Genomic DNA, 144179 nt, shown 5'->3' on the forward strand with positions numbered 1-144179 from the left:
ATTGTTATGAAGAGATTAGAATGTTGTAGAAAAATAGTGAGATACAAAGAGTTAGGAGATCAAACCTTTAGGCCTTGAAGTTCACTTGCCCAAATTGTCCACAATTCTTTTTCCAAGAGTTAGACCACCTACAATTATAAAAATTCAACTCCAAATCTCTGCAAAACACACCAATAGATCAACACAGAAAATGACAAATTACCAACAAAGGCAAAGAGAGAAAATAGGGCAAGGTTAGGGTGAGGGAAGAAGGGACACAATGCCTAATACGCCTATGTTAGGGTTCCTAAGGGATAAGAAGACCTTGCAGGCTTACCGCAAGCCCTAAGAGGGTTGTGGCATAGGGATAACAGTCCCCAATGGATTGCGGCTAGGAAAGAGAGGGTTGTGGATCCCATGATAGGGGTTTAGGAGAGGAAGAGAGGAGGGATAAGGCAGCGGAAGGCAAGTTGAGGGTTAGAGGAGAGGAATGGGGCCACAATGGGGGAAGAAAAGGCTAGTAGAGGGTTAAAGGGAAACTGTAAGGTCTACATCCAGGAAAAGGAAGGTGGGTTGAGGCCTTAGAGGCCAGCGGCTAAGCCCAAGGGGCTCAAATAGGGTAGCTAAGGAGCCTAAGAGGGTTGATGGCTAAGGAAAGGAGCCCTAAAGGGTCACGACCTTAGGGAACAAGGCCAAGATGGCCTGCGGCTAAGGTCAAGGGGCCACCCTAGGGATTCAAGGGTTGACTTTGGGCCTAGAGGCCCTAAAAAAGATTACAAACCCTCACCGGATTTAAAATTTGCTTCAGACCTTTATTATTTTCCCAAAATTCACTGATGTTGGCCCTACAAAATTTTTAGAGACTAGGTATTACCCTCAAGGACCTAGATCTAGCTCTAACCCAACAAATCTTCCTAAATTTCACCTATACAAATGGAAATAAAATGTTCAAACCCCAATATATACAAAAATTTTGAAATAAAATCCCAAACCTCAGCTGCTGCAAAACAAGGATTAGAAAAAATTATTTACAAAATTTATTCTACAAAAATAATTTACAAAATATATACAAATATACAATACTTGAAATATTTTTTGACGAATATTTTTTTATAAAATTTGACAATGACTTGAGGTATTTAGAAGCATATATATTAACCACAACCTTAGAGAAGTAAGCAAATCACATAAAATATCCAAGGTCCAAACAAGGTCAACCTATATTCGCAGTCTATGAACTTGGAGCCCAAGGACTGAGGAACTTGCAAACTCTATATATTTCTTAAGAAAAATATTTAGATCATGCAATGAATTGGATCACCTAAGATAAGCCCAAAACTTACCAATAGAATGTTCCTATCATCTACAAATGAAATAACAAGGCATATAATATCAAAGCACAATATAAGAAAGAACATACCCAGCACATACCACAAATCAATGAGACAAAGACACCATGAACTGTACCCCAAAGTCTTTTATTATGAAATTCAAGCATTCTTAGTAAAACAATGGCTTCACACCAGCATTTACAAAATTACATCTGACCAAAGATTAAAAAAAATAGAATCAAAATGCCTTCTATTTATAGAGAAATCCTTCCATGTGGAAAATAATGGCTATTTCGCTTGATCCCTATCAAAGTAATCTCGATTGTTGATAAATACTAGATCATATTTTAATATTTGTTGTCAAAAATATTTATTTTTGAGGAATTTTCGAATTTCTCATTAAAACCAATTTTTATTAATCCAAAAATAATTATTTTGGATTAATTTCCTCAAAAACTTGACTTAGACTTAACCACCAAGGTCCAAGGGCTTAATTTTTCTTAAAAAATCCATTTTTTCCTTGGTGGGGAACCTCCAAAATTTGAGTTCTTCATGGCCCACGAATTTTCTGTTCATTTTCCACATGGAGAAAATGATTTCTCTAATTTTTATTTTGACTCTAAATTACTTATTTTTTTGCCTTAGGATTTAATTTTTATTTTGCCAGAAAAATTAATCAATTAACACTTGAGGGGATTAATTATTTTTTCACCCTAAAATACTTTAGCCATAGTGTCTGATTGCAAGGGACCTTACACTAAAATATGTTTTACATAAGATAATTACATTTCAACCCTCAAAAGGGGAAAACCCATGAAGGTCGGTATCAACAAGCCTAGTGAGACATGGAGCAGATTTTTCACACGACAGGTTGTGGATAATTGCAGCTTGGCTCATAGAGAAAGAGAAATGGATGAGAGATTCAGTCATCAGATGTTCTAGGATCTTGAGAGAAGATCAACACAAGAGAATGAGAGATTGGTAATGATCTAGGTGTGAAGGTCTTATGAAGAGATCTTAGCTTGGAGGGGAAAAATAAGGGCCAAATATGTTCATGTGATAAGAAAGGGGTTGATAAGGCAAGACTGAGATGGTTAGAGGGTCAAGATAGCCATTGGATATCCAAGTGAGAAACTTATAGTGAAGATCAAGCAGAGACCTTGAGGTTCGAGTAGGCTTGTGATCTGGAGTTAGACAGAGTCAGTCTTCAAAGGGACCTTCAGGTTTAGGAAGTCATAGTATGAGATAAACATCCAGGTGGGAGAGAGCAATCTTCCAATATTCAAGATACGAGATGGTGATGCAGGTGGGAGAGAGTAGTCTTCTAAGAGTCATGATATGAGATGGCCATGCAGATGGTAGAGAGTAGTCTTCCAAGATTGTGTAATGGTACAAGATGACCATGCAAGTGGGAGAGAGTATTCATCCAAGAGTCATAATATGAGATGGCCATGCAGATGGGAGAGAGTATCCTTCCAATATTGCGTCATGGTACAATATGGCCACATAGTATGCTCAGGAGCAAGAGACTTCTAACAAATCAGGGGTGGAAATGTGTTCTAGGTTCAAAGGTAGAGACACTTCTAGGTGGTGTTGTGAGAATGCATCCCTCGCTAAGAGGGAGTATTAATTTTTTGGGTGGCATTGGGAGTATTTTCATGTGTGGGGCAAGTTGGCTAAGTGATGGGGATTTGCAACCATAGACCCACGGTATCCTAATTGTTGAATTTTATACAAGATGAATAGTAGAAACCGAATTTTCTAATATGATTATTAGTACCTAATAATACTTAACAATTTATCTTAATCCCATTGATATCATTGAGAAATTATACATAGAAAATATGAATTGTAATGTAGCAAAAATAGTAATGTCATGAAGAGACATCGATGCACAATAAAGACAACAAATTTTTCCCTAGGAAACTCAAACTTGGGAGAAAACCAATCAACTCATCTTCTAGTAGAAATTTTATTTAGCAAGGTTTACAAATCCAAATTTGTCGAGTAATCTATGCCAAAATCCAAGTCTAGACACTAGTCAGACTTGGTCAAACTACCATCCACTCAACAATGGTTAAATCATCGAAAATAGTCAATTTTTGTCAAATTTCAGCTTGGTCAATTTATCTCCTACAATTAACTTCAAACATTTGGTTGACTACTATGGTCAACTCGAACTGTGGTCAACCCCTGGGTCAAGCCCGCAATGAAACTTGTGGTCAAATAATTCACTTCTATGGTTAGACTCGCTTGTTTCTGCAGCCAAAGTCATCCTCTTTTGTGGTCAAAATGGGCCATATATTTTGGTCGAACAAGTAAAACTTGATCAAATAATATCTCTTTCTAATTGGTCAACTCTTGGTCAATTCATCCTCCTTTCTGCTCCTTTCTATGACTTCTTAAGAAGATATGTTGTGTTGTTGTGAGCGGTCAAAATGAGGAACTCCCTTAGAATTTTAATTTTTTAATTTTCATAATTTTCCTAGGCCAACTTAGGAGGCCTCTTAGCATGTGGGAATACCTCTCAATGCTACACAAAAATCAACACTTCCTCTTAGAGAGGGGGGTATTCTCCTTAGCTACAACATATTTTCCCTTCACTAAAATTTCTCCTTCGTAAGAGAAATTCATGAGCTTGTTATGTTGATGTACGTCTATAGATAACTCCATCCTGGAGTGGGAAATGTGAGTATCCAGGGCATTTTACCTTTGGCCAAAATCCTTTATGGTTCCTTAGGAAAATGTATCAATCTCCCCTAGTCAAAGTACTTTATGACCTAGCCAAGTCCTTCTAGCTTCTCAGGAGAGAATCTACCCTTGGACCATTCACCCTCAGCCAAAATCCTTTGTGGGTTCTCAGGTGAATTGCATCTATCTCCACTGGTCAAAGTCCCTTATTACCTAGCCAAGTCCTTCTAGCCTCTAAGGATAATATCTATCCAATTCTGTAATTTTCCCCTATAATTTCCTTAGGCCATTCACCTTTCTAGTCAAAGTCCTCTATTACCAGTATAAGTCCTTCTAGCTTCTTAGGTAAATGTATCCATCTACCCTAGTCAAATTCCTTTATGACCTATACAAATTCTTTTATGGCTTTAGGAGATGGCCTGCCTTGATCCTACAAAGACATCAACCCTCCCTTGCAATGAGAGAGACATTTTGCATCACACCAAGCTTGTCTTTGAAGTATACAAACTTCACTCTAGATAGAGGCTTGGTGAGAATGTCTGCAATCTACTCATCTATGTATGTGTATAGGAGATCCATTGCTCCTTTCTCACCATGTCTCAGATGAATTGACCTAATCAAATAGTCTTACAAGAAGCTTCCAAATTCACACTGCTTCATAGCTTGTGACACAGGCTGCAATATACTCCATCTCTGTTGTACTGAGTGTGATAGAAGTCAACTTTTTGTTGAACTAGGATGTCATAGCCAATCCTAAGCTAAAGCAACACCTTGATGTGGTCTTTCTATCCTCTGCATTCCCAGCCCAATCTGAATATGTATATCCCTACAGCTTTACTTCACCCGTTGAGACATATCTCAAACCATATCTATTGTATCACGTAGGTACCTCAACCATGCTTTGCTACAATCAAATGTATCTGCCTCATTTTGACCATATATTGGATCAGGGTGTAAACTGCAAAGTAAATATCAAGCCCATACATCAAGGATCCAATCAAATATTTGTGAGATCCACCAAATCTGAATCACCAATCCCAAGAAATAGTGTATTTGGCGAGAATATTTCATTTCAATATCTGAGGCCAACTCCCTCTGACATTGAGGCAAGTCTTCATGTGGTAATACTAGTTGCTTCCTCTATCACGAAAGTAAATATTCTTACCATTGATGCTCCCTTTGTCATGCAAGCAATTCCTTCTATTATTGTTGCTCCCTCTATCATGCAAGTAAGTTCTTCTGTTATTGTTGCTCCCTCTGTCATGTAAGAAAGTCCTTGTGCTATTTGACATGGTCTCCTCAAAGAAGGAATACTACTCCTAGAGACCTTCTATCTTTGAGCATCTTGAAAATATCAACCCATGATATCCTCTTGGAATGTTTTCCCTTCCACTCTATCTAGTTTTCTACTCCCTCGGAACTAGAAAATCTTCTAGTCATATGACACAGTCTTGGATGTCCTAGCAATTTATGCAATCCTCCCTCTCAAATGTCAGTCACTCCTACTAAGTCTACACTCACGCCCTTAGGCCATACATGATCCTGACCATTTGAGACTGGAGAAAAAAAAATATCCTTATACTCCCTCTTACTGGGAGAACCCTCATGCCATAAACTTTGCTTCGTACTTCCTTATGTTGCCATTTGTTTCCAGAATCAGTGACTTGACAACTTTCACAATGTACCTCTTGATTGAGGAATTAATAGCAAAGTGTTGTAAGGAATTTTCAACTCCCTCATGATCCTTTCCTCCTTAATGAAGTCCATATGCAATCTCATCAAGCTTAGATTCCTTTGTTTCTTCATCCTGTAGATTAGGCTTAGTAAGCCATTAATCGAGCTTACACTTTTCTAACTCTTGTACTAGTTTTTCTTTGACTCCAATGCTCACACAAGGATCATCACCTTTTAGACCATAATCAACTACCCACCTAGTAGACTTCTGATTCGAATTGGATCCATAAAAGACTATCAAGAACCTTGACTGTATTGAGTTGAACAAATCCTTGAAAATTCCAAAACAACGATCAAAAACGCCTTGAACCAGTGGCAATGGCCACCAATGTAGAACGACGAGGACCTCGGTCAAAGCGTGCTAAATGAGGCCCATGGAGACTGGACAGGAGGCCAAAGTAGCCCCTGGGAGCCCCAGATCAGGAAAAGGAGGAGATTTTGATGCACGATTAGCGCTAATTGCGCATTGTTGGGAAAATAGGGCCAAAATGGAAGAGCCTTAAGCACTCGGTCGCGTTGGGAGCTGGAGAACTGTGGGTGGAGAAACAAAAAATGCTAAAGGACAAAGGTGGGACCCGCGCTCTGGAAAACTGGTAGTATTGAACGGGGCGCCCTTGAACGGTAAGGGGTTTTGGAAGAGAGTGGAGCGATCCCACTCAGTGATCGACATGTGGCAGCGAAGGTGAGAGAAAAACCACCGTGATTGCATGCTATCGGTTGATCAAGTCAACCGTGCTCGATGTGCATATGACGTTGGATCTGGAGGAGCCTAGATCGGACAGCTAAGATTGTGCCCGATGGAGGAAGCGGAATCGACAGGGGATTAAGCTGCATTCTAAAGGGATTTGGAGTCTATTTGACCACCATGGTGGAGGAAGAACACATACCTGACATAACGAAAGAAATGAACCGACGAAGCATGCTGGCACTAGTTAGATGGAGACATGTGGCCACTTCCTGAGCGTTCATGCTGATGCCGAATAGGGAACTCCAAGCACAGCTACAGAAGGTGAACCGACGCAGGCGGGAGAAGAGCCAAACAGGCATAGGGGTTGAATGGCTAAAGCCATGAACATAGACAAAGAAAGGGAGAGACAGTTAGAAGAGAAGATTTAGTTGGAAACCTGAATTGAGAGGAGTCCAAGCAACTAAAAGGGAGACAGAGAACACAGAGAGCAGTAAAGCCAAGCAGAGGAGATAGAGGGCTGAGCTGACCACATGTAGCATTGAGCACTAGAGAGTTTGAAGATTCAAGCCTTCCCATAGAGGAATTTTTCCAGGTTAGGCATCACAGTTGGCTCTTTCCACTGTAGACCAAGGGTCACAGAGCTGGTAGGAAGAACAAGAGTTTGTGTACTCCGAGTGGCTTGGGGAATCCAAGAACCACCCTTCCAAGAAAACCTGCTTCAGGAGAACTCACATTGAGTCCCTGTATTTGTAATTATCTGCTTAAAGACACAATAAAACAAGGCCACCACTGAAGCTGGACCAGAGACATAGCCTTGGAGAATAGGGTGAACTCCTTATTAAAACTATTTGTGTCTTTGTGTTGCTTACTGTATTTCCCTGCTTTCTTTCCACTTATTTTCTGTGTATTGGCAATCTAATCGATTTGTTGCTTAAATAACATAGAACACACACCAACACATGAGTTTGTAATACCTTTTTGTTTAATAAATATTCAACTAAGGTCACTCATAGGGTGATTATCATATCAAGTGGTATCAGAGCTCTAGGCCGTAAGGTTAGACAAGCTTGTGTTGGTTTAACTGCAAATGCTCACTAGATCAAAGCTCAAATTAGGAGAAGGAGAGTTGGTGGAAACTAATCCTGAAATTGGGAGAGTCTATTCTCGGAAGACAATGTCAGAGGAAGGTTCTATAGGGCCAGACCCTCAATTCATAGAAAGTTTCCTAGCTATAAAGTCTATGGTAGAGGAAATGTATAGAGACTTTAGAAAGCATAGGGATGAAAATTCATCAGGTTCTACACAAGATAAAGAAGAAGACGAGTCTCATTCCCATGACCACTCTAAAGGAAAGGGGAAAGAGGAAAGCTTTCTCACACCTCCTAATAGCTTTGTGCATAATAAGAAAGCATCTTTGATTAAGTTAGATGTTAAATTTGATTTGACTATATATGATGGAGAGCTAAATGCTGAAAATTTGGACAATTGGATTATACAAATTGATGTGTATTGCAGAGTACAGAACATAGACTCAGACAAGAGTAAGATTCAGCTGGCAAGCCTACGCGTAGGAGGCACTGCCTTGGTTTGGTGGGAAGGCAGAACCCAAGCTAATATGTAGAAGCATGGTAAGACCATCTCTGTCTGGAATGAATTTGTTGTTGCCATCAAAAAGCAGTTCTATCCATTGACCTACATGCAACAAGCCATGATGAGTTGGCAAACTCTTCACCAGTTGAAAGGGAAAAGTGTACAAGGGTATACTCAAGAGTTCAGAAAAAGAGCATTGATGTTGGGTATCTCATTAGACTCACTAGAGACTCTTTTGAAGTACATTGGTGGTCTACATAGCTACATGAGGCATACCATCCTCATGTTTAATCCCAATAGTATAGATGAGGTATCTGTACAAGCTACTCATCTAGAAGCTAGAGGAAAGAATGGAAATCCAGAAGTCGGGGGACCATCCCAACCCACTGTAAGCAAGAGCAACGAGAAAAGGAAGCAGAAGCGGAAAGCAAGGAAGGCTAACGCTGCACAAAAAGGCAAAGCTTCATGCACTCACTGTAAAAAGGAGGGGCATGATGATGAGCATTGTTGGATTCTTCATCTAGAGCTGAGACCTAAGAAGTCCGAGGGCAAGAAGAAGAAGACTGCTGTAGCTATTCAGAAAGATTTGGGGTCAGACTCGGGAGATGAAACAATCATTGCAGCCGTAGGTATAAGAGGTAAGAATTATAAAGCATCTACTAGTAATTCTGTTCAATCTGTTATTGATGAAGAACATGAGAGAAAAAGACATGAGATTTTCCATATTCGAGTTGTTTCCAAAAATCAAAAGATTGATAGTTTGCTTGATAGTGGCTCACAACTAAATCTGATTTCTGAAGAAATTGTAAATAAATTGGGATTAGCAACTACACCTCATAAGAAGCCATACACATTAGGATGGTTGAATGATAAAGCACAACTACAAGTGACTAGATAGTGCAAACTCAAGTTTTCTTTTGGGTCAGCATTTGTAAAAGAGGTTGAGTTAGATGTAATTCCTTTGGATATATGTGGAATTGTTTTGGGAAGTCCTTACTCGTATGATAGAAAGGCTATTTCCTATAGAGCTAAGAGCAAGTATCTACTTGTTTAAAATGGAATCGAATACTTTGTAAGAGCTCATAAGCTCAAGAATAATTATACTCTCATAAACTCAGGACAGATGAAAAGAATGATAAATTCATGCAAATAATTCTTACTAATGGTTGTAAAGGAAAAGAAATCTAATAAAACCAATGTATTTGGGGGTTGTAATGCTGATCAGCAAGCTAGTATAGAAAAGATTGTTTCAGAGTATGATGTCTTATTTCAAGAACCTAAAGGTCTGCCACCCGAAAAGGGAATAGTACATGATATTACTTTGCAGCAAGATGTTCCTTTGCCAAACATTGGGATGTATAGGTTGTTTGCTTTAGAGAATGCTGAAATCAAGAAGTAGGTGCAGGAGTTGCTCGAGAAAGGGTTCATCAGGCCTAGCACATCACCATGTGGGTCACCCATTGTCTTGGTGAGAAAGAAAGATGGCTTGTGGAGAATGTGCATTGACTACCGAGCACTAGATAAGATAACAATCAAAAATCGTTATCCCCTTCCTCGCATAGATGATATTTTAGATCAATTGAAGGAAGATGTTTATTTCACCAAGTTGGATTTGCACAGTGGATACCATCAGGTCAGAGTTACAGAGAAAAATGCATGGAAGACTGCTTTCAAAAAAAGTAGGGATTGTATGAATGGCTAGTTATGCCTTTTGGCCTAACTAATGCTCCTGCTACTTTCATGAGATTAATGAATGATGTACTCAGAGCTTTTCTTGATGATTTTGTTATTGTGCACTAGATGACATTCTGATTTTTAGTAAAACATGGGAAGAACATTTAAAGCATGTTAAGCAGACATTAGATGTTTTGAGAAGAGAAAAACTTTATATTAAACTCTCGAAATGTGAATTTGGCAAAACCTTTCTAAATTATTTGGGTCACATAGTAGGGGGAGGTGAATTGAAAATAGATTTCTTTAAAGTGGCAGTAATTGTAAACTGGCTTAAACCCCAGTCTGCTACAGAATTAAGAAGCTTCTTAGGAGCAGCACAATATTGGAGGAAGTTCATTTCAATATTTTCCTCAATTGCAGCTCCCATACATGCTTGACAAGATTGAACAAGGTGTTTCAGTGGGGAGGCAAACAACAGAAAGCATTCAACACCTTGAAAGAAAAGATTAGTACAACACCTGTACTAGCACTACCAGATCTACAAAGACCATTTGAGATCCAAACTGATGCCAGTGACTATGCCATGGGAGCAGTGTTGACACAACACGGTAAACCCATATGTTATCATTCTAAGACTTTTAATCCTGCAGTAGTTAACTATCCTACATATGATAAAGAATTGTATGCATTAGTTCAGAGTGTGAAAAAGTGGAAACATTACTTAATGGGCAAAGAAACAGTAATACATACTGATCATCAGCCACTTCAATATCTACACTCTCAAACTAAGTTGCAACAGTCAAGACATTACAGATGGATGGGTTTTCTACAACAGTTTCATTTAGTCATCAGATATAAAAAGGGCATACATAACAAGGTTGCAAATATGTTATCGAGACCCATTATAAATTCATCTACCATACTTAAGCATAATTCTATGTTGTATGAAAGCTACATAGAACAGTATGCTCAGGACATGGACTTTCAAGATGTATATGCAACTTTGAGTCAAGGCAAAAGAGTAGAAGAATTGGACTATCATGTGAAGGACCGACTCTTATATCATTGTGGGAAACTCTGCATTCCACAAACTGAGAGAGTAAAGATAATTAGGGAAGCACACACTTCTCTGATATCAGGTCACTTTGGGGTAAGTAAAATAGTTGCACAGCTGCAAAGGTTCTGCTATTGGCCGAAAATGAATGAGACAATTTCTAGATATGTAAAGGGATGTGCTATGTGTGCTAAAAGCAAGCCCAGCAACAGAAAACTAGGCTTATACACTCCATTACCAGTTCCTTCTCACCCTTGGGAAAGCATTTCCATGGATTTTGTTGGAGGACTGCCCAAATCTAGGAAAGGTCATGATTATCTGTATGTTGTTGTGGATAGATTCAGCAAAATGTGTATTTTGATACCCTGTAGTAAACAGATTACAGCTGAACAAACTGCAAAATTATTCTTTGAACATGTATGGGTTCATTTCGGATTACCCACTTCTATTGTATCTGATCGAGACACCCGATTTGTGGGGAAGTTTTGGTCAAGTCTGTGGAAACTAATGGACACCAAGTTAAAGAAAAGCACAACTTTTCATCCACAAACAGATGGCCAGACAAAAGTAGTTAACAGGACGGTGATCCAGTTACTGAGAGGATATTGCAGCAAACACCCTAAGCTTTGGGATGAACACTTGTGTTATGTGCAACATAATTACAATAGAGCCAAACACTCTTCTACATAGAGATCTCCTTTTGAGACCTGCTTTGGTTTCGTACCGAGGTCTCCTTTGGATTTTGTCTTTGGTAAAGATACCATGCTTGATAGACACAGTGATGTGGACAAGGAAACTAGGTTCATTGAATAGATCTAGGAGATCCACCAGGCAGTACAAGAACAACTGGAAAAGAGCTGGTCCAAGTACAAGGCTAGGCATGATAAGCATCGGATGGAGCATAGTTTTCAAGTTCGAGACCAAGTCTGGCTATATATCAGCAAGGACAGGATGCAAGGTGAAGGTAAAAAGCTAAAACCTATCAGGTATGGACCCTTCAGGATACTTGAGAAGATTGGTGAAAATGATTTTCACCTTGATCTGCCAGCTTACATGCACATCTATTCAGTCGTGAACGCAGATTGCTTGAGGTTGTTTGAACCTTCAATGATTAAGGACCCTGAAGAGCAGAGTCAATTACCTTTTGTTGATGACTTGCTACCTGAATATATTAATGAGTTGCAGGATGATACAGTGCTGGACAGGAAGGTAAGGACGATGCACAATGGACAAGTGGAATACCTCAGGATTGGGCTTAAGGGTTCGAAGCCGAGCAGTGCGAAGTGGATTGAGATTAGACAAGTAAGACAACAGTTTCCTCACTTAGTCGATGCTTGAAGAAAACTAACTTTTGGTGTTCCAAAAGCTTTTTCAATAGGGAGGCCGTGATCCGAATCGGATCCACAAAAGACTATCAAGAACCTTGACTGTATCGAGTTGAAAAAATCCTTGAAAATTCCAGAATAGTGATTAAAAATGCCTTGAACCAGTGGCAATAGCCGCCAACGTAGAATGATGAGGACCTCGGTCAAAGCACGCTGACCAAGGCCCATGGAAACTGCGCGGGAGGTCAAAGTAGCCCCTGGGAGCCCCAGATCGGGAAAAGGAGGTGATTTTGATGCGCGATTAGTGCTAATCGCGCATCATTGGGCAAATAGGGCCAAAATTGAAGAGCCTTAAGCACTCAATCACGTTGGGAGCCAGAGAACCGCGGGCGGAGAAACAAAAAGTGCTAAAGGACAAAGGTGGGACCTGCGCTCTGGAAAACCGACGGTATTGATCGGGGCGCCCTTGAATGGTAAGGGGTTTTGGAAGAGAGCAGAACAATCCCACTTAGCGATCGATGCGTGGCAATGGAGGTGAGAGAAAAACCGTCGTGATTGCGCACTATTGGTCGAGCAAGTCAACCACGCTCGACGAGGGTATGACATTGGATCTGGAGGAGCCCAAATTAGACGGCTGAGATTGCGCCCGATGGAGGAAGGGGAATCAATAGGGGATTAAGCTGTGTTTTAAAGGGATTTGGAGTCCGTTTGACTACCACGGTGGAGAAGGAACACATACCCAGCGTAACGGAAGAAATGAACCGATGAAGCATGCTGGCACCAGTTAGATGAAGACACGTGGCCACTTCCCGAGCGTTCATGCTAACGCCAAACATGGAACTCCAAGCTCAGATGCAGAAGGCAAATTGTTGTAGGCGGGAGAGGAACTGAACAGGCATAGGGATCGAATGGCTAAAGCCATGAACAAAGACATAGAAAGGGAGAGACAGTTAGAAGAGAAGAGTTAATTGGAAACCCGAATTGAGAGGAGTCCAAGCAACTAAAAGGGAGACAGTGAACACAGAGAGTAGTAAAGCCAAGCAGAGGAGACAGAGGGCCGAGCTGGCCATAGTCAACATCGAGCACTAGACAGCTTGAAGATTCAAGCCTTCCCATAGAGGAACCTGTCCGGATCGAGAATCACAGTTGGCTCTTTCCACTGTAGACCATTGGTCACAGAGCTGGTAGGAAGAACAAGAGTCTATGTACTCTAAGTGGCTTGGGGAATCCAAGAACCACCCTGCCAAGCAAACCTGCTTCAGGAGAACTCGCATTGAGTCCCTGTATTTTTAATTCTCTGCTTAAAGACACAATAAAACAAGGCCACCATTGAAGCTGGACCGGAGACGTAGCCCTAGAGAATAGGGTAAACTCCTCATTAAAACTATTTGTGTCTTTGTGTTGCTTACTGTATTTCTTTGTTTTCTTTCCACTTATTTTTTGTGTATTGGCAATTTGATCGATTCGTTTCTTAAATAACACAGAACATACACCAGCACATGAGTCTGTAATACCTTTTTGTTTAATAAATATTCAACTGAGGTCACTCATAGGGTGATTATCAGATCAACTTCCTTGATCAACTTCTCAGGTTTGGGCTTATCCCTTTAGCAAAGACTCCTCAATCAGCCCTCAGTCCTATTTTTCTATCCCTCTTTAGATCTTGGACAACTGTTATAATTGTTTCTAACTTACATTTTCCTTTAGTCTTATCTACTTTAACTCACCTATCCCTTACTTCCAGCCCTTAGACTCTCGGCCTCTTTGTCAAGGGTCTTGGTATTCTTCCATTGAAGTCTCTATAAGAAGAAGAATTCATTTGGGTTTTCCTATCAAGTTGGAGAGGTTTTTGACCTAGATGATTTCCCACATTTTGTATCTCTTGTCTCTTTATTGTTTATGATATGATAGTTTTTTTATGAAGAAAAACACTATAATAATCTAAGTAAATAAAAGATCCTAATCTAAGGAAGTAAAAAGCATTCACAAGTAGTTACCATTGACAGAGAAATCTCCTAATTCTGATGCCCTAGATTTCTCAACATGGTCAAAGAGCTAAGGTGACAAATCAAGGAAAGGGCATATTATCAAGGGACACATAAGCACACAAGGGTAAAATCTCTAAGGATATCAAAATAAATTCAATATCTACAAATAAGTGTCAAAACCCTAGATCGAAGAAGAAGACTACACCAGAAGAAGTCTTGGGATCCTCAAAACACCACAAATACCCTACTCAAGTTGAAAAGACCTACAAATCAAAGTATGTTGAAGGTTATTCATCCAAGAGAAGTAAGATCAAGGACATTGTCATAATCTTCAAAAGTTCTAAGGCAATCTTCCTTTCATTGAAGCAAGGTCCTTACCATTGAAGAAGATCTTCCAAGAAGCATCAAGACATCATCAAGAAGTCATCATTGATCATCATCAACAAGGACATCACCATCCAAGGATCTAAAGTGATCTCCCTCTTAGTGGAGTCAAGGATCATTCTTGAAGAGAACTATCTTCATCAAAGAGAAGCTCTATATTATCTATATCATCATTAAATTTAAGGAGGCAGCAAGTGGGAGAAGCATCTTCACAAGTAATTATATTTATGTCTACATCTGAATCTGTCAAAATATCTTTTTGCAAGGAAAGAAAAAAATTGGTTGGGGTTTCAAAATTTCTTGCATGGAAGAAGAGGACAGATCTAAATCTCATTGAAAATGAGGACATGGAACATGACAAAGGCTCAATCACCAAACCATCGAAAGAAGATGCCCAAGCACTTGCAAATTTTATGAAAGGGGAAGTAAGGGCTCAAAGGATTCTCATAGAATCCATCAGGGATCCCCTCATCCCATATGTATCTAAACTCGAAACTTCAAAAAGCAATACATGACAAACTGGTAGAGTTGTTTTCTATAGGTACTACAGGGGAAGTTATATAAGGAAAGATATATACAAGATAACATTATCAAAAGAAGAAGGGATCAACATCAAGATCTAAGAGAAATCATGTCTGACAAGGAGATGACCACTATAGTAGTAAATGGACTAACAAAGGAGTGGGGTAACTTTACTTCAAGCATTTATGGGAAGAAAGAAGCTACTCCATTGTTGTGGGGAAAAGTATCCGACTCGGATGACCCTATCCCTACTCTAAAGGTGACAGTCTTTAGCAACAACTGAAAGTAAAGCTTTGATATTTTCCTTTATGAAAGTATAGAGAGAAGGAAGAAAAGGTTAACCAACCTGGTGTCTTTCGCTTAGTCGATCCTTATCCTCTCTCTTTGTCTCTTGTTCCCAGCTCCTTGCTCTCTTTGCTGGTCCAGCTACACACAGATCCTGCACAAAACAAGAGAGGAAACTACAAGATACATGTACTCATAACTGATGCATGGATTAGAGTGAATCAAATATACAAGTAAATACAATACATCAATGCAATACAAGTATATAGGAGAACATGCAAAACTTTATTGATAGAAGTAACAGGGTTCTGAGAAGGTTACAACCAATGATGGCTCCAATCCAGCAGCACTTCCCCAGCAGCAAGAACTCTCCTCTTCACCTCTAGTAAAACAATCACCTAATAGCTCTAACTGTAAACCAACAGCACCTCCTTGCTTTACACAAAATTCCAGCCTCCTTAGACCTCATAGAAGAGCTCTATATATAGGAGAGAAGAAGAAAGGATGAGTCAGCTTGAGACTGACATGAAGCTGCCTTGTGTCCTCTCCCTCTTCAGTTAATCTTCAGTTCTTGAGTCCACTTGGAGATCCTTGCTTACACATGGTGATCAAGTACCTCTTACTCATCACAGGGCGAATCTCATGAACCAAGTGTCAGTTTGGAAGCTTCCTGGGCAGTTGACACCTTGCAGAATGACTGTGCCACTTGGCCAATCTCGCCCAGTGCAGGTAGCCTTCATTAGATTTGACTTCCAGCACAGGTACAAGGAGGAGCAGTTGCATTCCAGCGCAGATGCTCAGTGGAGCAGCTGACATGATCCAAAATTAGCCTGTTTTGAAGTGTTTTCAGGTGGAGAACTGATTGGAAGTGCTGTTGTTTGATGACCTTGTTCTTTTAGGGGTAAGAACAACATGTTTAGGGACTGAGGATCCCTGTAATTATTGACATTTCATGCTCCATGTCGCGAGGCACAAAAATGTCTATAACAGTTGCCCCCTAAAGTATGAGGCCGTTTATCGGGTGAAATGCTTTATCTAGAGGGTCCGAAGTTCATTCCAGTGCTAAGGAGGCGCCCTGTAATACAATACAATACAATACATTATTTTTCATTCTATTTTCATGATCTAGCTGAGGCGGGCATTCCCATGCTCAGCTTTTATAAATACATTTTGGTACATATGACAGACGATCGTCTGAAGGTAGACTGATAATTTTCTGCTGAAATTATCATCCTTTGAATAGGATGATCATCTGCTGCAATGATGTACATGGCAAATGCTTTTATATTTCCTGAATATATATCGCAGCCCGGATGGATGAAACTAGATCCGGGGTCTTCAAACTCGTTCGATCTTCACTCTAAGTACAAGTCGATCCATGTGAGAATTTTGCTGAAGTCGAACATGGAAAGACATCGCTTGATTACCGGTCAATAATGAAAACCGTTAACAAGCGCGAGAGGAATCACCAATAATGACGATGACCCTCAAGGTACTGCAGTACAATTCACGTGGCGTGAATAAAGGACTTGGCGTCAAACGCCACGCAAAATCTTCTTGTCGAAGGTCATTGATGTATACCTGTCACCGGAAGTGAGAAACTTGCCATTGAGGCATGCAAGCTTCAAAGTACTGATGGGGGTTGTTCCTAGATCAACTTCTTGGATAATGAGCTGAAGTCGACAAGAAGCGATCCGTCAAAGGAGGGCCTTAATGAATCCCACATCAATGACACGGAACGGAGCTAATGATTTTAGTGGAGGTGAAAACAAACTATGACATATGATTCAGGGTGGTGATCATGAATGGATGAAGGATCATGTATGGCAGTGGATGGGACACGGTTGACACTTTCAGAATGACCCCTCTTGAACATATAACGACACTGATGCGATGGATCGGTAGCATTACCCCAAATGTGGATGGTTTGGCGAGGACCATGGTGATGAGACCGGTGAATGAAACAACCCAACCCGATGTGGTACGGAGGAAAAGTGTCATGTTCAAGAGTGACTTGCTACCATTAAACTTTGATGTTCTCCCAATTTTTCCCCAGTCATTTCTGACCGGTACCTCTTTATTTTTGTCAAGCTTGAGGAGGATAACATATGCTTGTTCTATAACCTGCCCTTCGGGCAAGCCCATCGCTATGATTTAACGAGCTTAGCGATAGGGAAACTCGTTCTCGTCTAAAGACAAGTTTGTCGCTATTTAATCATTTTAACGAGTCTAACGACAAAGAAAACTCGGTCCTTTTCATCTTTAGAGAGTCTGAAAAGGTACAGAAAGTTAACTCCATAATTCCTTTTTCGTCAGCTAATCCCTTAAGTCCGAAAAAGTATAAAACAATACAGAAGGGATGGTTGTTCGGTACTTTTAACGAGCCGAACAAGACAAGCGCTCGATCCTTTTGTGCAATAATCCCTCAGGTCCAAAAAGATTAAAATTTAGAGGAGGGATAGCGTTCCGGTCATTTAACGAGCTGGAAGGCCAAAACTCGGCAAACTTTTCATATTTTACGAGTCAGTGAAAAGAGCTCAAAGAAGACTCGTCTTTTGAGGAACGAGTGATAAACAGGGATAGCAGCAGATTCCAGGTACAAATTGGAATTTTCCAATCACGGCAGTGTCACAAGGATGGCTAGATGAAATCACTCTTCGCAGCTGTTTCCCAAAAGAGGTAAACACACAAATGGAAGTGAATGATCGGCCAAATGAACAGTGGAGGTGATGGATGAAAACACGATCAAGGTTCTTATGGCTGATGAATTTACAATCTCAAAAGGTTGTTTACCGGGATAGGTTCATTTTTTCCATGAGCTTGAACTCTGGGGGAAACATTTGCTCACACTTTTCTATTTTTTAACGAGCATAAATTCAGTCATAAAACTGCTCGAATTTTGCGTTTATTTTTTAACGAGCATGAACTATATGCTAAAACTGCTCGATATACCAGTCATAAAAAGAACGCCTCCTATGAGATAACTATTTTTTAAGGAGCTTTATCTCACAAAGCTATGCTCCAATTTTGGCAAATTTTACTTTTGCCCCACAGGCTTTCTTCATGCAAGGTCGGAAACGACTAATCCTACGAGTTTAAAGGGTTAGACCTACAGGTTTAAAGGGAGGACCTAAAAATTTAAAAAATAAATAGTCGTCCCTTGCTTGCATTCCAAAAGTTTGCATGCCCCCAGGTATAGGATAGAATCTCGAGGCTGCCCCTCCTCTCCCCTACCTCTGCTTTTCTTTGGGTGTTCACAGTTATTTGTCATCTTGCTAATCTGATGTTAACGATACTTGTCTTCTCGTTATTCTAAGGGGTCTTGCCCACTTTTAATAAACAGCTATTTGTGACAATAGAAGAACACTACTCAAAGACAAAACATTGGTATTATTGAGGGAGGCTTGCCTCTTTCTTATTATCCGAAGAGGGTTCTATTCGCTGCCGCAAATCAATCTCTTTCTTCGGCGGTGTCTATCATTGGGTTGTCCAAAGATGGTTACCCTCTGTCACAACAATATAGTCCCCTACTTTGTAAGCTGCCCCTGCTTATCCTTCAAAACATATGTTCTAATGGGCGAGGCTTGAATTCAAAGATGGTTACTATTCGTCGCAATAAGGGAATTCCTACTTGGGCAGTGCCCACCTCTTTAGACAAAGGTGAATGACTCTTTTGCCAAACACATAACTTTAACAAAAGAACACTATTCTAGAACAACCCCACTTCCTTCCACGGACGGGGTACGGACTAGTCATATTCTTCTGCGGAAATTCTTCCTTATACCCGGGGTTTCTTCTGCCCGAAGCAGACCAGGGTGCATGCCCCCTGGGTCCTAGTCTTTCTTTCCGAATCACTCGCACTCATCGGGAAGGAGGACCGGGGGTGGAGGCGAATCTTGAGTGAACAGACCATTTAGGAATGGTATTTGACTATTTGCGATGCGAGATCCCGGAAACGAAAGTTGGTCTACGAGCTTGACCACCCTTCCTTCGTGTGGAAAACACATTACTCTAAAGAGTGAGGAGACTATCGCTCCCATGCAATAAATATAGTCGCGTCCAAGGAGTAGGTTATAATCCAAGGGTCCTTGGACGACCATCACGTTCATATTAACGGTCTTCCCTTTCAATGTAACAGGCACATTGGGGAGGATTCCTAATGGTCGACTGGTTCCTTTATCAAAACCCGAGAGATTTCTCAACTCAGGTAAAAGCGCTGGGGAACCCAGTGCTTTCCAAGCAATAGAGGAAAGGATACTCACAGACGCCCCTTCATCAATGATAGTACCAGCCATAATCATTCTATAGATCTGGACAATGATTCTGAATGGTATACTGGCTGGTAACCGGGGTCTGCCTAGTTGATTCCAATCAAAGGATACAACCAGGTTGCTTGGTGGTGGGACCGAATATACGGCCGGATATGACTCTGATGATGTTCCTTCCTGCGATAAAGGAATGGGCGCATTTCCTTGACGCTCATCGGAGTCGGTGCTGATGAAAAGAACCTGGATGGTGTCATCCTTATTCTCTTCAGTGAGGGTGTCGCATGAAGATGACTCTTCGGCGACGGTGTCATTTGAAGACGGGTCTTCAATGACGGAGTCATTGGACGATAGAACCTCTGAAGGAAGAACCGGGTCAACTGCCGTTTCGACCTTTAGACTTTCGTCTGGTCTGGATTCAGTAGGTTCATTCTCAATGACCGACACTTCAGCTGACCACTTGAGCGGGCCAGCTGGATTTTCAACTATTGAGGGATTAGGCACGAGTTTTTGGTATCCAGGAGGAAGTCGTAACGGTGATACCGGACGATCTTCCAAAACTCTTTTTGCCTCATCTAAGAATGGACATTTGTGGATGGCATGATTGCCTTCACACAATAGACAGGGTGATCTTGGTCCCCTTCTTCGTCCTTCACTCTCATTAGTCGACGGATTGCAATCAACATGACAACCAGAGGTTGATGCTACCGGATTGTGCAACCTTGGGGACCAGTCCCTTAGTATCTGGGGAATACAAGGACAATCACGATGGAAGTGGATCCCTTTGCAAATGACACATGGCGATTTAGGCCCGGTCGGTGCAGTGTGTGGGTTTTTGTCAGCTTTCTTCTGCTTGCCCCCAGTCGCCTTCGCCAGAGGCTCCTTCTGCTTCTTTTCTCTCTTCTTCTTTTCCTTCTTCTCCTTGGGAGGCTGACTTTTGCCAGCTCTACCTTGCGAAGATGAAGGATCAGAGGAAGTATCATAAGAAGTGGAAGGCTGGTGGGTAGTTCTAGATTGTTCTGACTGTTGATTCGACTGCTCAGGATTAGTGGCGATCTGGACTACATTAGTTGAAAAGAGCCATATAGGTAGGCCAATTGTCAATCCTGGAAGTGACAATGTTGCCATATGAGGCGCACCAACATCTCCCCAAGAGGAGAAGGGATTTGGACTTCCGCCAAGGTTACCTCCTTGGTTGGTGGGCTCCATACTTTTCAACTGAAAGATCAACGTGGGAATAACAGGTGATTATGTTCCGCTTAAAATAAATTTTATTAACGACGCTTTTAGACACAAACTTGCTTTTTCATGTTTTAAGAGTCGAGAAAAAGCTAAAGATGACTCTAGTCGCCTTCGATGTATTAACGAGCCCGAAGTGACAAATGCTCGGTTGGACCTTTTCAGTTATAGAGTTTGAAAAGGGCCAAAAGAAACTGCTCTGGAGATCTAGGCAGAGGGTGTGCCAAACCTTTCGCGAAACCACAGAATACGTTTTACGGTACGGGTGGTCGATCTTCGTGAATGCTGTGTTCACTGCATCGCGATCAGTAGGGCGGTCGACACGGCTTCCTAAGGATAAAGGATAATTGCCTATAGGGGTCTCCCAATATACGTGACGGTACGCGGGAGCACAAGTCCGTATTAGTGCTATCGTCCCTCAGGAGGAATCACCCACCTTCGTAGAGATCGACAGTCACTACGTTTAATGACGCTGGAACACGTCTCTACCTAGACCTCTATTGTGAGCGTTATGTTACAATGCGTTTTTAGATTCATTCGATATATTTTAAGTTGATCTTGTTTATCAGTTTGTCTTTCAGGATCACCACGAGATGTATTGGTACAAATTCCTAAATGCAGCTAAAATGATAAGCAAGCTTTTACAATCTTTTTAGCTTTGACAATCCTAACTACTGAGGGGAGAGAAAAACAATATCTTTCCACACAGAGCACAAAGCACAAACTAATGCACTTTCTCCTAGATCAGACACACAAACTTATCAAAAATGCAAATGCAAGATGCATGTATTTCTTTTCTTTTCCCTTAATGTTGATGTAGACAAAAGGAAATTGTTGTATAATTTTCGAATTCAATTTGAAGCGTAAACAAACAAGTTTCGTCTAAAATGAAAAGACACCTTACAGGTACTTGTTTCAACACTAAAAATATATGAATTCAAACCATAATATGAAAAACAAACAAACTCAAACAGCCATGAACAGTAATAAAACTAGCTCTTAAGATCACAAAGACACTTTTACAGTTCAGGATCTAAGAGGTCACAACTATACTGGTTCGCTTTTCACAATGGGAAACTGTAACTGAAACAAGAAATACTGAAAGAACATTCACAGTTTCATCACACAACTGAGGCGGAATAATGTCAAGGAGAAGTGGTTTACAGCAAGTACAATGACCAGCAAGCAATCAGCAAAAAATCAGTGAAAACAGGGCCAAGACACAATGGGAAAACTGAGCAAGACAAAGGCTAACTGGACCAGCGCAGGCTCTGGTCTGTCAGTTTGACTCTCAGCGCAGTTCCCGAAGGGAGTACCTGCGCTGTAATGCAGACTGCCTGTGGACAGCCTGCTCTGGGACACGAGAGTTACGTCTACAAAGTTTTCCGGGTCATAAAAAGCTCAAAAATGCATTGTTTTTGCTGAAATAAAAAGCTATAGGTCAAGAACAGGCTAAGGGATGATCAAGAGGATGAAGATCTATCACAAAGAGTAAAGAGTCTTTTGTAGATAAGCTCTTCAAATCTTGAATTTGCTCAGCAAATGAGCAAGAGTAACAGTCCCTCTACTTCGCTTTTGATATAGTCAAAAGCTTTTCGATTTGGTACTCTTTTCTTCAAGAAATGAATAGCAAAATACTACAAACACCAACAAGATACTAGGGTCCCCAGCGGAGTCGCCAGTTTGTTGTGGGGAAAAGTATCCGACTCGGATGACCCTATCCCTACTCTAAAGGTGACAGTCTTTAGCAACAACTGAAAGTAAAGCTTTGATATTTTCCTTTATGAAAGTACAGAGAGAAGGAAGAAAAGGTTAACCAACCTGGTGTCTTTCGCTTAGTCGATCCTTATCCTCTCTCTTTGCCGGTCCAGCTACACACAGATCTTGCACAAAACAAGAGAGGAAACTACAAGATACATGTACTCATAACTGATGCATGGATTAGAGTGAATCAAATATACAAGTAAATACAATACATCAATGCAATACAAGTATATAGGAGAACATGCAAAACTTTATTGATAGAAGTAACAGGGTTCTGAGAAGGTTACAACCAATGATGGCTCCAATCCAGCAGCACCTCCCCAGCAGCAAGAACTCTCCTCTTCACCTCTAGTAAAACAATCACCCAATAGCTCTAACTGTAAACCAACAACACCTCCTTGCTTTACACAAAATTCCAGCCTCCTTAGACCTCATAGAAGAGCTCTATATATAGGAGAGAAGAAGAAAGGATGAGTCAGCTTGAGACTGACATGAAGCTGCCTTGTGTCCTCTCCCTCTTTAGTTAATCTTCAGTTCTTGAGTCCACTTGGAGATCCTTGCTTACACATGGTGATCAAGTACCTCTTACTCATCACAGGGCGAATCTCATGAACCAAGTGTCAGTTTGGAAGCTTCCTGGGCAGTTGACACCTTGCAGAATGACTGTGCCACTTGGCCAATCTCGCCCAGCGCAGGTAGCCTTCATTAGATTTGACTTCCAGCGCAGGTACAAGGAGGAGCAGTTGCATTCCAGCGCAGATGCTCAGTGGAGCAGCTGACATGATCCAAAATTAGCCTGTTTTGAAGTGTTTTCAGGTGGAGAATTGATTGGAAGTGCTGTTGTTTGATGACCTTGTTCTTTTAGGGGTAAGAACAACATGTTTAGGGACTGAGGATCCCTGTAATTATTGACATTTCATGCTCCATGTCGCGAGGCACAAAAATGTCTATAACATCCATGCCAGGATCTATGGTCACTATGCAAGATTGAAGAAACCAGGCTGAAGGAAAAAATTGATGTAGGATCAAATGAGAAAAATCAAGCATATGTTGTTATGGCAAAGACAAAAGGAAATTCTAGTAAATTTGGTCCTCAAAAAAGAAAGAAGAACATGGTTAAGCTTCAATGCTATGGATATCAAGAATATGGGCATTACAAGAGAGATTTTCCTAAGATGAAGAATGACAATAACAAAAGAGGTAGAGAAGAAGCCCTTATCACCAAAGAAGTGGAGGAAGCTGAAAAGAATAAATCCAAGAAAGAGGAAGTAAAATATATCTACTATGACTGAGATAGTCTTCCTCGCCTAGTTCTTTTCAATTTTTTGTTTTCAAGTTTTTTGTTGTAACTTGTTAGATATGGCTATCATGAGTCACTAAATAAAATGATAGGATGCAGCATGGCATAATAGAAGCATTAAGAGAAAGAGCTTGTGACATCATCATAGGGAAGCATGAAAGATAGCTAAAGTTTGTGGCAGTCACCTATGGAAGGATATAGCTCTTGGTAACCTCATTAGAAGCATAAGTGGTACTTATGGGAAAATGATAAATTCATTTAGCACAAAGCTCATAATAAAAAAGTAAGCATTCGCTGAATGAGAATACTCAATATCCTCAGTTGGAATCTTCATTGGAAGATTCATCGATTAATAGGAAGAAAGTGTTTCATCAAGAATTCCAGCTTGTGGGAATCCATGGGATGGTGGAATGATGCCAAAATAAGTAAAGCAGATCAAGGAATTGAAGGTATTTCAATCAAGGAAGTTGTTGAAGGTAATCTAGATGACCTAAAGGAAAAATGAGGTATGTATGCTCATATTTGATAAAATAGAGTCATGTCATATGGTCGCAAGTAACATGAATGAATGTTCTACCTCGACAGCATGATCAAAAGAAGTATCTCCCTTTAAAAGGATGCATGAGGCATGGGTCACACATTGACTAGATGAAATCAACATAATACATCCTCGTATGAAATATGAGGTAGTTGAAAATAATTGGAGGAACTTTGATTGAAAGTTCCTGGGAAGAAAAATGTGTGAAGAAAGAAGGGAAGAGATCATGGAATATGCAACTATGAAGAAGGAAATCAACATCCAAGGACTGAAAGATTTGGCTATGATATCTCCATGAAATATACGAAGAATCTGATGAAGTTTGAAAAAGAAACAGACCCTTGAAAATATATATATTTTGGAGACGTATTAATATGTATGCCAGATGTTGATGCAAACAGAAAAATGTCATGATTAAATACCATCACAAAGGAAATTTTGATTTAATTTTCATTTCTTATTTTTGAATTATATTTGGATGAGATTATGCAGGGTTGCCAAGGTAAGAACTGTGGATGTCTTCCAAAACTGATGCCCATGTAGTAGGATGAAAATTCCTTAAGAAAACATGGCATGAAGAAGGCATCGTAGCATGAAGGAAGCCCGGATATGGACTAATGGATCACTTTCCAATGAAAGGAATAACGACATGGCTCACTCATGGATGAAAGTGATGGATGGTATGTGCCCTACAAAGAACTCCCAAAATATGTAGAATCTCTGACAAAGAAGAAATTAATGACATCAAAGGAAGGAGTTTTACAAGCAGTTGGTTGTTCCATGATCTCCACCTGAAGAGTTGTTGAAAGCAAGTCCCTGGTCAAGAGGAGATTGGTCAAGTCCCTAGTTAAGAGGGAGCTTGGGTACATTCATGTTTATAGGAATGGGTATGTACTCCCTAAATTGAGAGGGGGAGATAGACACACCATTATTGTCTTCACTTAGGAAGACAGAATGTAGGATTGGGTAAACATTTGGCATTTGATACTCTTCAAGGATGAGTTAGGGAATCCAAGATAATAGTAGTCATAGAGGACATATATTATTTGAGGATTGATAATCTAGGATATGAATAGTCCTGATGGAGCACACTCTGAGAACTTGGGTCGGGTATGTTCCAAGAGAGACAATGATGAGGGTGTCTACACATCATTGGTCTTGCCAACATTGTGCTCTAATCTTGTGGACATAGAGTTTTTAGTCAAGGCCTTACTGTTAGGTTCCCATATTGTCTATTTTTTACTGTATATTTTGCCATTATATTACCCTCTTCAACCCTTAGTTGAAAGCCTTTGCTAGTGTTTTAGCTTAATCACTCCAAAAGGTACAGAATAACTTTCCTCATTGTTATATGTTTAATTATTCAACACGTAATCATGTTATCTTTATAATTATTCCCTGAAGTTGATTAAAGTGTTGACTAATTGCTGAAACTGCCTAACTGGCAGGATCACATTTTGTCGTTGCTAAAACAGCGGAAACAGCGCAAACCATGAAGCTGAAACAACAAGAACAGCATGAACCTCAAGCTGAAACAGCACGAACAGCATGCGCACTTTGAGGAACAGTTGAGATTTGTGTAACAAATCTGCATCGACAAAGGAGTCTAACCGATTAATATATTGGTCGTAATGATCATGATCCTCATGACTGTAACAATATTTTGTTATCAAGAACTGACTTTCTTATTTTTGGTACAAAAGGGTTGAATCCGAATGTATGAAAATCTATTGTAATAGATGTCTCCTCTATAAAGAGGAGACATCTACATTAGAGAGGGGGACAGAAAGGAGGAAAACACCCTGTAACACAGAACTTGTAGTGAAGGAATGAGACTGAATCTCTTTTTGTAATATGGTTTATTGGCAGATGAATACAATTTTGTTCTGAGTATTTTATCTTAATTCCTGTGTTCTGGGGAATCTTGTGAGAGGGACAGGGCCCACCTTCATCACAAGATTCACCCATCTTCTTTTTGTTGTGTGGTGTGTGTGTGATTTCTGTTTATATCACCGTTACTGCTTCTAATGATATTTACTTTTGCTGAAACACTGTTTTCCTTTTTAACTGATTGATGTTTCATATGAGTGCCTCACCGGTGATTAGGATTTACAGAGTGTATGGGTGAACTGGACAACAGAGGCAGGTGCTGAAAGTCCTTACTCTGAGGATAAGGTCCTGATCCTTTATTGCAGGACAACCATCACTTCCTTTTGCAGATTTGTTTCGTTTAAGTTATTTGTTCTTACTTCATTTTCTGCAATAGGCAGTAACTACTGTAACTGCTATAACACAGAGTAGGGATTTAATAGATAGTAGACTATTTATACTACAGCTTTTAATACCATTAAGATTGAGTACATACAGTACGTAGTCACCTTCGGAATAATCAGACTTTCTCGGGTTGATAGTTTATGTGGCACTCGACTGTTTTATTAATAAACAATTAAAGTGACCAACATTTTGGCGTCGTTGTTAGGGAAGGCGACTGAAGATTTTAAGGGTATTAACATTTTTCTTTAGAAATGCAGGATGCATGAGAGGACACAAGAAGGTTAACCATTCAGGCGGCGAAGGAAAAGGAGGAGGAAGAAAAACTTTTATTGATGATATTATTTCAAAAGCGGAGACATCCCAGAGGTTAAGCTCTCGAAGGCCACAGACCCAACACTCTTCCCAGACAGATTATCAGACAGAGGAAGTAGTGGGACCAGAGAGGGCTATATAACCATCAGAATATACTGAGGAACTAGTGGAAGAAGACGAACGACTAGTAGAAGAACCAATAGAGGAAGTTAAGGTGGAGGAAACAATGCAAGACATTGAAATTCCAACAGAAAACTCTGAAGACTGGGCAAGCGCATCAGGAAAACAACCAATGGAGGATAACAATGAAGGACTTTTCGGTGGAGGTTGCAGAATAGAGGGAAGGGGAGAAAATTCTCTCTCCACCCTGGAATTCCCCATTGGAGATCTCCCGAGAGGGGCAACTCCTATGAAGAATATCCCACTTTCAGCATTACCCAATTTCCATGGGTTATCCACCGAAGATCCTGATGAATTTATTTTTGAATTTGATATATTGTGTAGAAGCAATGACTATGTTAATGTTGCTCAGAAATTGAAGTTGTTTCCTGCTACATTAAAAGGGAACGCATTAAGATGGTTCATGAGCTTGGGAGCTCATGTGATTACAACATGGGACCAGATGAAGGAGCAATTTTTGGCTAAATACCAAGATTATTGTCGAACAAGAGAAAGGAAGGAGAAATTATTCAAGATGACTTAGAAGGAGGATGAAATTCTGGAGGACTTTGTGGAAAGGCTATAGTATAACTTACAGCGATCTGATCATCCTGATATGAGTAAGGATATTCTCAAGTCAATATTGCTAAAAGGGGTACGAGATGATTGTTTAGATATGTTGAATATGCTTGGAAAAGGAGACATATCTAAGGAATCCTATGATGAGATTATCAATCTCTGTAAAAGATGTTCGAGAGGAGCAGCAAGCAGACCAAAGAGCAAAGACAGTACATACTCAAGAGTCCAGAAATCAACAAGTGGAGGAGCAACACGGGCTGAAATAGGTAACTTACTTGAAGAATTTAAAACTGAAATGTTAAGCTCTTTTGCTTCACAAATTGATACCTTGCAGGTTAAAAAGAAGCAGGCAGAAGCAGAAGCTGCTCTGGCTATTTTCTGCTCTAAATGCAGGGAAAAACACCCACTAAGGGAATTCCCCTTGGATAAGGTACCAATCTACACTATCTGTGAAAAGGACCATGAGACTCAACAATGCCCTTCTTTACTAGGAATAAAAGTAGCACTCCAGCCAACTGAAGAAGAAGCTGAAGCAGTGTACCTCCTCACACAGAGAGGGCAATGGCAACCACGAGGACAAGGTACGAATTCTAACATGTCATTTAATCGTTGGAATAATCATCCTCCTTTTCAAACAAATTACCCACCCTTCAATCAAATGCAGTACCCACACCTTAATCAAATGAATTTCCCACCCATGCAGCAACCAAACCCTCCGTTTGTTGATCCTATGATGTGGAATCCCTGGGATCTACAGCAAACCTATTATAATCATTGGAACCTGAATTGGACAGCTCCACAGATCCCATTTCCAAAACAATTACCTCAGTATCAGCAATCTCTCTCCTTACCATCAAATGCCCCACCAAATAATCAAACAATGAGACCTCAGCTGCCTGTACAACCTAACCCCAACCCGAATAATAATAAATCTCTGCAAGTAATTGATGTTCAAAACCAACTGGTTTCCCCTATGCAATGTAATGACATTCATTTACGCTTTGGAAGAATAGTTGAACCCATTATTGATGACATTACTTCTGATTCTGATAAAGAAGAAATCGGAAAAGAAAAGTCATCTAATGCTGAAACAGTTGGATCATCCTCTAATAACAATGTTGAAACAGTTGGATCATCCTCTAATAACAATGCTGAAACAATTGAAACATCCTCTAAAAAGACTGCTGAAGCAACAGAGCCACCATTCCCTGAACGTTTGGCTCTTACCAAAACACTTGAGCCACCTGCTTTTAATCTGTTAGGAGAGCTGCAGAATTTATATGTTAAAATTCCACTCTTACAAGCACTGAGAGATGTACCGATTTATGCTAGAACTGTTAGAGATATTTGTATTAAGAAACCTGGAAGAAAAGCTAAGGACCCCCTCACAGTTCATGTGATGGGTGATCTAGCTGCTCTAATGTCAGAAAAAAACCCCCCTGTGAAATATGGTGACCCTGGTCACCCTACAGTCACAGTTCAGGTTGGTAAAACCTTTGTTTCTAGAGTTCTAGTAGATCTGGGTGCTGCAATAAACATTATGACACTTGAAACTGCACAGTTATTACAGTTAAAGGATGTAATTAGGGAAACTCCAACCATTCTAGAGCTGGCTGACCGCTCCACAATCAAACCTGAAGGAGTCATTGAAGACCTGATAATTTCAGTTGAATCTTGGAACTACCCAGCTGATTTTGTGGTGTTACAGACCAAAACAAAGTTGGAGGGTCATCCGTTGATTTTAGGGAGACCTTGGCTGGCTACAGCAGATGCCTTCATCAGCTGTAGGTCAAGATCAATGACAATTTCTAATGGATGTGAAACCAAACAACTTACTTTGTAGCCTCATGCTACACCTATGATTAATAATGACAACCCTGTGTGGTTATATTATGAGGATGATGAGACTCAACCCATCTTGACTGTCGGACAAGCCATAACTTTTAAAGATTCAACCGAAGATGAATTAATTAGTAGCTTTATTTCTGAACCTTCTTCGGTTAACTCTGAAATACATGATCACTTGACTACAATCTTGGAATTTGAATCACAACAAAATATTAGAACTGAAGACTCATCTCAGACATCAACTGACACCTCCTCCAAAAGTATAACAGTCGAAATCGAGCCTGGCAAAACATTAAATATAAACCCCAGCCTAACAGATGCTGAAACACAACAGTTAATGAAGTTAATCCATGAAAATAAACAAGCATTCGCATGGGACTACACAGATATGAAGGGAATTTCTTCTGAATTATGTACTCATCGTATTTATATTAAAGAAGGATCCCGCCCAGTCTGTCAACCCAACCGACGAATGAATCCCAATTTAAGGGAAATTGTGAAGGAAGAACTTCAAAAACTGTTGAATGCAGGATTTATATATCCTATATCTAATAGTGAATGGGTTTCACCATTAGTAATAGTACCTAAGAAAAATGGGAAATGGAGAGTGTGTGTGGATTACAGAGCTCTAAATAAGGCTACTTAGAAAGATCATTTTCCCTTACCATTTAATGATCAGGTACTAGATAATTTGGCAGGTAAGAGATTCTTTTCCTTTTTGGATGGATTTAGTGGATATAATCAGATCAATATTGCACCCCAAGATCAAGACAAGACCACTTTTACTAGTCCATGGGGGACTTTTGCTTATAGAGTTCTTCCATTTGGACTATGTAATGCCCCAACAACATTTCAAAGAGTGGTGATAAGAATTTTTTTTGATATGCTTAATGATTCCTTAGAAATATTTATGGATGACTTTACTCCTTATGGTGTGACTTTTGAAGATGCTTTACAAAACCTTGAAAAAGTACTTAAACGGTGTATAGAAGCACATCTTGCCTTAAGTACTGAAAAATGTCATATGATGATGAATCAAGGTATTGTTTTGGGACACTTCATTTCATTCCTAGAAATTCAAGTTGATCCAGCTAAAGTAAAAGTAATTCAGACTCTGCCCATCCCTAAAACACAAATTGATGTAAGAAGTTTTTTAGGACATGCTGGATATTATAGAAGATTTATCAAGGATTTTTCTAAAATAGCTTCTCCTTTGTTTGTGTTACTTATGAAAAATGTTGAATTTAAGTGGATTGATGGTTGTCAAAAAGCATTCAATGAACTTAAACATCAATTGTCTACAGCTCCCATTTTAAGAGGACTTGACTGGTCACTCCCCTTTCATATATCCTTTGATGCTTCAGATACTGCAATTGGAGCTGTCTTGGGTCAAGAAGAAAACAATCTTCCCTATGCTATCTACTTTATTAGTAAAAACATGACTCCTACTGAACTTAATTATACAGTCACCGAGAAAGAATTCTTAGTAGTCATTTATGCTATTAATAAGTTTCAACATTATATTACTGGTTACACTACTTTTGTGCATACTGATCACTTGGCCATTAAATATTTAATGAAAAAATCAGTTACAAATGCTCGAGTTACCAGATGGTTATTATTATTACAAGAATTTGATATCACAATTGTAGATCGACCAGGTAAAGAAAATGTAGTTGCTGATTTTCTTTCTCGGTTAAAAACTAATGAAAATATTCCAGCGGATGATTTTTTTCCTGATGAATATTTATTTGCAGTATTTGCTCACTCACCTTGGTATGCAGACATTGCCAATTACTTAGTTGCAGGGAAACTACCATCACACCTATCGCACAGAGAGAAAAGAAAGATTGTTCAGCAAAGTGCTAGGTACAGCTGGATAAGTGGGTGTCTCTTTCACACAGGACTCGATCAGGAAATTCGAAGATGCATCAGAGAAGATGAAGTTTATGATATATTGAAGGCTTGCCACGATGGCCCTTGTGGAGGGCATTTTGCGGACAAAAGAACAGCACACAAAGTTCTTAGAATGGGTTACTATTGGCCCTCACTTTTCAAGGACGCAAAGAAATATGTTAGGGCCTGCGATAGCTGTCAGAGAATGGGCCAGCCTAATCACAGGGATGAAATGCCACTTAACCCCCAGGTAATACTTGAACCTTTTGAAATATGGGCACTATATTTTATAGGTCCCATCAATCCTCCATCCAATCAAAGAGTTTATATACTGGTTTGTACAAATTATATGACTAAATGGGTAGAAGCTAAGGCACTCGTCAAAGCTAATGAAGAATCAGTGTTAACTTTTCTATTTGAAGAAATCTTTGTTAGGTTTGGTTTGCCTAGAGAGCTAGTTACAGATGGAGGACCTCCTTTTAATTCTCATGGCTTCAAACATACACTCCAGAAATATCACATTAATCATAAAATGACTACACCTTATCACCCCCAGGCAAATGGGCAAGTGGAAAGTACAAATAAAGTCATAAAAGCCATTTTAACAAAGACATTCAAGGAGAATAGAAGGGACTGGTTTCAAAGGTTTCCTGAAGCATTATGGGCTTACAGAACTACTTGGAGGAACACTACAGGTTTTTCACCTTATGAATTAGTTTATGGTAAAAGTGTTGTTTTTCCTGTGGAATTTGAAATCAAAACCTTAAGGACTGCTTTAGCTGTTAACCTTGATTTGACTGATGCACAGACAGCTAGGCTGCAGCAGCTTCAGGAATTGGATAAAAAGAGGTTGGATGCCATCCATCAAACAACCATGATACAACAGCAAAGAACCAGGTGGCATGACAAAACTATTAAGCATAAGCAGTTCCAAAAAGGTAATTGGGCCTTACTGTATGACTCCCATTTTGAAAATTTTCAAGGGAAATTAAGAACAAGGTGGCTAGGACCTTATGAAGTAGATGTTGTTTTTCCAAATGGAATAGTCAGACTCCTAACGATTGATGATAGTGGAACCCCATTATTAGTGAATGGGTATCAACTCCGTTTGTATCAACGACCTGTTTCTAAAGAGGATTTCAAAGCTACTTGCATGACAGACATACACTATGTCTTTTTGGGGGAACCAACTATCCCTCAATGCACTTAATTTCCTGTTTATATATTTATTTTTAGATTAGATTTCTTAACTAATAATCCCTGTCAAGTATTTCCATGTTACAATTAATTATTTTGCAGATCTTAGCTTTGGATGGTGGCTGTCAAAGTAAAATTCCAATATAGGAAGAATTAATCTGCAGATTGGAAAAGCATTGCCATGTCATTCCAGATCATAATTCATTTCCCATTGCTGATATACCATTTCCCGTTGCTGATACACCATTTCCCGTTGCTGATACACCATTTCCCGTTGCTAATACACCATTTCCTGTCGCTGATACACCATTTCCCATTGTTGATACACCATTTCCCGTTGCTGATACACCATTTCCCGTCGCTGATACACCATTTCCCGTTGCTGATACACCATTTCTCGTTGCCGATACACCATTTTCCATTGCTGAAACACTACTTTCCAGTGTCAAAACACCAAATCCCACTACTTAAACACCAATCTTTTCTATTTTCCTAAATATCCCCATTTTTACTCCCGAGAATGAACTATTATTTCAATAGAAACATATCATTCTTTATTCAAAGGAATCAGCCATTTATCCTGTTAATAATACCCCTTCACTACTGCCTCTCGTGAATAATAAAAACCTCGTGTATAAAAACCCTCACACCTTACAAACCCTTTCTATAATGATCATTGACCTATTAAGGACGAGAAACCACTTTCCGGCGCAACAACCAAAGGTAATTATAAAGGTATGCATGTTATGTGTGAATATTAACTTGTAGTTAATGAGGAGATAGTTGACATGACCGCTAAAAGCGTCGTACTGCCAACCATATCATTCAGCCACAGTTGGGGGGGGATTACCGAAATATTGTAATCATTACATAACATGCCGATCACCGCCATCTCTATTCCTCACGGTTGTGTCTAATCCACCTCGTTTATGCCTTATCACGTCATAATTTCATTTTGCAACGTTCTGCTCTGTTTCGACCTCGGCAACTCGGCTCTGCACTTTGTATTCTGCCTAAAACAGTAACCATGGGAGGAGATGTTGTTAGACATGAACTGGTCTCGACGGCATTACTGGAACTTTACCCAGACGCATACCAAATCTTCCTACAAGCAGAATGGGTGGATTATTTCAGAAGACTTCCGGAATTTGATTTGCAGCAGGTTCTCGATTTTGCATGCAATTTGAGGGAGGGGTACTCTACTGTCCAAGGGGTGAGAATCCCAGTAACAGAAGAAGACATCGCGCAAGTTTCGGGGCTTCCAACCAACGGTATTTGTTGGTTCAGCAGGAAGCATCCTATCCTCAATGCACAACAATATTTCTTGTTACCTGGGGAGCAGGTGGAAGCCAAAGGCAGGGGTGTTGCGCTTCGGTCACTACCACCACCTTGGCCAAAAGTTGCAGAATTTGTCAAGCATTACTTTACTTGCGAGGGCCGCTATCAGGTAGTCTACCAACATGACTTTGTTTTATTAAATCATTTGCGACATGGTCGTCTAGTAAATATGCCTTATTATCTCCTTGGATGTCTATAAAATATGGCACACTATACTGTGAACGCAAGGCACCCACTCCTATGCCTCATGCACCATCATTTGGTCCAACTCCTGATAAATAGAGGCTTCGCCCTGCATAATCCACCTCCCCTCATTAACCCTCCCCAGCAAACTGAGGAAAATCCTCAGCAAAATGAAGAAAATTCCCAGCAAGATGCTGAAACTCAGCAACTAGCAGCAGGAACACCCCAATTCAGCATTGAAAATCTGCAACAGTCCTCACCCACTGATGCAGTTGAACCATCCACCCCCATAGTTCATATCCCTACCGATGATTCAGACGAGGATACCCTCATCACTTTCCTTAAAAGGAAAAAGCAACAGAAAACTGCAACCCCGTTAAAAAGAAGAACCAGGGCCTCAGTAAAGGCAGCTACTATTTCTGATGATTCCCTTACCCTGAGTAAAAGTCCTCGCAAGAGGAAAACTACTGTCTCTCCTGGTTCCCTACCTCGGCAATGAACAAGGTTGTTTGCAGCAACCGAGGCCGTTATTCCAATTGTCCCTCCTATCATTTTAAATCCCCGTATTCCGCATAGCCCTGAACCTTCACCTCCTTCACCCTCAGATGCCGAAATACAAAGTGTTCATGATTTTGTGACATCATTTTTCTCAACAGAGGCAGCTGCTCCATAAGAACCAGCTGCCGACAAATTCAAACTAGACATGCAAGCTGATATAGGACATGTGGCTGTTACACAAGAACCAGCCACTGACCCAATAGGTGCCACACAAGAACCACCTATTGGGGAGCAAAAAGAAGACGACCTACATGTTGCTGTTACACAAGAACCAGCCACTGAACCAATAGGTGCCACACAAGAACCACCTGTTGGGGAGCAAAAAGAAGACGACCTGCATGTGGCTGTTACACAAGAACCAGCCACTGATCCAATAGGTGCCACACAAGAACCACCTGTTGGGGAGCAAAAAAGAAGACGACCTGCATGTGGCTGTTACACAAAAACCAGCCACTGACCCAGTAGGTGCCACACAAGAACCACCTATTGGGGAGCAAAAAGAAGACGACCTGCATGTGGCTGTTACACAAAAACCATCCACTGACCCAATAGGTGTCACACAAGAACCACCTGTTGGGGAGCAAGAAGAAGATGCCCTAGGTGAAACTGATACACAAACTGACCCAATAGGTGAAATACAAGAACCACCTGTTGGGGACGCATATTATGAAGTTAATGTTGAACAACAATTTTCTTCTCCTTTGGAATCTGTAACTATAGAAGCCCCGGTTACTCTAGCCTCCCTACAAGAAGAAAATGAGTTCTTAAAATCAGAAATTAAGGCCTATCAGAAAGAGTTAGCAATGGCTAGGGAAGCCTATAAAGAAGAACTCAATCTATACATGTTAGCTCAGGTAGCATCTCAAGCTGAAAAGAGTGTAGAGAAAGAGCAATACAGTGAATACATGTGCAGTGAATGTGGGGATATCTATACTCAAGCAGGATATAAGATAATTGCAGTCCCATTGACTGGAGCCAGCCCTGTTATATTCAAAAAGGAACACCCTGCTGTTACACAAGAACCAGCAGGGTCTTCAAGGATTTCAGAAGAAGAAATAGAACCACCCCGGCCTACCCAAGTTATTGATGAGTAGAAACTAGAATCAAAATCTTTTACAACTGTGCATATACAAACTGAACCTCCCTGTGTTAGCAATGCTCATGCACAGACTTCTACTTTTTAAGAATTAAGCAACACATGGAAAACAGAATACAAGCTCTCCCAAGGAAAGGCATTTCAACAGCAGAAGTCATTATGGTTTAACTATGCCTATAGGAATTGGGAAGCAATGGAACAGTCTCGTGCACAGCACAAAGAAAATAAGAAAATAAAAGCCAGATTGTCCCTTATCTTCGATTTGGTCCAGTGCTTACTAGCTACAAGAAAGCCTTCTTTTAATTATTCTGTATTCTTGAGAGAATGCTTAGCATTCCTCCAATTAAAAGCAATAAAGGATGGAAGACCACACCAAGTCTCTACACCACAGAAATTCATTGAAACTTTTGCAGAAGCACCAAACAATGACCAGAATTTGCTGTGCGAACTCTATCTTCACAATGAGGCTATGCCTGAAGATAGAAAGATTAATTTCCTTCCTATTTGTGGTGATATTCAAATAAGAGCTTTTATTTCCTTTTTGACCAACCAACTCACTTGGCAGAATGCTTTCATGTCTGCAAAACACAATGAGGAGAACTGTCTTCTCTGGATTCGTCCAGAACCACAGAATGCAGCCATCTTTCTTATGGAACATCAATGGAATCTAAGAGAACCAGGGATGGCCGATCACATTAGGAATCTGCAAGCAGCAGTCTTGGAAGACTGCCAACATTATGTCAAAGCTAAAGGACCTCTGGCCATAAAAGCAAATGAATTATTCTGGGAACACTGTCCCAAAGAAAGACGGGAATACCATCCCTACAATCCCCTCAATCTTCAGGCAGCAATATCACGGATACCTGATTATGTAAAATGCATGAGACAATGTGCTGAATGGTGGATTGGTTACCATTTTCATTTCCCTCTCTTATGGCTTCCTGGAGAACAATACAAGGCTCAATTTACATTGACTAAAAAGGAAGAATTGGCAGCATGGAAAAGACTTCAGAATGCCCAAGGGTTCAGAGACATGGTTGACAGCACTTTCTACACTTACTGCATAAGCAATCTACACTGTTTAGCCCAGTATTCTGATTCCGATTCAGATTAGACGTTGCATGCGGACATGCAACATTTTCAGTTGGGGGGGATGTTAGGTTCCCATATTGTCTATTTTTGACTGTATATTTTGCCATTATATTACCCTCTTCAACCCTTAGTTGAAAGCCTTTGCTAGTGTTTTGGCTTAATCACTCCAAAAGGTACAGAATAAATTTCCTCATTGCTATATGTTTAATTATTCAACACGTAATCATGCTATCTTTATAATTATTCCCTGAAGTTGATTAAAGTGTTGACTAATTGCTGAAACTGCCTAACTGGCAGGATCACATTTTGTCGTTGCTGAAACAGCGGAAACAGCGCAAACCGTGAAGCTGAAACAGCAAGAACAGCATGAACCTCAAGCTGAAACAGCACGAACAACATGCGCACTTTGAGGAACAATTGAGATTTGCGTAACAAATCTGCATCAGCAAAGGAGTCTGACCGATTACTATATTGGTCGTAATGATCATGATCCTCATGACTATAACAATATTTTGTTATCAAGAACTGACTTTCTTATTTTTGGTACAAAAGGGTTGAATCCGAATGTATGAAAATCTGTTGTAATAGATGTCTCCTCTATAAAGAGGAGACATCTACATTAGAGAGGGGGACAGAAAGGAGGGAAACAAACTGTAACACAGAACTTGTAGTGAAGGGATGAGACTGAATCTCTTTTTGTAATATGGTTTATTGGCAGATGAATACAATTCTGTTCTGAGTATTTTATCTTAATTCCTGTGTTTTGGGGAATCTTGTGAGAGGGACAGGGCCCACCTTCATCACAAGATTCACCCATCTTCTTTCTGTTGTGTGGTGTGTGTGTGATTTCTGTTTATATCACAGTTACTGCTTCTAATGATATTTACTTTTGCTGAAACTCTGTTTTCCTTTTTAACTGATTGATGTTGCATATGAGTGCCTCACCGGTGATTAGGATTTACAGAGTGTATGGGTGAGCTGGACAACGGAGGAAAGTGCTGAAAGTCCTTACTCTGAGGATAGGGTCCTGATCCTTTATTGCAGGACAACCATCACTTCCTTTTGCAGATTTGTTTCCTTTAAGTTATTTGTTCTTACTTCATTTTCTGCAATAGGCTGTAACTACTATAACTGTTGTAACACAGAGTAGGGATTTAATAGATAGTAGACTGTTTATACTACAGCTTTTAATACCATTAAGATTGAGTACATACAGTACGTAGTCACCTTTGGAATAATCAGACTTTCCCGGGTTGATCATTTATGTGGCATTCGACTATTTTATTAATAAACAATTAAAGTGACCAACACTTGCTATGTGACAATGTTGGTTGATGTGATGCTAAATAGATGGGTTAATAATCCGACTCTTCTTATGAGAATTCTTCAGATTGAGAATGTCCAAGTACCTTGTATGGATTATGAATACCTCCCTAGTTAAGAGGCGGTGGTGAAAAGTGTACCTAGGTTTGTTCTTCATAATGACATGTAATTATGATTTTATGTAATTGATGTAAAGAAGAAAATAAAATTATTTTTTTAATGCTTGATTCATGGGTTTCATGATCAAGGAATTTTATTTTATAGTTAAGGCTCCCATTGTGATCCTTTAGGATTAGACATCATGTCATAAAGTCTATAGAGTCAATGCCAAAGATGAAATACCCATTTGGGCATGTAATTTATTGTAAAAGAAAATTTGAGAACCCTCAAAGACCATGTCATAAGGTCACCTTAAAGTCAGCCTTAAGATAATTCTAGAAAGGCATGTCGGCCTTGTCACTGGGAGATGCTGGCTCATTTTGATGAGAAACCCACTATATATAGGCAGCTCAGCATTCATTTTGAGACATAATTTTGGTAAAGAAAAATATGAAGCAAGAAGAGGTGCGCAGATCACAAGGAAGATAGACACATAACAAGCAAGAACAAGGAGAGGAAGAATGAAGTTTTTGGGCACTGGTTTAGGGCTAATATCGTTGCACGTGTGGCATAAAATAGGGTTTCTGCAGCAATAAGATATCAGTCCTAAAGAAATTCATCCAAAGGGTCTCCATTCCAGCTCCCTTGGTAGCCGAGATCACTTAGAGAAGTTTTCAAGATAAGTGAATAAGGAAATGGTCTCAAATCAACCTCGCATGTGGGAATTCCAAGAGTGAAGTTAGGTTGAGAATTGTAGGACTATCATAGGGGGTCAAAAAGTCAAAGTAGCCGAAGTTAGTAGTGATAGAAGTCAGTTTTACCAAGTGTTGACTTGGACAAGAAGAAGAAGTAGTGAAAGGAAGGAACTTGTGACTTGGTCTTGGAGAGGTTTTTGTGTCAAGGGTCTTGGTCATGGTATTGGTATTCGTCAATTGAAGTCTCTATAAGAAGAGAATTCATTTGGGGTTTCCTCTCAAGTTGGAGAGGTTTTGGCCTTGTCTGATCACCTACATTTTGTGTTGTCTCTTTATTGTTTACGATATGGTACTAGTTGTTTGATGAAGAAAAACACTGTAATAATCTAAGAAAATAAAATATTGTAATCCAAAGAAGTAAAACTATTCACAAGTAGTTATCATCGATAGTGAAGTCTCTTAATTTTGATGCCCTAGATTTCTCAAAATGGTCAACCTATGTTAGGTCGGTTCCACATCCTCGACCCTTCATGTTTAATCATAAACATATCTTCCGCCTCTTCATATAAGCTTAGCATGCCCTACAACCTTCTTGAATAGACAACAACCAACCCTCTCTCAAGTGCTTGGCCTCCTTTTGTTAGTTTCCTTTGGCTTCTCTAGCAGCAACACCTCCAAGTAAACAAACACAGACCTTGCATATGGCCTTACCAACCTTCTATCCAACCTCAACCCTTTCTAAAATAGCCCTAAACCTTGCTGCACCCAAACTTCAGTGGCTCGTGTTATAGACATTTTTGTGCCTCGCGACATGGAGCATGAAATGTCAATAATTACAGGGATCCTCAGTCCCTAAACATGTTGTTCTTACCCCTAAAAGAACAAGGTCATCAAACAACAGCACTTCCAATCAGTTCTCCACCTGAAAACACTTCAAAACAGGCTAATTTTGGATCATGTCAGCTGCTCCACTGAGCATCTGCGCTGGAATGCAACTGCTCCTCCTTGTACCTGCGCTGGAAGTCAAATCTAATGAAGGCTACCTGCGCTGGGCGAGATTGGCCAAGTGGCACAGTCATTCTGCAAGGTGTCAACTGCCCAGGAAGCTTCCAAACTGACACTTGCTTCATGAGATTCGCCCTGTGATGAGTAAGAGGTACTTGATCACCATGTGTAAGCAAGGATCTCCAAGTGGACTCAAGAACTGAAGATTAACTGAAGAGGGAGAGGACACAAGGCAGCTTCATGTCAGTCTCAAGCTGACTCATCCTTTCTTCTTCTCTCCTATATATAGAGCTCTTCTATGAGGTCTAAGGGGGCTGGAATTTTGTGTAAAGCAAGGAGGTGCTGTTGGTTTACAGTTAGAGCTATTGGGTGATTGTTTTACTAGAGGTGAAGAGGAGAGTTCTTGCTGCTGGGGAGGTGCTGCTGGATTGGAGCCATCATTGGTTGTAACCTTCTCAGAACCCTGTTACTTCTATCAATAAAGTTTTGCATGTTCTCCTATATACTTGTATTGCATTGATGTATTGTATTTACTTGTATATTTGATTCACTCTAATCCATGCATCAGTTATGAGTACATGTATCTTGTAGTTTCCTCTCTTGTTTTGTGCAGGATCTGTGTGTAGCTGGACCGGCAAAGAGAGCAAGGAGCTGGGAACAAGAGACAAAGAGAGAGGATAAGGATCGACTAAGCGAAAGACACCAGGTTGGTTAACCTTTTCTTCCTTCTCTCTGTACTTTCATAAAGGAAAATATCAAAGCTTTACTTTCAGTTGTTGCTAAAGACTGTCACCTTTAGAGTAGGGATAGGGTCATCCGAGTCGGATACTTTTCCCCACAACAGCTCGGTCCTCTTAGAATGATGTTCTCAAGCTTGTGGTCACTCCTTCCATAACTGTGAATCCTTTCCAACACCATAGACAAACCATTCTCGAACTTTAACATACCTCTAAGTAACTTGGCCCAGTTCTCTTGGTTGTGGCTCTCTCTAGGGCTATCTCTTGCACACAAGACGAGTCCTTTACAAATGATGTCCATCATATTTGTATTTAGTGGCTACTCTCTTGACAAAGCCCTGATACCATGTTGAATTTTCTACAAGATGAAGAGTAGAAATCAAAGTTTTTGATCTGATAATCACTACCTAATGATCTTTAACAATTTATCTTAATCCCATTGATATCATTGTGCAATTATACACATAAAATATTAATTGTAATGCAGTGAAAATAGTAAGAACATAGAGATACAACCATGCATAATAAAGACAACAAAATTTTCCTTAGGAAAACCAAACTTGGGAGAAAACCCAACAACTCTTCTTCTAGGGTAAATTTTCTTTAGCAAGGTTTACAAATCCAAATTTGACTAAAAAATTGTACCAACTTCCAAGTCTAAACACCAACCAAACTTGGTCAAACTACCAACCAATCAACACTGGTCAAACCACCCAGAATAGTGATTTTTGGTCAAATTTCAGCCTCATCAACTTATCTCGTGTGGTCAACCCTGCGGTCAAACCTCCCAATGCCACATAAAAATCAACATTGATGACCCATGGGATTCTGATAACACATGGTATTGCACCCTTTGGAGAAGTATAATTACAATGGTGAGTGATTCATTCGTGTTGTTGGCAAGAGAACATTTTGGGGAGTAGAAGGCCAAGTAGGCCTCAAACCTATGGAGGTTCGAGAGGATCATTGGAGGGTGGCAAATAGAACAAGAGAGGAATATTGTGGAGCGGGTTGAGTAGGCCTCAGAATGGAGCAAAAAGGGGAGTTGTGTATGAATGTTGAGCAGGGTTGTTTGGAGGAGGTTGAGTAGGCCTTAACTAGGGCAAGGTTGCTGAGTATGTTGTAGTTGTGACAACAAAAGGAAGAGGTTGAGTAGGCTAAAAGGAGGTTGATAGGGCTATAAAGGAGGGATAGTAGCCTTTTTGGAGGACTGCAATAGAAAATGGTCAAGCAGTTGTTGTTAAGGAGTGGCTGCAAACCTGAGGATAGGTCGCAACACACAAAAAGGAAGTCGTAGACCTGAAAGAGAAGATGTATACCTAAAGGATAGGCCACAATCATGTGAAGAGGAGGTCACATCATAGGTACAAGATGTAGGTTTTTAGGAGACAAGTCTAGGGCTATAAAATACTTTTTCCCCTTTTTGGATAGCGGAGAAGTGATGAATTTGGTCTTGTTTGGAAAATAAAGAAGGGTTGGGTTTCCCCTTGAATTTTAGTGATTGGACAACTACAAGAGCAACCAATAGTGACCAGACTACAAGTATAGTGAGTAGAATGGGACATGGAATCCAAGGAGGGTTTCAGTAGCAAAGACAAGGGTTTTTCTGTGTAACTTTTCCCTTACGATTTGGCATTTTACAAAGCATTTTAAAAGGGCCATCTCCCTTGTACAATAGACATAGATTATTATTGAAAAAATAATAAGAATTATGTTTTGGGGGTTTAATTTTTGTGAAACTATGCATGATCTAATTGCTAGTTTTGAATTTTCCAGTGTGTTAAAGTTAAACACATTAGTGTGTTTTAGTTTATTAGATAAGTAAATTTAGGTGGAAGTTTTTACCATATCTAGTGTGTGTGTGGGTTCATTGAGTCTTGTGCCAAAAATTCTAACAACTTACGTGTAGTGGTTGGCGTCTTCTTATCCTCCCCCACTTTCAAATTCTTCTTTATCTCCTTGGAAACTTCATGGTATTCCTTTTGCTTGGAACTACTTGATTACCATTTCTTGTCCCCTATTGATGAGCCTCATCATTGGGTAATTATATGGGCTTTAATTGACCTCCTAGCTTAGTCAATCCAACTATTCTCATAACTTATTGCATACTTTTGATTATATTTTGTTTATGAGATGAGTTAGAGTTGGATATTTTGCTTTGTGTCTAATCTGCATTTAATGCAGGATTAAAGGATAAAATCAAGGAATTTTGGCAAAGACCATAGTCAAAAATCGAATGGGACAAGGGAGAGGGATTATAGGAGTTAAATACTCCTCATTTAATACCCCTCCATTCGAATATGCCTCCATCATCTCAGAGTGCAAATAGCCAAATCATGAGGATTAGAAGGTAGGCGAGCAAGTGAAAGACAAAGCACCAGTTTATCTCAAGTTTGGGAGCTGAGCCTCCCTAATTTTAAGGAAGTCATTGGAGACTTTAGATGTATAAGTAGAGAGGCCTAGGATCTTAGTAGGATTCGGATTTTTGATTGTAAAACTCTACTCTATTTTCGAGCTACAAGACTTGTGACTGTTTTTGATGTAATTCATTGTTTTGGTAATAAGAATGAGTTTTTCTTTGAGCCAGCACTGAGTTAACTCAGTAGGATTCAGATTTTTTATTGTAAAACTCTACTCTATTTTTGAGCTACAAGACTTGTGACTGTTTTTTATGTAATCCATTATTTTGGTAATAAGAATGAGTTTTGCTTTAAGCCAGCACTGAGTTAACTCAGAGGGCTAAAGCTCTTGGGTTAGGGCCCAACCCTAGCAGCCAAGGCTCCTCTTTATTGTACATGTATGCTAGTATAGGTTCATAATTTAATTGTTCATTTGTTTAGTAGATGCATTTCCATTACAGTAGTGTATATTAGATTGGTTGTGTGATAGTTTGCTTCCATTTGTGCCTTCTTTCAAGTAGCAGGTTAGCAAGGAGAAAAAGGATCACCATAAGGTTTTCAGCAGGTGTCTCGGCCTCACTTCCTCCCTATGGGACCATGAATTGAGGAAGGGACCCTTCAGCAGCCCCAAAAACATAGATTTCTAGTTCTTGCATGAGCTTTGGAGTTTGTTGTCTTTGATTCAATATTTGGTTCATGTTGCAAGGCATATTTCATTGTCATATTTTTCCATCTCCATTTCTGCAATAAGATCTCACTCATGCTTTCATTCCCTTCAGCAACTTTCTTCATGCATAATATAGGCAATTGGTTCATGCTTTTCTAATTTATGAAAATGTATCTTGTTGCATGGTTCTGGGAAGACACACATGTTTTAAGTAGAGAAAACAATTCAGGAGGAGACCCAGACTTCATCACCAGCAACCACCTTCCACTTCATCCACCTTATCCATCTCTTGTTCCACCATCACCCTCACTAGTTTTTTTATCATTTTTCATTGAAATTCTCCTAGATACATTGAGTGAATCTAGCCATCCCTTATCTTGGATATTGACTCTTGAGTGCTCCTAGACCTTCTAACACCCCATTCCTCTCATCACCCACCTTTTCCAATCTTCCCAACACCTCACAATTATCTCTCGACTGTATCCTGTAGGTTTCCTATAATTCCTACAGGATCATCTTGTAGGTTTCTAGTACATCCTGTAGGTTTTCCTGAAACGACTTGTTTTGAGGCTGAATTGATGGGAAACCTCTAGGAAGTCACAAAAAGCCTCCTAGGACCCTTCCACACCATCCAAACACTTCATAAACCTTCTAGCCATCCTCCATCACCTTCCATTCACCTATCACATCCACAAGAACAATTAATTTCCATACTTGATTTTTCCTAAAAAAAAAGTGAAAACAGATTTAGTTTATTTTTTTTTCTTACACACTAGTATGGTTTGATGCTCTTTACTTCTGTAGCTTAGATAGTAGCATTTGTTTAGTGTTGATTTAGCAATTCTTCTTAGCATAGATGTTTAAATGGTTAATTAAGATATGGTGTGATTTAGCATTACATGTTGTTTTCTTCATTACTGCAGTAGAGTATCTCTCTTAGAGTAGATTTTCTCTTCTTCCATCAAACAATCAAGCTTCTTCTAACTCTATAGAAGTTTGGCTTGGAACCCCTAGGGTCTCTTGTCGGACGAACAGTGACAATAGGCAGGACCTTCACTTTTACTTGTGCATACAACACTGTCACCTCCAAGTTTGTATGAACCCCGGGTTGATAAGTAAAGCTGGTAGCCTAGGAGTTGCAGCATACTTACTGCAATACTGGCGCTCATCACTTTTTAGCACCGTTGCCGAGGAGGTGTCTGAGAATGTGATTACTGCTTTCTTTTCTTCTATTTCTTGTCTTCTATATTATTTCATTAGTTTATTTCTGCAAAAGTAATCTAGTTGCTTCCTTTCTTTCATTTTCCATTATCTTCTTTCCTTTCTATTCTACAAGTAGGATTTCAATTCAGCAAGTAGCTTTTTCATTCTGTAAGTTATTTTCATTCAATCAGAAATTTCATTTCTGCAAGTACTTTCTAGTTTTAAAAAAATACAAAACCAACCCAAAAACATTTCCTTTCATGCCTCGTAGGAATAGGGACAACTTAGGGAAATTTTTTCCAAATACCCCCACTGCATCCAACAACCAACCTTCTCTCTTCTTCGGTGGCTATGAACTAGAGGAACCTTTAGGTGAGCAACTTGACATATTTGAAGAACCTACAGGGGAAGAAGAAGAAGAGGAACCCATTCCTACTAAACCAATGGCTGAAAACCGAAATGACAGAGGGAATAGAGAGAGAGTTGAGGGTGCCTTCCCCATCAAGGAAACCAACGGGGACACTAAGATGAAAAATATAAGCCCCTCTGCCCTACCTCATTTCCATGGCCTGACCATAGAGGACCCTGACACTTTCCTATTTTAGTTTGTTGTTATATGCCAAACCTATGACTATACAGATGATGAGAAAAATTTAAAACTATTTCCATCTATCCTCAAGGATGCAACATTAAGCTGGTTCATGGGCTTACCTGGAGATAACATCACAACTTGGGCTCAGATGCAGCAGGCATTTAACAACAAATATCGGGACTACTGTGGGTCAAAGGATACTAAAGAAGAAATTTTTAAGATGACCATAAGCCAAGATGAATCCTTAGAAGACTACGAAGAAAGATTCCAACTTAGTTACAAAAGGGCCAAGTGCACACTTGACCCTAAGTCAGTAAAGCTAGTCCTGCTCAGGGGAGTAAGAGAAGATCTTCTGGATACCTTACATTTGTTAGCAGGAGGAGATATCTACCAATTACCCTATGAGGATATCAAGAATGTCTTTAGAAACCATTCTAGGGTGGTCAGGAAAAAGGGTGGGGGTAGTCAACCTATGGCCAGTACATCATCTTACAACTCATCCATCAAGGGTGAAATTGGAAATATGCTGGACGATTTCAAAATTGAGATGCTGCAAACCCTTGCCTTGCAAATGGACACCATGAAAATTAAAAGGAAGCAAGAGGAAGTAGAGAGAGCCTTGGCCATCTTTTGTCCTAGATGCACCAAGAGGCATCCTAGGAATGAATGTCCATTGAATTGTATTGAAATTTTCTCAGTCTGTGAAGAAAACCACTCCACAGATAAGTGCCCTTCTTTACCTGGACTCAAAACTGTATATCAAGGAGCTGAAGGGGTCACTGAGAAGCTTTGCTACATTAACCAAAGGAGACCTCTTGGGCCTAGACCATACCGTCAGGGCATGCAAGGGTCATCCCATGCATATTACAACCCCAACCAAATCAAAAATATACCTTCTTGGGTACCCCCTGGTCATCCTTCATAGTCTACACCCTCTCCTTGGTCCTATGCATCTCAGTATCATTCCTAGCTAGCCAGCCAGTCATTTCAACCTTATGCTCTGCCACAACCTTAGTGGAATACACCACTCCACAGGTGGAGGCCCCAATACAACAATGCCCCAGCTCTATTGCCTCCACCACTTGCCCAACCACAACTCCTACACTTTTCTCCACCCAAGCAACCTAGATACCTACCCAGCCAAATCCAAACCTGAACAATAGGCAAGCTTAGCAATTATACAGTGGAGAGACATCATATCCAGCTCATGTTGTGGAAATCCAGGAGATTAACCTAAGATTTGGGAGAGTTCTCCTGGATAACCAACCTCCACCTCTACCTAGGGAGGTTTGAGGAAGAAAGAAAGGAAAGCAACCTTAAATTGAATCCACCCTTTCCTAAGAGATTAGCCCAACCACTCTAACCTACCCCAAGAAATAAAAGATGTTTCCATTTACAATAAGTTGATTAAGGAGAAATGCTTCAAGCATCCAAGGAGGCAAAAAAGGGATGCCCCTACCATTAATGTCATTGGCTAGTTGTCCAACTTAATGTTGGGGTAGGTAATATGTCCAAAATATTTGGACCCTGGAAGCCCTATAGTAGATGTGCACATCAATGGCACCATTGTCCCACACAGTTTGATCGATCTTGGGGTTACCATTAATGTGATGACCAAGGACACCATGCTCAAGCTCAACCTCCAAGGGTCATTGAGGAAGACCACAATAGTTCTGCAACTTGCAGACCATTTCACAGTAACCTCTGAGGGAATTGTGGAGGATGTGATGGTCTCCATTGACTCCTGGGAGTACCCTGCAGATTTTCTAGTTCTCTAGCCTAAGGCTAAGCTTACTACTTATCCTCTCATCCTTGGGAGGCCATGGTTGGCCACAACCGATGCTTACATTAGCTGTAGAGCTGGGAATATGACCATCAAGAACAGGCACATGTCCAAGCAGTTAGTCCTATACCCTCTTGCTCAACCGTCTCTAGAGCATGATTTACCTTTATGGTTAGAGGAGGAGGAAGAAGATGAGGTTTATTTCTCCCAACTTTATGCTTTGGAAGCAACGATGAGAGGAGGACAACAAGATTAGGACGATTTGATTGAACACCTGCTCCAAAGTCCAACTCCTAGTTCATTACCATTAGAAGAAGAAGGGAAACCCAAAACAATCATCCAATTGACTTATGCATGGCCGATTCCAACCCACTCCGTGTCAAAACCAAAGAATTCAGCCCAGAGAAAACCTTGAAATTAATCCATCTCTTTCTGCTCTCGAAGAGGAGAAGCTATGCAACATGTTAAAGGAAAACCTAGAAGCCTTTTCTTGGAGTTACAAGGAAATGAATGGAGTACACCCCTCAATGTGTACTCACCACATATACATCAAAGAAGGTTGCAAACTAGTCTGGCAACCACAAAGGAGGATGAATCCAGCTTTTAAAGATATAGTCAAAGAAGGACTACAAAAACTGCTAGATGCAGGATTCATTTACCCTATCTCTGACAGTGAGTGGGTATCCCCTTTAATGTAAGTTCCCAAGAAAAATGGTAAGTGGAAGATTTGTATCGATTACAGGGAGTTGAAAAAAGCCACAAAGAAGGATCATTTTCCTCTACCCTTCATTGACCAAGTGCTAGATGGCTTGGCAGGGAAAAGTTTTTTTTCTTTCCTAGATGGATTCAGTGGGTACAACCAAATCCAAATCTACCTAGAAGACCAGGATAAGACCACATTCACCTGTTCTTGGGGTAATTTTACCTATAGGGTCCTTCTTTTTGGCCCATGCAATGCTCCTACCACTTTCCAGAGAGTAGTCTTGAGTATTTTCACCGAATTAGTCCATGATGCGATGGAAATTTATATGGATGATTTTACACCTTATGGCTGTGATTTTCAAGAAGACCTGACTAACCTAGGCAAAGTACTAAACAAATGCATTGAAATGAACCTGCCTCTCAGTCTTGAAAAAAGTGAATTCTTAATGACTAAAGGGACTGTGCTAGGTTATTCAATATCTCAGCAAGGATTGCAAGTGGACCCGAACAATATAGCCATCATCCAAAGGGTCCCACTAATATATTTTGGCCATCATGTACCCCTTCTGACCTCATATATCAGGAACAAGACAAGTGTTTCTTTTATTATAAATAACTAAAGTACAGAAAGGAATGATTTCACCTGATTCATCCTTTCACAGGCTCCAAGCGGAACTGTCCTCTGGATTCGTCCAGTCTCAAGCCTTCAACAAACTGCTTCCATGACTTACTCCATGATCTCTCAAGTAGAAAGAAATCATCACACAAGGAAATAAGGGTTTCCTGTAAATGGGGGAAGTGCTGGAAGCACAAGGATATTTAGACCCGGTTAGGGAGAATCTCAGTAGAGTGATCTTTCTCTCTATTCTCTCCTCCCTTAGGCCTTCCCATTGAAGCCTTTTTATACTTCTCCCAAAGTAGTTTTTTAGTTGGGAATTTATTGGGAACAGTTGGGCCATGGGAACTAATACGTAATTAGCAGGTCAAACCCACGATCTTCTCTTGAAATTAAGGAGTTTTAATTTTTTAAAGTTTTTTAATACATATACGCGGGTTGGGTATACACATACTCGCTTACACACGCGTTTAGCTCAAGGCGATGTCGCGTATAGGGCGTAAAACACTATTTTTTGAACATTTGGACCAGGTCTGGAAGGAGGGGTTGCCCTAGGCCATGAGTGCAGCATCACAAACATCAAGAGTGAGGTTTGGAGCTATAACACCCACCTCCTCAAAAACAGAGAGATGTTAGGGGTTTCTTAGGGATAGCTAGATACTACCAAAGTTTCATAAAGGACTTTAGAAAATTGGCCTCTCCTTTATTTGGGTTGTTGGCCAAAGATTCTAAGTTTATATGGTCAAAAAGTTGTCAAGAGGCCTTAGACATTCTAAAGGGTAAGTTAACCACTGCACTGATTATTCAAGGGCCAAATTGGGCCCTCCCCTTTCATATTCATGTTGATGCCTCACACAAAGCCATAGGAGCAGCCCTAGGTCAGGTAGAGGAAAAACTGCCTTATGCCATCTATTTTATCAGTAAGAACTTGTCAAAGGTTGAGCTAAATTATACAGTGATCGAAAAGGAACTCCTGGCTATTGTGTATTAATTAAACAAATTTAGGCATTACATTACAGAATATCAAACATTTGTGCATACTGACCATGCTGCAATCAAATATTTAATGAACAAACCAAATGTGAATGCTCGAATTATAAGATGGTTGCTTTTATTACAACAGTTTGATCTAACCATTGTTGATAAGCCTGGTAAGGAAAATGTTGTTGTAGACTTTTTATCTAGGGTAAATGTGCCTGTAGGTGAAGAAGGAATGATGGATGACCAATTACCAGACAAGCACTTGTTTTCGATTTCAGTTCTCTCTCCATGGTTTATTGATATAGCAAACTATTTTGTATCAACACAGTTCCCACCAAAATTTCCCTCCAAAGAAAAGAGCAAGATAGTCAGGAAAAGCGCCCCCTTCACTTGGATTGGGGGCAATCTTTTCAAACTTGGCCTAGATCAAATCTTGAGAAGGTGTGTCAAGGAAGAGGAAGTCTTTGACCTCCTTCTGACTTGTCATGATGGGCCTTGTGGAGTTCACTTTGTAGCAAAGAGGACAACATTCAAAGTGTTACAAACAGGCTATTATTGGTCCACTCTTCATCAGGATGTGAAAAAGTACACTAGTCAGTGTGATCGATGCTAGAGGATGGGAAGGCCTACTCCAAGAGATGAAATGCCCCTGTAGCCTCAAGTGACTTTTGAGCCATTTGACAAGTGGGGCATGGAATTCATTGGGCCTATCAACCCTCCTTCAAAGAAAAAATAGTACATTATTATGTGCACTGATTATTTGACTAAGTGGGCTGAAACCAAGGCAATTAAGGTAACAAAAAAAGAAAAGGTGGTTGAGTTCATAAGGGAGAATGTATTCTACAAATTTGGGTACCCTAGAGAGCTAGTCATAGACCAAGGCAGCCAGTTTACCTCCAACATGATTGAAGACCTGCTCAGCCATCACAAGATCAAGCATAGGACCTCCACTCCCTATCATCCACAAGCTAATGGGCAAGTGGAGGTGACCAACAGGGCACTGGAGGGCATCTTAACCAAGATAGTGAGAAACAATAGGAAGGATTCGGTAGAAAGACTAGTTGAGGCCACTTGGGCCTATAATACCACATGGAATACCACCACTGGATTCACACCCTATGAGCTGGTCTATGGGAAAAATGCCTTGCTGTCCATTGAGTTTGAATATAACACATTAAGGATGGTAGCCCAACTAGATTTGGATCTCAACAATGCACAAAAAGAGAGATTGTTCCAATTGAATGGCTTGGATGAATTCAGAATGCAGGCCCTCCTACATACAGAGATAGTTCAACTTTAGAGGAAGATTTGGCATGATAAACATATTAAGGAGAAGCAATTTCAGGAGGGTGATTGGGCATTGTTATATGATTCTAGGTATAAAGACTTCAAGGGCAAGTTAAGGACAAGATGGCTTGGACCTTATGTTGTGGAAAGATGCCATGATAATGGTTTAGTGCAAATTAGAACTATAGATGAAGAAGCCATTCCTTTGCTTGTTAATGGGCACCGATTGAAAATGTACAAGAGACCTTTATCAAAACAAGAGTTCATTGATAATATCAATAAAACAGTGATGATGGTGGAGCAAGTTCTAGCTCCTCCCTCATCAAGTCACTGAAAAAGAAAAAAATAAGAATAAGGACTCTAGTGAAAACCTCCATGAGGCACCTGAGTCCCATCTTTGGGTTGAAAACCTCGTGAGGCGACCCAGTGGTGAAGAAAAGAAAGGAAAAAAGAGAAAAAAGACAAGAAAAAAGAATAAGAAGATCCCTGGGTGAAAACCTTCCTTGAGGTGCCTCGGGCAAATAGCTAGGGTGAAAACCTCTCTGAGGCGGCCTAGTTGTTTTTCAAAAAAAAAAAAAAATAAAAGAGAGAAAAATATATAATTGGCATTTCTAGGTGGGTGAGAAAGATAGTCAAGGAGTAAACAAGGATCCAAAGGGAACCCTGCCTCTCACATATTCATCTCCTCCACTCCTTACCATGCATCCCTCCATCATTTCTATCATTTTTCCACTCCATTGCTTCGATTTATGTGAAGACTATGTTTTCTACAAGATCCCCTGTATTCCTACAGGATCCCCTGAAAACCTACAGGATGATCCTGTAGGAATTATAGTGACCCAGAAAACCTACAGGAAGCAATCTGAAGGCACATGATAGGTTTTTTAGGTCCCTAAAATTCACCCTATGCATGATCTAGCACCTCATCTTGTCCACCATCGTCATCCTTGCACTCACCATTCAAAAAAAAACAAAACAAAAAATTAGTTTCAACAGTCAGTATTAGAAAAAAAAGGGGGGAAATGGATAGGAGTAAGAGCATTACCTTAGTATCCTTTTCTCTACACACTTCTACTCCTTCTTTCCATTCATTACACCATCCTCACAGCCCCAGCCAGTAACATGATTAAAGAATTCTGAGGGAGAAGCAACTATAAGACATCTTGTAGGAAATCCTGTAGCAGCCTATCCCACAGAATGCCAATCACACCAACAACAGGTCTTCACTAGAACGATCCAGGAGCTCCACAACAGCAACAACATCAGATCTTTAGCCACAGATACCTGCAAAAGCAAAGAAACCATGAGCAGACAGCAGGAGGAGGAAGAGGAATGGCATGCAACAAATATACAAAGCAACACCTCTGGTCTTCGACAACTGCAGCATAGCATCGAAACCACAGGTAAGTATCCCGCTCACTCACTCATATACATCATGTAGTCAAAAGTTGTAAGGGTTATGAGATAGTTGGTTTATAAGTGAAAAGGTGGCCAATTAACTTGGCCACCTTCGTTCAGTCAGCACATGCAGAACCGGGTGTCCTCTCACACGTGGCTATAGTCAACTCAAAGACAAAGAAAGAGTAGGACAAAAATTGGTTAAACTATAGATCTACGAGGTAGGAGCTGATTACAAGGAGTGGGAAATCATGAGGTGGTAGTGGGGATCAATGGTCCGAAAATGGCAACGTACCTTTGATGCTAGCACACCACCTCACCCTGAATCACCATAAAGGGAAATAAAACATCGTTCCCATGCATTCATGCATTTCACCTCCTCGAAGCAAAGATCCATCGTTTTGCACAAGAATTCCTACAGGAGCATGCATAGGAATTCCTACAGGATACAATCTACAGTATACATAGAGACTGTGTACAGGATAGGCATAGACGAGTTCAAGAGGGGATATCATGGGAATTGGCCACTACAACCATTCTAAAGAGGTAGGATCTAAAATTTCATCCCCCTTTGCAAGCAAATACACCAGGGATACTCTAAAATCTAGTGAATTTAGCAATTGTGAGAAGTAAATTACATACACAGTCAACTCTATTTTGCTCTTGCATTTGAAAAATTGTGTCAACCCTCTCATTTTCTCCTCAATATTCACCAATAAGATGACAAGAGGGGTTAATAGGAGAGAGCCCACAAACACTATGAGAATCCAACAACACCCCCAGGTGCTTGAAATCTTTACAAGACACAACTGGATGGGGTTTTTCGAAAAATTCATAGGGTATGATGATGAGGTGGCTAAATAATTTGCTCACTCCATCACTCCACACAGCAGAATCCATGCCACTGTTGCCTCACTATAGATATCACCCTAGAGCTCATCAGCAAAGTCACCACACTTCCCCTAGGAATTCCATGGAGAAGAGAAGACAAAGAAGACAACCAGGTGGCAAAAAAGAAATTCTTTTTAGAAGGCAAAGAACCCACTAAGGACAAAAATGGAGTAAGGAGGGACAGTCTGCCATACCCATGGAGTGAGGTAGGCTACCAACTCATCAAATACATCTCATGTGAGGGTAGATATAGTGTTTTTTATGGCTATCATTTTAGGATCCTTGAGGAATTAAGATTTGGGATAGAAACACCACCTCGGTAAAGACTCAACATACCCTATTTCTTGCTGCAATCACTCATAGACTCCAGCAACAAAGTGAAGGAAGGGAATTACCAAAAATTGGCTCACCATGGGTTGATTAGGATCCTCATTGAAGATGCTCTCTAAAACCTCTGAATCCCTATAACATGGTCAATCTTCAGAGACTTTCTAGCAGAGGATAACATTAAAGCCCTAAATTGTGATGTTATTCCTACTGTCAGTGAAGAGGAGGAAAAATAGGAAGAGGGAGATACAGAGCAAGATAAGGATGAGATGGATGAAGAAGAAGCTAACATAGAGGAACATGATGAAGCTGAAGAATAATAGGGAGAAGAGAAGGAGGATGATGAAGAAACAGAGGAGGAAATTAAGGAGGAAACTGATAGAGATGATGAAGATCCACAAGAGGAAGAAGACAGGAAAAATAGAGAAGAAGAAGGAAATAAAACAGAAGGGAAAGAACACAAGGAGGAGTCACCTAGGGTGTCTCCAGAGGCCATTGAGAGAGAGGCAGCAGCTGCCCTCACTGCTCTCAGCACCCCAGTCAAGAAAAAAGGAAAAAGGAGGAGGAAAACCCCACTATATTTCAAAACAAGAAAGAGCACAAGAATAAAACAGGGGAAGCCACAAACATCAACAAAAATTCCTATTGAGATTGAAGATTCCCCTACACAAAAAGACAAAATGCCTTCCCCTAAGTCACCTATCACCTATGTAAGGAGGCCTACTACTAGATCAACTTCCTCAAAGGGTAAGGCAATCCTACAGGATCCACAACAAAACCTACAAGAAGCAAAAACGGTCCTATAGGATACTCTGTTGAAATTACACGAGGCACAAAAATTGGAAAGCAAGGTAGGGGAGCAGCAAGAAGCTAAAGAGGAAGACCTAGAGATAAAGGAACCCAGCCCCCAACCTAACCTGGACTCCTATTACTAGTTTATTGAAGGAGGCAGGGTAATACCTCAAAAATTTTCCATCCCACTGTTCTTCGAGCTTGAAAAGGAGAGGGTTAGAACCCACCGATGGACACAGATCACCAAATAAAAGGGTGTGGAAGACATGGGGCACATGGGAGAGAAACTCAAAGAAATGGGCAAAGAGCTAAGTGGCTTAAGGGACAAAGAAGCTATAATGAGAAGTCAACTTGAGAGAGAAAATGCATGGCTGAGGGGATAGCTGCAGGAAAGAGAGAACCAACTAGCATGTATGGCCAACCTCTCCTTGGAGGCAATCCAATGTAGAAAGCAAGCTAAATCCTATGCTCTTTACCTCAAAGAAAAATGGTTGCAGTTTCATATTAAGACACTAGCACAAATGGGAACCATGCCATTTCAGGACTACAGGTAGTTTATTGATCTTTGTGATCAAAGTTGACTAGAGGATAGGGCCAAAATGGATGAGTTTTATTTGCACAACCATGGCCTTCACATACATGAAGGTTTGGGACCCTAATGCCAAGCTAGGAGATCTACAATTAATGGCTTTAGCTTCATGGATGAACCATGAGGAGTCAAGAGCTACAGAGATGAAAAGAATAGTGGCTAGAGAGCAGACTGAACCTCCTTTGATCAAAGCTAAAAAATCAAATCCCATGGCCCTCATCAGTACCCATAATTTGATTGCAAATGATCCTCAGCTGGCACCTAGATATCTTGCTACCCAAGAGCAAGAAATTTCACATTTTGAGGACATGTTTAGGCTGCTAGGAGATGATAGTATACATGTTTTCATAAGGAGATGGAACACAATGCCACGCATCTTTAAGATAAGAGAATATCACTCCATGCAAAGGTTGAGAGAGGCACTCAACATGACACCTATTTATAAGCAATCTACGCAAAGGTTGAAGGTCAATTGGATAGGCCTAAAACTTAGTCCACCACTACTCTTAGGGATGCTAGAAGGGAGAAAAGAAGAAGAAGAAAAGAGGCAGTGGGAAGAAGTAGAAAAGAAGGCAGGCTTCTATGAACAAGAAGAAGAAACCACAACAGAGACATGGGATGTCGGAGAGGCTACCAGAGCCATGAAGGATATGGATATTGACTAAGTTGATCAGAGGATGAGAAACACTTTTAGTAGGGGGGTGACGATGAGCCTCATCAATGGATAATTATATGGGCCTTAATTCACCTCCTAGCTTAGTCAAACCAAGTATTCTCATAATTAATTACATACTTTTGATTATATTTTGTTTATGAGATGAGTTAGAGTTGGATATTTTGCTTTGTGGTCTAATGTGCATTTAATGCAGGATCAAAGGCTAAAAGCAAGGAATTTTGGCAAAGACCATGGTAAAAACTCGAATGGGACAAGGGAGAGGGATTATATGAGGTAAATCCTCCTCATTTACTACCCCTCCATTCGAATATTCCTCCATTAGCTTGGATTGCAAATAGACAAATCATGAGGACTAGAAGGTAGGCGAGCAAGTGAAAGACAAAGAACCAGTTTATCTCGAGTTTGGGAGCCGAGCCTCCCTAATTTTAAGGAAGTCGTTGGATACTTCAGATGTATAAGTAGAGAGGCCTAGGACCTCAGTAGGATTCAGATTTTTGATTGTAAAACTCTACTCTATTTTCGAGCTACAAGACTTGTGACTATTTTTTATGTAATCCATTGTTTTGGTAATAAGAATGAGTTTTTCTTTGAGCCAGCACTGAGTTAACTCATAGGGCTAAAGCTCTTGGGTTAGGGCCCAACCCTAGCAGCCAAGGCTCCTCTTTATTGTACATGTATGCTAGTATAGATTCATAGTTTAATTGTTCATTTGCTTAGTAGATGCATTTCCATTACAACAGTGTAGATTAGATTGGTTGTGTGATAGTTTTCTTCCATTTGTGCCTTCTTTCAAGTAGCAAGTTAGCAAGGAGAAAAAGGATGACCATAAGGTTGTCAGCAGGTGTCTCAACCTCACTTCCTCCCTCTGGGACCATGACTTGAGGAAGGGACCCTTCAACAACCCCAAAAACACAGATTTCTAGTTCTTGCATGAGATTTGGAGTTTGTTGTCTTTGATTCAGTATTTGGTTCATGTTGCAAGGTAGATTTCATTGTCATCTTTTTCCATCTCCATTTCTACAATAATATCTCACTCATGCTTTCATTCCCTTCAACAACTTTCTTCATGCATAATATAGGCAATTGGTTCATGCTTTCCTAGTCAATGAAAATGCATCTTGTTGCATAGTATATATAGGTTATGGGGAGAGATATCTGGCATGATGGATATCTTTCTAAAATGGTGGTATCCTCATTTTCCTTCTACCCTTTCCTTTACCTGAGGTAGTGCCACTAGTTCCATTAGTCCTCTACATACTTGATAAGGTATAATTGGGACTTAATGAGGGTTTTTAAGTCCTCCCAGCTAGTTACTTGTGGATCACCCTCCAGCCTAAGTGTTTTCATATGGATTTCGCACCAAGATAAAGCGTGGCCCTCTAAATTCAGTTTGGAAAGTGATATCTTTTTTTCTTCATTTATGTGATGACCTTTGAAATAATCTCTAGTTTTTGCAACCAGTGATTCAATTTCAATGCATCAATCCCAGTTTGGTATGCCTTTATGTTCACTTTCACTTCCATCTTGAATAGGGGCTATGAATGACTTACTTAACGAAGTTGAATCCCAAAATGATATCTAATATAATGCACTACATAAACCCCCTAATACGTAAATTCAAAAAAGAGTGAAGGGATCTCTACTTGAATGATTCATGAGGCACAATATTTGCTAAGGTTTTGCAAATGGGGTAGCAAGCTAAGTGGGCTTGGTTGTGGGGAAAACTCCACAGTTAAGCGCGCTTGAGCCAGAGGCAATCTGGGATGGGTGACCTCTTGGGAAGTCCTGGTTACCGGGTGCAAGCCTCAGAAGTGATGATTGATGCTATGTGATTCATTTCACTAGTTTCAATCCTACTTCTTCACCCCTGTGAGTATCACCTGATGCAATGGGTGCTAAGTGAACTATTAAAAATCATGAGAAATTAGTTAGTTATGACTACCTCTCATGGAAATGGTCATACATGAATGACTTAATTAACGCAGTTGAATCCCAAAATAATATCTAACCTTTGAACTACTTTTCTCTTTCTTAGGCTCTTTCCATGACTCATTTTCTACGAGTTCTCGATTTCCTTATTTCCCTTCTAATCTAATCTTTAAGTTAGAATCTCCATCCTCTCTGAATGCTCTAAACATTCTTGTTAGAGCAGCCATGAGGAGGTTCATGTTGCGGTTGATGTTGGAGACTTCTGCTTCCAACCTCACAAATCTCTCTTTGTCAGATCATGAGTGAATAAGCTCATTGGCCAAGGCTAGGGTTTTGTAACTTTCTTCCTAAGTTGATTCCCCAATACTTACAACTTCCCATAAATATGCCAAAGAAACTTGCTTTGATACCAATATGGTCTATAGATTTTCGTGCATATTCCATTAGAACACTTCATCACAAAAAATCTAATAAAATAGTGAAATCTTTACGATGAAGGTTAATTTTCCCTTAGATCTCACATTCTTTAATTACTAGTTTTTTTCTTAAATGTATGAAATAAATGAAATGTGAAAAATAGAGAGTAGAAAAATACTCACAGACCATCCACAAATAAACACAACATGATCCAGGTGGATATTGGTGGCCACCTACCAAGTCCACTTAGACCCCCACCATTGTTTCTTTCATCTTTTTAGTTTCCTTAATTGTAGCACAGTTTACTATTTTTAGCAGTTTTTTAGGTCCTGAAGTTCCGGAGCCATTTTGAGGCCTTAAACGACATTTTTTGGGAAAACTAGGAGCAACATGGGTCCATGGACCGATATTGCTCTTTCCAAAGTTGTAGTTCTCAGATAGATCTTTCTAATGAGATACTGTGCACGTCAAGCAGAGATTGTATGCCAAAATTACGACCCCGGGAAGTTGATGTACCAATTTACCCAAAGAGGGCCCACAGTTTGGAGTTTTATCTTCTAGGGTTAGATTTTTGGATGTTTATGGTTTTCCATTATTTCTCAACAATAAATAGACCTTCGAGCCTCATTGTAACACAGTTCAGAGGCAAGTAGCCTCCACATCTCTTCTCAGTGATAAGCTACCATTGCCTTAGCTGGTTTATTTCCATTGTTATTTGTAAGCATATTTCAGTATTTTACATTAATGAAATGAAGTATTACTTCCACTGCATCTTTCTATTTATGGTTATCTCTGTAATTTGTTTCATTCCTGTTTAAATCCGGATCACAACATTACCCTAGGAAACCCATTATGAGAGAAAACCCACCTAGAAGGTTATGCTACTCTACTCACTTTTCTCTAGTATGGAAGTATGCAAATACAATGAAATAGGTGCTCTCTATGAAGTTACATGAGACATTGTACCATGTATGGTTGCTACAAAATCTTATCCTGCTATGTTCTTCTCTCTAGCTTACCACTCCTAGTTGCTCTGCTACACTATGGAACCAATATAATGACATAAAATGAAATTGCCACTCCTCTTAGCGGCCCGATATTTAACATAGCTTGTTAGCCATCTAGGATTATGGGTTTGACTTCCTCAACCGTTAATGTGATAAGAGTATGAACCTTCTAGAATCTTCTTAAAAGCCATCCACTCGTACCATGTTGGTCAGAAAGATAGGTCAACTTCTAGGAGATATAACTTTTGCATACAAGCTCTATCTGAGGTAATTTTTAAACCCTCGGAAAGGTCTCCATGTGTAGACTAATATGGCACAAATTTTGAACCCTACAACCCCAAAAAATGTCATTTGATAAGTTGCACTACCTTAGAAGAGCACCAATCTACAAAAATAATTGCTCAAATTCAGTAAAGAAAACAAAAAATGCCAAAAAGAGGAGAGCACTAGTGGTTGACAATAAAAAGCCCTAAAAGTGTTGTCCCAAGATACCATTAAAAAAAATCCTAGTGTCAAACCTAATATAGCCCTAAAAACTACATTATTTGGTTGCGCAAATGAGAAATGAAGGCGCTTCTCAAAAAAGACACAATTTAAAAAATATCCACTTAAACCCTAGAAATATGCTGCTATACCAAAAAGAGCATTAAAAACCCTATTTCAAATTTGAAATAGTCCTAAAACAACATTGGATAGAGGAAAAGTCCATATTAGCTTTGATACCTCGTTGGGATGATAAAGACATCATGTATCTAGAACAAACCCCAATCTTGCATGAATCTTGAAAATAAATATTACATAAAAACAAGTAAATCCATGAACAAAAGAAAAATATATATGGAACCTTCGGGAAAAGAATCCATCACTAATAAGTTCAATATGTTATTACAAAAAGACTCATAATATGTTTATCTATAAGTCTTAACCAAATTCAACTCTGGAAAATGTGTAGTAGAGATTGGATTTCTTGTTTTAAGATTTTTGCCAAGTTTAATTCAATTTGCTTTGAGATGAGAAAAGTTATAATCAGTGGACTATGGAATGTCACATAATAGATTGAGGGTCTGTGCATACAGTCTAACTGAAGCCAACCTGAGAAACCCAACACGATGAATAGTGACATTTTAACTGGACAACAAGCTCGTAATACATTGAATAAGATCTTCTTTCTTGCCACCTACTTTTGTCTTGTTCACACTTAGGAAGCTTTTGAGTTCTGGAATAGTCAAGGACTTGAGGTTTCCCTCAGAGAGACGACAATCTCATACCTGAGTAAACATAGAAGAGTGAAACGTTACAACCAATCTAGAAGCATCACAACTCTGAACAAACGACATTTCATCCCAGCCATGTCCCATACCTTTTCATCTAAAGTTGTAGGGTCGATGGATACAGTAGTCCGTTTCTTGGCATGTTATGTTTAATTTCCACACCAGGTATTACTTCACAATGAACTAGAATGCCTATTTCAACTAGAAGTGCAACATCCACCTGCAAAAAAAAATCCATGGCCACACAATAAGCATCGATGGAATGCAATAATGTGTTTTAGCCATCAACATTGCAAAATATTGCCTTATGCTCTGTCCTTGCCTTCTTCAAAGAGCATTCAGTTTCTCCCTCCTTGGTCTTGACTTTGAAGACATCAATCTCATCTTCTGTGCCAGAGGACGTTTTCCTTTTTTATCCTTTTACAGGATCTCAAAATATAATAACCTCATAACAATCAATCAGTTAAATTAATTAGCTTTAATTCTGTCATTAACTCGTAACTTGCAATCAATGTCATGCCATAATACCTATTGCATAGGTTGGAGTTTGACCACCCAAGCTTTTAACACAAGAATTTTCAACAACCCGAATGTCCTGGGATAGATTAATGCTCCCAGCTATTTCATTGTGTTCTAATTCAGAGTGTAACATAGCTACTTGTGGCATATGGTTGTTTGGAGATTTGGTATCATTTGGAGATTTGGTAACGTGGAAAAGTGGTGTAGATATATAATGTCAAAATAGGAATGAATATGTGATATAAAGAAGTTTGGTAAACCATTCCTTGCAGTAGAAAACGTGTTTGAAGGTTGTTGGATAATAGATTTATATACTTTAAGGCTAAGTAACCGGATTCATCTATATAGCTTGGCGAACCGGAATCCTGTGTGTCCGGTATGATTCGCCCAAAATTTGAATCCTAAAATCGGATTCTTCAAATCCTATTAGGATTCATCGAATCCTAAATGAATCTTGATTTTTGCCAGCGTGTCATGATTCTAGGATTCATATCCCAGAAAAGCGATTGCCGCAGGTTAAAAAAGGCTGCATTTCTTCTTTTCATTCATGATGTTTATCATTTCTTCTGCATTTTTTGAGCTGTTTGCAAGGAGATAAGGGTTTGGAGCAAGGAGCTAAGGGAGTAGATTGTTCGACAAGGAGATTCAAACACCAGGTAAGTGCATTTTAGCTCCATTTTTTTGCATTTCTTATTCTATTACAGCAGTTTGTATATAATCTTTTGTTTACAAATTTGTGCATGTTTTGTTCATTTCTTTTACAATATTCATGGCTCAATCAAAGGCAACAGTTAGGAGGCAAAGGAAGGGCAAGAATGTCTCCACTGGAGATGCCCCTCCTCCCCCAATATCATCAGAGTCTGTTGCAAGTAATGTTGACGGAAGAGGAGGACCTAGAGACAAAATTGATAAATATCCATTGTGGAAATATGTCACAAGAGAGGATGGGACAACACCAAGGGGAAGGGAGGAGGCAACGTGCAATGTAGATGCACCTTTTGTCACATTGCTTTCAAAAGCACATATTTCCGTGTGAAAGCACATTTGTTGGCTTTACTGGGTTGTGGGATTGGAGCTTGTAATGCTGTTTCTTTACAAAAGAGAAAAGAATTGGAAAAGGAGTGCACTGTTGGTATGGAAAATGTGGCTTCAAAATCAAGAAAACCCAAGAATGAAGACCCCCTTCCATTTTTGAGGAAAGCCACCACTAAATTTCCATTTGAGAGTTCTACTTCTGTTAGGGGACAAGTAACAAAAAGAAGAGCGATTGCACTTGGTCCAGTGGACAAGATTTTCCAAAAAGTGAGACGGGAAGAGCTTGATCTCACCATTGTCTTCTTATTCTATCAAAACTTCATATCATTTAATGTTGAACGCTCACCTCTATTTATTGAGATGTGTTGAGCTCTAACTCAAGGGGCTCCGGCAGGGTATGTGCCTCCTAAGTCAGAGAAGCTGAGAACCACGTTGTTGATGAAGGAAAAAAAAGAGGTGCAAAAAATGCTTGAGCCTATTGTAGCATCATGGCCAACATCTGGGGTTAGCATTGTTTCTGATGGATGGATAGATCCAGTACGACACCCAATCATCAACTTCATGGTGTCTTCCTTGACTGGTCCAATTTTCATGAAAGCAGTGGTTACACTTGGAGAATACAAGGATGCATAATTTATTGGTGAGTTATGTATTAAAGTTATTGAAGATGTAGGTGTTGATTCTTGTGTGCAAATCATTACAGATATTGCACTTGTTTGCAAGGCTGCTGGCATGATTGTGGAAGCTAAATATCCACAAGTGTTTTGGACACCTTGCATTGTCCATTCATTGAACTTAGCACTGAAATCCATTGCTTCTGATGTGCTTTGGATTGGAAGCATTATTGAGGATGCAAGACATATCTGTAACTTTGTGAAAAATCATACAAATTCCCTCACTATCTACAAGGAGTACACCAATCTATCATTGTTGAAGATTGTTGATACACGGTTTGCCTCTTCATTCATGATGTTGAAGAGGTTAAGGGAGGTCAAGACTGTTCTTGAGTCCATGGTTATTTCTGAGTTTTGGTCTTTTTGGATAAAGACAGATCAGGGAGCCTCTAAAAGAGTGAAGGACATAGTGCTAGATGATGCTTGGTGGGAGAGGGTAGATCTAATTATTCGTATCGTGGACTCTATCATTTTTTTGCTTCGATTTGCAGATACAGACAAACCCATCCTAGGAGAGATTTATAAGGGATGGGATTCCATGATTGAGTCTGTGAGGAGAACTATTCTACAGAGTGAGTGCCCCGAGTATGAGACATCACCAGAGGCCTTTTGTGATATTATACAGAATATTCTTGTTAGCAGATGGGAAAAGAATTGTACACATTTACATTGTTTGGCTCACTCATTGAACCCCAAATACTACAGCCTTGAGTGGCTGAATGGTGGACCTTCCTGCAGATTCCCTCCTCACATGGATGGTGAAATCTCACAGGGGAGGAAAGAGGCATTCAGGCGGATTTTTCAAGATAGTGCATTGCTTGATGAGGTGGAGGATGCCTTTGCAGGGTTTTCCACTGGCAGTGGTTGATTTGGAGGTTATGATGCAATTAGAGATAGGGGGGCTAAGAAGCCCTATTCTTGGTGGGCAAATCATGGGGTAACAAGCCCTCCTCTTCAGTAGTTATCCATGAAGCTCCTCTCTCAGGTGACTTCATCCTCTTATTGTGAGAGGAATTGGAGCACATATGGGAATTTGTATAGTGTGAAGAAGAGCAGGTTTGAGCAGTCCAGGGTAGAGACAATGGTGTATGTGCACGCCAAACTTCGTCTTATTTATAGGCAGAGGGAAGAGTGGTTGAGGGGAAAGACAAAGATGCGGGATGTCTTTCCTGATGATATGGGTCTGGACACCAGTGTTGAGTTGGCATTGGCCAACATGGATCTTAATGATCCAGTGTTAGAGCCTATTAGATTTGATGACTTAGAGTGGTCATCCTCCACAGCAGTAGATACAGAGGTGACTATGGATATAGGGGAGGAGGAGGATGCAGAGGAGAGTAGTAGGGACCATGATGATGAGGACATTGATGCTAATTTTGATCTTGATGATGAGGATTGCTGCCTTGAGGCTTGTATACCTGTAGTTGTTTTATATTTTCTATTTCTATTTGCCATTGGCATTGCACCAACACTACCTATGTAACACATTTTGATTTGATGACTTAATGAGAAAACTACAGTTGTCAGTGTGTTTATCTTACTATCTTGTAGTTGTAAGTTGTCTTTCAGTTATGAATTATGAATCATGATTTATGTGACCACTAACATATATTTGAATTTTGTATGTACTATGCATGCTATAGATGAAGATTTATGTTTGAAATCAATAAATTTGTATCAATAATTAAAATTTGTGTAAGAAATATCTAATTATATATATATATATATATATATATATATATATATATATATATATATATTAATAAAATAATATATAACGAATCCTACGTGTCCTGTTCTGGGGGGTCAACGTGTCTGAATCCAATACTGCGAATCCCGAATCCTACGAATCCTGAATCCCTGTGTCAGGTGACTTAGCTTTAAGGTTGTGTCCAGAAGGCCTTCCTTTTTTTGAAGCATTTCTCTTTGTTTCAGATGCCTGCATGAATACCAAGAGCCAATTTTCACTCGTGAATTTAGATTGATTTTAAATTCAGGCAGAGATTATTCAAGAACAATATATTGTAAAATAGACACGAAAAAAAGACGATAAAAATGGAATTTCTATAACACTCTCCTAGACCTTTCCTTTTAACATCCTTTCTTGAGATTGCATTCTCTTTGGAATATTCATATAGGAGTTGCATATCATAACCATTTTCAATCAAATTAAATTTTTTGTTTTACTGCGCCACACTTGTTAACGTTAACCATGCTAGACCTAGATAAAGAATTCATAATTGCCAAACAGAAGATGCATCAGCAATAACACAAAGCAGGTCATCAAGACCTTCAAGGAAACTGTGCTTAAAACTTGCAAATTTTTAGTCTATCAAATACTTTGCAAAGTTGAACAAACATATCAGATGATACAATGCACACAAATGACAAGCAACTATTGGATGCTAAATTTCAACAAATATGGTTTGGTGAAATCACATCCTGCGACATATAGGGAGTTCTGGTGTTGTCACTTGGAACAAACAACTTCTAATCCTCATTCTCATTTTTATTGGCAAATAGATTTGGATGATGATTACAGTACCTTCCTTAGCATCCCAGCATGGATAGCCACCCAATATTATTCATCTTTCAATGTTCTATGCTGTAACAATCACTTTAACAATTTCTTCTTTCAGTAGTAATCACTTTTCCAAATTAATTTCAATCACCCAATAACAGTAAGAAATTGTAGATAGAACAGTAAACAATATGCACAATAGAAGATAAGCAAAATCAATGAGACATAGAGATTTAGGTCAAAGATTGGGGAAAAACCCCACAATAGGGAAAACCGAACTAGATTCTTCTTCTATTAGATGTTCATCAAATGTTGAGCAGAGATACATAGTCCAAGTACATCAAACAACTAGTCAAAGGTCTAAGCCTTGACCAACCAAGTCACAAATCAATATCCAATCAAAAAAAAAAAAAAGTCAAATCTAGTCAAAGTACCAGTTCTACAAAATTTCGACCCTGTCCAAGTTCAGTCAATAGTCAACACAACCCTAGCCAGTCAAATTCAATGGTCCAAAGTGCTCAAAAAATTTTCGTCAAAGAAGCAATGAATTTGTCCATCCTTGCTTGGTCAAAGTCAATAGAACCTATGGAAAGCCTAGCTTCAGATCTACGATCAAAGATGGTCAACACATGCCTATAATTTTGATCAAAGGTCTCCCTGAATTTGGCCTCCAAGAACAGTTCAGAATTCGATCAAACTAGCCCAAGTCAAATGAAGTCAACACAAGTCAAAACAATCCCAAAACAGAAGTCAAACTCAGTCAAATCATAATAGTCTCTCCTTCACACGTGTGAACTCAACCTTGCAATTTTCAGAAGATATTGAATCAATTAATGAATAAATGATGTGTGATCAACTAATAAAAAAATCCATCTAGCTAATATGGGAGATCAATTTACCACCGGGGTAAAGATCCTCCAAACCCTATATCTTTGACAATATGGAAGATCAATTTGCCACAAGTGACAAAGATCATCCAAACCCTATGTTACCCAAATTGATCGTTAGTGATCAAGTGGTTGAACACCATGTATCCCAAACATATGGAGATCAATCTACAATATGTGTCTGCCATGGGTAAAGATCCACCAATCCTAACTATCCTCACTCATTGGCCAAATGAGTGGCAATCCCAACAAGCTCGGCTTGTGGGTAGGATGCATGTTGCAGTATGTACTCTTCCAAGTCCCAGAATTCACTATGGGAGATCAACTTATCAAAATTACAAGGATCCTCCAACACTATAGCTCCAAAGGAGTACCCCATGCCCCCTATTGACCACTAAGTATCAATTACCCATAACAATACAACCCCTTTTTTCGCAAAAGGGATAGTGCTTGATCGATGTGTCAGTGCTATCTAGCTATCATCATTAGCCTGATCTTCATGTTATAATGTAAACCCATTCTGCATATATATGATGTAAATAATCTCAGCAGAACTGTGTCATGTGTGTAATTTCCTAGGTAAACCTACTTTTCTGGTGACGATCTACATTCTAGGAGTTTTTTGTCTCACTGATCCATTCTTGAATGGTCGGAAAAGTTTTCCTTCAGTCTTACCCCAAACGTAGAATGTCTTTTGTCACTGGGATCTTAGGCAAGTCCTAGTGTTATAGACCAATTTTATGTAAAAGTGATTTGGGAATAATCCTAACTATTTGGTTAGGTTATTTTATTACAAATTACTTGGTTTGCTGGATTATATTTGTGTTGCAGAAATGGGTAGTCTGTGAGGGTCTATATCAGATGGGTTTTCCCCCTTGAGATGTAAAAGAAAAATGAAAAGCATGATGTAAAGAGTCTTGAGGGTTGGAAAAATAATTTATCCCCTCATAGGTTAATTAATTAAATTTTGTGGCAAAAAAATTAATTAAAATCCTAAGCCAGAAATTTAATTAATTTTAGGTCCTAGGTAAATTTAAATTCTTTGAATGCAAAATTCGTTAGTCCTTAAAAAACAAAATTTAAAAGGTCCCGGGACTAAGGTAAATTAATTATTTTGCTAAATTTTAAGCCTTTGGTCCCTGAAGCTTAAGTCAAAGTCAAAATTTTGAGGAAATTAATTCAAGAAAATAAATTTTGAATTAATTAAAATGCATTTAATTGAAAAATTCGAATTTCCTCAAGAATTTAAAATTTCAACGGATGAGATTAAAAGAAATTTTGATCCCCATCAATGGTTGAGATTACTTTGATGAGGATCACTCGAACTAGCTATTTCAGAATTTATCTTTAGATAGGAAGTCATTCGTCAATCAATTCATCTGACCTATGGGTCGTGTGCTAAGCGAAAAGCTCTCGTGTAATATTTTTTTTGAATAATAAAGAAAGACTTTGGGGTAAATCTTCGTCGATGTTACTCTTCATGGAAATACTGTAAAATGTGTCTTTTTTCATGCTTAAATTCTTTTTTAGTCATTGATAATAGCTTCTGAAGAGAGATTTGAGTGTAGGTATCTTTCTCAGTCGTTGGGGTTTGAATAATAATCTAAATTTTGAACGTAATAGCATGTATCTCTATTTGTTTGAGTTTTTTATTGTTTTTTCACTCTATTTTGATGGTTGGATTGAGTTTTACAGGAAAGTATTGATTTTTGAGATTATCGGGCATTTGGGGAAGTTTTTAGTTGGACCAATCAACTCCCAATTTGTGTTTTCTAAAGATCCCAACTTAATTTGATCCTGGGCTTATTATAAGATTTTTTGGTGATGCATGAAGGGTTTTGAGCTAAGCACCTCATTTAAAATTTAAAAATTTAAATTTTCATGTGGAAAATTGATAAATCTAGCTGTTGAGAGCCTTAGATTATCAGATCCGGGAGTGAAGTTGGACTCACACTCCCCAGATCTAATAGATATGCCATTCTTGTACATAGATCTATAAATTATTTTTGGTTTTTTGACTTGGATTTTTCTAGGTTTTAGGTTTATCATTGCATATATTGTTTGGGTGTTTATTTTTGTCTTACAGCTATAGATTTGAGGAAAAATTCCGTGTAGAGTCTAGATCTAAGCCTTGAAGGGTAAGATCTGAATATCCAGGGTTTTATTTGCATAATTTTGCAGTGAGATTACTCAAAAGATTTTGCCGTCTAGGGTTTTATTTTTTTTTAAATTTGGAGAAATTTTGTAAGGGTTTCATTAATACATCTAAAGTAGAAGATTTTAATTTTTTAATCAGGATTTTTGGGGTTTTCTGGCTACCATTTGTCTAAGTTTCTTCGATCTATTGGTTGAGATTTCGTTTCGCTGCAAAAATTTCGATTTTTTTTAAGAAAACCTCTCTTTTCTTCCCTCTGTTGTCTACGTTTTCCATCTGCATCAAACCCTCAATTTTTTTGTCCATAGCCTGCTGTAAGCCTACATATTCCTCGACCCTCATGTCATATCTCTTTACTCTGTTCGCGGCTCCAAATCTGTAATCCACAACCATCATTTTTCTTCCATACCTACAAACGCACATCAAAATCTTAATGTTGGGTCCCTATAATACTAGTGATTACTCCCTTAATATTGTAGTTGTATCCCTTATTAATATTGTTGTGCCCCTATTGTCCCCATATTGTTATTACTATGCCCCATAGAATCCCACTATTGTTATTTTTGTGGCTTTATATTATTATTGTTAGGTTGGCTGGGTTATATTGTGACTCCTTAGAATCCTATATATAGAAAGGAGGTTTTGTCATTTGAATCATCGAAGAATTGTTCATTTATGTAATGTAGAGGTTTCCCCATCGAAGAGGTTGAATTCTAAGGTGTTGATCTATATTTTCTATCTTTTTCTTGAGCTGATTTCATAACATTTCGTTTTAGAGCTTTGGATTCTAAGGTTTCGCTGCTCCAAACAGGTCATTGTGGAATTTTCGCTATAACTTTATTTATGCGACGTTTCAAAAGCTAGAAAAACCCATTTGAGAAGAAATCGCACTGAATCTCAGGTCCAAATTTCAAAGATTTTCGTTCTATATTTGCGGAGATATGATCTGAAGAAATTGGTCTTTTTGCAGACTCCTGAATTACATTCCAAACAGGTGACTTGGGGAAAATCCTCATAACTTTCTCTCTAAGCATCGGATTGAAATTTCGTAAGAAGGTATAGAAAGAGGATGGATTGTAGTTTCTTATATATATTTTTCAGAGCCGAAGTTCGAAACAGTGACTCATGGCATGTCGTACAAGTTCGCTCCACTGAACTAGTTTATAATCAGGTCACTGTGGGAGATTTCGCATAACTCTTCCTTGGAGAATCCAATTTGGATCACACTAGTGGAATTGGAAAGAGGACACAGAGGGCTACTGCATGTCGTAATTTCAAAACTGGATGATTTGAAAGTACAAAGATACATCAGAGGCAATATCGAGTTCTTACAGAGTGAAAAAAGGTGTGTAGATTTTTTAAAATTTTTGCTTAAGCTTAGTTTGAAAATTTATTTTGAAGGAATTCAAAGGGCATAGTAGAGCATTATTATCAATAACTGATGCCCCGAGGAAAGAAAATGCAAACACCTAGTAAGTAACCTGAAATCTCTAGCATGACTCATGAAGAAGAGGAAGAAATGCTACATGATATATCAAAATTACAAGACCAAGTGCAACAAATTTCACTCTCACAAAAGCTAATAGAAGCTAAGACAAAGGGCGTGGAAGCTAATATGGACGATTTGAAGATAGATTTGAAGAGAGACATGGCAGATTTGAAGACAGATTTGACAAATTTTCTACAAGAAATACTTACTAATGGTGAAAAGGTAGTAAAGGAAACTCATGATGCAAACAAAAGAAATGTTAATCATGATTTCATAGACTCTAATGTGGGATCGAAGACCTACCATATTTCAAAAATCGATATGAGGAAGTTTGATGGCAAGGATCCGGCAACATGGATATTACAGATGGAGCAATTTTTCGATCTCAATAATATGCAAAACACACAAAAGGTACGTATTGCAGCTTTATATTTGGAACCAAATCAGTTTGTATGGTATCAATGGCTTTGCTCTCGTAAACGAATTATCACTAGGGCAATTTTTATGGAAGAATTGACAGCACTTTATGAGAATACAAAAAGCAACACTTTTTTTAGCCAATTGATAAGTTTCAAACAAAAGGGTTCAATAATGGAGCACATTGAGGAGTTCCAAAAATTGAACATAAGGGTAAAATATATTCCAAAGGAGCATAGGATTGATGTGTTCATAGGGAATTTAAAGGATAATATCCAACATGATGTTCGCTTTTGAGAACCTGATTCATTAGAGAAGGCATTCAGGTTAGCAAGAAAAATGGAAAGCAAAATTATGGCAACCAGGAAGCATACCACTCACAACTATAAAGATGGAAGTGTTGTTGCCCCTAGTCTTCTAGAACCTATAAGGTTGACACCACAACAATTGGAAGAAAAAAGAGCAAAAGGGCTTTGTTATAGTTGTGATAGCAAATACACTAAAAGTCATAAGTGTGCTGAGAAGAAATTATTCTACATAGATTGTGAAGAGGAAGAAGAAAAGGAGCAAGAAAGGTCAAAAGAAGAGGATATACTCCAGGAACAAAGCTTAGATAAAGAAGAAATGAATATGACAATATCTTGTAATGCATTGGCGGGAATTACCACTCCTCAAACCATCAAGATAGAAGGACAAATCAAGAAGAAAAAGGTAATAGTGTTGATTGATTCAGGAAGTACCCACAATTTTATTCATTGTAAGGTAGCAAAAGAATTGAATTGCTTCTTATATCCAGCACCAGAGTGTCAAGTGATGGTTGCAAATGGAGGAACAATAAATTGCTCTAGAAAGTGCCATAATATCAAGCTATCCATGAGAGAATATGTATTGACTAACCCAATGCTTTCCATTCCAATGGGAGGTGTTGATGTTGTACTAGGAGTCCAATGGCTACAATCCTTGGGCACAATAGCTTTTAATTTTCAAGAACTTTTCATGAAATTTTCTGTGGAAGGAAAGGAAGTTGAGTTAAGGGGTATTGCAGGGAAACTGGGAAAGATAATAAGCTCTAATGGTATGAAAAAGCTTCTAAAAAAGGAACAAAGAGGTGTAATTGCACAATTATGTTCGCTAGATGTTTCCACATTGAAATCATCTATTTCTCCAGATCTCCAAAAAGTCTTGGACAATCATTCCAAGGTATTTGAAACTCCCAAAGGTCTCCCACCTATTCGTGATCATGATCATGCTATTCATCTGATTCCAGGAAGTGTTCCTCCAAACATCAGGCCATACAGATATCCCTATGCCCAAAAGAGTGAAATTGAACATATGGTTGCAGAAATGCTAGAGGCTGGTATAATTCAACCGAGTCAAAGTTCTTTCTCTACTCTAGTAGTATTGGTGCACAAGAAGGATGGATCATGGCGCATGTGTCTATATTATAGGGAGCTCAACAAGCTCACTATTAAAGATAAGTTTCCCATTCCTATCATTGATGAATTACTGGATGAATTGCATGGATCAATTTACTTCACCAAGTTGGATCTTCATTCAGGATATCATCAAATCAAAATGAAGATTGAAGACATTCCGAAAATAGCATTTAGAACTCATGAGGGTCATTCTGAATTTTTGGTCATGCCTTTTGGCCTTACCAATGCACCTTCAACATTTCAAGGTTTGATGAATTCCCTTTTCAAACCATTTCTTAGAAAATTTGTGTTAGTATTTTTTGATGATATACTAATCTACAGCAAGTCTTGGAAGGATCATGTTGAACATGTTGGTAGGGTGCTACAACTATTGGAGGAGAAAAAATTATATGCAAAAAGATCCAAATGTTTCTTTGGAGTACAAGAGGTGGAATATCTGGGTCATATTGTATCTCATGAAGGAGTTAAGGTAGACCCTAGCAAAATTAAAGCCATTAAGGAATGGAAAATCCCCACATCCATAAAGCATTTGCGAGGATTTCTTGGATTGACAGGGTATTATCGCAAGTTTGTTAAGAATTATGGGAGAATAGCAGCACCTCTAACAACATTATTGAAGAAATATGCATTTTCATGGACTCGAGAAGCAACAAAGGCCTTCGAACATCTTAAAGAGGCAATGTGCCAAGCACCAGTCTTAGCTACACTGGACTTCACAAAAACCTTTATTGTGGAATGTGATGCTTTAGGAAATGGAATTGGCATTGTTTTAATGCAAGATGAAAGACCCATTGCTTTTGAAAGTCGTCCAATCAAAGGAAAGTTTTTACACAAAGCTATTTATGAGAAGGAAATGTTGGCAATACTCCATGCACTTAAGAAATGGCGACCCTACCTAATGGGAAGACACTTCAAGGTAAAAACGGATCATGGTAGCCTTAAATACTTTTAGAACAAAGATTATCCTCTGAAGAGCAACAAAAGTTGGTCACAAAGATGTTGGGTTATGACTTTGAAATCATCTACAAAAAAGGGAAGCAAAATGTGGTGGTAGATGCACTCTCAAGAAAGGATGAGGATGTGGAAGCATTGTTGTGCGCCATTTCTATTATCCAACCAAATTGGATAAATGAAGCAAGGGAGGAATGGAAGAATGATGAAGAAGTGTGGGCACTTATTCGAAAGTTGCAACAAGATTCTAGTACGTCTGATACATTTAGCTGGCAAAATGATTTGTTATGGTACAAAGATCGCTTATACCTCTGTAAGAATTCCCATCTAAAACAAAAGATTCTTATGGAATTGCACACTTCTCCCTTAGGAGGGCACTCAGGATTTTTAAAAACTTACCACAGGTTTAAGAGGGAATTTTTTTGGGATGGCCTTAAATCAAATATTCAAAAGTTTGTGGCGGAATGTTTGGTTTGCCAACAAAATAAAGTTGAAACAATTAAGACACCGGGTCTATTACAACCTTTATCCATTCCAAGCCAACGTTGGAAGGAGGTTTCAATGGATTTTATCACAGGTTTACCCAAGTTTGAGGGAAAGAGTGTAAGTATGCACACTTTTGTGCATTATCACATCCATTTAAAGCCAATACAGTTTCTATTGCATTTATGGAAACAATTCAAAAGCTACATGGAAACCCAAAGATTATTGTAAGTGACAGAGATCCCATTTTCACTGGAAATTTTTGGACAAAATTATTTTCTTGTCTTGGTACTCAGTTAGCTCATAGCTCATCTTATCATCCTCAATCTGATGGGCAAACTGAGATAGTAAACAAATGTTTGGAAGGATATCTTCGTTGCTTTGTATATGATAAACAGACACAATGGGTCAAATGGTTGCCTTTGGTTGAATGGTGGTATAACACTTCCTTCCATACAGAAACAAAAATGACCCCATTTATGGCACTTTATGGATATCAGCCACCATCCATCACATCATATTTAAGAGAAAATTCTAAGGTTCAAGCAGTGGAACATCACATCGAACATCAACAACAAGTTCTCCAACTCTTAAAGGAAAAGCTCATGTTGGCACATAATAGAATGAAACAACAGGCAGATCAACATCGCAGTGAAAGAAGTTTTGATGTAGGTGATTGGGTATTTCTACGACTACAACCATATAAGAAAATGTCCCTCAAGCAAGCTAAGAAGGATAATAAATTATCACCAAAGTATTATGGTCCGTACAAGGTGTTGCAAAAGATTGGTACTATGGCATACAAATTGGAGCTTCCTGCAGCTTCTCGATTTCACCCAGTTTTCCATGTTTCATGTTTAAAGAAGGTTATAGGTGATAAGCTCCCAGTTCAAACAATATTGCCAGAACTTGACGAGGAAGGAAAAATTATATTGGAACCGGAAGAAGTCACAGAAACAAGAACTCGACAGTTGTGACATTGATCAATTTTGGAGTATCTTATCAAGTGGAAGAACTTATCCACTGAAGATTCCACATGGGAGGATGAGAATTTTATACAGAAGCATCCAGAACTACTCAAGCGTTGAGGACAACACTTTTTTGAAGGAGAGGGGCATGTTGGTTCCCTATAATACTAGTGATTACCCCATTACTACTGTTGTTGTATCCCTTATTAATATTGTTGTGCCCCTATTGTCCCCATATTGTTATTATTGTGCCCCATAGAATCCCTCTATTGTTATTTTTGTGGCTTTATATTATTGTTGTTAGGTTAGCTGGGTTATATTGTGATTCCTTAGACTCCTATACATAGAAAGGAGGTTTTGTCATTTGAATCATCGAAGAATTGTTCATTTATGTAATGTAAAGGAGGTTTCCCCCTCGAAGAGGCTGAATTCTAAGGCGTTGATCTATCTTTTCTGTCTTTTTCTTGAGCTGGTTTCATAAAACTCAACAAAGCCGTTGCTCCATAAGCCTTGTCTCCTCCACCATCGCAGCTCCATTCTCACCTTTTCGCAGTCTTCATATCTTCTCCCTCACTGCACTCTGTGACTGCCTAAACCCTTCGATTATGTTCCTCAATCCATCGCAAACCCCTCAATTGTTGCCATACCTGTTGTCGATGCTCCATTTTCCTTGCTGCTTGCCCATCAACCCACACATTGATCTTTCATCTAGCCTGCTATCAGTCCTTCCCCTCACATTCACAACCTCTCTTTGCTCCATCGCAGCTCCTTCCCTCCTCACTTGAAGCTTTTTTTGTGGCCCATTGAAGAAGCCTCATCTCCCCGCCGTCAAACCTGCATAAACGATAAACAAGTACTTCAATTTTTTATTTGGTTTTAGGGTTTAGGTTATTTCTTTTACATATATTCCAATTTTTTTTAATTCGATTTTGGTTTTGGTTTTTAATACATTGATTTGCTTTGATTTCACCTTTTTTTTTATGATTTTGATTTTTTTTTAAATTTATATTCAAAAAATCTAAAAAATCCTAAAAATTAAAAATCTAAAACATTAAAAAAAAACATTAAATGTTAAAAAATTCTAAAAATTTAAAAATTTAAAAATTTAAAAAATCCAAAACATTTAAAAAAGCTAACAAAAAAAAAAATGGTGACTTAGTATTGATAATAAAATAAATTAAAAGGATTTACACTTTCGCATTAAAATTTTTAATATGGCCTATGGCCCATTAAAATTTTAATTTTCAAACCCTTTGATTCATTTTCCATCACATTAAAATATTTTTTATTTCTTCATTCAACTAATTGCCTAAAGAAGAATTAAGATGCTAATTTAAATTTCCTTGTTATTTTTGGTTCTAAGTGCAAAATCTTAAATTTTCATGATTCTTCCATGGTTAAGGTGCGTTAAATGTTTTAAATTATATTGGCTATAGGAGAAAGTTAATTAACTCTAAATCTGGGTTATTGAAGAAGATCATTTTTAATCTAGAATCATTGTTTAGCATTTAATTTTCATAAGTTTTCATGGGATTTAATTGCAAGATTTATTGTAGTTTTAAGCATTTACATTGATCATTCATGATTGTCACTATTTGTCACATATTGAAAAATTGGTCTGGATAACTTGTTATTATGTAGTCTTTGGTTAAATCACATTAAGGCACTGGTCTATAGTCATTTTTATCTCGTGATTATGTCTTATTTAGCCAATAATTTCTTTAAATTCATCAAGTTGTTCATCCTTAAAATCTCCTAAAGCCTGTGTTCCACAGGCTATCCTTATCCATTAACCTTAGGGACTACCCACCTCTACTTGTCTAAGAGAGAGTCTAAATGAAGTGAGTAAGGATTAGAGTGACAACCCTTACTCTAAGTGTTGTCGCGCTACCTAGACACTTTGTGGGACAATGTTTTTTGGCATCGTTTTCAGGGATATTTTATTCTAGGCGTTTTAACGACATTTCATTTTCATTCTCCTCATATCATATTTATCATTTTTTCCAGCAATGACAACATTTTTTGGCACCATTGTTTGGGATAGAGTTTTTCTGTCCTTCATTTCCTCGACATCGTTTTAATCATCTCATCATTTCTACCATTCATTAGTCTGTCAAGCGCACAATATTTTTTGGCACTGTTGTTGGGGACAAATTTATTGGGCCTTCGCTTTACAACATTCATCTTTCATCTTTCTATCATTCATTTTAGCCGAAAATGCCAACATTTTTTGGCATCGTTGTCAGGGATAGAGTTATTTTTTCCTTGGTCCTCATGACATTTTTCTAATCATCTAATCTTTCATCATTTCTTATCCCATCAGCACAACATTTCCTGGCATCATTTGATCTTTTCATCGCCTTATCTTTCTTCATCTCATTAATTGTTTCATCTGCATTTTTAACACCTAGACATTTCGGTTCATTTCTTGTTTGGGTGGTGACTCCACTTATTCATCCATTATTTCTCAGACAAGAAGACCTCCCTTATATCCAGATGTTTTTTCCTTTTGGATCCTAGAGCTAGATTCATGTTCAAGTGGAGACTCCACTTCTTTCATTTCTTACAAGAATTTCTACTAGAAGCTCACTTCTTTTGCATCTCTTGATTTTCTTAAGCTGGGGTCTCTCTCTAGCATCCATTTGGTCTCTCCTTATCCCTTTAAGCAAGTCATCATGGATGACGTTTTTACCCTGTGTCATTTTACTAACATTCTCCATGATATGTCAGAAGAGGCCATTCATACAATAATAATATATTGTAGTTCTTCCCAATATAAACATGAAGATGTCAAGATGCGTCTATTTTCCTTTTATTTAGAGGGTGATGCTTTGAATTGGTTTCATAATTGTCCTAAAGATTCTTTCGCTTCTTTATAAGACATCATCAATACTTTTGAAGATAGATATGGAGATCAAGGTGGTTCGCCCTGTGCCCCTAATACTATGCAAGAGAATAGAAGTGATCTTGTAAAGGATCCAACTGTCAATGAAATATTTCAAGACAATTCTCCATATCAGAATGTTCCATTCACTTGTACCATTGCAAGGCGAATCCATGATAGTGGAAAAGCAGGAACAAGTTGTCAAATCAGTGCTGAAAATGATAAGCATATTATAGAAGAACTAAAGAAGTTGGTTAAAGACATGCAGTTCAATAAAATGTAGCTGGTAAAAAATATGGAGCTTAGTCAAGAAAAATTGATAGATGATTATGCTAAGGATATGAGAACTTTGTACACTCAGCTAGAAAAACATGATGAGGAGATGGAAATCATGAAAATTAAACACTCTGATCATGTAGCCATTGTAGTAGAAAAGTGTGTTGAAAATGTGAAGGCTATGAGGACTGACATGCAGAGGCATCATGAGAAAGAAATGAGTATTATTCAATTAAATCATAACACAATGATGGAGGCCATGAAATTAGGCCATGACAAAGAAAGGACTTCCATGAAAAACTATTTACTTGTCATGAGAGAAAAACATGTTAAGTAAATGGAAACCATGAAAGCTAATCATGACAGAGAAATGAGCTATATGCAAAATTTCTTGATAACCATAAAGGCAGATAATGACAAAGTAATAAAAGATATGGAAGATGGTCAGATATGTCTTCAGAATAAGTTATTAACCATGGAGGAAAACCATGCCGAGGAAGTCAGTGCTATGAAGGTTGAACACTCTAGCAAGATGGATGCCATAAGAATATAGGTACATAAATTTCAGCATCAGTCAGTGGATGAAAGAAGCAAGGAAACGTCAATAGATCATAAGCCTCCTTGTATGTTGCAGCAAGCTTCATCTTATTATGAAGAGGTCATTTGTTCCATTGATAAGTGGTTAATTGAAGGTGACCCAGATAAAATGAAAATTAATAAGAATTAGGTTGATGCTCACATGGTTAATCCACCAGTCATAAAAGATCAAGTTATAACTCATGACACCTGTGAGATTGATCCATCATTCTTGACAGAGGAGATGCAGAATGAAGAAAGACATGTCATGCATATCTTACATACTTCATCTGAGAGTTTTGAAGCATAATGTTCCACATCATTAGTGATACAACTTGCCACAAAGCAAAAGTGCAAGAGAAAGAGAATAAGAAAGCGATTTGATGCATCAGATAGTCGCGAGTAGCTTGATTTTCGGATAGGAAAAAGTCCTACTGTATGCAGGATTGGACATGGCACATCTAAGAAATAGCTAATAGATTTTCTTGAAAGAAGGAAAATGCTCAATATTCACTATATTGAACACATCTGATGCCATGGGGCATCTTTGTATTGTATTTCTAACCTTATACCCTGTTATTTCAGTATTTCATTTTGTATTTAGATTTGTATTCTTCATGTTATTAGGATAGTTAATAAATGAAGAGCTTATATCTTTCTTGTGCTTAACGTTTTATGATGATTTTTGGATGGACGCTACTTATGTTATCTTGTGTCTTGCGGGGATGCATATTTTGGATTCTCACATTCCTACGATGCAACAACGTGTCCCCAAGTAGAGCCAGATGTTGACCACTAAGTGTCAATGACCCATAGCAGTACACCACCTTTTTTCGCAAAAGGGATAGTGCCTGATTGATGTGTCCATGCTGTCTAGATATCATCATCAGCTTGATCTTCAAGCTATAATGTAAACCCATTATGCATGCATATGATGTAAATAGTCTCAGCAGAACCGTGTCATGTATGTAATCGCCTAAGTAAACTTACTTTTCTGGTGACGATCTACATTCTGGGAGGTTTTTGTCTCACTGATCCATTATTAGATGGTCGACAGAGTTTTCCTTCAGTGTCACCCAAAATCCGTAATGTCTTTTGTCACTGGGATCTTAAGCGAGTCCTAGTGTTATAGATTGAGTCTATGTAAAAGTGACTTGGGAATAATCCTGACTATTTGGTTAGGTTATTTTATTACAAATTGCTTGGTCTGTTGGATTATATTTGTGTTGCAGAAATGGGTAGTCTGCGAGGGTCTATTTCAAATGGGTTTTCCCCCTTGAGATGTAAAAAGAAAAAAATGAAAAGCATGATGTAAAGTTTCTTGAGGGTTAGAAAAATCATTTATCCCCTCATAGGTTAATTAATTCAATTTTTCAGGCCAAAAAATTAATTAAAATCCTAAGCCAGAAATTTAATTAATTTTAGGGCCTGGGTAAATTTAAATTCTCTGAAGGCAAAATTCGTCGGTCCTTAAAAAATAAAAATTTAAAAGGTCTCCGAACTAAGGTAAATTAATTATTTTTCTAAATTTTAAGCCTTTGGTTCCTGGGGGTTAAGTCAAAGTCAAAATTTTGAGGAAATGAATTCAAAATTTTAATTTTTGAATTAATTAAAATGCATTTAATTGAAAATTTTGAATTTCCTCAAGAATTTAAAATTTCGATGGATGAAATTAAGAGAAATTTTGATCCTCATCAATAGTCAAGATTGCTTTGATAAGGATAACTTGAACTAGCCATTGGTGGATTTATCTTTAAATAGGAATTCATTCGTCAGTTAATTCATCCAACCCTTGAGTCGTGTGCTTAGTGAAAAGCTCTCGCGTAATATTTTTTTTTTTGAATAATAAAGAAAGACTTTGGGGTAAATCTTCGTCGGTGTTACTCTTCATGGAAATACTATAAGATGTGTCATTTTTCATGCGTAATTTTTTTTTTAGCCAGCGATAATAGCTTCTAAAGATCGATTTGAGTACAGGTATCTTACTTAGTCGCTAGAGTTTGAATAATAATCTAAATTCTAAACATAATAGCAGGTATCTCTATTTGTCTAAGTTTTCTTATTTTTCTTTCGTTTTATTTTGATGGTTGAATTGAGTTTTGTGGGAAAGTATTGGTTTTTGAGATCATCGAGCATTCATGGAAGTTTTAAGTTGGACCAGCCAATTCCCGATCCTTGTTTTCTGAAGAGCCCAACTTAATATGATCCTGGACTTATTATAAGATTTTTTGGTGATGCATGAAGGGTTTTGAGTTAAGCACCTCATTTAAAATTTTAAAATTTAAATTTTTATGTGCAAAATTGATAAATCTAGCTATTGAGAGCCTTAGATTATGAGATCTAAGAGCAGATTTGGACTCACACTCCCCAGATTTGATAGATCTGTCATTCTTGTACATAGATCTGTAAATTATTTTTGGTTTTCTGACTTGGGTTTTTCTGGGTTTTAGTTTTATCATTGTATGTATCGTTTGGGTGTTTCTTGTCGTCTTGCAACTACAGATCTGGGGAAAAAATCCCTGTAGAGTCCATATCTAGGCCATGGAGGTTAAGATTTGGATATCTGGGGTTTTATTTGCATAATTTTACAGGGAGATTACTCAAAATATTTTGCAGTCCATGGTTTTAAATTTTTTTAAATCTGGAGAATTTTTTTAAGAGTTTCATTAATAAATCTGAAGCAAAAGATTTTAACATTTTAATCAGAATTTCTAGGGTTTTTTGGCTACCAATTGTCTAAGTTTTTTTGATCTGTTGGTTGGGCTTTCATTTCACTACAAAAATTTCAATTTTTATTTAAGAAACCCTCCCTTTTCTTCCCTCTGTTGTCTGCGTTTTCCATCTGCATCAAACCCTCAATTCTGTCGCTGCCATAGCCTGCTGCAAGCTTCCAGATTCCTCGGCCCTCACTCCATAGTTCTCTACTTTGTCCATAGCTCCAAATCTACAATCCGCAACCATCCTTTTGCTGCCATACCTACAAATGCACATCAAACTCTCAAAAAATTCATTGCTCCATAAACCTTGTCTCCTCCACCATCGCAGCTCCATTCTCACCTTCCTGTAGTCTTTAGATCTTCTCCCTCGCTACACTCCATGACTGCCTAAACCCTGCGATTTTGTTCCTTAGTCCATCACAAACCCCTCCGTCACTACCATACCTGTTGTTGCTGCTCCATTTTCCTTGTCGCTCACCCATCGACCTGCACATTGATCTTTCGTCTAGCCCACTGTTAGTCCTTCCCCTCACATCTGCACCCTCTCTCTACTCCACACAACTCCTTCCCTCCTCACTTGAAGCTCTGTCTGCTGCCCATTGAAGAAGCCTCATCTCCTCGCCATCAAACCTGCATAAACGATAAACAAGCACTTCGATTTTTTATTTGGTTTTAGGGTTTAGGTTAGTTCTTTTGATTTTATTTCTTTTAAACTTTAATTAGATTCATTTTTTTTTTAATTCGATTTTGGTTTTGGTTTCTAATACTTTGATTTGACTTGATTTGAATTTTTTTATTTTTATTTTAATTTATGATTTTAATTTTTAATTTTTTATTTATATTCAAAAAATCTAAAAAATCCTAAAAATTAAAATTCTATAACATTATAAAAAACATTAAAACGTTAAAAAAATCTAAAAAGTTAAAAATCTAAAACAATTAAAAAATCTAAAACATTTAAAAAAATTCTAAAAAAAAAAATTGTGACTTTGGGATTGATAATAAAATAAATTAAAGGGATTTACACTTTCACATTAAATTTTTTAATGTGGTCTTTGGCCCTTCAAAATTTTAATTTTTAAACCCTTTGATTCATTTTTTCGTCACATTAGAAGATTTTCTATTTCTTCATTCAACTAATTTCCTAAGGAATAATTAAGATGCTAATTTAAATTTCCTTGGTATTTTTGGTTCAAAGTGCAAAATCTTAAATTTTCATGATTCTTCCATGATCAATGTGCATTAAATGTTTTAAATTATATTGGCTATAGGAGAAAGTTAATTAACTCTAGATTAGGGTTATTGAAGAAGATCATTTTTAATCTAGAATCATTGTTTAGAATTTAATGTTCGTAAGTTTTCATGGGATTTAATTGCTAGATTTATTGCAGTTTTAAGAATTTACATTGATCATTCATGATTTTAACCATTTGTCACATATTGGAAAATTGTTCTGGATAACTTGTTATTATGTAGTCGTTTTTTAAATCACATTAAAGGCACTGGTCTGTAGTCATCTCGTGATTGTGTCTTATTTAGCCAAGACTTGCCTTAAATTCATCAAATTGTTCATCCTTAAAATCTCCCAGAGCCTTTGTTCCATAGGTCATCCTCGTCCATTAACCTTAGGGACTACCCCCTTGACTTGTCTAGGAGAGAGTCTAAACAGAGTGAGTAAGGATTAGAGTGACAACCATTACTCTAAGCATTGTTGCGCTGCCTAGACACTTTGTGTGACAACACCCCCTATTGACTCCCGAATTGTACACCTAATGGGACAACGCTCAGGGTAGGGGATGTCATTTTGATCCCTTCCCACTATGTTTAAGTTGTCTCCTGAGGCAAGCTAAGGGGGGTAGTCCTTGAAGAAAAAATCACAAGGAACTTGTTGAGGATCAACAAGTTTAGGAGATACATATGAACATCCTAGCAACTTGATTTAAATTATAAAGAAAGTAAGATTGATGAGCACGAACAATTAAATTATATATGTATTAATGATAGACCAATGCCTTGAAATTAGAGAATACTTGCACTATACAAATCAGTATATCAAGTTACCAAATAAACAAATGTTGCAAGATGCAAAGTCTATCCTAGATGAAATGCAAGATCTTGGTTTATTTTAGTTAGATGACTAATCTAAGTGACAGCTTTTATCTCAGTTTTTTTGAAGCAAGTCACACACAAGGATGTAGAAAGAAGTCCAAGGGAAGGAGGTTGAGGCCTCATTAACTATACCTACCCTAGAGTTCTAACGACCCAGATGCCTTCTTTCCTACAAGGGATTTCCCACAAGAAAACCGCAAGGTCACCTATTTTAACCTCAGTGCAAGGATCAAGTGTCACAAAATTGAAAGAGAAGGTGGCTCATAATATCTATCAACCAAGCTTATGCTTGGAGGCAAATTTTAAATATGCACTTCTAATCTAGAATGAAGATTCAAATGAGAATATTTTGCTTCAATGAGATATAATTATGCTCCAATGCTTTATGATGAACAATTAAACCACTTGAAATCAAGATTATTCAAATATTAACCTTAAAGCACATGATTACAAAAATGCCAATAGAAACTTATGAAGCACCTAGAGATTAGCTAAATGAAACAATACTAGCAATGTAATTGTTAAGGAGATCCAATGTGCTTCTTGAGGTTCTCTTATACTTATGTTATACAATAATTAGGAACAAGATCAACTTGAACATTTCATAAGAACACAATGATTACTTAGGAAATGCACCAGACTTTGAGACATACCACTGCTACTCAAATCAACCCACTGTCAACAAAACATCAGCCATAAATGAAGGGAATAGGTGCTAGAACAAAGGACACAGTTTAATGATCAATTTTAATGCTAAATGTAGAGCAAGAATGTTAATGTAATGCCATTGGAGAGTAAAATCAGACCTCTACAATTTTGTATCAGACCTCTACAACAACCCCATTTATTCACAAAATGATAGAAAAGCACCAATGATTAATCTTGCAATTGTTATATGTTACTTATTGTTGTTTTAAGCTTATTATTATTGTTTCTTAGAGTGATTAGGTCACTACAATGTGTTACTTCAGATCTAAATGTGTTATGACAGTCAACCAGGGATGGGTGAGAGGATCAAACAAACCAACAAGCTTAGAGGCCTTCCTCTAATGATCAAGATGCCAAGTTGAGTGACTCAAGAACAATGTATAGGCTTCAAAAAAGCAATGAGATTTCATCAAACTTAGAAATCATACCTACACCCACAAAGTGTTAGCCTTGAATAATGGCAGCAAACCTTTCAAAACACCTGCAACCCCCAAAGAGTTAGCCCTAGACTATTTTCAAGGATGATTTAAGCCCTCAATGGCTTGGGACTAGGGCTGGAATGCCTTCTAGTCGTAGCGGCCAAGGCTAGAGAGCTAATATGATGGATACAATGAATGTCAAGCCCTCACAACTTGCTCCAAATGGAATTTAAGCCTGCAACACAAATGATTAGCATATGAAGTGAGTGATGTGAGGCTTCTAGAGAGTTGAAATGACAAAATAACAATGGAAACCCCACTTAAAACCCTTACAAAAAATATTTTAGGGCTGCAACCACAAGAAGTTAGTGAAAAAAATCAATTTGCAATAGAATTTTCAAGTATCCAAGGGCTGCGGCTAGATCTTGGAGGCCAAGATAGGCCTACAGCTAGGGCTATTTAGCCTCTTAAGGTTTCGGCTAGGGCTAGAAGCTCTCAAACCCCTGCAGCAAAGGCTTAGAGACTTCTTAAGGCCTGTGACCAAGATTTCTAGGGCCTTAAAGGCCTGTGGCTACCTTGAATAGGTTTGAATTCAAACTTTGAGCCTCTAATCCCTTGTCAATTAACCTTAAATAAGCAATCTAAGTTAAATTGAGTCACCAAAAATTATATGCAAACCCTTGAATGAGGAATTATCAGAAGAATTTTGATTTGCAATGGATAGTAGCCTTATAAGGGCTTATGGCTTCCAAATATGGCTAAGAGGTGATGATCTAGAGGCTTGGAATGGTGAATCTAGCCCCCCTAGGGCTAGATCAAGGCTTAAAACCCTTGTGGCCTTTTTTCTTAGGCTGAACGACTTCCTTGAAATGTGATTCAACCCTCAAACCCTAGCTGTTAGGCTAGGTGAGGGTTTGCTTCTTCCACAAATTCGAAATAGCCTTTGATCTTGTGATAAAATGCCTGCAAAGTCATTAAAGGCTAGTCATCCTCCACTATTTATAATAAAATTCAAATTCGAAAATAACATCCCCCTTAATTATTTACATTAGGAAAATAAACACAAGGGTTAGTAATGTTGAAGAATCTAGGGCAAGCAGGATTAATGTGATTCTTATTAGCTTGATAACTATTTGTCAGGTGTTTTAACTTTTCTTCTTAGCATAGTCTTCACTTGTAATTATTAGAGTGTATCTTCATTATTTCATCAAATAGCTACCAAAACAAAGAGACAAGAACACACAATGTTGGCTTTCTACTAGGGCCAAAACCTCTCCCTCTTGGAGAGGAAAACCCACACAAAATTCTTCTTATAGAGATTCCAATTGACAAATACCAAGATCATGACCCTTGACCTATGAAGCCACTCCAAGTCCAAGACACCAATCCTCTTCTTTGTCACTGTTGAGATCATTATCATGTTGCACTCTTCACTGATATCATCATCATGCTTTCATCCATGCACTAAGATTTCCATCATGACCTTGTCTTCATCAAGATCATTGTGCCAAGGTCATGTGTAATATGTTGAAAGAGAATTATTGTAGGATCACAATTATGTTGAGACAATGATTAGTGTATCATCTTCACCTTCTTCATAACAAACATGCCGAGACAATGATTAGCACTGAGGTCTTCATCATCACATCTATAACAAGATTGTGATAGTGTTCTTTCCTTGCATCCTAAACTGTCACCACTGAGGAGAAGACTGTAATCTGCTTACTGAACTTGTACATGAAATTGCAGGGGTATCTGATATGTGTCCTCCTATAATGCGAAGTTCAGATTCATGTACCCATCCAAGAGGATTCGAGGTCCTATACTTACCCAAAGTTTCAGAGATCCGAGACATTGTTCTGTTGCCTTGACCTGAGATTCCTGTACCTCCTGAACCCATCTGAAGTTCAGAGAAGAATCTGAAATCTGTGTTTTTCTGTGGTGACCCCAAAGGGGTATTTATTGTAGTTCTGCCTCTATAAATAAGCTGACATGTCACCATGAATTGTTTTGTCTCCACATATGAACCGAATTGTCATTTAAATATATTTTGAGGCCAACATTGCTACCTTCTTCATCATTTGGCTTGCAGACTTATTTCTTGTGCTTGTCTTGGAGGATTGTGCTTATTTTGGAAGGTTGTTTAGACTTATAGACTCATCCACATGACATTAACTATTTGACATCCTAAGGCTCTCAATGGTAGATACTAAATAAATATCCTCTTTCTCATAAAACCCATGCAGCAAGGAATAATAAATTCATTTTACAAAAATCATAATTACAATGTCATGAAGACCGAACCTAATTACACTATCTTCAACAAGTAAAATAATTATACAAAATTATATACAATATTCACAAATAAGAATTAAAAGCTATAATAATAAATTCTAACTTTATTTTCACAATTGAATTAGAAGATAATTGGAGTGGAGAAATAATCTTTTAATTTTATGCCATGGCCAAGTTGCACACAAATCGTTAGATAAGACTTGGAAAATTTAACACAAAGTGCTTTTACACCTCTTGTCTTGGCAGTTGGCTGGACCAACTGAAGACTTCCCCTCACGCCCATGATCTGAATATCAAAATATATGTACACACTTGAAATAAATTTATTAGATCATAAGGGGCCAGATACATGTTAAAACCTCAAGATCTAGAGATATATACTAGATCGAGTGAGCTAGAATGCCTTTCTATGTTGAATAATCAGGGGAAAATAGGTGTAGTGTGATTCTTCTTGACTTGATAACAATTTCTAGAGTCTTTTTACCTTTTCTTGTTAGCTTAATATTCTTATTCTTATTATTAATGCATGTGTGTGTACTTCATCAAACTGCTACCAAAAACATAAGAACAAGAACACAAGATGTTGGCCCTCTACCAGGGCCAACTTCTCTTCTCTTGAGAGGAAAACCCTTTAGTAAATTTCTCTTATTAAAGCTTCTTATTGATCAATGCCAAACCCTAGACCCTTGACAAGAATATCCTCCAAGCACAAGTCAATCCCTTTCAAGATTGCTTCTTCTTGCAGCACTTCGACCTCGACCTTCCAACACTTTGTAGTTTCTTCCTTCAGCACTTCTTCCGGCAACTGTAGAGAAATTAGTGTATACTCTAGAATGAAATTTGACCTTTTCTTCATTTTCTTATGATGGAGCCTTTCTAATATAGAGAGATGAGCTTGTCGCCTCCCAACCTAGCCTTCTTCTCTTTTACAAATATTGCAGATTTGGAGCAGCAATAATGCAACCCTATTTCTTCGCACGTGTGAGGGAATACCCTCACAAGAACTATGTTAGACTTCTCCTTCTCCCTTCTATTTTATAGCTTTCTTCCTTGCTTGAGTGAGAGGCCTTATAGGCCTAATGATCTAGCCCATCCAACGAGATTATATGACTATTATAATGGTGCTATACTGACTGTAGATAGGGGTTCCTTTCTTCGCACGTTTGAATGTAACAACCCTTTAACACTTCGGTTTTATTCCTCCTTTCTTCACTGCCTTTGGAGACTCTTCTTTCATCCTTTAACTACTCTTTTTCTTGCCTTCTGCCTTCACTGATTTCAGAGAGGAATTGCATTTTTTTTTTAGGGAGTGGAAAGCCTCTATATATAGATGATTGCCCCTCCTTTAGGTAAACTTGAAGGTCGACTTGTTGTTGTACGTTGACTTGCTATCTTTGCTTCGGATGGCTTATTTGGTGGTGTCACATCCTTGGAGGAGACTTGAATTTTCTTGGATGGATATTCTTTGACTCTTATACAAAAATATACATGGTGTAACATTCCCTTAAGGTCTTCAACATTTTCTTTTGACTATTTGACTAACCTATAGCACTTTAACATGTGCTAGACCTATTTCAATGAGCAAGAACTCATTGACATATATTATAAAAATAATAGTTCTTTTCTTGAATAAATACAAATATCAAAAGTACATTTATGAAGACTGAACCTAGTTACATTTACTTCAACAGCCCCTCTTAACTAGGGAGGTATTCATACAACATTACAAGGTGTTTGGCTATGTTTCAATCATGAAGAATTCACATAAGAGAAACCGGATTGGAAATCCATCTGTTATAGCATCATAGTAACAAACATTGTTTCCACAACAGGCCTTGAATGACAACTCTATCTCTCAATAGATCAGAGCACAATGTTGGCAAGACCAATGACTTATAGACACCTTAGTCATTGTCTCTCAAGGTATATACCCACTTGAGTGTTCACTAAGTATGACCTTCTAGGACTATTCTTATCTTTGGTTCCCAGTGCTCAAAGAATATCAGTCCTCTTGCCTACTCTTGTCTTGGATGCCCTACACATCCTCAAAGAGTATCGGATGCGAGATGATTTCGTAATCCTCCTGTTCTTTCTTCCCAAGTGAACATAAGAATGTTGTGTCTATCACTTCCTCTCAATTGAGGAAGACATGCTCAAGTATCCTCTCACAAGATACTTGTCCAAGTTTCTTTGTAATTGGGAACTTGTTATAACTCCCTCTTAGCTAGGGACTTGTCCATTCATCATCAACTTCTTCTTTGTAGGTCTTCCAGTTTTTTGATCTCCTTCCTTCCTTCGATGTCATGAAGTCTTTGTTAGAATCTTCTTCTTGGTAGGGCACCATCCATTGATCACTTTCCTTCCTGGTTTGTCATGTAATTGCTTCCTTCATGGAAAGTGGCTTTCTTGACATATATTAGGTTCTATTGTCATCTCGCTACCCCTTTGTCATCTGTCCATGCTTCAGAATATTCTTCTCATGGATGCCTCATTGTAATTGCTTGTTTACTTGCTTCGATCTAGTATCCCTTCATGACTTCATCCTCAAATTGCTTCAACATTAAATGGTACACTTCTTGGATGGATTCTTCATCATGACATCTTCGTAGAGTAGAATCAGTTATCTACAGCTTTCATATCTACAAGGCCTTCACAATTGTCAAGGGTCATTTGATCTTTTTCTTTCTTTGTCAGAGTTGTCATGCCTTCTTTCAGGAGATGTCTTCAAAGTACCTTTATCATATAGAGAGATTATTTGTGATCGTGGTGTTCTTCTCATGCTTGATCTCTTTCTTCATTTTCTTCTTCATGGATAGATTGGTCAACCACCTTCTACTCCTTGTGGGAGCATTTCTTCATCTTGGACTAGTCAACATTTCTTCTTCACATGCTTCTTAGCCAACAATATTATACTCCTTATGTGAGTATTTCCTTTTGTTGAACTTCATTGTATTGTAGTACATGCCTTTGAGGATGTCATTTCTAAAAGAGATTCTTTCATACTTGATCATGTTATAAAACTATTCCCATGACTCAATAATATACATATGACAACATGAATAAACTTTGAGGCATACATACCTCATCTTAATTCTCCTCTGATCATCTTGGCTTCATTTGGTTGTCCTTGGTGTGGCCCTTCTTGCTTCAACTTAGCTTGTGTTAGGTCCCTATAATACTAGTCTAACCCCTTATTTTTATTAGTACAACCCCCTTATTATATTGTTGTGCCCATGTAGTCCCCATATTGTCATTATTGTGCCCCATAGAAGCCCACTATTGTTAGTATTATGCCCTTACATTATTATTGTTATGTCGGATCTGATTATATTATGACCCCTTAGACTCCTATATATAGAAAGGAGGTCTTTTCATTTGTATCATGGAAGAATTGTTCATTTGTGTAATGTAAGGAGGTTTCCCCCTCAAAGAGGCTTATTTCTAAGGCATTCATCTATCATTTCTATCTTTTTGTGAGTTGGTTTCATAACATTTGGTATCATGTTAAGTCCCTATAATACTAGTGTAATATCTTATTGTTATTAGTACAACCCCCTTATTATATTGTTGTGCCCATATTGTTATTACTGTGCCCCATAGAAGCCCACTATTGTTATTATTGTACCCTTACATTATTATTGTTATGTCGGCACTGATTATATTATGACACCTTAGACTCCGATATATAGAAAGGAGGTCTTGTCATTTGTATAATCTAAGAATTGTTCATTTGTGTAATGTAAAGGAGGTTGCCCCCTCGGAGAAGCTTATTTCTAAGGTGTTCATCTATCTTTTCTATCTTTTTGTGAGCTGGTTTCATAACATTTGGTATCAGAGATTTGGATTCTAGGGTTTCACTGATCCAAACAAGTCATCATGGTATTTTCTCTATAAGTTTTTTTCTGCGACATTTCAGAAGTTAAGAAAAACCCATTTGAGAAGAAATCTTGCTGAACCGCGCATCTGAATTTCAGATCTTTTCAAGCTATATTTTTGGAGATATGATATGAGGAAGTAAGGGATTTTGCAAGCTCCGGAATTTCATCTAAAATAGGTCATTGTGGTATTTTCTCTATATCCTTTTCTCTACGAAGTTTCAGAAGCTAAAAAAAAAACCATTTGAGAAGAAATCATTTTGAATCTCGAGTCCAAATTTCAGATCTTGTCTCGCTATATTTTTGGATATATGATTTGAGGAAGTTAGGATATTTGTAGACTCCCGAATTACATCCTAAACAGGTGACCTTGGGAAAATCATCATAACTTTCTCTCTGAGCAACAAATTGAAATTTCGTAGGAAGTTATAGAAAGAGCACAGACTGTGGTTTTCTGTGCATAGTTTTCAGATCTGAAGGTTGAAATAGTGACACGTGGCACATCGTACAAGTTCACTCTATTGAAACATTATATAATAAGGCCATCTTAGGAGATTGGAAATAACTCTTTCTTGGAGAATCAAATTCTGATCAGACTTATGGGGTTAGAAAGAGGACTCAGAGGGCTACTGTAGGAGATGATTTCAGAACTTTTAGATCTGAATGTATAGAGTTACATTAATTTCAAGATCGATCTCCTGAAATTAAGAAAAGGTGATATGACGAAGTTTGATGGAAAGGATCTAGTAAATTGGATACTACAGATGGAGAAATATTTTGATCTACATGGTGTACCACTGTTACAAAAGGTATGTATTGCATCTTCATATTTAGAACCAGATCAATTTTATGGTATAAAGGGCTTTTCTCTCGTAAACAACTTGTTACGTGGTCAATTTTCATGGAGGAAATGATAGCACATTATGAGGATATAAAGAGCAACACCTTATTTAGAGCAACACGACAACAATTGGAAGAAAAAAGAGAAAAAGGGCTTTGTTACAAAGTGGAAAGAAAAATTATGGAAACAAGGAAGTCTACCCCTCACAACTATAAATATGGAAGTGTTGTTTCTCCTAGCCTTCCACAACCTACAAGGGTTACACCACAACAATTGGAAGAAAAAAGAGAAAAAGGGCTTTGTTACAACTGTGATAACAAATACATTAAAGGTCATAAGTGTGCTAAGAAGAAATTATTTTACATAGATTATGAAGAGGAGGAAGAAAAGGATCAAGAAACATCAAAAGAAGAGCATATATTCCAGGAACCAACTCCAGAGAAAGAAGAAATGAATCTGACCATATCATGTAAACCATTAGTAAGAATTACCACTGCTCAAACTTTGAAGATAGAAGGACATATCAAGAATAAAAAGGTTCAAGAAGTGAAAGATCATATCGAGAAAGAAGAAATGAATACAATCATATCTTGTAATGCATTGGCTAGAATTACCACTCCTCAAACTATCAATATAGAAGGACATATCAAGAAGAAAAATGTTCAAGAAGTGAAAGATCACATCGATCATCAAAAAATGAATCCGACCATATCTTGTAATGCATTGGAAGAAATTACCACTCCTCAAACTCTCAAGATAGAAGGACATAACAAGAAGAAAAATATTCAAGCAGTGAAAGATAAACATCGAGCATCAACGACAAGTTCTCCAACTTTTAAAGGATAACGTCACTTTGGTGCAAAATAGAATGAAACAACATGCAGATCAAAATCGTAGTGAAAGAAGTTTTGATGTAGGCGATTCAATATTTTTACGGCTACATCTCAAGCAAGATATTTATGAGAAGGAAATGTTGGCAATACTACATGCACTTAAGAAATGGCAACCCTACCTAATGGGAAGACACTTCAAGGTAAAAATAGATAGTGATAGTCTTAAATACTTTTTAGAACAAATATTATCTTTAGAAGAGTAGCAAAAATGGGTCACAAATATGTTGGGTTACGGCTTTGAAATCATATACAAAAAAGGGAAGAAAAATGTTGTTGCAGATGCACTCTCAAGAAAGGATGAGGATGTGGAAGCATAGTTTTGTGCTATTTCTATTATCCAACCAAATTGGATAAATAGAGCAAGGGATGGATTGAAGAAGGATGAAGAAGTGTGGCCACTCATTCGAAAGTTATAGAAGATCCCACTTCAAACAGTATTGTGAGAACTTGACGAGGAAGGAAAAATCATATTGGAACCTGAAGTAATTATAGAACCAAGAAATCAACATCTACGAAATAGATCAATTTCAAAGTATCTCATCAAGTGGAAGAACTTACCCACTTAAGATTCCACATGGGAGGACAAGAATTTATATAGAAGCATCAATAACTACTCAAGCATTGAGGACAACACTTTTTGAAGGAGAGGGGCATGTTAGGTCCCTATAATACTAGTGTAATCCCTTATTGTTATTAGTCCAACCCCCTTATTATATTGTTGTGCCAATGTAGTCCCCATATTGTTATTATTGTGCCCCATAGAAGCCCACTATTGTTATTATTGTGCCCTTACATTATTATTGTTATGTTGGCTCTGATTATATTATGACACCTTAGACTCCTACATATAGAAAGGAGGTCTTGTTATTTGTATCATCTAAGAATTGTTCATTTGTGTAATGTAAAGGAGGTTTCCCCCTCGAAGAGGCTTATTTATAAGGCGTTCATCTATCTTTTCTATTTTTGTGTGCTGGTTTCATAACAGCTTGCCTACATATCATCTTTTTCTTGAATCCCATGACTGAGATTCTCAATGAGACATTTGCTTTTGCTTATGAATCTTTTTTTGAATATTCCATCATAGGATCTTGAAGAACATTACCCAGCAAATGTTTCTTTCCTTTTGATGATGGAGGTATTATAAGATTCTTAATCATGATCAATTTTATTTCATTGTGGATGAGGTCCTATTCTAGGTATGCTCCTTCTACATGAATATCTTGAGCTATATCTACCATGCTCCTATATTCTAGAAGATATTTCTAACCATGCATTTTGTTCTCATTTATAAATTATTCTTCTACATGAGTATTTTGAACTCTATATACATCATGCTTCTAGATTCTATAATATGTTTCTAGCCATGCAATTTTATTCTATTCCTACATTCTCCTATACTACTCAAAATTTTGAAAGAATACTTTAAGTAAGGAAGTAGACTTAGTCATAGTAGAGATCTAGAGGATCTTCCTTCTTTTGCTTCTTGTATTCTTCTTTCATTTCTTGAGTCACATGATCTTCTTCCATTTTTATTTTGTTGTTGTTGTCCTTCTTCAATTTAGGACAATTCCTTTTGTAGTGTCCATATTCTTGGCATCCATAGCATTGGATTTTGGTCATATATTTTTTGTTTGTTCTTCGTGGACCAAATTTGCCAAATTTTCCCTTTCTCTTGGCCATGGTAGCAAAAGCTTTCTCCTTTGATCCCAAATCTTCCTTTTCTTTGAGTCTTGTTTCCTCTATCTTACATAAGGACCACATTTCATTTAGTGGGGTGGTTTCCTTCTTTTCATATATGCTTGATGTGAAGTTGCCCCAATCCTCAAGTAGAGCATTGAGTACTACAGTTTTCATTTCTTTGTCAGGCATGAATTCCCCTAGCTCTTGAAGTTGATCCCTCATCTCAGATATCTTCATGAAGTAGGGAGTTTATTCCTTCCTTTGATATCTTCATTTTGTACAATTCGTTTCGTAGAGATATCACTTCTCCAGTTGTGCTTACCGAGAATAAATCTACTAGTTTATCATAGATTTCTTTTGATGTTTCAAGTTTAGAGACATAAGGAATGAGAGAGCCTTTGATGGATTCTATTAGAATACTTTGATCTCGGTCTCATCCTTATTATACTTGGCTAAGGCTTGAGTTTTTTCCTTAGAAGGAATAGTAACATTCCCTTTTATGTGTTCTAGGAGTTCATTCTCCTTGAGAAGTAAATTAGTCCTATTCTTCCATGCAAGAAAGTTATTGGTACCTACCAATTTATTGCTTTCTTTGAGAAAAATACATTGATGTATATTCAGAAGGGGAAGTATACTTGATATATTTTGAGATGTAGTATACTTGCTTTCTCCTTGAAGAGTTGATGGCTTGCCTTCCTTAGATCTTGATGTTCTTCAAGTTTCTTTCTCCAAGTGGACTTGCTTGATGATGAGATTTGCTTGATGACTTGTAGCTTGATGTAGGTCCTTCTTTGATTTTCTCTTATTGTAGGTGCCTTTATGTAAGGTTCTTATTCTTGCTTTGTAGTGTTCCTTGATGAAAGATAGATGGTATACCTTTTTGTACTTGAAGTGATTGAGACTTCTTGGCTAGATGCTTCAACTTTTGTAGATGTATTTCCTTTATGAGTGTTCTTGAGATGCCCTTTCCTTGATGTGTCACATTATCTCTGATACCATGTTGAAGAATCAGGGGAAAATAAGTGTAGTGTGATTCTTCTTGACTTGATAACAATTTCTAGAGTCTTTTTACTTTTTCTTGTTAGCTTAATCTTCTTCTTCTTATTATTATTAATGCATTTGTGTGTACTTCATAAAACTACTACCAAAAACATAAGAACAAGAACATAAGATGTTGGCTCTCTACCACGGCCAAAAGCTCTCTTCTCTTGAGAGGAAAACCCTTTAGTAAGTTTCTCTTATTGAAGCTTCTTATTCATCAATGCCAAACCCTAGAACCTTGACAAGAATATCCTCCAAGCACAAGCCAAGACCTTTCAAGATTACTTCTTCTTGCAACACTTCGACCTCCATCTTCCAGCACTATGTATTTCTTCCTTCGACACTTCTTCCAGCAACTATAGAGACCTTAGATTATATACTCTAGAATGACCTTCAACCTTTTCTTCCTTTGCTTGTGATGGAGCCTTTATAACTTAGGGATATGACCTTGTTTCCTCCCAACTGAGCCTTCTTATCTTTTACAAATATTGCAGGCTTAGAGCAATAGTAATGCAAGCCTTGTTCTTTGCATGTGTGAGGGAATACCCTCACAAGAAATATGTTAGACTTCTCCTTCTCCCTTCGCTTTATAGCCTTCTTCCACACTTGAGTGAGAGGACTTATAGGACTAATTATCTAGCCCAACCAACAAGATTATATGATTGTTATAATGGTGTTGTACTAGATGCAGGTAGGGGTTCCTTTCTTCGCACATGTGACTGTAACAACCCTTTAACACTTTGTTTTTCTTCCTCTTTTCTTCACTACCTTTAGAGACTCTTCTTTCATCCTTTAACTACCCTTTTTCTTGCCTTATTCCTTCTCTGATTCCAGAGAAGAATTGCGTTTTTTTTTTAGGGAATGGACAACCTCTATATATAGAGGATTGTCCCTCCTTTAGGCTAACTTGAAGGCCAACTCGCTATTTGTAGGCCAACTTTCTATCTTTGCTTTGGATGGCTTCTTTCGTGGTGTCACATGCTTGGAGGATACTTGACTTTTCTTGGAGGGATGTTCTTTGACTCTTATACAAACATATACATGGTGTAACATTCCCTTAAGGTCTTCAACATTTTCTTTTGAATATTTGACTCACCTAAAGAACTTTAACATGTGCTATACCTATTTCAATGAGTAAGAAACTCATTGACATATATTATAAAAATAACATTTCTTTTCTTGAATAAATACAAATATCAAAAGTACATTTATGAAGACCAAACCTAGTTACATTTCCTTCAACATTCTAAACCTAGTACCTAATGCAAGATACATGTGCAAGTAGATAATCCAACCACTGGCAAATGAAATAATGACTGAAGCAATTATATTCAATAGAGCATTAGAGCACAATTCATAATAACATTACCACAAGAAGCGAAAAAGGAATGCCAATGCAAGATAAGCCCCCAAAGTTTCTTATTTTATTAGTGAAAAAGAGAAATTACACCCAGCAGCCTGACCCACAGGTTGCTAAATATTTTTCATTCAGTACATCATTTCATATCAAATTATGAGCCTTAGGCTTCCTTATATAGAAAAATGAGAGTTCTAGACCCTTCCAAGTGGAAAAACGGTTAGTTTGACTTGATACCAAGCTTGATCCTTGCCAAAATAATTTTATCCATTGGTAATTGTTGCACTAATCTCCAAAAAATTTGACCCCTTGAGGAAATTGAACTTCTGGGTGCATCTAATCCTTTCGAGAATCTTCAAAAATAGAATTGTCGTAACTTGTGCAAAATAATGAATCACTTTGTCCAAAAAATTCGATTTGCTGGAAAAATAGGCTTCCTAGTCCAACGAATTTCTTGATTGGGACATTCTACCTTGGAAATGAGGTTTTTATTTTTGACTTGAATTTTTCCCTTTGAAAAAAGCCTCAATAATTATTTTGATCATTTTTCCACTTGGAGAGAAATTAATTTTTCTCTTGTTTAATTCTTTTTTGTTTTACAATTTCTAGCTATTTTCTTTGCCAAAAAATTAAATAAAGACTCAATAGGGGAACACAAATATTTTTCCAGCCTCTAATATTTTTGGAAATGGTGTCTATCTATGAGTAACTATTCACCAAAACATATTTTTCATCAATATTTTACAATAAAACCCACAGAAGGGGAATTTTACAATAGACACAACCCCTTAGACTCAACCAAATTCTGAGACACAAGACACATGATCTAGTATGATAAAATACATAGACTCGATAACACTAGGACTCACCTAAGACCTTACCAATGAATTCCACCATAGCTTTGGGGGATGTTGGGAGAAAAACTCTGCCAATTATTCATGTTTACAAATACAAATAATTGCGGAGGTTAAAAAACTCCCTAGAGTGAAACCCTTTGTTAAGAATCATAGGCCTAGCTAGTGTTGTTACATGGCTTAATAGTCATACTAGAATCATTTTTACAATAAAATTGTAGAATTTGGGATTACAATGATGACAATGACTCAAAAAAATTTATCCACTACTGTGTACTTTGTTTCTTGGAACTATTGACATGTACATAGTCATCATCTGGCTCTACTTGGGGACATGTTGCTTTAGTGAAGGAATATGAGAATCTAGAATCTACATCCATGAAAACAAAGTAACATTGGGTAGATATCCATTCTAATACAAATCAAAATCATCATAGATATCATCAAGTGTTGGAATATAAACTTCTACTCTAACATCTAAATCTAAAGACATGAAAAGTAAATATTAAAATGAAACCTATTCTAATGGCAGAAATAAAATCTATTCTAAACCTTGTCTTATCACAAGCGGATCCATCGGTTGCTTTTCTAATGTTCCCAGTTGAATCTTGGTTCTCTTAGGTTGATGAAGGATTTCAATGATGTATCCTAATAATCCCATCAAATCTCTTTCTTTTTCTTTTCTTGTTTGTGATCAATGTGGAATATTGACCACTTTCAATCATAGGCTCAACAAAATCAATCAATATTGTGTTATAGTCTTTGAGCAATCCATTGATATCTGCATTGTCAGATTTTATTGGATCCTCAACGTGATACCTCCTTTTGAATTCCTAGAGAGTCTGACCATACCACCTTCAGTTGAAGGGATAATAGCATAAGCTAAGTCCAACTAAATGCAACCTCCAAGATCAGCTGCAAATTTCTGAGATAAGGATGTTCCCATACGTCAGGTACATTTGTAATAGCAATGTCCATAGTAATAATCCTGTATGGGAACATTGCTAAGCAGACTTGTAAATATTTGATTACGCCAAGGAATTCAATTTTCTTTGAGTCCATGGAACATATGTTGTGGTAGGGTCATGATATCCTTAAGTTTAATTGTTCCATGACTTTCTTAGTCATAACATTAGTTGAAGCCCCTAAGTCCAACATACAATTGTGCAACAAATAATCATTAACCATTAAAGTCATGAAGAAAGGATGATGGTCTTCATTCGTCATATAACAATTTATATCCTTCAATTTAATTTCTTCATCTTTGTGGTGTGCATCAATCTTATTTTGTTGACATATGCCTATAGCTTTAAAAAATGCTTCTCTTTGAGATGGAATCTTCAAAAGTTCAAGAATAAGAACATAAAGTTTTGCATTATTTATCCATGTGACCCAATCAATCTTCAAACCTATCTAATAAGTCTTAGAAGGAGTTTGTTGATTGCTTTGAACTTTATTTTTCCTGGAATAAGTGTATCCCTTAATTTCCACAATCTCCAAGATTTGTTCTTGAGATGGACTTTCTCCATATAATTTTGTAATAGGGTCCTTTTAATCACTGAAATTATTTATGGTATAAGATGGAAGAATTTCGATATCTTCTTCCATAGACAAGTGAGGATCATGATTGATTACATTAATTTGCTCACTTGTTCCAATTTTTCCACCATCCAAGATACCTTTTGCAATAGCACAAGAGTTCTCTTCATGAAAGCTTTCACAAGGTCTACAATATGGAAAAGGTTGATCAATGACATTTGCAGATTCAAGTGGATTTGGTGGCCTCTGCTCATTTGGAGAAGTCTTCTTTTGCCACGTGATATTACTCTTGTTATTATTTCTAGGTTGAAAATTTTGAGCTTGTGATCTTTCCATTTGGATCAACCTAGCTTGCATAACATTCATTTCTCTAGCATGCTCAATCTTCATATCCTTAATTAATTGAGTCAATTATTTAATGGGATCATGGTCAACTTCTTTGACCTCTTTTCCATTAGATTCACGAGACATATTTGGACCTCTATCAAAGCTTGGAATCTCATATTTCCCAAATGCTTTCTTATCTTTCTCTAATTCTTCAGCTAAGGTCTTACCAGTCTTAAAATCAGTAGGTTTAGCACACCTTAACTAGTAAGAAGTGTCAACATCAAATGCATCGAAGTAATATTCAACAAGAGATTTATTGATAGGTTTATAATCTTGGTTGATTTCTTTAAAAATACCATTAAACCTCTCATTCTCTTTCTTCTTTATATCCCTGATAACTCTAAGAAAATATCCTCTTATCCCCATGTCTATATTTGAAAGCATTAATCAGGGTTTTCAATGAATGAAATGAGTTTCGGGATTTTCTAAGAACTAATCCAGTGCATCTTCTTCTAAGGAGAGGAAAAAGAGCTTCATATTCAAATCTTCATGATTTTAGGTAGCTTTGCTAGCATGTTTAATTAAGAAAGTTGTAAAATCCTTGAGATGATCAGCAACTTTAATTGCATTATTTCCCTAGAAAGAGTGCAATTTGTCCATACTATTCTCCGGAATATCATGAGGATAACCTTGCATATTGGCAAAGTTACAAGGGGCGAACAAGTCCATGATGTCTTGCTTAACGGGGCTAGGGAAAAGCAAATGGATGTCAGAGAGGGCTTCCTATCCAGGAAAAGAAAAATATTTACTAGATTTGAGCATGTTTAATCGAACTCTGATGGCCTTTTCAATATTTGGAGTGGGATTAACCAAGTTACTTAGATTCCTTCTAATATATGCTCTTATGAAAGGATGAATAAGTGGAGTCGCCACTCTAATAGAAAACTAACTCTGGACCACCCAGATGCTAGTTAGTAAAAGAAAATGAGAACGGGAAAATGACAGTATAAAATGTGTCACTTAAGGGGTCAAAGGGATGATTATGAAGAGAAGAGATGTCAGGAAAACTAGGAACAGAAAAATCTATCCCCATAAACGATGCTAGAAAATGTTGTTGCCCAAATTGTACACCCAATGCAACAACGCTCAGAGCACAGGTTGTCACTTTGATCCATGCCCACTCTGTTTAAGTTACGTCCTAAGGCAGGCTAAGGGAGGTAGTCTCTAAAGGAAAAATGATGAGGAACTTTCTGAGGATCAACAACTTTAGGAGATATAGATGAATATCCTAGTAACTTGATTTAAATTATAAGGCAAGTAAGATTGATGGGCACAAACAATTCGATCACAGATGTATCAATGGTAGACTAGTGTCTTAAAATTAGAGAATGCTTTCATAGAAGAGATTAGCATATCAAGTTATCGGATAGACAAATGCTGTAAGATGCAAAATATATCCTAGATTAAATGAAAGATCTAATCTAATGTGAGATGCAAGGTCTTGGTTTATTTTAGTTAGATGCTTAATCTAAGTGAGAGCCTTCACCTCAATTGTTTTGAAGCAAGTCTCGCACAGGGTTGTAGATGTGAAAATTTTGCTGAATTAATTAATTTATTTCTCCTACTTATTTACAATAAGTTATTCACCAATGCCTCAGTAAATATCAAAATAAACTTAGCTACAAACTTCACAAATTAAGAACTGAAAATTAAAAGGGAAGAGAAACATCAACATATGAACAATCACATTGAAACAATTGTTTTTTGACAATCACCCCCGGAAAAACCCAATGCGAGAAAACCGATGCAGCAGATCTGAGGGTTTCTATTATTAGAAGTAAATTTCTAAATACAATTTGGATACCCTAGAGAAAAATGGCAATCTACCAAGAGAATATAACTAATAATTATCTCACACTGAATCTAGAGATTTTATATTATCTCCAGCTCCTTGATGACCCACTGCACAGTCTCTACGTGAGCCTATGTAGCCACTACATGGATTCTATATGAAAACTCCCTTTGACTGTGTCAACCTTGGCTATTGTTGTTTCTCCTGCTGAGAAATCGAGATTTCACCTGCCAATCACCCACTGTGATTCCTGAAACTTATATTTGCTATCCCCCAGCACTTATGCATCAACCTATTTATTGTCTTGATGGGGCTTGACCCAAGTTTAGCATTAATTAGCCAAACAAATCCCTACACTACTGGTCCTTTCGGCAACAACCTGCGGAGTGCAGACCAAAGTCTCACCCGAAGCAATATGGGGGGATGATGGAACCAAGATTTCGTACCCTGAGATGGTTGTGATGTCATTTAATTCCCTCTATCCCTTCCTTCATGTATGTCACTTCGCTTTAGGGCTCACAAGACAAGCTCTCTATTTCTTCCTTCAATATGTCCACAAAAGGGTACGATCGACCTTCACGCATCCCTAGCCTGTTGCTTAGGTACTTTTGCGCTGCTATAGCAGCGAGCTGTGCAGATTCCCCAATTAATATAAGTGACTTGCCTATCTTATCACACAATTATAGTTAACACTGCGTAAACAGATATTCATAAATGCGTTTATTTATTCAATGTAATTGCATTCATTCACGCATCACATAACCATAATAAAGGAAATTTGTACATAACATATCAAGATGCATCAACAGAAAAAAGACACATACATTGTAGAATATCTATCCTTATTAATATCTTTCAAGTGGTTACAAACTCTTTCCACCCTACACACACAGTTGCAAGGGTCCACGCACTCAGCTGCGAACTTCTACCCTAGGCCTCTGCGCACTCAGGTGCAGAGCATCTACCTATGCTACGACCCAAGACTTAGACCTTTCTTACTTCAGAGCTACAAATCTCTTACCTTCTTCATCCTTCTAACTACTTAGATCTTAGCTCCTTTTATACAATCCCATGGTTTGCGAACCATGGGTAGATCTATTACAGCTGACTCTACTTTACAAAACTAAGGGTGGACTACCCTCTTTGACACATGACACCTTCGCGTGCTGCGACCACAAAATGCAGATTCTTTATAATTTTATTACAAAATTTGAATCAAATATGGGCTTTTAGCCCCAAAAATTCCCTTGGGGGATCCCACTCCCAATAAGCCCCCACCACAAACATCGTGACTCGCCCTCGAGTCACTCGGTAGGTGTGGAGATCTTTGCACGAAGCCTGTCTAGCTCGACCCATATGACTGCAACCTCGGCTATGCACTGAGCTACCGCCTGCTTCACGTCTTCCACTGTCTTCTCAGTCACTGCTCCTGCGCTGTCAGCCTGAAGCTTTTGTTGTGTCGCTTGTAGAGTTGCAAGCTTGCCTTCAATATTTCCTATGACTACGTAAGCTTCCTCCAGTCAAGGCTTTAGTATCACCTTTAACATTGCTTCCTTGTGTAGCGCTGCGTCCACCTGTTCCTTCAGCTGCTTGGCCTCCTGCAGCTTGGTTAGTCTCTGTGTCAGCACGATAGCTCATGTGTGCCCTTAACCTCATCGTAGCATTGTTGTAGCTCTCACACTTCCGTCGCTAGCCTCTGTATATTTGCGTCCTCCTACAAGCTTGTCAGGACCTCAAATGATTGCTTGAAGAACTGCATGCAGTCTACTACAGCACTCTCTACTGCCACTACTGCTTCTGTGACAGTGGCCGCTCGCTGTTCCTTTACTTCTAGTAGTGTTGAAGGCTGGGCCCTCAACTGTAGCTCTGTAATTTGTAGGTTCAACTCCAACTGATCTCGCACCATCTCAGTCCAAGTGTCATGCACCCTTGTGGCCAACTTGTGGATGCATACCTCGACAGGCTCTTCCTCCAGAATGGCCAACTCTGGGACCATTCTTCTTCCTTCCTCAACTACCTGCATAATCTTCTAGCTCTTATTGGTCACCTCGGTCTTAGTGGCGATGGCAGCATTTCTCTGTAGGGCCATCTGTTCGTTTTTGATCCATTGTTCTCTAATCACCTGGAGGGCATGGTGCTTTCAAGCCCTCAATGCTTCACGTGGAAGCACTACTAGGTTTAGCCCAACTACCTTCAGGTCACTGACAGTGGGCCTATCAGCCTCAATTTTTGTGGTCAGTGCTCCATCCGGTAGCACTATCGCACTAGAAGCCTTCGTGCATAGCATATCGACAGTATCCAAAGTGGCGATAGCTAAGCTAGTAGGCATCGTGTTAGCTTGCGACGCATGGGTCTGCAACTCCTACAACCCGGTTTGGATAGCCCCTAGGATGATTTGCTGTTGTTATTCAAATTGTTGTAGGGCCTCCGTGGTGACATCCCTGATTGTGTCATCGATATCATGTAAGTCGCCCTCTATCAATGTGACAGGGTTCAGCAAGGTCTTGGCCATGTTTGATTTCTTTCTGGACCCGCCCTTCTCCAACTCTCTTGTGTGCTTAATGCAAGTGGACATCTCCTGAGGCTCCACGCCGTGTTGTTCTATTTCCTCCTCTTCCATCTCCGGTGAAGGCGATCTTGCGCCTTTGTCAGAGCCTTGCCTTGTTCCACCTATCTTTTTTCCTGCCAACCTCCCTTCCTGCTCTACCTGGGCCTTCTCAGTGGCCTCCTTTTTCCTCTTCTCAAACAACTGCACCATCATTAGCTTGGCCTCCTCCTTCTTCTTCTGTGTGGTGGACTTGCTTCGACCCACTGCCAAGTGAGTGGTAGTGCACCACTCCATTGGCCATTGATCAAGCACCGCATCAATGGTGTCATTTGTGGCTAGATACGACAAGTTGTACCACTTCTGCGTAGGGTCCTTCTGCACCTTTATTGGTACTCGATGGAAATCGGCTTTGAACTTGGAATAGCTCTGTAGGTTAGCATACACCATGGGCAACAATCGTAGCTTGCAATTGATGGCCATCCTGATGTTCATTTCCATCAAGATCCAGAAGATCTTGCTGTCCCGGACTCTCCGCGCATCCTTGGTCATCCACAGTGAAGCATACTTCATTGCTTCCAAGAGGTTTGGAGCAACCGAAAGGAATTGGTTGTCCTCTCATAGCTCCCACGCTACCAGCACAATCGACAGTAAGATCCATGTGTAGTGGAATGTCTTACTGAGCTACTATGCTTTGCGGCAGTTCACCAGGAACTCTACACGGAGGTAGTCCCACCAGTTAAATTAGAATCCTTCCATGCACTATTATGCGAGTGCGACGATAGGCGCCAACACCTCATCGGTGTGACACTTCCTCATTACCTTCCTAGTGAGGATCTGTGTGGCTACCTTCATAGTGGGGTCATAGATGCTGGAGATAGCGTACCCACGCGGCTTCTTCACTAGCTTGAATTTTTCCTTCATTGACTCTGCAAGAGCCTGCTCACCACCCTTTCCACCAAAGATCATTGCTGGATTCTCACCTATATACAACAGGCACGTTATTCGGTGAATCAACCTATTTGTGATGGGTATCGGCTCCTCCAACCACAGACACCCATCATGCACCAAGCACAGTAGTTGCTTGATGACCAAAACTGTCACCGGGGTGTGGTTATAGTGCGGCACCCAGAGTAGGTTGAGAAACCCTACCTTTTCTATTCCCTTGAGCCACCTCTGTGGCTCCAAGGTGGTCATTCCCATATTTTTATCTATGATGTGGCACATCAGTTGCTCGATCGCTAGGTGTGGGAACTTCACGTGGTCCACCAAGTCCTAGTCTTCTAGTTTTAGTATCGAGACTCGGGCCAAGCGCGGACCATTGAAAACAATTTTGTTTGGCAGTAGAGGGGTTTGCAGGGGAGTCTTGCTCTCGTCAATGTCCTTTGGGACCTTGGACTTAGGCTTGTGCAAAGGGACATACACCAGCAACCGTGTAATAGGGTCCGCACCCTGGGCTTCAACCTCCTCAACTTCCATTCCCACATTCACATCATCCATTATGATGTCTTCGATATCTTCCTCCTTTTCTTCTAGGTTTATAGCCTTGCCTTTCTCCTGTGCAGTGGGCTTTGGTGGGTTTCTCCTTGGCAATGCACACACCAGTATGGTAGGCTGCTTGCCCTTCTTGTCCTTCATGGTTTCCTTGGTTGGGGTTGGCTTCGGTCTCAGCATTCTCAGTGATTTAGGGACCTCCGCTAATACTTCAGCCACTTCCGGAGCAGTGACTTCTTCCTCTATATCCATTTCCTGTGCCGACTCCTCTACTACTTGTTCGGTATTTATAATTTCAGGGGGTGATGATATGATCTTCTACAAGAATTCCTGTGTTTCCATCAGAAAAGTCTCAAATACCCCAGTAGCTTTCAAAAGCTCATATTTCTCGCGATTCATATGCGCCTGAGAGCTCAACAACTTAATTCCCAAAATGCCAAGTGTTTCTTGCTGGATAGCCACTTGTAATTTATAGGGAATTTTGAATTCAAATCTGACTGTTCCCCCCAAATTTCGTTCATTAATGCTGAATTGGTGGCAGATTTTCAAGGGTTTGAGCCATAAATTTGGTCTTAAATGTCGTTTTCCCACTCCATTTGGCCTCACGTATGTTGTCAAATCATGAACAGTGATGTTAACAATCACTTTCTGGCCGACCTGCATGGTTTCTCCCTGGGTAGCGTAGCTCCCTCCATGTTGTTGCAGATCTAATGACACTTCCTTTCTTCACACCATCTTCCAATCACGCAACTCCTGAACACAGGCAGTGTAGTTTAGAGTCCTGCACCTCCTTTCAGCTACCTGGAGTGCTAAGACTATGCTACCTTCATTTAGTCACATGGTCGGACCGCCAATGTATGGCTTCAAGTGACTTCCATTCACCTTTCTTGTGAAGAGTTCTCCATTCAATTTGACCAATTATACCGCTCCTCCATTAGTAATTTCCTTAATTACATAGGGCCCTAACCAGTGCATCTTGAATTTCCCTGGAAAGTTATCAAACTTACTATCATGTAGTAAAAATAGGTCATTTACCTTAAATGTGCGTAGCTTAATGTGTCGATCATGCCATGCCTTTTCGGGCTACTTTTGGACCTGTTGGTGAAATCCAGCTAAAAATCTCTCTTCCTCGAGCTCATCTAGTTGTGTGAGCCTCTCCTCTAGGGCTCCGCGATCTGTCATACCTGTGAGCACTACTATGCATAGATTAGGCACAATCTACTCCATAGGCATTACTACTTCAACCCCATAGACGAGCCTAAAGGGGGTTTCCCAGTAAACTTCTTGCATGTCATTCGATAAGCCCATAGTACTGAAGGTATGTGTTGGCATTATGATACAAGTGTTGTCCTTGATGGTAACTCACTCAGAGGTTGATACAGGTGATGGAAACTTAATCAGAAGACAGATCTTAGTATAGCAGGTCAAGAAAGAGATATACGCAGGTTCATTGTGACAAATCAGAGTATACACGCGAATTAGACGTGCCGAAGACGCGTATGAGTATACACACACTTTCACGCAAGGAAAAGCGCATACATGCAGGAAAACTTATGTCTTGGTCCATGGTAGTTAGTCCTCGGTATTTGAACCTATGGTTTTGGACCGTGGTGTCTCATCAGAAGTATTGATCCCAAGTATTGGGCCCATGGTATTGAAAGAAGCCTAACTTATATAAGGAGAAGATCATTAGGCAAAGGAGAGTAGCAAGGAATTGATGTTTGACGAAGTGGGAAGATCTAGTATTGCTGGTTATCTGTTTGTGATGCTTGGCTAGGGTTGGATATGTCAGCGAAGGTATAATTAATTATCTTTAGATCTGTACGCGGGATGTCTGTGGTGAAAGCGCGTATACACGCGGTTTTGATATAGTCAAGTAGCGTATGCATTATGAGATTTGGTGTTTCAGGTTGTTGTTGATTCTAGTGGTTGTTGCAGAGTTCTGGGCTCTGGTTTGTGTTCTATGTTTTTGATGATAGGGTTTCAGTGATTCAGTATTGGGTGATTTAGAGATTTATGATGCAAGTATAAGTTGATGATTGTATTGCAGCAGTGATTGTTTTGTACTCATGGATCTAGTCTGAAAATTTATGAAACGTGGTCCCTGAATAAAAGAAGGTTGTAGCCTTCTGTAGGTCAGCACCTACGTACTAGTATATTAGCTAGTACAAGAGCTGAGGGGGTTGTAGCTCCCTTACAGAAGTAGCTGGAAAAAAAGAGAGGGTTGTATCCCTCTGCAGGTTGAAGCTTGCGTGCTGGTAAAGGACTGCACCAGCACATTGTAAAAGAAGTTTCTTATTAAAGGAAGAAAGAGACGAATTGCAGCTGGTGGTTTTCACCCACATTGGGTTTCCACCTTATATCTTGGTGTTCATGTGTGCTTCTTATGTGTGATGATCTGTTATGTTTTACTGCACCTGATTACTGTTATTATGGTTAATAATGTTCTGATGAATTTATTGAAGATAAGCTAACTGAATCATAAGATTACTGCATGTACACTAGTTTCATTTAACACAGTCACGTATATACGCTGATATACTAAACTGAAGCCGCGTATATGAATCTGAGTACGAAAATTGAAAAGTATCTGATTTGATAATACTGATTCACCCCCCCTTCTCAGTATTATTTCCAACAGTATGCGTAGATCCAAATCACTTCACTGAGCATTTCAAACCTTGGTCAGCACATTTTCGAGCACCTTGTTGAACGCCTCCACTGTCCTGTTAGCATGTGGGTGATAAGGAGTGCTCTTCTAGTGGTATACCTGTAATTCTTCCATCAGTGTGCTAATCCTCTGATTCAGGAAGTGCGTACCGAGGTCACTCATCAAGATCCTCAGACATCCAAATCACATCAATACTTGCTCAAAGAGGAATTCTGCAATGGCCATGCTTGTGCAATCCTTTAGAGGCTATGCCTCCACCTAATGAGTTAAATACTCTATCACGGTGATAATGTACCTTGCTCCTGTCTTTCCTTGGGGCTGAATGGGTCCCAGAAAATCTATCGCCCACTTCTCAAAGGGTTGCAACATCATCTATGGATTCAAAGGCATCTCATCCCTCCATGATGGTCTGCCAATCCTTTAACACACATCACATGCCTTACAATATGCTTTTGAGTCCTGATGGAGGGTTGGCCACCACAACCCTACGCGTAGAATCTTTTATGTGGTTTCTCTTCTTACATAATGTCCTCCCGCGATGCCCCCATAGGCATCTGCGAGGATGCTGCTTCTTTTGAACTCAAGTACATACCGTCGCAATATCTCATCAGTCCCCATCTTGTATAGATGCCCAACAATGACAGAGAAATATGCCATGCGCACTACTAATTCCTTCTTCTGATGGACAGTGTATCCTTCCGGTGCAATACCTATCATTAGGAAGTGTATTATATCCTCGAAATTACCATCCGCAACGTGCACTACCAATAGTTGTGCGTTAGGCAATCCCTCCTCCAAATTAGTGGGCTCTTCCCCTACTTCAATGTGCGACAGCTGGTTTAGTCCCACGTTCAGTTGTCTAGGCTTCACAATAACTTCAAAATTATATTCTTGGAACAATAAGAGCCACCTGCAGATTCTCCCCCCCAACGCAGGCTTATTGACCAAGTACTTTAACGCGAAGTGATCTGTATACATCTTAAAATGGCCTCTTGGCAAGTAGTGCCTAAACTTCTAGAGCACATACACCATAGCTAGCCCTTCACACTTGGTGGTGGAATAGTTGTTCTCTACTTTGGATAATCTTCGGCTTGCGAATGTGATAGGATGGTCCAAGCCTTCTCCGCCATCTTGTGTTAGTACTACTCCTAGTGCTACACATGACACATCGACATGTACATGAAACTCTTTCTTCCAATCCGGGAAGACTAAAATCGGTGCGGTGGCCATCTTTTCTTTCAATATATCCAGGCTCTTCTTACAATCCTCATTCGAATAGAAATTGACATCCTTCTTCAACAATTTTTCCATAGGCATGGTGATCTGGGCATACCCTTTGATAAACTTTATGTAGTAATCCGTATGTCCTAGGGTAGTGCGCAACTGCTTCACACTCCTCGATGCTTCCAAGTTCAATATCATTGCTATCTTTGTGGGATCTATCATCAGTCCCTGTCTGCAAACTACATGCCCCAACAGTGATGCAGGAGCATCGGGACGGGCTAGCAATGTGGGAAATTGCCCACATGTTGTGGCTTGAAAAAAATCGTATTTCATTTGCTGTTGATAGAGAGTCGAGTTTACAGTTAGTTTATTGTTGTAATAGTTAAAATCTTTCCATTTGGTGTTGATTTGTTAGGCGCATCTTCTGTTGGAATAAATTTATGGTGATCACCATATCTATTGTTAGAGTAATTAGGGGAATAACAACAACTAAAGGAGGGCGATTCTGGTGGAAATAAATGGCAAATTGAAGATCTCTTGGAGCGGATCAACGCCGATTTCTGTGGGCAATCTTGATTTAGAGCGCTGAAATCTGGTAAATTGTTTAACCATGTGTTATATACCTGTGCTAACCACCAATTGTGGCAATTACAGCTGTGTTGGACCGGATTCTCGGGCGATCATCGAACCTGCATTAAACAGCCAACTGAGATTTGGCGGAGGGGCGTATTCCTTGGAAGAAATTGCGGTCAAAGGAGAATGCGTGGATGCTCTTCCCAAAACGCGCAAGATCCAATCATTAATAACCATTACGGTGGTGGGAATTAGTTCAGGGGGGCCGGTGTTGGACCAGCTCTTTTGGCGTTTGCTGTTCATTTAGCAATGTAAATTGAGGAACAGATGTGTTTGCTTTTCCTTTGTTTATTGAGGACCTGCGTGTCAAGAAATAAATGAACAGATGGTTTGCTTTTCCTTTGTTTATTGAGACCTGCGTTGTCAAGAAATAGAGGAATAGATGTTTCGTTTGATTCCTTTTGTTTTTGGTTGTGATCTATTATGCGTAGGTTAAGCCTGTGATGTGCTGAGTGATAGAACACATTGTATCGGTGGATGCAATGGATGAATGAATCTGTAATCTTTTGGTAATGGTAATAATATAGCGCAGGTGGAAATTCAACGTCCTCTGTTTTGTTTGAACTAACAGGTGTCACATTTTTTTATTTGCGTTGGGAAAAGGGTGTGATGGCAGCGTCTTTCTGTTGCTAACAAAATCCAGTTTGATGAGAAAAAAAACAGAGGCACTGTTTGGATAGTTCGGGCGGTTTCAAGTTAAAGAAGATCGCCTTATCTTTACTGAAGTCTGTTGTTTAAAAAAAACAGAGTTTTCTTTGTTGGTAGATCGGCCTTTTAAATCTGAAGCAGATTGATATGTATGATTGCTGAGTGTTATTGCTTGTAGATTGAGCTTAAAACTTCCAGGTACATCAAATTTTGGTATCAGAGCCATACTAACGGGTGTTTGCAGCAAAAGATGCCGCCAAGAAGAGGAATTGGTCGAGGAAGACCAGAACCTAATGCAGTCCTGATAGACGAAGTGCGAAGACTGCGTGAACGAATGGAGACAATGGAAACAGCCCAGAGAAGAGCACCGGATGAGGGGGCTGAAAGCTCTTCAGAAGAATCTGAGGAAGATGTGGAAGCAGAAGAAGAGAATGAAAACGTTAAACTCGTGAAGATGCTGGCGAAGGTTGGAAGCAAACCCAAGATAGAAATTCCTATGTACGAAGGGAATTTAAATGCCGAGGAGCTCATGGATTGGATCAGATCCATAGATCAGTATTTCGATTATGAAGAGGTTGAGGAGAATAAGAGAGTGAAGTTTGCAGTCACTAGACTGAAGGGCCATGCAGCCATCTGGTGGGACGAGTTACAGACATCAAGAACGTGAAAGGGGAAATCTAAGATCAAGCAGTGGGATAAAATGGTAAGCAAACTCAAAGCCAAGTTTTTGCCTAAAGACTATCATTTGAATCTTTTTAAGCAGATGCAAAATTTGAAGCAGAAAGGAATGTATGTTAAAGAATATACTGAAGAATTTTACAGGTTAAACATCAGAACAGGGCATGTAGAAGATGATCTGGAGAAAGTAGCCAGATATGTTAATGGGCTAAGGTATGAGATCCAAGATGAGATTAGCCTGTTAAGTTTGAAAACTGTTGAAGATGCCTATCAAGCAAGTTTGAAAGCAGAGGAGAAAATATTGCGGAAACAGAGTCAAAGAAACAGAGGAAAGAGCTCAGCAAGAGGTAGAGGATCAGTCAGATCCAGAGGAACACAGCATCAGTTTGAAGCAGGAAGTTCAAGCAGCAGATCACCACAGATGGGTGACTCTAGTAGAGGAAGATTCGCGCCCAGAGGAAGAGGGCGAGGAAGAGATGTCAGGTGTTATACCTGTGGAGAATGGGGACATACGTCGTGGAATTGTCCTCAGAACAAATCAGCAAGCCAAAGAGGTGCAAATGTGGCTGAGGCAAAGCCGAAACCATCTCGACTTGTAGAGAAGGAAGAACCACCGGAGGAAGGTGAATCACTGCTGCTCAGAAGAACTTTGCTGAGATCAGAAAAAGAGATTGGAGAACCTGCGCAAAGGAAGAACTTGTTCAGAACTACATGTAAATCAAAGGGTAAGTGCTGTAAGGTTATAATTGATAGCGGGAGTACTGACAATCTTGTGTCTACAGAGATGGTGGAAAAGCTTGGGTTAACAAAGAAAGCACATCCTGCACCTTACAAAGTATCTTGGCTTCAGAAGGGCCATCAAGTCACCGTGACAGAACAATGTAATGTGGAAATGCAGATTGGCACATACAGAGATGTGATTTTATGTGACATAATGCCCATGGACGTATGTCACCTGTTATTGGGGAGACCATGGCAATTTGACCGAAAGGCGATTCATGATGGAAGAAGAAATACCTACACCATAGAAAAGGATGGAGTTAAGCATACGTTGCTGCCCGTAAAGAACGATGCTGATAAAGAGCTACCTGAAAATAATATTATGCTGATCAGTGGCAAAGAATTTCTACAAGAGGTGGATAAAAGCGCAGAGATGCATTTCACTATCGTGGGAAGGCCAAAGGTAATTTTAACCTCCACAAATTTACATGATTTGCCTGAAGAAATTCAATCTGTGTTAGATAGTTACATGGATATCATTGTGGATGAATTGCCAAATGAATTACCACCGGTTAGAAGTATAAGTCACCATATCGACTTAATACCAGGAGCAAGTCTACCTAACAAAGCTGCATATAGATTAACTCCTCAGGAAAATGCAGAAGTTGCAAGACAGGTTCAAGAGCTGATGGACAAGGGGCTGATTCGGGAAAGTCTGAGTCCGTGTGCTGTACCAACGGTGCTTAGTCCGAAAAAGGGAGGAGAATGGCGCATGTGCACCGATTCCAGAGCTATCAACAAGATAACAGTCAGGTATAGATTTCCTTTGCCCAGGATGGATGATTTAATGGATTGTTTAAGTGGATCCAGGTACTTCACTAAGATAGATCTGAAAAGCGGGTACCATCAGATCAGAATTCGGGAAGGCGATGAGTGGAAAACCGCTTTCAAAACCAACAGTGGATTGTATGAATGGTTAGTGATGCCTTTTGGACTCACTAATGCGCCCAGCACATTCATGAGATTAATGAATGAGGTTCTAAAAGAATACACAGGTAAATTTGTTGTTGTTTACCTTGATGATATCCTAGTTTTCAGCAAAAGTAAAGAGGAGCATTTGGAACACTTGAAGTTAGTTTTGAAAACTCTGCAGAAAGAGAAACTACTAATCAATTTGAAGAAATGTAGTTTTATGAAAGAAGAGCTGGTATACTTGGGATTTGTGATTTCCAGAGACGGTTTGAAAATGGATCCGGAAAAGGTACAAGCAATCAGAAACTGGCCTATTCCCAGGAGTGTCTTTGAGGTAAGAAGTTTCCATGGACTTGCTAGTTTCTACCGAAAATTTATAAAGGGATTTAGTCAAGTTTGTGCACCAATCCTTGAGACAATCAAGGAGGTAAATCAGCCATTTCGATGGACAGAAGTAGCTGATAGGAGTTTTAATCTGTTGAAAAGAAAGATAACAGAAAAGCCAATTCTAGCCTTACCAAATTTCGAGAAAGTTTTTCAAGTGGAAACCGATGCAAGTGGAGAAGCAGTTGGTGCGGTGCTAAGCCAAGAGCAAAGGCCAATAGCATATTTCAGCGAGAAGTTAAATGATGCAAAGAAAAAATATTCCTCTTATGATAAAGAATTTTACGCTATTGTGCAGGCATTAAAAAAATGGAGGCATTACTTGCTACCGAAAGAGTTCATCTTATATTCAGACAACCATGCTTTGCAGTTTATTAATAACCAGCCAAAACTAAATCAGAAGCACGCCAAGTGGGTGGAATTTCTGCAAAGTTTCACTTTTGTAATAAAGCATAAAAGTGGTAAGTCTAACAAAGTAGCGGATGCATTGAGCAGAGTAAGTTTTCTTTTGCAAGAATTTAAAGTGGGTGTTGTAGGATTTGACGAAATGATAGAGATGTACAAGGATGATGGGGATTTTAAAGACATCTACACAACAGTGCAGAACCCGGTAAGCAATAACAGAAGTCAATGGATGGATTACCTTGTTCAAGGAGGCCTGCTATTTAAAAGCAACAAATTGTGCATCCCAAAATGTTCCATGAGAGAGAACATCATTAAAGAGAAGCACAGTGGAGGATTGTCTGGTCATTTTGAACAAGACAAAACTTTTGCTCAAGTGAATGCTTTTTATTATTGGCCTAAAATGCAAACTGATGTCAAAAAGTTTGTTGAGAAATGCAGGGTATGCTAGTATGCCAAAGGAAGAAGTCAAAATACCGGACTATATCAGCCATTGCCCATACCAGATCGACTATGGGATGCAGTGAGTATGGACTTCGTTTTGGGTTTACCAAAAACTCAAAGAGGAAATGATTCTATTTATGTTGTTGTAGACAGATTTTCTAAAATGGCTCATTTTATTGCTTGTAAGAGGACTAATGATGCCACACACATAGCAAATTTGTTCGTTTCAGAGATTGTAAGATTGCATGGTTTGCCTGTAAGTATTGTATCAGATCGAGACACTAAATTTGTAGGGCATTTCTGGAGGACACTTTGGAAGAAACTGGGAACTAAGCTCAGTTTTAGTTCAGCTTACCATCCTCAGACGGATGGACAAACTGAAGTAGTAAACAGAAGCTTGGGGAATATATTAAGAAGTTTGGTACATCAAAATCCCAAACAGTGGGATTTGGCATTAGCGCAAGCTGAATTTGCTTACAACGACACACCAAACCGAAGCACTGGAATGAGTCCATTTCAGATTGTCTTCGGAATGCATCCGAGAGGAGTATATGAGCTAAGAGACTTGGGGAAACAGGAAGCTAGAAGTGCAAGTGCTGAAGAGTTTGCTGAACAAATGCAAAAGCTACAGGAAGAGGTCAAAGGCAAACTACAGGACAACAGCAAGAGATACAAACAGAGTGCAGATTTGAGGAGGAGAGAAAAAGACTTTCAGGTAGGAGATTTGGTCATGGCATATTTGAGGAAAGAGAGATTTCCTACAAAGACTTATAATAAGCTGAAACTGAAAAAGATAGGACCCTGTAAAATCAAAAGGAAATTTTCAGCCAATGCATATGAAATTGAGTTGCCGGAAGGGATGGGAATATCCCCCATTTTTAATATTGCAGACTTGTATCCATTCAAGAAGACAGAAACAAAGTTGCAGACTGAAGCTACAGGTGATGAAGTTCAAACTGTGGATTGGGAAGAACAGGTACCAAAAACATCCAAGAAGGAAGTGGAAGCTATCTTAGATCAAAAAGTGTTCAAGAAAACTCGAGGGCAAACATATTTTCAGTATCTTGTCAAGTGGAAAGAGCAACCAATGGAAGATTCCAATTGGATGACAGCAACTGAATTGCAAAAATATGGCATAAATCTTGAAAGTTTAAAGAACCAATCTTTTCTTCTCCGGGAGTCTGATGCAGGAGCATCGGGACGGGCCAGCAATGTGGGAAATTGCCCACATGTTGTGGCTTGAAAAAAAGTCGTATTTCATTTGCTGTTGATAGAGAGTCGAGTTTACAGTTAGTTTATTGTTGTAATAGTTAAAATCTTTCCATTTGGTGTTGATTTGTTAGGCGCATCTTCTGTTGGAATAAATTTATGGTGATCACCTTATCTGTTGTTAGAGTAATTAGGGGAATAACAGCAACTAAAGGAGGGCGATTTTGGTGGAAATAAATGGCAAATTGAAGATCTCTTGGAGCGGATCAACGCCGATTTCTGTGAGCAATCTTGATTTAGAGCGCTGAAATCTGGTAAATTGTTTAACCATGTGTTATATACCTGTGCTAACCACCGATTGTGGCAATTACAGCTGTGTTGGACCGGATTCTCGGGCGATCATCGAACCTGCATTAAACAGCCAACTGAGATATGGTGGAGGGGCATATTCCTTGGAAGAAATTGCGGTCAAAGGAGAATGCGTGGATGCTCTTCCCAAAACGCGCAAGATCCAATCATTAATAACCATTACGGTGGTGGGAATTAGTTGAGGGGGCCGGTGTTGGACCAGCTCTTTTGGCGTTTGCTGTTCATTTAGAAATGTAAATTGAGGAACAGATGTGTTTGCTTTTCCTTTGTTTATTGACGACCTGCGTGTCAAGAAATAAATGAACAGATGGTTTGCTTTTCCTTTGTTTATTGAGACCTGCGTTGTCAAGAAATAGAGGAACAGATGTTTCGTTTGATTCCTTTTGTTTTTGGTTGTGATCTATTATGCGTAGTTTAAGCCTGTGATGTGCTGAGTGATAGAACACATTGTATCGGTGGATGCAATGGATGAATGAATCTATAATCTTTTGGTAATGGTAATAATATAGCGCAGGTGGAAATTCAACGTCCTCTGTTTTGTTTGAACTAACATGTGTCACATTTTTTTATTTGCGTTGGGAAAAGGGTGTGATGGCAGCATCTTTCTGTTGCTAACAAAATCCAGTTTGATGAGAAAAAAAACAGAGGCACTGTTTGGATAGTTCGGGCGGTTTCAAGTTAAAGAAGATCGCCTTATCTTTACTGAAGTCTGTTGTTTAAAAAAAAACAGAGTTTTCTTTGTTGGTAGATTGGCCATTTAAATCTGAATCAGATTGATATGTATGATTGCTGAGTGTTATTGCTTGTAGATTGAGCTTAAAACTTCCAGGTACATCAAACAGGTTCCTGAAAGGAACACAATACATGCACTTCTTGAGATTGAGCACGATCTGTTATCTTCGATAGGTATCCAGCATCAGGCGCAAGCTTGCTACATGGCATATAACTAGCCCAAACACAGTCCAATCATCAAAATATACCTCTAGGAACTTATGAATAAATTCTTTGAACGCAACAACAACTACGTGCTAGAAGATCACAAGTGCATTCTTCAATCCAAATGACATTACAATATATTGAAAACAACCCCACTCAGTCACGAAGGTTGTCTTGCTCCTATCCTCCGACGTGATTTTGATTTGGTGGTATCCTGACAACCCATCAGTGAAGGAATATGCTTGTTGGCCACCTACATTATCCAACACTTCATCAGTGAACAGAGTCGGGAAAGGATCATGTACGCAAGTGTCATTCAACTTTCTGAGATCCATGCATATCCTTATTTCATCCTTCTGCTTTTTATCTTGTACCACCATTGGGCTTACCCAGTTAGATTTTTCCACGGGCTCAATGATGCCTACCACAAGCATCTTGTCTAGCTCTAAGTGGACCTTCTCCTTATATTTCAGATTGAGACGGTAAGGTCCTTTCTTAACCGGCTTCACATCGAGCTTTAATGTAATCTTCATCATACCTAGGTCCCTGATTATCCCCTTCAGATCTGTAAACTTTGTGGGGAATAAATCTTGGTATTCGTGGAGCAATTCAGTGACCTTATCCACCGTCGTGTCATCCCAGTAGTCTCCAATCTTTGTGAATTTGGGTTATGCATCCATACCAATGTTCACTTGTTTCGTTTTCAACGACGTGGTTATGTCAGGGTTCTCAATCTGTGGTAATTTAACCTCACGGTGAACTTATGTTTCTAGAATTTTAATCCTCGTGGATCCTCATCTTCTTCTTTAGCAGTCATGTTATAGCATTATAGAGCACGACTTAGCTGAGTAGTGCACTTAGGCTGAATTAGGTCCAAAGGATCCTGTGGTATCCAAAATATGGTTGCTTTCACTTCTTGTAGTGCCTCATCAATCCAGTCAAACCTGTCTTCAAAACTAAATGTCATTATAAAGCCCTTGCGCAGAACATCCCATTCACTGGTACCATGGTAGAGCTTAGTTTCTACGTACCAATTCATCGGGATAACATCTAGGGTATGACAGAACAAGTGCACCCACTCAGGTTGGGGCTTTTCTCCATAAGCCTGGGCCCATTTGGCCAAATGTGTGTGCAGATCATCCTACCCATCATACTTGTCTATCATTCGTATTTTAGGCTTCCCAAATTGTGTTCTCATCATCTTCGTACATTCGCGCCAATCATCAAAGCTTCATTTATGCATACCCCACCATATTGCGGGTGTAGCATGTAGTGCCCAGTCCAACGCCTGGAAGCCCTGCTTTTATGGTACCTCCCTTTCAAATGCATCCAAAAAGATATATACCTCATTTAGGACATCATAAGTAGCCAGATTTCTTACCTCTGAGGACACACAGTGTAGCGATTGAGTCATGATATTGCGTTTAGCATAGTCACTTCGCGTAACTAATTCTGCCAGCATTTTAACTCTTCATCTGAGTCTAAAGTGCAGGAACTCTCACGATCCCATGTAATTCGCCCATTTGCAGTGGGATTCACCCAATCTTGATCTCATGCTATTATCTTATAGATACAATCCAGATCGTCATCACTCTCATAATCGCGGACTGGTTCAGTATAGCGCGAACCTTCAGCCGGATCTAGGGGTACTATTACGTGCAATGATTTCTTCTCAAATATTAATTTTTGTTTCTTTAGGTTGATTACCCCATTCATATTTATGAGAGATTTTTCGGCATAAATCACATGATATTTCATTTGTCGACGCGTTTCAAACCAACTAGTGTGGTTCATCATTAGGACAAGTTGAAGAATTAGATCAAGCATTGCATGTTAAATAGTCCTAGCAGAACCTCCAACGGCTATAATCCTTGACCAGGCAATGGTTATATTGACTAATGGCTAAATATGACTGGGAGATAGCTAGACAGACCAGGGTCATAAAAATAAGTTAATTTCATAGCTAGTTAGTTATATTATTATTAAATTAAAAGTCAAAGGGACATATGAATTTTCTAAGCGGTTTTAAATATATATATATATATATAATAAATTAATTTTAAATGATTATTAAGTTGATAGTTAGTTATAAAAAGAATTAACTATTTAATAAAAATATATAATATAAATATTAGAATAAGTCGAGTGATAGAAAAAATAAGATTTTAAATATTCAGATTTAATTAATTGTTTCTCTAATTGTCACATTAACCTAGAGGTATTAACTAATTTAATTGTTTATATGAATTTACTTAAAGGTCTTTACTATTTTATAAAATATATATATATATAATTGTTTTATATATATATATATATTTTTTAAGATAATAGTTAGTTATAAACAAAAATATAATGCTAGAGTAAGTCAAGTGTTGGAAAGAAAATAGTATAATTAATCTTTTATCTTAATTGTTAAATTAACATCTGATTAAAGTTACAAAAAAAAAGGCCAAAGGATACGGGAAAACAAGAAGCCAAAAAATGAGGGAGGGGAGGAAAGGAATAAAACGACTAGGAAGAGAGTGCTGGAACCCAACAACTACTAATCTTCCAGCCATCTTCTCTATTGAGATTGCTCGGCCTTTTTTCAATCTCAAGATTCATGTTAGTAGCCCAGTCAATTCCCAAGAGCGTAGGATATGGATTGCTGTCATCCACTATCTCTATTACTTCAAAGTCAGCCAGCCCGCTCGCACCTTCAATATCCAAATCCACCCCCTACAGTCGTCCCATGGGGATGATCTTCTGCTGATTGGCCATCCTTAGCTGAAGCAGAGACCATTGCAGTGTGGGTCTCCCCATCCGTTACCAAGTCTACTTCAGTAGGACGTTCGCATCTAACCCCAGGTCGAAAATAACTTGATCCATTTCATACTCTCACATCTGTGTGGTCAGTCTCATCTCCCGTCCCGTCCTTGTTTTATGCCTGCCAATCTTTCATACGCACGGCTCACTCAACGCAGTTCCAACGCATCTATTGATGAGCTCTTGTAACCGTTTCACAGCCTTACTATCGTGCAGTAACTTCATATAGGTCTCCAAGAAAGTTGTGAGCATAGAGGGGTCCATCTCATGTTTAGGATTATCCTTGCTTCCTGAGGTAGAGGCCTCAGTGAAGCTCTTATTAGCTTCCATGAAGGTTTCACGTGTGCGCTCCAAATCGAACTCAGCCTCCTTTGCCGAATCTTTGCGGACCCATGTACTATATTCTAGTTGTTTCCCCTTGTCATCTCTTGTCGCAATTCCACTTCTGAGCACTATATTTACCTTTGTATCTTCTTCATGCGGCTTAGACCTCATCATCTACAGGTTCTGAGTTGGCGGAGGTGGTAGCAACCCTTTGTCAAGTATCCTTGCTATCAGCGTAGGACAGTCTTTCGTTTCATGATTGAACAATGTGCAATACTTGCATGACAGACGTGTTGGGTTAGTGCAATCGTGGGCATAGTGCCTTCGTCCTTCGCAATTGTAGTAGATCAACTGGCCTCGACCTCTACCATGTCCTCCTCCACCTCGGACTCGTCTGTGCCCCTGAAATCCTGTTTTTCCATCCGTACGCTTTGGTTAGGGGGGTGCATTTCGTCCTGAACCCTATATGTAGGAGTTCTATCCATCATCAATTCATAACTCCTGCAATTACGTTCGTCATGCCCTACCGACCTACAAAAGTTGCAGAACAACTGTTGCGGTGTTTGTACATACTTCTGCAGTAAATGACAGTTATTCATGGCATGTTTTCCTGCTACCTGATATATAGCGCACTATAGTGCAGGCCCCGCGCTCAGTCCTGCTTGATCTTCTAGCCTTAAAGGAATCGGTCCTCCTCCTGTAATGTAGTTCGCAAAGACCGAGAAATGGTCCTTGTCATGCCCCTGACTCTTTCATTTCAAGCACCATACCTCCCAGCGCACCTCTGGTCGAATTGTCTTGTCCTACTTTAGACTTTTCATCTCAAGGCATAGATTCTTTAGTTGCACATGGAATTGCTGAACCCTCAGGTTTGGACCTTGCATCGGTGTTTCATGTAGTCTCATCGCAATCTCCAAGGCATCTGTCTGAGTTGTTATCTTCTGCTGTGACAACACGACCCATAAGTGTGGCAGGAGTGAAGCCACAAACCATTCACGATGTTGTCTGTATGACAAATTCATGTTGGCTTCATGGATTGTACATTTCAACCTCTGATTTATTTCCTAAGGTGTCTCGCCTGGTTGCATCGCGATCTCCTTGAATCCCATAATCGATTGCGCCTAAGATTTAGGCCTATTGAACTCTCTATTCATTATTGTCTAGATGTCTACCACTTCATCATTTGGGTTATCATTAGAATACTTGATATACCAGGTTAGCGTGCGATCTTGTAGAGCACTAACCAGTGTTGCCTTATTTATATGATCATATGTAACCCCTTGAGCTTCCCATATAGCTTTCAAAACAAACCAGAATTTGTCCGAGTCCTCATTTCCCAAGCCTTTGAACAGGGGAATCTTCACTGAATTTTCCATACTGAACTGCGGTGGAGGTGGTACAGGTGAAGTCAAAGGCGATGGTGGTGCGGTTGCAGGTGGTGTGGGTGGAGGTGGTATTCGCGGGAATCCTTGTCTTATTAACTGAATATCACTTTGGGGAGAAACCTTCGCTATCCCTTCCTCATCACCTCATGGAGGCAAAATTAATGGACTATACTCCGAAACCTTTTTTCCTTCGTTCTTGTAAGTTTTTCCACTTCGTGTAGTTCTGAACATTAAGGTAGCTGCATAATCCATTTTTCGCACAATATCATTTTAATCTAGATATTCAACGATTTTACGTACTTACCTTGCGGTCCTTTGAAAAAGTTCTAATCTACCACACTGTAGCTGACTTAGGTGTCGACCATGAATTCAGTCACAAATCCTCCTATGATGCAATCAAGCTAGTGATTGACAGTGCAGGCGATCTTGTCCTCAGATGCTTCCAATTTCTGTATTAGCTCTGGGGTCCAAACAATAGGACCGTCAAGTTTCCACATTCCTTAGTTATCTGCTAGCTTCACGATCCACTCATATAGCTCAATTGTGAAGGAGCAGAAAAAGATTTCATGGATCTTTGTATACAGGTATCTGTCCAACCACTATTCCTTTGTCAGTCATGGTTTTCTATTCTCCTGTGCTGCAAATTTGCGGATCTTCCTATCTAACTAGTCTCCATTCTCCTTCTTAGTTGGATTCCAGTGATACGACATCACACTTCTCTTATGCAGATTCTAGTCTCAACAACAGAACCATTTGTTGGCTTCTGGGGGCCTAACCTAGGTTCAGCGTTAATTAGCCAAACAAATCCCTACACTATAGACCCTTTCAGCATCATCCAGTGGAGCATTAGACCGAAGTCTCACCCAAAGTAGTATGGGGCGATGCTAGAACCAAGTTTTCACACCCTGAGATGGTTGTGATGTCATTTAATTCCCTCTATCCCTGCCTTTGCGTAGGTCTCTTTGCTCTAAGGCTCACAAGACAAGCCCTCTATTCCATCCTTCAATACCTCCACAAAAGGGTACAATCAACCTTTGTGCAGCCCTAACCTACTTCTCAGGTACTTTTGTGCTGCTATGGAAACAGACCATGTAGATTCCCCAATTAATCTAAGTGACTTGCTTATTTTATCACACAATTATAGTTAACACCGCGTATACAGATATTCATAAATGCGTCCAGTTATTCAATGTAATTGCATTCATTCTTGCATCGCATAAGTATAATAAAGGAAATTCATTCATAACATATCAAGATGCATCAACAAAACAAAGACATAGAAATTGCAGAATATCTATCTTTATTAATATCTTTCAAGTGGTTACAAACTCTATCCACCCTGCACACACAACTACAGGAGTCTCCACACTCAGCTGCAGACTTCTACCCTTGGCCTTTGCACACTCAACTACAGAGCCTCTACCTATGCTACGACCCAAGACTTAGAACTTTCTTACTTCAGAGCTACGACTCTCTTACCCTCTCCATCCTTCTAACTACTTAGAGTTTAGCTCTTTTTATATATTCCCATGGTTCGCAGACCATGAGTAGATCTATTACAACCGACTCTACTTTACAAAACTAAGGGCGGACTACCCTCTTTGACTCATGACACCTTCGCGCTATGTGACCATAAAATGTGGAGTCTTTACAATTTTATTACAAAAATTGACTCAAACATGGGCTTTTAGCCCCAAAAGTTCCCTTGGGGGATCCCGCTCCCAACACTCCTCCAGTTTCTATGTTATCCCTTTGTGTCAATCTCCTCCAGTTGTTGCGTTTTCCTTCCTTGGCACTGTGTTGGTTCTATTATCTTCACTACCTTCTCTGAAGTATATTCACTCGAACTGGAAATCACTTTCTTCCACTACTGTCTCTGACCCTCACTGCTTGATCACTTGTTCGAATTCCTTAGCAAACCTTGCCCGAGGAAAATCGAACGGACTGATTAACTCTGTGTAATTTCAAATGAACCCCACGCCTCCCTCTTATACATTTCTCATTGAGACTTCAACGACTAAGATTAAGTCTCTAATCAAAAGCTAAGATTAAATCTTGACTTGATCCACCTTCTAGATCATTCTCACCCATATTTTGATTAATACCTATTAATATTTTAATTTTCCTAAGTTTAGACTTAGGAACCCCATTAAAAATATTAATCATTTTATTAAAATACAATCTGGGTGGAATTTAACCAAATGGTTTTTGGGTTCTTTATAACTCATGTGCCTTAGCCTCTCCACCAATTTTCATGGCTATAGCACATTCGGTGCTACCAAAAACTAACAGTAGAAATAAGTCCAAGGGAGAGAGGCTAAGGAATCATTAACGATACCTACCCTAGAGTTCTAATGACTCAAATGCCGTCGTTCCTAGAAGGGATTTCCTGCAAGGGAACTTCAAGGTCACATGTTTTAAACTTAGTGTAAGGGTCAAGTGTCACAAAATTGAAAGAGAAGGTGGCCCTAAATATCTATCAACCAAGCTTATGATTGGAGGTAAACTTTAAATATGCACTTCTAATCTACAATAAAGATGCAAATGAGATTATATTGCTTCAATGAGATATAATTATGCTCCAATGATTTAGGATGAATAATTAAACCACTTGCAATTAGGATTATTCAAATATTAACCCTAATGCATAGGATTACAAGAATGCCAGTAGTAACTTATGAACCACTTAGAGATTAGAACAATGAAACAATATTAGCAATGTAATTGTTAAGGATATCCAAAGGGCTTCTTGAGGTTCTCTTATACTTATGTTATACAATAATTAGGAACAAGAGCAACTTCAACATTTCATAAGCACACAATGACTACTTAGGCAATGCACCAGACTTTAAGAGATACCACTACTATTCAAATCAACCGTCAACAAAAAATTAGTCATAAATGAAAGGGCAAAGGTTCTATAACAAAAGTGACCAATTCTAATGCTAAACATAGAGAAAGAATGCTAATGTAATGCCACTGAAGAGCAAGATCAAACCTCTAAAATTTTGTATTAGAACTCTACAACAACACAATTTAGTCACAAAATGATAGAAAAACACCAATGATTAATCTTACAATTGTTATATGTTACTTATTGATGTTTTAAGCTTATTATTATTGTCTTTTAGAGTGATTAGGTCACTACAATGTGTTATTTTAGATCTGAATGTGTTATGACAGACAACCAAGGATGGGTGAGAGTATCAAACAAACCAACAAGGCCTAGAGGCCTTCTTCCAATGATTGAGATGCCAAGTTAAGTGACTCAAGAACACAAATCTGAATGTGTTATGACAGTCAACCAAGGATGGGTGAGAAGTTCAAACAAACCAACAAGGCCTAGAAGCCTTCCTCTAATGATCAAGATGCCAAGTTGAGTGACTCAAGAACAATGTATAGGCTTCAAAAATGAAATGGGATTTCCTCAAACTTAGATATCAAACCTGCACCCACAAAGTGTTAACCTTGAACAATGATAGCAAACCTTTCAAAACGCCTGCAACCACTAAAGAGTTAGCCCTAGACTATTTTTAAGGATGATTTGAGCCCTCAATGGCTTGCAGTTAGGGCTAGAAGGCCTTGTAGGCCTAGCGGCCAAGGCTAGAGATCTAGTATGATGGATACAATGAATGCCAAGCCCTCACAACTTACTCCAAATGGAGTTTAAGCCTGCAACACAAATGATTATCATATGAATCTAGTGATACAAGGATTCTAGAGAGTTGCAATGACAAAATAACAATGGAAAACCCACTTAAAACCCTTAGAGAAAATATTTTAGGCCTTCAACCATGAGAAGTTAGTGCAAAAAAATCTATTTACAATAGAATTTTCAAGTCTCCAAGGGTTGCGGTTGGGGCTATTTAGCCTCTCAAGGCTGCAGCTAGGGCTAGAATCCCTCAAACCCCTGCGACAAAGGCTTAGAGGCCTTTTAAGGCATGCGACCAAGATTTCTATGGCCTTAAAGACCTATAGCTAGGTTGAATAAGCTTGAATTCAGACTTTGAGTCTCTAATCCCTTGTCATTGAACTTGAAACAAGAAATCCAAGTTAGATTAGGTCACCAAAAATTATATGCAAACACTTGAAGGATGAATTCTTGGAAGAATTTTGATTTGCAATGGACTAGCACTATAAGGGCTTGTGGCCTCCAAATATGGTTAAGCGTTGATGATATAGAGGCTTGGAAATGGTGAAACTAGGCCCACCAGGGCTAGATCAAGGCCTAAAACCCTTGCAACCCTCTTCCTTAGGCTAGATGGCTTCCTTGAAATGTGATTCAACCCTCAAACCTTAGTTATTAAGCTAGGTGATGGTTTACTTCTTCCAGAAATTCAAATTAGCCTGTCATGTCATGTGTGGGTGCCCATGGAAATTCGTTCAGGCAAGTTTGGTCGTGTGGTGTGTGGGAACCTGAGCACAAGGGGTTGTGCCAAAAGTGCTAAGTTGTGACCACCTGTGTGCCTTATTCTCATTCTTGTGGCCCATTTTCTGGGTGCTCCCTCATGCCTTCGTTCGGGTAGTGCTCCTTTGGAAACCCTAAATTTCATTCGGGTGGGTCAGGTCGTATCGTGTGTGGGCACCCATGGAAACGGATTCAGGCGGGCACCTATGCAAGATACATGAGCAAATAGATAATCAAACCATTGGAAAATGAAATAATAACTAAAGCAATTATATTCTGTAGAGAATTAGAGCACAATTCAGAATAACATTACCACAAGAAGCGAAAAAGGAACACCAACACAAGATAAACCCCCATCATCTTTGATTTTATTAGTGCAAAAGAGAAATTACATCCAGTAGCTTAACTCACACCTTGCCAAATATCCTTCATTTAGTATATCATTCCATATCAAATGAGGAGCCTTAGGCTTCCTTATATAGAAAAAAATGAGAGTTCTATTCCCCTCCAAGTGGAAAAACGACTAGTTTGACTTGATCCCAGGCTTGATCCTTGCCAAAATAATTTTATCCTTTGATAACTGCTACATAAATCTCCAAAACATCTAGTTTGACCCATTGAGAAAATTGAACTTTTGGGTGCATCTAGTCCATTCAAGAATCTTCAAAAATAGAATTGTCGTAACTTGTGCAAAATAATTAATCACTTTGGTCCAAAAAATTTGATTTGCTGGAAAAAGAGTCTTCCTGGTCTAACGAATTTTTTTATTGGGACATTCTACCTTGGAAATGAGGCTTTTAATTTTGGCTTGAATTTTTCCCTTTGAAAATAGCCTCGATATTTTTTTTTATCATTTTTCCACTTGGAGAGAAATTAATTTTTTCTCTCATTTTTTTTGACAATTTCTGGCCTTTTTTTTTGCCAGAAAATTATATAAAGACTCAAGAGGGGAACACATATTCTATTGGGTGTGGAGCTTGATTATCTTATGTATTCAAAGGTTTCAGCTGGATGTATACCCTAGGAAGACTGTACACCCCTCCATGTCGGAGGGGTGCAGGGGGGACTTGTCCCCCCCATGGGGGTTCAAGGGGGTAAATCCCCCTTGGCTGGGGGGTCCGAGGGCCAGTGGTCCCCCGGTGAGGGTTCGGGGGCAGTGCCCCCAAAGCTAAAAATACATGTAAAATTGCCTTGTAAAAGTCTAGTAATTTCTAGTCAATGTTGGCCGTTCATTAGGTGGATGATCTGACAGTAGAAGTTATGTTTAATTTAGGGTTTTTTGGCCTAGAAGGCAACCCCTCACTATATATGAGGGAATTGTATTGCATTTATGTATATCTGTATTCTGAGTGAGGAAGAGAGAGGAGATTGAGAGCAAAGAGGGTGTTACAGTGGACCTATTGTAGGTTGTATCTCTTCAGTTTGCTGGATAATATAAAAGGAAGGATTAGTTCTTTCTCCATAGACGTAGCCCAAACTAGGTGAACCACGTATATCTGTGTATCTCTTGTTTTATGCATTTTCTGTGTTTATATTTCTGCAATATTTTATGTTTTCCATTTCTCTGTAATATATATTTTTCTAATAACTGGTATCAGAGCCGAAGGTCTATTTAGTTGATAAACTCGCAGGAGACAAGGGTTCTTGGTTCGAGTGGGAGCAATGGCGGAAGATGGTAGGTTTAGGGTCGAAAAAATCAACAGCCAAAACTACCAGTTGTGGAAGATGCAGATGGAAGATTATCTGTATCAGAGAGATCTATACCTACCATTGAGCAGAAAGACAAAGAAGTCGACGAGTATGACAGACACAGAATGGGATATTTTGGACAGAAAGACACTTGGAACAATATGGTTGTGACTAGCGGCGTCGGTTGCGTTTAATATTTCAATGGAAACGACAACACATGGTTTAATGTCGGCATTGGCCAAACTATATGAAAAACCCTCAGCCTCAAATAAGGTATTTCTTATGAAGCATTTATTTAATATGAAGATGTTAGAAGGTGGATCTGTTGCAGATCATTTAAATGATTTTAATACAGTGACAAGTCAGTTAAGTTTTGTAGGGGTAAATTTTGATGATGAAGTTAGGGCTCTGTTATTTCTATGCTCATTGCCAGAAAGTTGTAATGGTTTAGTTATGGCCATTAGTAATTCTATCTGTGGATCTAGTACTTTAAAGTTTGATGATGTTGTCGATGCAATCCTTAGCGAGGAAATGAGATGGAAAAGCTCCAGTGATACAACAGGTAATGCTTTGACTACAGAGACTAGGGGAAAAAAATGGAAAGAGGAAAGAGCCTAGGATATCGCAGTAAGTCAATAAAAGGCAGATCTAAGTCCAAATAAGGAATAGTGTGTTGGAAATGCAGGAAGAAAGGACACTTGAACAAAGATTGCAAGTCTCAGAAGGGAAAGGAAGGAGATGCGCAACAAGAAACTAATCATGAAGCAAATGTAACAGGTGATGTGTTGCAAGATGCTTTAATTCTTTCATTAGAAAATACTATTGATGCCTGGGTGGTAGATTCAGAGGCCTCATTCCATGCCACACCTGATAAGAAACATTGTCATGATTATATTCAAGGAGATTTTGGATAAGTTCGATTGGGCGATGATAAACCCTGTAAAATCATTGGAATGGGTACAGTTTTCATAAACAGCAAAATGGAAATCAATGGCTATTGAAGAAGGTAAGGCATGTTCCAGATCTTAAGAAAAATCTGATTTCAACAGGGCAGTTGGGAGGTGAATTTTGTGTAACTACTTTCACAGATAAAACCTGGAAGGTCACTAAAGGATCCTTGGTAATAGTGAAAGGAGAAAAGATTGGTACATTGTATCTATGCAATGATATTTCTAATTCTATTATTGCTTTAACCTCTACAGGAAAAGATACGACATTGTGGCATCATAGGCTCGAGCACATGAGTGAGAAGGGGATGCAGATTCTTCACTCAAGAAATTTGTTGTCAGGTTTGAAGCATGTTGATTTAAAATTCTGTGAGAATTGTGTTTATGGAAAACATAACAGAGTCAAATTCCTTAGAGTTGGGAAAGAAAAGAAGAGTGAAAAATTAGAGCTTGTGCATACAGATGTATGGGGACCTGCTCAGGTACCATCTCTTGGTGGCTCTCATTATTATGTTACTTTTATTGATGATGCAACTAGAAAAACCTGGATTTATTGTATTCAAAGTAAATTTGATGTATTTGATACTTTCAGGAAATGGAAAGCTTTGGTTAAAAATGAGATAGGAAAAAGGTTGAAGTGTCTCAGATCAGACAATGGAGGTGAATATTGCAGCAAAGAGTTTGATAGGTACTATTTAGAGAATGAAATTCATAGAGAGAAGATAATTCCAGGAACACCACAAGGAAATGGTGTGTCAGAAAGGATGAATAGGAAAATCATGGAGCGTTCAAGGTGCATGAGATTGCATGCAGGATTGCCTTTACAATTTTGGGCAGATGCTGTAGACACTGTTGTTTATCTAATAAACAGAGGGCCTTCCAGTTCCTTGGATGGTGGTATTCTATAGGAGGCATGGATAGGTAACAAGGTAAACTACTCCTTTTTTAAGACTTTTGGTTGTGAAGCCTTTGTTCACATTAACAAAGAAAATAGAACAAAGCTTGAGGCAAAATCAAAGAATTGTACCTTTATTAGATATGGTGTTAATGATTTTGGTTATCGCTTATATGATTATGAAAATCAAAAAATCATTAGGAGCATAGATGTAATATTAAATGAAAAGGTATTGTATAAGAATCAGTTGCAGGAAAAGAAATAGGAAAAAGAAAATAGAGAATACACAGTGCTTGTCGATATCACAGGAGAAGTGATGGTGCCTGAAAATCATAATGCTCAATAGACAGAACAAAAACCACGACAACAACAGGCACTTCAAACACTTGAAAGTGGTGTTAGAAGATCTACCAGGATAAGTAGACCCCCTGAACGATACTCTCCTTCATTATATTATGTATTGTTAACTGATTCTAGTGAACCAAAATGTTATGAAGAAGCAGTGTAGGTAGAAACCAAGAAGAAGTGGGAGCAAGCCATGAAAGAAGAGATGGACTCCTTAGCACATAACCAGACTTGGGACTTAATCAGGTTGCCTGCAGGTAAAACAACATTACAGAACAAATGGGTTTACAGGCTGAAGGAAGAAGATGGAGGAAAACAGAGGTACAAAGCTAGACTTGTGGTGAAGGGGTTTGCACAGAAGAAAGGTATTGATTTTGATGAAATATTTTCTCCTGTTGTTAAAATGACTTCAATCAGAACTATTTTAAGTCTAGTAGCAGTTGAAGATTTGCATCTTGAGAAGTTATATGTAAAGACAACCTTTCTCCATGGGGATTTGGAGGAAGAGATATATATGCAGCAGCCACAAGGATATGAGGTAAAAGGGAAGGAGAAACTAGTGTGCAGGTTGAAGAAGAGCTTGTATGGCTTAGAACAGGCTCCAAGGTAGTGGTATCTAAAATTTGACAGGTTTATGTCTAAACAAGGTTATACTAGATGTCACTCTGATCATTGTGTTTATCTCAAAAGGAAAAATGATGGCACTATATTATATTGTTATTGTATGTAGATGACATGCTTGTTGTAGGTTCTAACATGCAGGAAATAAATGTGCTCAAAAGAAAATTGGAAAACTCATTTGCAATGAAGGATTTGGGTGCTGCAAAACAAATCCTTGGTATGAGAATAACTAGAGATAGGAAGAATTGCAAATTAACATTGTCTCAAAGTGAGTACATAGAAAAAGTGTTGAAAAGATTTAATATGTAGAATGAAAAACCAGTTAGTATACCTTTGGCTAGCCATTTCAAATTAAGTAAGGAGGCGTGTCCCAATACTTAGGAAGAAATGGCTCATATGTCTAAAGTTCCATATGCATCAGCAGTTGGAAGCTTAATGTATGCAATGGTCTGCACAAGGCCTGATATTGCATATGCAGTGGAAGTTGCAAGTAGGTAGATGAACAATCCAGGAAAAGAACATTGGATGGCAGTGAAGTGGATTCTCAGGTATTTCAGAGGTACCACAAATAAAGAATTATGCTTTGGTGGTTCAAAAATTTCTCTACAGGGATATGTTGATGTAGATATGGTAGGTGACAGAGATAACAGGAGGAGCACTACAGGATATGTGTTTACTGTAGGTGGAATAGCTGTCAGTTGGGTTTCAAAAATCCAAAGTGTTGTTGCACTTTCAACAACAGAAGCAGAGTATGTTGCTGCTACAAAAGCTAGTAAAGAAATGATTTGGTTACAAAGGTTTCTGGATGAATTGGGTAAGAAGCAGGAGTTGGGCAGGTTATATAGTGACAGCCAAAGTGCCATACATCTTGCAAAGAACTCTGCATTTCATTCCAATACTAAACATATACAAGTCAAGTACCATTTCATATGGTCAACATTGGAATATGGACAGTTGAAGCTGGAAAAGATACACACTAGCCAAAATCCTACAAATATGTTAACAAAAGTTGTAACCACGGAGAAACTGAGAACCTGATCAATTTCAATTGGTCTTCAAGTATGATGAAGAAGATGAGAAAAAACAAGGTCCAAAGTGGAGTCATTATCTAGCAAATGAAGCAGTGGTGGAGTTCCTATAATTAGTCTCCAGGTGGGAGATTGTTGGGTGTGGAGCCTGATTATCTTTTGTATTCAAAGGTTTCAGCTGGATGTATACCCTAGGAAGACTGTACACCCCTCCACGCTAGGGGGGTGTGGGGGGGGAATTGTTCCCCCTCGGGGGTCTGTGGGGGTAAATCCCCCTCAGTTAGGGGGTCCAGGGGCCAGTGGTCCCCTGGCGGGGGTTCAGGGGCAGTGACCCCGAAGTTAAAAATAGATGTAAAATTGCCTTGTAAAAGTCTAGTAATTTCTAGTCAATCTGGGTTGTTCATTAGGCAGATGATCTGACGGTAGAAGTTATGTTTAATTTAGGGTTTTTAACCCTAGAAGGCAACCCCTCACTATATATGAGGGAATTGTAATTGCATCTATGTATATTTGTATTCTGAGTGAGGAAGAGAGAGGAGATTGAGAGTGAAGAGGATATTACAACGAATTTGTTGTAGGTTGTATCTCTTCAGTTCGCTGGATAATATAAAAGGAATGACTGGTTGTTTCTCCGTGGATGTATCCCAAACTGGGTGAACCACGTATATCTGTGTCTCTCTTGTTTTATGCATTTTCTGTGTTTCTGCAATATTTTATGTGTTCCATTGCTCTATAATATATAATTTTATAGCATATTCCAACCTCTAATATTTATTTTGCAATCGTGTCTAACTATGAGTAACCATTCACGGAAGCATTTTTTACATCAAGATTTTACAAAGAAACCCATATACGGGGAATTTTACAATAGACACAACCCCTTAGACTTGACCAAATTCTGTGACACAAGAGAATGATCTAGTATGATAAAAATATATAGACTCAATAACAATAGGACTCACTGAAGACCTTACCAATGAATTCCACCATAGCTTTGGGGGATGCTTGGGAGAAGAATTATGCCAATTATTCGTGTCTACAAACACAAATAACTGGGGAGGTTAAAAAACTCCCTAGAGTGAAACCCTTTGTTAAGAATCATAGGCTTACCTAGGTGTTGTTACATGGATTAATAGTCATACTATAATCATTTTTACAATAAAATTGCAAAATTTGGGATTACAATGATGACAATGACTAAAAAACGATTATCCACTATTGTGTACTCCGTTTCATGGAATTTTTGACATGTACATGGCCAACAACACCCAAGAGCTCCTAGAGCTTAGTGTTTGTGATCAGTTGTGACCCTTTCTCAGAAGGGTTACATCCACCAATCCAAGCTACTCTTTGAACACCAAGAACTTCCCTTTCGGAAAAGACTTGGTAAGAATGTCATCTATCTTCTCATCAGTCAAAATGTGATGAAATCTTATTGTTCCACTCTACATCATATCCTAGATATAGTGATATCTAACCTCAATGCATTTGGATCTATCATGGAACACAGGATCCACTAAAATTCAAATGCCATTCCTGTTATTGCAATATATCATAATCGTATCCAATACCTACTCAAATAGCTCTCAAAAGAGATTCCTCAACCATATTGTCTCACAGGTCATCCAAGATATCATGGCAGACCCCAGGCTAAAACGACACCTTGATTTTCTCTTCCTCTCAACATCATTTCTGACCCAATCAACACTAGCATACCCACGAATTCTCACAGTCTCTTGTAGTGTATCTCAATCCAACATTGATATTCCCATGCAGGTGTCTCAACACATGCTTAGCAGCAACCCAGTGTGCATGTAGCAGCTCCACCATAAATTGACTCAAAGTGTTGACAACAAAACATGTGTTAGTACTCAGAAGGATTTTCCAGATCACGTCCCACAACTTAACCACATAGCTTCTTAAAATTCATCTCCATCGATGTGTCCATGGACTTGCATTCCACCATTCCAAATCTCTCCAACAACTTGACAACATATTTCCCTTGAGAAAAGAAAATCTCACTAGGTCTCTACCACATCTCTAAGCCCAGGAAGTAGTGCATCAAACCAAGGTCTTTCATCTCAAACTTAGAGGTCAGCTCCCTCTTACACTGGTAAGAATAATAGGCTCGCTACCCATCAAGAATAAGTCATCAACATATAATACCAGAATCAAAGGCATACCTTAGACAACTTTGTAGTAGATATTTGGATCATCATTACTTCTAGTAAATCCAACCTTCCTTAGATAGTTTTCAATGCGGGCATACTAAGCCATAGGGTCTTGCTTCAATCCATAAAGGGTTTTCTTCAACATGCACACATAAGTCTTCCTGTCATGTTCCTCAAAGCCCTGTGGTTGCTCCAAGTATACTTCTTCCTTGAGTATGCCATGAAGACATGCAATCTTCACATTTATCTAATGAAATGTCCATCCCTAGCTGGCTACAAGAGCAACGATACATCAAATTTAGTATATTTGGAAACAGGTGCAAAAATCTTATCATTGTCCTCTCCCTCTTTCTGGGAGAACCCTCTAGCCACAAACCTTGCTTTATACTTCTCGATACATCCATGCACACCATGATTTATTTTGTATATCTGTTTAAAAGCCACAACAAACTTCCCTTTGGATCTTGGAATCATGTCCCACACATCATTCTTCATGATGGACTCATATTCTTCAACCATAGCGTCCTTCCATACTTCTTCTTTCACTGCTTCTTTAAAAGTGCATGGTTTGGCCTATATAATGTTTCTCATAGCTACAAGGTATCCCTAATATTGACATGGCTTCTTGCTTTCCCTAAAGGTTCCTCTTGTAGCAGCATGTCTCTCAGCATCTTGTAAAGTGTCATGAAATCATAATGGTCGCAAACTAGTGGGAGGAGCACCTGAAGGGGGATCCAAGAGCTCAGGCTCATGCATAAGAGGTTCTTTGTTAGGTACCTATACTACTAGTGTAACCCCTTATTGTTAGTAGTACAACCCCCTTATAAAATTGTTGTGCCCATGTAGTCCCCATATTGTTATTATTATGCCCCATAGAAGCCCACTATTGTTATTGTTGTGCCCTTACATTATTATTGTTATGTCGGCTCTGATTATATTATGATCCCTTAGATTCCTATATATAGAAAGGAGGTCTTGTCATTTGTATCATCCAAGAATTGTTCATTTGTGTAATGTAAAGGAGTTTTCCCCCTTGAAGAGGCTTATTTCTAAGGCATTTATCTATATTCTCTATATTTTTTTGAGCTGGTTTCATAACATTTGGTATTAGAGCTTTGGATTCTAGGGTTTCGCTAATCTAAACAAGGTATCATGGTATTTTCGCTATAAATTTATTTATGTGATGTTTTAGAAGCTAAAAAAAAAAACCATTTGAAAAGAAATTGCGTTGAATCTCTTATCTAAATTTCAGATCTTGGCTCACTATATTTTCGGATATATGATCTACGGAATTTAGGTCTTTGCAAGCTCTAGAATTTCATCTAAAATAGGTCATCGTGGAATTTTCGCTATAACCATTTTGCTACGAAGTTTCAAAAGCTAAAGAAATAACCCATTTGAGAAGAAATTAGTCTGAACCTGGGTTCCAAACTTCAGATCTTGTCTCGCTATATTTTTCGATATATGATTTGAGGCATTTAGGGTTTTTTGATACTCCTGAATTACATCCTAAACAGGTGACCTTGAGACAATCATCATAACTTTCTCTCTGAGCATCATATTGAAATTTCATCAAAAGTTACAAAAAGAGGATGGAATGCATTTTGTTTGGGTATAATTTTCAGAACCTAAGGTTGAAAGAGTGACAAGTGGAACATAATACAAGTTCACTCTACTAAACTAGTCTATAATTAGGTCATTACGGGAGATTGGAAATAAATCTTTCTTCGAGATTCTAATTGTGATCAGACTTGCGTAGCTAGAAAGAGGAATCAGAGGGCTATTACAGGCTAAAAGTTCAAAACTTAAAGATCTGAAATTATAGAGCTACATTCGTTTCAAGATCTAGCTCCTAAAATCAAGAAAAATCGAGATGAGGAAGTTTGATGACAAGGATCCGGTAAATTGGATACTACAGATGGAGACATATTTTGATCTACATGGTGTACCACTATTACAAAAGGTACATATTGCATCTAATTATTTAGAACTGAATCAATTTTTATGGTATAAAGGGCTTTGTTCTCGTAAACCACTTGTTACATGGTCAATTTTCATGGAGGAAATGATAGCACATTATGAGGATACAAAGAGAAACACCTTCTTTAGCCAATTGATAAATCTCAAATGAAAGGGTTCAATGGCAAAGCATATTTAGGACTTTCAAAAATTGAATATAAGGGTAAATGATATTCCGGAGAAGCAAAGTATTGATGTCTTCATAGGGACTTTAAAGGATAACATTCAACATGAGCTTCATCTTTGGGAACCTGATTCATTGGAAACAAGGAAGCCCACCACTCACAACTATAAACATGAAAGTTTTTTTTCTCTTAGCATTCCACAACCTACAAGGTTTACACCACAACAATTCGAAGAAAAAAGAGAAAGAGGGCTTTGTTACATTTGTGATAACAAATACACTAAAGGTCATAAGTGTGCCGAGAAGAAATTATTTTACATAGATTGTGAAGAGGAGGAATAAAATGATCAAGAAACATCAAAAGAAGAGGATATACACGAGGAACCAACCCTAGAGAAAGAAAAAATGAATCCGACCATATCTTGTAAAGCATTGGCAAGAATTACAACTCCTCAAACTATCAAGATAGAAGGACATATCAAGAAGAAAAAGGTTAAAGAAGTGAAAGATCACATCGAGAAAGAAGAAATGAATTCGACCATATCTTGTGATGCATTGGCCAGGATCACCACTCCTCAAACTATCAAGATAGAAGGACATATCAAGAAGAAAAATTTGATAGTGTTGATTGATTCAGGTAGTACCCATAATTTTATTCATTGTAAGATAGCCAAGGAATTGAATTGCTTCCTATACCTAGCACCAAAGTGTCAAGTGATGGTTGCAAGTGGAGGAACCATAAATTGCTCTAAAAAGTGCCATAATATCAAGCTATCCATGGGAGAACATGTATTGAATAGCCCAATGCTTCCCATTCCAATGGGTGGTGTTGATGTTGTACTAGGAGTCTAATGGCTACAATCTTTGGGTACAATAGCTTTTAATTTTCAAGAACTTTTCAAGAAATTTTGTGCGGAAGGAAAGGAAGTTGAATTAAGGGGTATTGCAGGGAAACCGGGAAATATAATCAGCTCTAACGATATGACAAAGCTTCTAAAGATGGAACAACGAGGCGTAATTGCACAATTATGTTCGCTAGAGGTTCCCACATCGAAATCATCTATTTCTCTAGATTTCCAAAAAGTCTTGGACAATCTTTCAAAAGTATTTGAGACTCCCAAAGGCCTCCCACCTATTCATTACCATGATCATGCTATTCATTTGAATCCAGGAAGTTTTCCTCCAAACATCAGGCCGTACAGATATCCCTATGCCCAAAAGAGTGAAATTGAACGTATGGTTCCAGAAATGCTAGAGGCTGGTATAATTCAACCTATTCAAATTCCTTTCTTTGTTCTAGTAGTATTGGTGCACAAGGATGGATCATGGCGCATGTGTCCAGATTATAGGGAGCTCAATAAGCTCACTATTAAAGATAAATTTCCCATTCCTGTCATTGATGAATTATTGGATGAATTGCATGGATCAATTTACTTCACTAAGTTGGATCTTCATTTAGGATATCATAAAATCAGAATGAAGATTGAAGACATTCTGAAAACAACATTTAGAACTCATGAGGGTCATTATGGATTTTTGGTCATGCCTTTTGGCCTTACCAATGCACCTTATACATTTCAAGGTTTGATGAATTCCATTTTCAAAACCTTCCATAGAAAATTTGTGTTAGCATTTTTTGATGATATACTAATCTACAACAAGTATTGGAAGGATCATGTTCAACATGTTGACAGGGTGCTCAAACTATTGGAGGAGAAACAATTATATGCAAAAAGCTCCAAATATTTCTTTGTAGTACAAGAGGTGGAATATGTGGGTCATATTGTATCTAACAATGTAAACTTTGAAACGGTAACTATAAACTCAAAACGGGGACTTTGGCCAAAAATCCCTGAAAAAACATCAAAAACAATGCTAAAAACGAAAAGTGTTGATGCTGGAATAACACCTTCTTTTTTCTTGGGTAAATTTTAAACCTGTTTTTAAAATGGCGGTGAAAACCATTTTTTTGCACAAAAATTATCCAAGAAACACCCTCAAAACGAAAAGTGTTAACGCTAGGAAAACACTTTTTTTTTTCAAAAGTAAAATTTCAACATTTGAAAATAATGTCGTAAAATATTTTATCATGACCCCGAAAAACATTAAAATTTTAAAAAAAAAATAATGAAAACATAAAATAAAATAAAAAATTAAAATAATGAAAAAACACAAAAAAAGTTAGAAAAAAAAAAAACAAAACATAAATTAAAATATATACTAAAAACAAAACATAAAATAAAAATAAAAAACCAAAAAAAAAATCAATCATAAAAAAAAAAAATAAAAAAAAAAAAAAAAAAAAATTGATGATAAGAATTAAAAAACTAAAAAAAATAAACATTATAAACAAATAAATAGTAAAAAAATATTTAAAAAATGGAAGAAAAAAAAAGTAAACCATAAAAAAAATTGGCAAAAGAAAAAAACAAAAATATGGAAAAGAAAAAAAACATTTAAAAAAAACTAAAAGTTAAGTAGGTAAAAATAGAAAAATAAAAAAAAAATTAAGAAAAAAATCAAAAATTAAAAATTAAAAACAAACTAGATTTAAAAAAAATAGAAAATTAACCCAAAAAAAAATAATCAAAAACTACTAAAATTAAGATTAAAATGTTGATTATTTAAAAAAAACATACATATATATATATATATGAGACAAAAATAAAAAATAAAAAAATGTTAAAAACAAAAATATCTCATAAACCATAAAAGAATTTGGAAAAAAAAACAAAATATATATATATATATATATATATATATATATATATATATGAAATTAAGTAAGTAAAAATAGAGAAATTAAAAAACAAAATAGCAAAAACTAGGAAAAGAAAAATTAAAAAACAAACTAGTTAAAAAAAAAAAAAAAAAAAAAAATTAACGAAAAAAATAAAAAAAAAACTAGTAAAATTAATATTAAAAAAACAAAAATAAACTCAAATTATATATATATATATATATATATATATATATATATATATATGAAAACGACATAATATATATGTCTTTTCAAATAAATAAATAAACATTTACAGTTTATAAAGAAATGCGTATTTTTGATTTAAAAAAAAAAAACAAAAAAATTAATTATTTTTATTAAACCTATATTTTTTATTTAAAAGGAAAAAAAAATTTAAAACTTAATTTTTTTCTTTTTAAATTAATTTTTTTTGCAAACATTTTTTTTAAAATCAAATCATTAAAAAAAAATTATTTTTTTAAAACAAATTTCATTTTTTAATTTTAAAATTTTAAAAAATTATTCAAAAAAAAATTATAAATTTAAATGTTTCTTATTGTTTTCTTTTTATTATTAAATCACTCCCCTGCCGCCCATGGTGCCGCGGCCCTGGGTGGAGGGTCTCCGTGCTAACCCCTCCGCCCATGGTTGCACCACCACGGGCAGCCGGGCGATTTTGGGAATCACCCGCCTGCCCCCTGGCCGCCCATGGTGGCGCAGCCGTGGGCGGAGGGCTTGCGTGGAATCACCCACCCACCTGCCCCCCAGTCGCCCGTGGTGGTGCAGCCGTGGGCGGAGAGCTTGCATGGAATCACCCGCCCGCCCCTCGGCCGCTAGTGGTGGCGCGGCCGTGGGTGGAGGGCCTGCGGCCGTGGGCAGAGGGCCTGCACGTAGGCCCTCCACCCACAGCCATGCCACCATGGGCGGCAGGGGAGCGGGCAGGCCATGCCCAATTTTTTTTTTTAATAAAAAAAATTAATAAAAAAACTTTTATAAATTTATAAATTTTTATTTTTTAAATATTTTTTTAAAATTTTTAAATTTAAATTAAAAAATGAAATTTGTTTAAAAAAATTAAATTATTTTTAATGATTTGTTTTTTTTTTAAATTAAAAAAAATGTTTTTTTTTTTAAATAATAATAATTCTTTTAATAAATAAAAAAATTGTTTAAAAAAATTTTAATTAATTAATTAATTAATTTATTTCTTTTTTAAATAAAAAATGTACGTTTAATAAAAATTAATAATTATTTATTTATTTATTTATTTATTTTAATCAAAAATACGCATTTCTTTATAAATTGTAAATGTTTTTTAATTTTTTAATTTATTTTTTTCATTTAAAAAGACATAAATCTTATGCCATTTTCATTTTTTTTATTTCTTTATTTATTTATAATTTGAGTTTATTTTTTCTTTTTCTAATATTAATTTTACTAGTTTTTAATTTTTTTTTTGGGCTAACTTTCTATTTTTTTTTAAACTAGTTTGTTTTTAATTTTTTTTCCTAGTTTTTGCTAATGTTCTTTTTTTTTTTACTTATATATATATATATATATATATATATATATATATATATATATATTTTAATTTTGTTTTTTTTTCCAAATTCTTTTATGGTTTATGAGATAATTTTTTTTAACATTTTTTATTTTTATTTTTGTCTCATATATATATATATATATATATATATGTTTTTTAGAGACAATTATTTCATGTGAATTGAAAATTTAATTAACGATGTATAAATATGTAGAATATCGAAAATGCAAAATATCGATCTTCTTCTTTAAATATGAAAAACAATAAAAACCTCACTACAAAAAAATAAAAATAAAAATAAAAACAAGAAAATATGAAGAAGAAGACCACTTCCAAAATTATTAAATTTACAAAATAATTATTTACATTTCATACATTATAAAATTAAATTAAAAAAAAAAGCCTTTAAAAAAAAGACATGGTGTAGAATTACCACTTTTTTAAATCAACATCAAAATCACTACCATTCTAAAATGCAATGTACATAAAAAAATTATAGTGCCAAAAACTATGCTCTAAAAAAAGCATGTGTGTTCTGCATCACCCCTTTTCAAAATCGTGTCACTTTTTACTATCTCTACAAAACGGGTAACAATATCTGTTCTCGTTTGAAAGTTTACGTTGTTATCTCATGAAGGTGTTAAGGTAGACCCTAGAGAAACTAAAGCCATTGAAGAATGGAAAATCCCCACATCCATAAAGCATCTTCGAGGACTTCTCAGGTTGACAGAATATTATCGCAAGTTTGTTAAGAATTATGGGATAATAGCAGCACCTCTAACAACATTATTGAAGAAAGATGCATTTTCATGGACTCCAGAAGCAACAAAGGCCTTCAAACATCTTAAAGAAGCAATGTGCCAAGCACTGGTCTTAGCTACGCCGAACTTCACAAAATCCTTTATTGTGGAATGTGATGCTTCAGGAAATGGAATTGGTGCTATTCTAATGCAAGATGAAGGACCCATTGCTTTTGAAAATTGTCCAATCAAGTGAAAGTATTTACACAAATCTATTTATGAGAAGGAAATGTTGGCAATACTACATGCACTTAAGAAATGGCGACCCTAGCTAATGGGAAGACACTTCGAGGTAAAAAGGGATCATGATAGTTATAAATACTTTTTAGAATAAAGATTATCCTCTGAAGAGAAATAAAAATGGGTCACAAAGATGTTGGGTTATGACTTTGAAATCATCTACAAAAAAGAGAAGCAAAATGTTGTTGCAGATGCACTCTCGAGAAAGGATGAGGATGTGGAAGCATTGTTTTGTGTTATTTCTATTATCCAACTAGATTGGATAAATGAAGTAAGGGATGAATGGAAGAATGATGAAGAAGTGTGGCCACTCATTCAAAAGTTGCAAAAGATCCCAGTTCAAATAATATTTCCAGAATTTGATGAGGAAGGAAAAATCATATTGGAACCTGAAGCAGTCACAGAAACAAGAAATCGACAGCTACGAAATCGATCAATTTCAGAGTATCTCATCAAGTGGAAGAACTTACCCGCTGAAGATTCCACATGGGAGGATGAGAATTTTATACAAAATCATCCAGAACTACTCAAGCGTTGAGGACAACACTTTTTGAAGGAGAGAGGCATGTTAGGTCCCTATACTACTAGTGTAACCCCTTATTGTTATTAGTACAACCCCTTTATTATATTGTTGTGCCCATGTAGTTTGCATATTGTTATTGTTGTGCCCCATAGAAGCCCACTATTGTTATTGTTATGCCCTTACGTTATTATTGTTATGTTGGATCAGATTATATTATGACCCCTTAGACTCTTATATATAGAAAGGAGGTCTTGTCATTTGTATCATCCAAAAAAAAATTATTTGTGTAATGTAAAAGAGGTTTCCCCCTCGAAGAGACTTATTTCTAAGGCGTTTATCTATCTTTTCTATATTTTTGTGAGCTGGTTTCATAACATTCTTCTTGTACATTTATAGCATCATATTTTATCTCAAAATTGGTAGGGGGAGGAGTGCCCCTTGCTTTCCTAAAGCAACATCTTCATCAAACGTCACATTGCTGCTAAACTCTATATTCCTTTGACTAGGTACATATATTCTATAAGCTTTAGAATTTTCACAATAACCAACAAAAGTACCTTTATTTCCTGAAGCTTCTATCTTAGTCCTCTTATCATTTAGCAGATGAAAATAGATGGGGAAGCACAAGATCCTCAAGTGTCCAACTTCAGGATTTACACTTGTGAAAGCTTCTTCGAGAGTCTTCTTGTGAAAATTCCTTGAAATTGCAACAATTGGAAATTTATTCTTCTAACTGATTAATTATGCAATTTATTTACTACAGAAAACAACGAATAAACCACATTGCAAATCTTCACAATAAAATTACTTTGCGGAAAATAAAATATTGGAACTGAGAAATATAGAGCACACACACAATAACTTTGACAGTTATTTTTGGACAAATTTCCCTGGAAAAACTCAATGTGGGAAAATCGATGCAGCAGATGAGGGTTTTATTATTATTATCCAATAGTGAAATTCTAGGTACAATCTTGATGTCCAAACTTGGCAATCCTTAGCAAGATAATCTAACAAAAATTATTAGAGAGAATTTTCTCTCTCCATGAGAAATCCTGGCACAACCTGCCTAAAAAAAATTGGTTGTCCAAACCCTTACACAAGGCCTCTACGTAGTGCTTGTGAAAATTCTCACATGTTTGGCTTGAAAATGCCTCTAATCAAGCCATCCTACTTGCTACTACTGTTGGAAGTGACTCTTTGACCCTCTGGAAAATTATCTCGGCCACTAGAACCTGAATCGACCTCCTCCTCAGTTAAATTGAACTGCTCACTGAAGCTTCATGCGTAGTCCCTATGTAGCCTCTCTATGGAATAACTCTACCTCTTGCTACTACCTCTTTGGAACTGGAAACTTCCTCCAAAATCACTTTTTTTTCTCCCTCTCAGCCTCTGTGTCTCTTCTGGATCGAACACTTCTTCTTTGCTGAGCTATTGTTGTTGGATATGAATGGTCGGGATAGACTTCGGTCTGATTTGGTGTAGGAGGAGAGTATAAGAAACACTAGATATGGTGTCACATGCATTGCAGATGAGGAAGAAGATTGTGCTCTAGTTGGAAGAAGATTGTGCTCTAGGAAGATGTCGAGTGGAGGCACCCACTCAACCAAAATCTTCCACAGAGGGGAGGAAGAGAACAAGAGAAGTTGGAAAATTGGTACAAGATTCATGAGAGCATGTGGGAGCTCCTTCATCTCAGCACAAGAAGAGGAGGTCACCAAATATGTACACTAGGTATATGGCTCTCATGACAAAACTCATTGAGTTAGAGCCTTCTTCATTTGAGGAAGCAGTTTCTCAACTAGTATGGATTGATGCCATGGTGGAGTATGACTCCATCATGACGAACAATGCATGGGAGGTGGTGCCAAGACTAGAGAACAGGTTAGTGGTTGATTCTAGATGGATCTACAAAGTGAAGCATGTGACTAATGGGAGAATCGATAAGTACAAGGCTAGATTTGTGGCTAAAGGCATATCTCAGGTAAAGGGAGTTGACTATGAGGAAACTTTTTCCCTAATGGAAATATATTCCTCGATCAGAAACATTCTAGCAAATAGTTGTGTAGATAGGGTGGAAGATTCATCATATGGTTGTGAATATTTCCTTCCTCAATGGTGTTGTTGAGGAAGAAAGTTACATAGAGCATCCAGAGGGATTTGAGACATATGACAGGGAGACCCATGTGTGTAGACTCAGGAGATCCTTGTATGGTCTCAAGTAGGTGCCCCGAGCATGGTACGCTTGGATTGATACATATCTCAATGGATTGGGCTTCACCAAAAGTGAAGTAGATGCCAATCTCTATCACATTATGGTATATCAAAAGTTTCTTATCTTGGTATTGTATGTTAATGACTTGATACTTACAGGGGATGAACAGTTGATCCTCTCTTGCAAGAAAATTCAAGATGAAGGACATGGGATTGATGCATTACTTCCTTGGGCTATAAGTATGGAAAACATTAGAGGAAATTTCAGCCCTAAAGTGCCCATGAAATATTCATGTAATTTCCATGTCATAATATGTAAACCAGTCAAAATCTTTTAAATTTAAAAAGAGGTACTTGTAAATATTTTGGAGAGAAAAGAAGAAAAACTACTTTTTAAATATGTATTTTTGGTTTATCTCCTTATAAGTTTACTCAAATTTCAATTGTAGACACTCGTTGGACGAAAAATTAAATTCCACATCCAATGAGTACCCATTATGCATAATTTTGAGAAGACCCACTTTGATGAAAATTGAAGATACATTTAAAAAATGTGTTAAACATGCCTTTTTAATGTATCTTCAATTTCTATCAATGTGGGTCTTCTTAAAAGTATGCATAATGGGTACTTGTTGGATGTGGAATTTAATTCCACATCCAACGAGTGTCTACAATTGAAATCTTAGTAAATCAATAAGGAGATAAATAAATTAAAAAAAAAATGTTTTCTTCTTTTCCCTCCAAAATTAATTATCTATTATTTTATTATTTTTCCTTAGGAGGCTACTTTTAGGCTAAAATTTCCTGTAATAGTGATGGTGAGTTGTTTGTGGATGAGGGGAAGTATGCCTCTGAAACACTTCAAAGATTTCACATGTATAACTGCAAGCCTATAGACTGTGAAAATTCCAAACTCGAACCCTATTGTAGCAACTGATATTATTTCTCCTAATTGTTAATTAATTAACAATTTATTTTCTACGGAAAATATCTAAATAAATACATTGCAACCTTCACAAATAAAATTATGCAGAAAAATAAAACATTGGAAGCTGAGAAATTCTAGCACACACACATAAAATTAACACAATTATTTTTGGACAAAAGTCCCTAGAAAAACCCAATGCAGGAAAACTAGTGCAACCATTGAGGGTTTTATTATTATGTAGTAGTGAGAAATTTTGAGTACAGCTGGATGCTAAAATTTGGCAATCCTACAAAGAAAAATACTGGAAAAAATCTAGTGAGGAATTTCCTCACCCCATTGGCAAAGCTTGACACAACTTGCCTTCAGAAACTCGGTCCTCTAACCCTTTGTGTCAGCCTCTATATTGTTTTGTGTAGTATACTTGATGCAATCCTCGGACTGATCTCTGATGTTTTGTTTTGCCCTCTGCTGGCTATAAAACTGCTTCTCAAACACTCTGGGACTCCTTTCCAGCCTTTGGAACTGAATACGTCTTTCCCTCTCAGCAAATCGAACTTGCCTCTAGAAGCTACTGTGCATCCCTTGTGTCAGCCTTTCTGTGGCTCTTCTGCCTCTTTGAAAATTCACTCAATGGATCTGGAATGCTTCCTCCAACCTTATTCTCTACCCCTCACTCACTGCTTCAATATCTGACTCTCTCCAGCAACTGACTACTACTACTCAAGAATTGATCTGCCAAGAAATCGAATTGCTCAAGTGTCTTCTCCATAACCACATCGACCTCCTCTTATAAACCATTGTTGGAACACCAACAACCAAGATTAAAACATAATCGATGGATAGGATCATCTCTATATCGATCCGTGTGATTTTCTATACTACTCTCATCTTATCTCAATTAATATTGATTAATTAACCATATTCCATAAGTTTAGACTTAGGAAATATTTTAAAAATGGTTAATAATCTAATTGAGACACTTCTAGGTGAAATTTCCAAAAACGTTTTATGGGTTTTGGAGATCACATGTATTCTATAGTCTCCACCAAAT

This window comes from Pinus tabuliformis, chromosome 5_1 (assembly GCF_031772625.1).
Source record: "Pinus tabuliformis cultivar Carrire ecotype Pingquan chromosome 5_1, CPIR1, whole genome shotgun sequence".
Taxonomy (NCBI): Eukaryota; Viridiplantae; Streptophyta; class Pinopsida; order Pinales; family Pinaceae; genus Pinus; species Pinus tabuliformis.